At 38.0% G+C, this 144,179-nt stretch overlaps 3 protein-coding genes and 1 pseudogene across 6 annotated transcripts; 1 reads left to right on the forward strand and 3 right to left on the reverse strand.

Annotated features, from left to right (window-relative positions):
* Nucleotides 1-9,905: 9,905 nt before the first annotated feature.
* On the reverse strand, nt 9,906-23,130 carry LOC140854849 (polypyrimidine tract-binding protein homolog 3-like). Of its 4 annotated transcripts, none has more exons than XM_073250896.1 (15): nt 22,914-23,130; nt 22,560-22,632; nt 22,376-22,447; nt 22,210-22,286; nt 19,290-19,374; nt 16,557-16,689; nt 16,269-16,333; nt 16,126-16,175; nt 15,994-16,035; nt 12,447-12,498; nt 12,230-12,281; nt 12,108-12,121; nt 11,805-11,912; nt 11,568-11,711; nt 9,906-10,546 (listed from the first exon to the last, which is right to left on the reverse strand). In XM_073250896.1, exons 2-15 carry the CDS (start codon nt 22,614-22,616, stop codon nt 10,157-10,159), a joined length of 1,341 nt encoding a protein of 446 aa, XP_073106997.1. In that variant the 5' UTR covers nt 22,617-22,632; nt 22,914-23,130; the 3' UTR covers nt 9,906-10,156. The 4 variants fall into 4 exon arrangements, with proteins under 4 accessions (XP_073106997.1, XP_073106994.1, XP_073107001.1 ...); XM_073250893.1 differs by having other exon boundaries at nt 12,087-12,121; XM_073250900.1 differs by lacking the exon at nt 9,906-10,546 and having other exon boundaries at nt 11,569-11,711; nt 11,839-11,912.
* Nucleotides 23,131-58,059: 34,929 nt separating this feature from the next.
* LOC105038031 (uncharacterized) lies at nt 58,060-74,647 on the forward strand. The gene is made up of 9 exons (XM_010913710.4): nt 58,060-58,195; nt 58,357-58,480; nt 65,561-65,641; nt 65,780-65,868; nt 65,950-66,024; nt 69,593-69,654; nt 69,749-69,808; nt 70,634-70,858; nt 74,283-74,647. Exons 2-9 carry the CDS (start codon nt 58,358-58,360, stop codon nt 74,360-74,362), a joined length of 795 nt encoding a protein of 264 aa, XP_010912012.1. The 5' UTR covers nt 58,060-58,195; nt 58,357; the 3' UTR covers nt 74,363-74,647.
* A 5,670-nt stretch (nt 74,648-80,317) lies between these two features.
* LOC105038030 (large ribosomal subunit protein uL3) lies at nt 80,318-85,708 on the reverse strand. The gene is made up of 6 exons (XM_010913706.3): nt 85,586-85,708; nt 84,755-84,859; nt 84,002-84,112; nt 83,458-83,762; nt 80,934-81,343; nt 80,318-80,788 (listed from the first exon to the last, which is right to left on the reverse strand). Exons 2-6 carry the CDS (start codon nt 84,837-84,839, stop codon nt 80,530-80,532), a joined length of 1,170 nt encoding a protein of 389 aa, XP_010912008.1. The 5' UTR covers nt 84,840-84,859; nt 85,586-85,708; the 3' UTR covers nt 80,318-80,529.
* Nucleotides 85,709-122,904: 37,196 nt separating this feature from the next.
* The window catches only part of LOC140855720 (U3 small nucleolar RNA-associated protein 18 homolog), a 36,868-nt pseudogene continuing 15,593 nt past the window's right edge, over nt 122,905-144,179 (reverse strand).

The following is a 144,179-nucleotide window of genomic DNA, read 5'->3' on the forward strand; positions in this document are numbered from 1 at the left end:
TCTTTGTTAATTTTTAAGATAAATTATGGACACATGCTACATAATTGATAATAAAAATTATCTGATAAGTACAAAAATATATCCTAGAGAAAGGTATGCGTCAGTCAAGATTTGTTTCTAGGGCATACATCTAACAATTCAGAGATGGAAGCTCCCAAGTAATGAAAACCAAGCAAGTCATTATACAAGCAGAGGAGCCCTAGGTGTCCGAGTCCATCAAGGCCACAGGTGAAAGAGATGGGTGGGTGATTTTGATGGCTTGCCTCAAGATCTCCTCAGGATGAACCTCGTTGGCAGCCTTTTGGACTCAAAAATAATACTATTCATAGTCAGCCAAATATGATTGACAATATAAACAACTCTGATGCTAGACAATCTCAATACCTCAGTATCATCACTGCATCATAAGGCCTCAAGAAATGATTAGACCAATACTATTGATTGAGCAATCATTGAGAAGAAGCTAGTCAAACATTAAATCCCTACAGCTCTAAAGTATAAGAACAGGATGTGCTCTACAGTCTCATCCTCCAGGCTATAACATGAGCAAATAGATGAAAGGTCCATGCCTCTATCCCTCAATACTATCCTGATAGGAAGGCGCCCCAAGCAACTTTCTAGATAAATAAGCTAACTCTTAGATGACCCCATGTCATTAAATCCGCACACCCTCTAGCCACCTTATCAGTCCCTATGCAAGTCATAGAGGTCTCTAGTCGCTACCCTCCAAACTCTCACATCTTGACTACCATGAATCAGGATCGCTTGGGATAAAACCTCTCAACCAACTGATCATCAAATAACTAGTTACTAGTGGAGTGTTCCAAACCCTCCCCTCAGGATGTAACAAATGACAGATCCATAAAGACCTCCAACCTCCACATTAATAAATATCAGCCAACAACTTAATGGGAGGTCTGCTATCCAAAGGGCCATCGCCAATCAACCATCAAGTCAAAGCCATAACCTCTAAGTATGGGCACAAATCCCCCCAATATGATTGAGCTACACTGATCACCTGAATGTTATCACAGGATGCCTACGAACTCTACTTCATCCTCATCACTATACTCCAAATACTGTCAGGCTGAAGAAGGAATCGCTCATCAATAAGAATTAACTGCCAAAGCCACCATCGTTGGTCAGCTGATAGATTACATCTCAAGTCATAAGATGCATTCTGTCTCCTCCTGACTAAGAGCACTATAATAAACTTCTAAACAATTGCTTGAGCTTTAAGGTTGTGGTTTGCTGGGAGTGGTCCAGCCTTCATCTTTTTCGGGGATTTTTCTTTTGGCTTGTTTTGGAAAAATGCATGCACAAATAATATAACTTCCACTTTTAAAGCAAAAAGAATAAATAAAAAGAAGAATAAGGTATCTCCGACACACCATCTCCTAAACCATAGTCGCATTCCAACCATAAAAAAAGCTTCATCGCCGAGCTATGTAGGAAGAGGCTATCACTCAAGCTTTGGAGGGCAATATTTTTTCTTCTTTTTTTCTAAACTTTTCTTAGATTAGCTTTTTGTTAAAAAATTTTGATTTCTCGAGAATGTGGTAATTGATTCCAGGTGGAGGACTTCTTTCAAAGTATTTGATAGGAATCTTGGCATCATTATTGCAATGGTTTTCGGGTTTGTTTCTTTCTTCATATTTTTATTAAAATTACTTTTGAGTAGTTTTTACCATAAGCTCTGACATTTTTTTTGTAAACTTTATTTTTTTCAAGGAGATTCTCTGTATGGATGCCTCAATCATTTTCTTAACAACATTGTTTATAATAAGTTTTCTAATAGAAACAATACTTTTCTTTCTTTTTTTTTTTGGAAACTTCTGTTTTCTTTGTTAGAAATTGATATAAAATGATGATCAAAGCTTGAGGCATGTATATGTACTTTTCTTAAAGAGTTTATTGCCTGCACAAAGTAGGATTTGCAAACAATTCTCTTCCTAGGATACAACAAGCCTCTACAGAACAATCAATAATAACTATCTTTGGAAAGTCATGTTTTCATATATTTTATAGATAATGAATCGATATTCAGTTATGTCCGTTGGCAAAATAAAATAATTGAATTTTACAAAGACCTAATGCCCAAGCCCCAAGTCCAAGTCCAAGTCATTTAAATATATATATATATATATTAATATATATTTATTATATTATATAATACACAATTAAACCAATGGACAAAAGATAATTTTATAAAGTAAGGAGAGCCTCCTTATATAAATACTTAAAAGTTTTGTAAACTTTTCGATGTGGCATTATTCACCCACACGATATTACAAACTATCTAATAATCCCCCACTAATTTGTAATATTTACTCACGTAATATCATGCATACAAGAAAGTGTTCTAAAGGATTAAACTTTCAATTAGTATAAGTATTTTAAAATTTTGATGAAGTTATTGGTGTCCAAGGATTAAACCAGAACTTCTTGTATCGAAACCAAAAATATCACACACATGATATTTGCCAGTTATCGTGATGTTCATATATACTAGCTTTAGCACTTTAATAGCCATATGCTCTTCCTAGATTCATGAATATATATAAAGGCAATCTTGAACCTTTGCTAGAAGCGGCGCCACTTTTATATTCACATAGATGGAGTTACTAGTCTAAACTTTGACTTTATTAAGAGTAAACCCTTTCACTCATCCTTCAAACTCATTAATGTAGCACTGGCATTCTAGTGGAGTTTTGATAATTAATACAATTTCAGTGCTTCCTCAGGATACAATAGTAATTTGTTATTATCCATTAAACTTTGAGTGCAGATTTTGTCCAGTTAAAGTTGGGTTTCCATTACTGGTGTCTTATAATTAAAAGATTTCGGTTTCATTCCACTAGATGTTGATTTGATTGTATCTCTTGGCAGTCCCTTTGTGAGAAGATCAATTCTTGCAAGATTTTACAAACATAATAGTCATGGTACCATTTGAAATCAACTCTCTCACATATTCATGTCGTAGACTCATATGTCTAGATTTTTCATTATTAAACTTTATTATAAACTCTAGACATTATTATCTCATTATCATAATGTATTGGAATGGCTGACATTAGTTGTGACCACAACTCTATATCCAACAGTATATTTCTCAGCCATTCTACTTCCTTTCTAGCAGCTGCTAATATAATAAATTCGGATCCCATGGTTGAATGTATTATACAAGTCTGTCTTTTAGATATTCAACTAATAGTACCTCCTCCCAATATAAAATCCATCCAGAAGTGGATTTGTTACCATTAGTAGTGGTTATCCAACTTGTATTAGTATATCCTTCCAACACAGCAAAAAAACCACTGTAACAAAGTGCTAACACTTTAATTTTTTTAAGATATCCAAGTATTCTTTCTATTGCTCTCTAATGAACAATACTGGGATTACTTGAATATCTTAAAAATTTGCATACAGCAAATGTAATATCCGATCTAGTACAATGCATTGCATGCATCATGCTGTTTATTACACTTGCATATTCTAATTGAGCCACTACTTTTTCTGTATTTTCTATTAACTTCAAACTTGGATCATATGGAGTACTTGCTTCTTTTACTTCTAGATGCTTAAATTTTTATAGTATCTTTTCAATATAGTGAGACTGAGTTAACATAAATTCTTTATTGTCTCTTTTAATCTTAGTTTCCAAGATTGTACCCACTTCATTGAGATCTTTAATTTTAAATGCAGAAGTTAGATACTTCATGGTTTTCAAGACTCCAAGCATATTAGTACCAAAAATTAGCATGTCATCAATATAGAGATATATAATGATACCATAATCTTTGGTAAATTTGGAATAAATATACTTGTCTATACTATTGTGCACAAAATCATTCGACAATACTATACTATCAAATTTCTCATGCCATTATTTTGGAGCTTGTTTTAGTCCATAAAGGGACTTCACCAATTTACAAACTTTCTTCTCATTATCTAGAAGTACAATCCTTCTAGTTATTCCATATATACCTCTTCACTTAGATCTCTATTTAAAAAGGCTGTCTTGACATCTATTTGGTACACATACAATTTATAAATAGATGCTAAAGCAATCAGTATTCTTATAGATATTATTCTTGCTACTGATGCATAGGTATCAAAATAGTCTATTTCTTTTTTTTGAGAAAATCTTTTTGCTATTAATCTTGCCTTAAAGGTCTAAACAAAACTATCAGTATTATATTTCTTTCTAAATACCCATTTTTATCCAATTGGCTTTGATCTAGGAGGTAAATCTATGTATTATTGGATATAATTGAGTCCATTTCATTATTTACAGCTTCTCTCCAGAAGGCTGAATCTCTTGATGACATAGCCTCTTGAAATATTTTAGGATCATCCTCCATATTTAATAAAATGGATATTTTTCTAAATACTATGTTTCTATTTTCTTCTACAAGAAAAATGATTGATTGAAAAGAAATAAACCTAAAATCTAGGTATTTTTCTTTTCTGATTCTTTGACTCCTTCTAGGCTTGATTTGAGTATCAATAATTTTTTCTTTTTAATTGTCTCACTTGAACTTTTATCCACAAATGAATCAAATGTACCATCATTCTGATATCTTTTATATGAATTATGTAAAAAGTTATTTTCAAGAAACTCAACATGTCCAAATTCTACAATGATATTTGATTACAAATCTAAAATTCTATATACTTTTGAATGTTGTGCATAACCAACAAAAATACTCTTAATGCCTCTGGGATCTAATTTAGTTCTTTGTGGATCTGGTACTTTATAAAAGGCAAGACACCCCCACACTTTAAAATAGTTTAAATTAGGTTTTCTTTCATTCTAGATTTTATAGGGTGATTTTTGTAATTTTTTCAAAAGAATTCTATTATGTATATGATATGCTGTTAGTGAAGCTTCACCTCATAAATTATAAGATAATTTAGCATTCAAAAGTATCGCATTTGTCATATCAACTAAAGTTCTATTTTTCTTTCTGCCAAATCATTCTATTGTGATGTGTAAGTTACAGTTCTTTGGTGAATAATTCCATGTTCATCACAAAATTTGTTAAAGTCTTATGGAAAATACTCTCCACCTCTATCACTACAAAGAATTTTGATTTTCTTTCCTTTCTAATTTTCTATAATAGATTTATATTTTTTAAACTTCTAAAATGCTTCATTTTTAATTCTAATTAAGCACACATATGTGAATCTAGAACAGTCATCTATAAATATTATAAAGTATCTCTTGCCTTCTCTAGTTAATTATCCATTTAATTTATATATATTAGCATATACTAGTTCTAACAATTTTATTTTTCTTTCAGCCTTAAGAAAAGATTTCTTTGTTATTTCGGTTTGAATACAGATTTCACATTTATCTTTATGATAATGCTTGCACAAAATGTAACTATGCTTAGACAAAAAATTCATATACTAAAAATTTAAATATTCTAATCTAGCATGCCATAAAAAAAAAAAATCAGACTCAACAATATAAGCAAAAACCTTATTTATTACATTAACACTGAGTTTAAATATACCATCAGTAGTGTATCCTTTTCAAACAAACACACCATTCTTGAATACAATTACATAGTCAAATTCAATGACAATTTTAAATCCCTTCTTACTAAGCAAATTGGTAGAAATTAAATTCTTCCTAATTTTAAAAATATGAAACACATTCAATAAAGTTAATTTTTATCCGGATGTGAAGTTCGATTAAACTGTTCCTTTTCCTTGCATCTTGGCAGTAACATGATTTCCTATCTGAACTTTTTCTGATTCTTTAAGTTTCATATAAGATTTGAATTGTTGTCTATTATTGCAGACACGAATTATTACATCAAAATCAAGCCATCAGTCATGGCCTTTGATTACAGCAACTATGTTTAATTTAGTTACTATCTCAATATGCAGATCAGATATCATTGCAACAAGTTCAATCACTTTCTCTTCCACTAGATTTGCCTTATTTGTATTCTCAGAACCCTCCTTCCTTTCTTCAATTTTCTACATTCATGAATTAAATGTCCCCTTTTCCCACAATGAAAAGATTACAGATTCTTCCTTTTGTTAGTCTTCTTGAAACTATCGTTCTGGGCTTTCAAATAGTTTTGTAATTTTTTATAACCACTTGGTTTGTTCTGACTAATATAATTCAGTTTAGAACTAACATCAGTATAAAATTATACATCACATGCACGAGTTTCTGACTCAATTTGTAGAGAAGTCTGAAATTATTCTAAAGTGAGAGATTCTGTAAAATGCAGAATTTTCTTTCTATAATTATTTTATAAAGAAAAAAATTTAGAGAGAATTGCGTCTATTTGGAGTGCATTAGGGATTTTAACATCAGGATCAGTCAGTTTGGATATCAAAACTTACAGTTCATGGATTTGATCCATGATTGACATGTTATCAATGATTTTAAATTCGAAATACTGTAATAATTTATCAGTACCTCATTTTTTATTTTTATATTTAGTTTTTAGAGCAATCCAAATTTCTTTTAAAGAGTAGAGATCATACAGATGATCTGCCAGAGTGTTCAGAATGTGACCACGGCACATTAGTTCATCTTCTTCACGTTTCTTCTTTTATGCCTTAATCTGTTTTGAATCATCTGGCTTAGAGTCTGGCAGTGGAGGCAGATTTGGATCAAGAACATGTAGATCTTCAATGCTGTCAGTAAGAACACCATTTTGTCCATCCAGTGAGTGAAGTTTGTTCCATCAAAACGATCAAGTTTGATGAGATTTGCTTCATAATTTGAAAAACGGAACTTACCTTAGTAGCCATCACAATAAACTCTTTAAGATCGTTAGAAATCGATATAAAAGAATGATCAAAGCTTGAAACATGTATATACATTTTTCTTGAAGAGTTTATTGCCTGCTTAAAATAGGATTGGCAAACAATTCTCTTTCCAGGATACAATAAGCCTCTATAAAATAATCAAAGATAACTACCCCTGGTATATGGAAAGTCACGTTTTCATGTGTTCTATAGATAATTTTATAAAGTGAAGTGGGTCTCCTTATATAAACACTTAAAAGTTTTATAAATTTTTCAATGTGGGACTATTCACCTACACAATATTACAAACTATCCAACATTCCTACTGGTGGTTGGCTGGTAGCAAGTTGGATATGTGTCATAAAGAATTTGAGGTCGGAGAATTCAACAGAAGGTATTAGACTAGTTTGTGGCACTATTTTTTGCGAAGGTTTTTGACATTGATTTCTGTTGCGGTGTAGAAGGGAGGACATCAGTAGTCTTATATTGGTTATAAGTCAAGGAGAATTCTGATTTATATGGATGCAACCTTCTCTCCCTTCTAAGATATCTTTTGAAGAACAAAATAGTGAGGTCCTGTACCATAGCAACCAAAGGTGAAAGTGGATAAAATCTCATATATGCAGAAACAAAATCTGATCCATCGAGCAATGAGCCCTTGACGGCAACAATTTTTTTCTTCATTCTTTTTTCATTTATAGCAAATGGAAACCATGTATGCATGCTTAGATCATAGTGATAGGATTCTACATGCTGATTTTGCATGGTCTTTGCTTAGAAGCGGTTGTCAATCGCTTGGAAAGATCATTTCATGTGGCAATGTGTTTAATGTAGTGTGTTCGCTAAAATAAGTGCTATGCTAGAAAAAAGAGAGTTATTATTAGAGAACTAGAATTTACTCATTTATATCATAGGAGTGAAATAGCTAGTGTTTGATTTATTGTTGTCGATTTACAATGCACCAAATTGTAACCTCGATGAGATAAGTTTTCTTATCTGAAAAGGAAAGAAGATTAAGCGATGAACTTTTACAAGTTCTCGTCCATATAGCCTTCTATCATTTGTTGCAGTGTATGATATTTCTGCATTAAATATCTATTGATAATTAGAGGTTATTCTGATACTGAGATCGAGACACTACTTATCGTTGTTATTTTAATTAGAACAGAGAGATCTTGGATTTTCTTTTTCTAGTAGGGGGCACTAGCAACAATTTGTAGTGACATTACCATAGTGCTACACTGGGTGAATTCAATTTGGTTCTGAAGATCATTTACATCTTAGCTGCCAAAAGAAGTTATTCAAATGTTGTTTATATATATATATAACAAGTCTACAAAACGAAAATATTGGAGAAGGATTGTATGAGTAATAGGGCACGAGACAAAGTAAAAATAGCAGCGTAGCTGTGGTTAGGGTCATTTAGAGAAGAAGGGAGAGGTTTGAAGAGCTTGGATAATGGGGAGAGAGAGAGAGAATAAGAATTATCAAGAGGTTGAGCAATTTTTAAGATAGAGATAGTCATGGAGGGAGAATGTTGTTTAGATGTATGAGGATGAAAATAGATTAGTTAAATTACAAGATTTAAATTTAAATAAAAAGAAAATTTTCTCTTCCAACAATTAAAATACCATTTGCTTGGAGTATTTATGCATAGATGATATTACTTTTTTTTTTTTTTTTTTTGTAGCCCCAGATCTGAATAGGGCGTGGTGGGGCAGGGACAATTGGACAAGATTTAGGGATTCAATATTAGCGAAGGGCAAAATTATCCTCTAGGGAGTAGGAATTAAAATGGCCTTTCACTGTAGATCAGAAACTATAGAATTAGTTAACGGAGATTAAAAATTAAGATGCATGCCATAATTGTACCGTGCCCTAAAAACCCCTAAATTTTATATTAAGGTCAACCCCGTGGAAAAGCTCCTCAACGGTCTCTATGGCAAGGTGGCTTTGGTTTCATGATAATAAAATCTAATCATATTTGATTATTAAAAATATAATTTACTTAATTATGTACGTTGATAGTATCTCTAAAATCATGAAATTTGGTATGTTTTGATGATTGGCTCAAAATCTTATAAGATTCGTAGATTACTGGATCTATATTCATAAGTATCCAGAATATTTTTAGAGCGAAGCTGTCACAAATCCCGTAAAGAGAAGGCTTAACCTGGTCTCATTTTAGATTTCATAACATTCCTAAACCTCAAAAATGGTATACATACCCTCCATTTTGCTGTCTGCTTACGTGACAAATCCTCACATTTTTATATAGCCTAATGTACAAGACTAGATTGTGCAATAACCTTAACAAAACCCCTAATACATCGTGAAACTTTGCATTTAGGCCCAGTTATTCAAATTTATGCGTCCCTTCTTATTTAAAAAAATAATGACCTCCAGACATAACCTATAAAAATTGTATTCAGGCCCGCTCCTTGCCCTGCGGTTTATTCTATTCATGAAAAATAGAAAGCAATACTTGCGGCAAAAATAAACCAGAGCAGCAGAGCAACAACCCAGACATCAGGCTGAACAGCTTGAATTCTTTCTAAACTATTTTGCACTCTTCTACTTAGAATTATTATTAAAAATAAAAATAAAATTGAACACACACACCTGGCTTTTGCTAGCATTTTTAAGTCACTCATGCTGGTTTTATTTTCTATTAACAGTTTTATTTTCTATTAACGTTTTGAAATTTCTGTCCTCACATATTCCGAAAGTTGGAGTAACAATTTTGAATATCCACTATCCTGAATGATTGTAAAGACCAATAATTTTTTAAGTCACTCATCCCACAGCTTTCTGCCACCGATATACTAGAAACACCAACATCTAGGTGTTCATCAACGCTTAGACTTTACAAGTAGTTTTCAAGGTCACTTCACAAATGAGCTTTACAAAGAACCAAAAACAAAAATGGAGTTAAGAACTTGAAAAGTTGAGCCTTTGCTTGTGATTCTCCAAAGCAATCCCCGTAATCCACTTGGAAAATGGTAAGTTTTGAGGTAATAATCATGACATGCTTAGCCATCCAGCAAAAAAAAAAAGGGTGGACAAGCAAGCTATGATAAAAAGAACACTTGCCATTACTACATATGAAGCCCACTGCACCAAAATAACCATGAAAAAAAGAAGCCTCTTAATTAAGCAAAGTTGACACCACTCATACTGTCAAAGATGCCTAGGATCGAAGAAATACATACCAATAGAACACATGGTCATTCTGAATTGTCATAAAAACCTAACTTAAAATACAAATTCAAAAATGTGCCACAGCCATCTTCCGATGACAATCAATGTTTGCTAACACCAAGAACAAGAGAAAAAAAGTGCACACCCACCATTTTCTCCCATATATCTCCAAGGTTTAAATACTCTGGAGCTGGGAGAAGGAAATCCGAATGACTGACCGGTCAATGGTGCTTGCATGCTTACATACAAGAGCCTCGGTAGCCTGTTCCTCATTCTCAAACAGAACCAGGGCCTGCTTCTTCCCATTGACCTCAAAAATTTTGCTGTTCACAATTGTGCCATGCTCCTCCAGGTGAGTTACAATTTCATCCTCTGCGATGTCTTGAGGAAGAGCTGAAACATGGATCATTTTGGTTGGGGCACAACAATATCGGTAATTTTTAACTGCATTGTTGTTGAAGCGGTTAAGGCTGGACCCAGCATACTCATGGGTGTCGGGGGAAGGCGTGATGTTCGGATACTTAGAGAAATTCACCTCCATCCTCTTCCCAAACAAAATTGCACCCTGCCATAATGGGGGAAAAAATGAAATCAAACAGGATGATGCAAGGTACTTCTCATTCAAAATAATGCAGACCAGATCAAGCCAGAAACAAGCAGGTAAGCTATATGCATGTGTTAGACCAGCCACCCAACTTTCAAAATTATGATGAGAGAGAGGGAAAGGAATTTATTATATTCACAGTCACACACATTATGTGAACCAGTTGCACCAATGGGAGAAGCTCAGAATGCTTCAGGATGTCCGCAGGCACAAAGAAGCAAATGCGACAGCATTGGGTAGGAGCCAAAAGGTGTCAGATGATCATTTCTTTTACATCGCCAACATACGCACTCTTTCAGTGGCACGTGGCATGCACAAGGAAAAAAGTAATGTAGTGGCTTGCTTTGTCTATTTCAACAGGGACTGCAGGCATACAGTAGGGGATACAGATGAATACCGAAACAATGTTCAAGGTGCTGACAAAAAGAGACAGACTCCTGACAAGAATACTTTAATTGATAGTGCAAGTAGAAAAGTTGGAAAATTGATGAACAAAGGATATTCAGGCCACAGCAAAAAGAAGCATGACATCAGACAGTCACACCAGGAACTAAAAGGCCTTTGATTTTGTGGATAAATCAACAAGGTTTTTTAAAGTATGGTAAGATAGTAGGTAAATAAAAATCCAACTTGTTATGAAATATTAATACTAGGTTATTCAAGCCAGCAAGTTATAGGAAAAAAAAACTATTGCCGAGAATCTCACTTTCATCTGTCTATAGTTGCCCCCTGTCATTTTTTTCATTCTTAATTCCTTAAAAAGACTCATTTGCCATACAGGTTCACCAATCGTGTCAAAACATAATAGTTAGGAAACCAGCAAGTGTTTTCTGAGACCTAATGACTTTGTGAAATTCTACTGAACAAAAATTAACATTCTTGCGACTAATTTATTAACCAACATCATCCATATCTCAGAGATCAAATAGTGATTTGACAATTAATGCTAATAAAGTTAACGAAATGGCAAGAGCAACCAAACCTTCAAGAAATGTACAGCCAATTCAGCCTGAAATCCATCCCCCATTTGAACAAGTGCATGATCTGGTTTATTACGCAGTAGCTTGATTCTTATGATGTTGCCATATATTGAAAACAAATTAAAAAGCTTGTCCTCATCAATTTTCTGCAGTAAAAATACAAATTAAAGGATTAAGCAGCCTTCTGCGAGCTAGATAAACAAGGAGAAAATCCATAGAATGGGGAGGGCTGGGCTTACATCAGGATTCAAATTAGTGACTAAGATTGTGCACCTGTCATTAGTACCACTTATTCCAGGAGGCAAACCACCACCAAATGCAGCTGCAATTGCCGCAGCATTGCCCATCTAATAAAAACAATTATAGCAGTGCATGCAAATACGATTGTGATAAGTTTTTTTGGAGGTATCAGAAAAAATGTAAATGAAGACGCACATTACTCAAATTAACAATATGTGAAATTAAGAAAACAGCATCACAAAAAAAAAAAAAAAAAAAAAAAGAACATGTTAACAACTCACAGTTGGCTGAGAAATGCTCACCTGTGCAAATGCAACTGAAATTTAAAAAAAAAACAAAAAACAAAAAAAAAAAAAAAAGAGAACCTATAAGCAAATAGATGATGCATAAAAACTTCAGTGAGAGAGAAGTTTAGAAGAGGCACCTCTTGCCCCAGGTTGGAGTGCGTACAGACCCCCAGCATCACCATATCCAGACTGTCACAAAACAAAACAAAGAAATAAGACAATAAACAACACAAAGTATTAAGAGAAAAAAAAATAAGCTTCGGAAAAAGGTACATATCTGGCATTTGATAAGTAGAGCCGGATGCTTATGGTAGCTGAATAAGCATAAACAAAGACAATGAAATTGCAACTCACCTGTGATGATCTTCCTCTCTGTTCGGTAGGCAATGATGGATTTGTGAAATCTCTGAACAAAGACAATGGGCACATTCAGCAAAATAGCAAAAACTGAATTACGATAAACGAAAAGGATGTGGAATAAAAAGAGAAGCAGACAAATGAACAAAAAGAAAGACCCAGATACAATAATTTATTGTCCCTTATGTAATATAGTTATTAATCACACCAACACTAAAATTTGACAACCTCAAAAGAAACCCTGGCAATGGAGTTTCTCTGTAAAAAAGTTTACCAGAACAGAAAAGTCTCAGTTAGCTGCATTGAAAATTCACAGGAGGGTCAACTTCAATACCAACCCCTCAAACATGTAATGATGCCCTCTTGCTTTGAAAAAAACATTTAAAGAATGTCGCTCAATATAAATTCCCCCCCACTCTAATTTAAGTGGATGTTTGGTTTTTCACTGAATTTAGTCAGAGGTTTTCAAATGAAATTCAAATAGATGATCATGGGATCATTAGTCAATATCACACATTTAAGCCTCCAGCTTACACGAAGGCATAAGGGGAACAGTTGTAACTTGATTGAAGAAGTGGAAGTGTTAAATATGGCGAGGTGTAATAAGATCATTTGGTCAATTAAGGGCACTGCTACTTTCTTTCAACGACAATCACCAACTTGATTTTGTACAAGGGCACAGCAGGATGGCAGTTTCTTTTTTCCTTTTCTTGAAAAGGGGCAGCTCAGGAGTGCGAGGGCTACAAGAAATGGAAAAACAATGAGACCACATAATGATAACAATATTGCTATCGCTACATAATGGAAATGATCTAAAATCATTATAAACTGTCATAATTTCATGTGATGAATTATTATTAAAAAAATATTTTAGATTTAACAATAAATTTTTTAATATGTTTGTGACAATTTCGAGATGTAACAACAAAATAATGGTTTCTTGGAAAATTTACTTTCAAAATACAATTCATGTTCAAACCCTCGAATGCTTAAAACCCTATCGAATAATGGTAATCATCATGGAAATATAATAGCATTAGAGTGGTCATAATGCATATATAACAATTAAAATTTATAGATTTTTGTGTATTCTTAACATGATAAAAGTTTTCCAAAATTGTTGTAATGTCTAGTATTTGACCCATGCTAACTATGACATATTGATAATTAATAAAAATATTTCAAATGTATAATTTAATAAAAATATATCAAGCTCTTGATAATCCATTCAAGTCCCATAAACTTGTGGATGTAGCTACAATTTAAATCTTGACCACTTTATGCTCATTGTTCTGCAATAATGGTAAAATTAGATACGGATTGGTTATTCTTTACCATTATCATATCAAATATTGAAACACCTATTCTTGAAACAAAAAAGAATTTAATTATTCTGACAAAAAAAAGCATCCAACTAGTTATCCCGTAATGGATAAAGGAAAGGAAGAAAGAAGATGCAAAATATACTAACAATACAAAAGAAATATGAAATTTCAGAGATCTCATTGGATTTGGAGTACAGATCCTCTTTAATTCATATTTTCTTTAATATGACTATTTTAAGTTTTTATTTGATAAGAACTTTGAGTTTCATATTGATAAAGATTTAGATTGCATATCAAGTTTTGAAGCTTTCCTTTTTATCTGGAAAATTTCATGCCAACCCACCATTAATTTATTTGCCATAATGTAAGCAATGGCCTTTCCAAGAAACATTCTAATGCATTGTCCTTGAGCAGGGAAAAATTGCCCTACTCTAGGTCTCAAACTGGGCACTTTTTTCACAGCTCCATCCAAGACTGACTGCTAACTCTGCAGGATTCTTGCTCACACCCAGTCCAAATGGGATGGGTGTTAGCATTGGATGGAGCTGAATAACACAATGTTAGAGCTATCTTCTCAATTAGGAAAAAAATGGCTTGTCATTGTGGAATATAACAGACAAAATGAATGCAGAAGAATTTCGTATGCAGACATAGGTGGACAAAGAAATGAGCAAGATGGAAAAACCAGGTTATCTGATGGAAATGTAAGCATATGGCTAAGCCTAAGTAGTTTGAGGCATTGATGAACTTTAGTGTTTGAAAGGACAGCAAATTAGGTTTTATTTTGACCATAAGGAGTTGACTAGCCTAAGTTTTTAATGTTGCATTTGGATTATTAGGCATCAGTTAGTGATTATTGGTTTACTTCTGCAGCAGAGGTGGTGTATAGAACTTGTTAAAGAAACCCAACGAGATGAGAGGATTAAAGTCAATAGCATGTTTTCTACGATACCATAGATTATGTTAGCATGAAATGCTGAAGGATTATTTTCCATTCTTGCTTTCTAACTATTACTATCAAGGTAGGGTACTGAATGCAAGACCACCAAACTTTAGTTCGGATGGAATCTCCTTTTATCCTCCAAGCAAGAGGTCAAGGGTTCGATTGTGAGTGCCAACACCCCCATTTTAACTCCCAATTAGTAAATCCCCAGTTCCATGAGCAATGGCTTGGTGTGCAGGAGCCTAGGTTCTGCACCACGTGGGACAGGGTGGGTATAGGATAGTGGGTGGGGTTTAGCCCTTCTTGGTTCCAAAAAAAAGGTGCTTAATGCAATTGGTTGGAAATTCTCCTCAAATGCATTAAACTACATAACCTAGAACTCAGGTTTCCATCCACATAAGCCTTCTAGTTTCCAAACAGGGCCTAATCTCATACAAACATATGCCCAGGAAGAAGGCACTAATTCAGGTAGTTAACATAGGAAGCAGATTATAAAATGACATAAAAATATACAAATATAATACCTAATTCCTTCAAACTGACCCGTATCAAGTGAATAAGAGTATCGGTTGTTTCCAGAATCCAATGATCCCCACAAATTCAAGCCTTTAATGTAATACAATTACGTCAGAAAGAAACCTCACAATTACTATCATTGCAAAAAAACAAGTCAACATTAACATGAAAACATCGCTCTCTTTGTAGACGACAAGATTAGGGACCATCAAGTCGATTTAGTATAATATGCTCAAGTTCCTGTTCTCCTTGTTGGCAATAAGAAGTCTAACATCTAAGCCAATCCAACTAACATTGAATGTAAGAGCAGAACATAGAACGAGCATGCAAGCCTGAATATTAAATGCCATATAATTCAGAATATGAATAATGAATAGCAAATGTAATTTTGGCATTGTGTTTTGCGAAGCTTTCAATGACCTATAGGTTCTCAGGGGTGATAGGCAAGTGGACAATTTTTCACTAAAGTGTCCCTCTAATCCTATCCCCGACCCCAAAAAAAAAAAAATAAAACAAATTTTTGTTCCTTTTTACTCTTTGTCAAATATTTAAAAGGATTTGCTTGCATCTTCTCATACATTTTGATTTTTGTTTCTTGTCCACAAAAACAGAATTGGTCGGCTTTAATGTGATTATCATTAACAATAGACTTCTCCAATAATCAGTTTGCTTGAACTGGCCAATTGGAAATCAAATAGTAAAAATACAACATTTTTCTTAATATCAAATACATCAAATTGCATTTCAGTTATCAACATACCTAGACCGCTCGTTGTTGTAATTAACTTGCAACTCGTTGAGACTGGATTTGAACAGGAAAAGGAAACCAGTAAAATACCTATATCATGAGGAAAAATAAAAATAAAACACTGCCAATCTAACAGGAACTTACTTGGAAAACTGTATATCTAGCTGACAGCAACCATCATATATATTGCGCCCCTACAGACGTAATCATACCATCATTCATATCAGGTTCCTGGTCCAAAGGCCTCAGACGAAAACAGAAATTTAAACACAATAAAATTTTCATACTTGCAAAGCAGTTCTTGCTTGCAGAGCACTCTGTCGTGATTGATACTGGATAAGGGCTTGAAAACCTACACAATTAGGCAAAGGAACATTTTACATATATACTGAACAGTCTTCCTTACATGACAAAAGTAGGTATCCTGAACTCCAAATCAGTAATTACAGGGAGTAATCAAACTAAGAAAAATATTTTAAACAAATATACAACCACAAAACAGCACAAAATCCACCCAACCAGTCATTAAAAACCAATAACTTAAAACAGGAGTGAGAAAACTTGAAGAAACTGACCAGCTGACTTCTGAAATGTGACAATCTTCTCTACAAATCCATGAGGAGAAAACACTTGATGCAGAACTTCCACTGTTATAGGATAGAGCATGTGATGAATTGTAACTAAGAGGATTCGGTTGGGTTGTGAATCCTGAGTGACCATAGCAGAGCATCATAGAGACAGAGAGAAGAATAAATAGAGAAGAATGTATAGTTGAAACAAGAAGAAACCAGAGGGAGAGAGGGGGGAAAGAGAGAATAAATTGCTTAAAATTTTCAGCTATATACAAATTTGTATAGAGGTGAATGGATAGGTAAAGAAATAAGATAAATATAGAGCGACAGATAAATTGTTAAAAAGTCATCAAACAAAATTCCCTAAAATATATCTGCTCCCAGTTCATGCAACTAACCTTGTAACTAGATTAAATCATTATTATCGTTATTGACAAGTTTGGCAACAAATGAAATGCCCGCTCATGTCTCTCACAATTGGCCTAGAACAATATAAATAATGAAATATAAGAATGCAAGATATGCCTGAGAATTTACAAAGAACACACGCACATAAACACACATACAAACAAAGTGCACTATAAGCACTTTCCAAGTTAATAAGTATGCCGGATATGCTCCTCATAATACATTATAATTCAACCTTACACACATTATCTAGAGTTTGTTAACCCAGGTTTTCTGCTAGCTACAGGAATCACTGATGATCTTCCAGGATATGAATCCATAATATACAATTCTAAAATACATATGAACCATAGCAGGTCACTAAATAGCATCTGTATTAGCAGTTTTCTGAACCACAAAAAGTAATGTGCCATTATCAAAATGCTTAACAGAGCAACGAATACCAAAGATCCTACTAAGTTTCATGGCTATTTGTTGATTTAATAATAATACCTTCCAAAATAGCATTAATAATCAAATCCAAAATTACATAATTAAAACTACACACTTTCTCAACATTAAAAACCAAATAATCCTCTAAATGCCAAATATATCCAGCATGAATTGCTGATCACAAACACCAGCTCTATCCTTCCATAGGTAAAGGACTGCATAGGCCTGTTTGGAACATTTGACATGGAAGACATGTTTATGAAACGCAGTGTTCTTGAAGAAAGAGAACTGCCTATGCATATGTAATTACACTTTGAGGAAATAAAGCAATCTCCTTATAAGTTGGGTGGGAAGCACTAAGGTTACTTTCAGCAAAAAATGGTTTACAATTTAAAATTGAAATGTAATTTGTAGACATTACTACCTAGTCTACTGTTTACAATGTACTTTCAGTAACAAAAACTGGCCCAATGTATTCAAGAGTGGACTTTTTCTGTAGGAAGCGAGATAATCCGATTTTGTAAATTCATTACCATAGCCAAGAATTAAACAATTTTGCTGAAAAAGGATCAAATTTGCACTAAATTCAACTTGAAAGGAAGTGGGGAGAATAACTGCTGAGCAAGCATTTTTGTGCTCCATGAAAATCCTGAGTCTATATTTGCTAATTGATGTACAAACAATACCAAAATGGATAGGTTCTTAAATTCAATATAAGATATAACAAGAAAAGTGTAGGAGAGAGCACAATAATTCTCAGGCTGTACGCAATAAGGCCTCAAAAGCACTTTCCAATCCTTCAAAAGCACTTTTGGATGCATCATGGTATAGTGGCCTTTGGCTATTTTAGCTTTAATGAAATTTTCATAGTGACCAAAATGCCAACAAACAGATCTCATAATACATCATATCATATTATTATACTATGAGTATGATATAATATAATACATCATGTCATATTATTACACCATAAATATATTATGTTATATTATTGCATTATTATATTACATTATATTATTGTAATAATATAATAATACATTACTGCATTATATTATATGATATTATATTATTATTATATTATTAAAATATATCATAATAATATTACATTATATTACTATATTATATTACATTATATCATAATAATATTATACTATACCATATTACATTGTATTACATTATGATATTATATTATATTATACCATATCATATTACGTTATTATACTATGCAATATAATATTTCATGACATTATAATTATAATAACGTAATATTACATTACAGTATATTACAATATTATGCCACATAATGTTACATTATAATGATGTTACACTACATAATAATACATTACCATATTATATTATAGCATATTAGATCATATTGTGTTATATTATTATACTATAGTATACAATATTATGTTACATTACATTATAATAATATTACACTATATTACAATATCATATCATATTATATTATAATAATATTATACCATGCAATAATCTTTTAATATATAATATTACATTGTATTATACTCTATTGTACGATACTATGCAATGTTGTCTATTATCATTTTGTCATACCAAAAGCACTTGCTCAGCTTGCTTACCAAACACATGTTAAAGTTTCACAGGGCTTTATAAATGCGATTATAGCAAACAACTTTTTGTAGAAGCTTTACTTTCCAAAAGCTTCAAATTCCAAAAGCTCTACAACCAACAGTAATCCCAAAAAGGGCTTAAGGTTGCCCATTGCCTCAAATTAACTACCCAAACCGTCTCAAACAATCAATAAACATCAAGATAACAAGCAGGATGCCCTCTTTTGAAATTTAACCTTCTGGAATACGCAATCATAAAATCACACTTGTACAAATACAATATTTCACTACTTCCATTACAAACCTGATCACCCCTTCGTCCTTGAGAGTTCTGGTCTGCTGTAGTCAACTCCTGATGCGAAGAAAATTGGATGTAAACATTCCTTCCCCTTAAATTGCAAAATTGTAACCCATGTCAGAAAACTTTTTTTGATATTAAACCGAAGCCAGATACTTGTAAACTTTTCAAGAAGGAACTAAAAAAAATATATATATATATATAATAAAAACTAGTATTGAATCTAAGGCACAGTTTTTAGCATATGAGAGTTTAAGATACCACATTTAACCTAAAGCTCAGGCCTCTAATCGTCTGCAATCAAAGAGAACCAGACAAATAGTACCAGGTCATGCAAACACAAGCCATGGGATATTACAAACAAACATACATCACAAGCTATGCTATCGTCCTATAATATTTTATGTACATGATGGACATAATAATAGCTAGGGATGGAAAGCTAAAAAATTCCATTCGAAAAGAAATTTTAAGCATTGAAAATGAGGATAACAAGAACCCATAAGAGTTCTCCTTAGTTTATACAAATGACTGCCGAACCATGCCAAACAAGGCACTTTCGAGGGCACCGAATAGGACTGGCCGATAACTAGGATGAGAAATCCATCTCTCCCGATTCTTCTCTCTGTCTCTCTCTCCCCTGGCGATCTCTCCATAGATGTCGACACAGATGCCCCCTTCCTCAATCGACAGTTCAGATGGTCTCTCCCACAATCGATGTCAATGAACACCCTCTCCCATAATCCAGCATGGTTCTCAAGCCCTAAATCAATGCCAACACTGTCATCCTTGATCGACACCGATGCCTCTCCCTTAGTATGCCTCTCTCTCCCCCTCCCTCTCCCTCCCCCCCCCCTCCTCACTCATTCTCCCCTTGACCTTCTCTCTCCCCTAGTTCTCCTCCTTTTAGAATTAGGGTTAGGATTAATGTTTCTCCCTCTTCTCCCGATCTTTTGTCTCTGGTACACCTAAGCTCAATGTGGCACGTACGGATACCGAACCAAACCCATCATCAGCCATTACGACCCCTCATATCAGTTAGGCGAACCTTGGTTTATACAATGTGAGATTAGAGAAGTTTCCAAAGCTAATCATTGTGTCAGAGACAATTTTAAGGAATTCCCCTTTTAGGAAGAACAATGATGCATATTAAACAGAAAAATAAATATCAGGATTTTACCATCTAATAGGCAAATAGTAAGTACTCTAGGAGATATTGAATCATTTTGTCACATATAAATATATTTTCAAAACATGAACACAATTACATGTACTTCTACAAAGAGAGGTGGTCAACAAATTTCAATGGGTTATCGGGGGAAAAAGTCGCTTGCTTTAAAGAAATGGAAGAACCATGATTGCATACACCAAGAATCAAGCATTCCAATGGACCTATTTGAACTAGAACATGAAGGTAGCTAATAGAGGCTACCTTTTTGCTCAAACCATACTAAAATTGTCCCTCATATATACGCCACTTTTCAAGGATCATACAGCAAACTCTATTTCTATGATTGATAGTGTCCATTTTCTTTCCCAATATACTCTAGCAAAACCCACCAAACACTCACCTAGTCCCATGTAAGGGAATCATGCAAGGTCCAGTAGGCTTCAATCGTCACTGAAGCTCATATATCAACAGAACATGACATGTACTAACAATGTTCCCATGTCAAAGGCAATCCACTATCACCAATTCTTGGCACCATTGGTGCAGGAACCAATCATATCATTCCATTCATGTCAATATCTAGAATCCAACAAACAAATTTTCATCACAACTCAACAAGACCTAGTAATCTTTTCAAGGAATGATCAAATTTTAAAGAACTCAAAAATATCTAAACTTCAACTGGGCTCAAATTCAATTTCAAATTCTGTCAAGATTAAGTACCCCTTGCCAAATCTGCTAATAAGAGAGAATCTATAACAAGTTCACCAGCTCAGTTAATCAATGACAACCAGTTTTATAGATGCAACAATCATGACTGCCAGATTTGCCTCCACGAGTTAACCTAGATATCTTTGATACACTTTGGAAGTCCACACTTCATACCTCAAGAAAACAGAGGAATCCTAAAAGACCAACCGCAAAGTGTGGAATAGGGATCACCCACATGCTGCACCTATTTCAAATATTGCTAAAGTTTTTTATAAGTCAAAAACCTAATTGCTTTCACTACATTGTAGCATAAATTCCTAGGATATTTGGTTCATAATTGACTTGTTTGCAAAGTTACTAGCTTACAATGGAACACAACCTGTCTCCCACCAAAAGTTCTCAAGAAATCCAGTTGAGAGATGGACCTCACTCACTTTCCAGGAAACAAGACTATGGCATGAGATATCTGATCCAGACCAACATGGAAATATGGTTAAATTTTGATGAAACAACAAGAGAACCACTGATAAGTGATAACTGATGGAGCGGTTTCCTAGTGACTTCATCTATATTTCACATTTATTCTTATTGGTTTCCAAAGCCATTCCATATATCATCATTTTTTTAGAACCAATTTCTAATTCACTAGCCAGTTCCTGCAATTTAATTCTCAGAGTGTTATTATCGTAGAACTACTCCATCTTAATGCCCAAAAATGTACCTGTTAGGGTATTTTTGTACATGTTTCTCAAAATAATATAAATATAAAAATGTGCATTCTATGTCCTCTCAACAACTTTACTTCCAGACTAGATCATCTTAGACATGAATCCTCTTAGAAAAAATAGTCCATTGTACATTATGCTTCTCAAATGAACAGCGGCAGCACAAGCAGTCTTTGAACCATCATATGCATACTAGATTAGTCTTACAAGCTCATAAATAAAGGAAAAAAAAAAAAAAAAGGAGCCCACCATAATGTAACATCCCTTTAGGGCAATGTAAGCAAAAGAGACAAATGGAGGGAATTATACATAATAATACCTGACACTTGGTTGAACATTTGAGTAGTACTGCAGGACATTAACAGCAGAAGGCAAATCATGCATCTGGAGAAGAGCCTGAGATAATAGGAAGATACCAGAGCTAACCCATGAGTAATACGATCCATACAAATCATTACAAAAAGAAAAACAGTAAAGTGTAAAACCTGATTTTTAGCCCGTAACATCACAAGCTTATTGACAGGGCCAAATGGCTGCACTAACTGAAGAAGGTCGTTCTGTAAAAAATAGAACTAAATATGTCAAACTGACCGAAAACAGAAAAGCTTTCATGCTTTCGTTGAAACAATGCATTCCAAAAAAATAAAAAATAAAAAATAAAAAAAGCACCTCCGATATTTCATGCCCAACATTACGAATGTGAATGACTTTGGAGGGCTCCGTCATCCTCGCTCGATCTCTTCTGCAAACAAAAAAAGCAGCAAAAATGACAAATTTCTTCACTCCTTTTGTCAAAAGACCAACTATAAATAGTAAATTCAATTCCAAATGATCGAACAAGTAATAAAACGGCAAAAGAGAGCAAAAAATGGGAACCACCACAAACCCTAGAGGCCCATTACTGCACCAGACGCAAGCTACGGTCTTAAACCCGAATTAGAACACCGCACCGGAGCGAATCGAAGACAAAGACGGAGAAAACCAACGATGCTCTAATGAATGAAGGAAAGTGCGAGAGCTCACCTTGAGAGACGAAAGCTCCAAGGATCTGCGAGGGTTCCGAGGAGTTGGAAGCTGAGCTAGCTAAACAAAATCCAAAAGCATGAGGTTTGGCTGGGGTTTTTCTCCACCCCTCTCTCTCCCCCTCCGGCTCTCTTTCGAACCCTAGAAATGGCGGATCGGAAGACGAGATCGGGCTCCAAACGGCGCGACGGTGCGTCCCCTCCCCTTGCCCTAGCTCTGGATCTTTTATCCAGTTCGCGACCTCCGATTAGAAGTCTTACGGTGCTCCGAGGAACAACGAACGATTGACTCTTTCTCAATTTTTCCAAGATTTGATTCGTTGCTTGTGGCAGGAATCAGATAGGAAAATTGCGGCCGTTCGATGACATCGCCGTAGGTAAAATGGACGTCAGATATTTGAAGGAGCGCCGTGGTTGTGTGGATGTTATTTGGACCTGCGGCGTAAGTTATCTCTGTCGGACTGTAGTTCGGTACCCCTAGGGCCCTTTCGGTGCTGATTGACAAAAAAATCCTCTTCTGCCGTGCTTGGGCAGCGCTCATCTTGCGTCAGGACCCATGGCATGACTAAATGGTGCAGATTTTTTGAAATTACTTATCCTGAAATGGTGATTTTTGTTGAAGGAAGACATGGGATCAAATAGGTGAATGAGTTTCTCTTACAAAAAAAAAAAAAAAAAAAAAAAAAAAAATGATGAATGACTTTGTGGGCCAGATATTTGATTGAAGTAGAAATGGTTCATGTGGAAATTTTTCTGTTTAAGAGAAAAGGGCTCTCATTATTTTGCAACATAAACATGAAATCGCTTGCTTATACTAAATGGAGCCATGATAGGAAAATAAAAACATGTCATCTAAGTAATATTTTTGTTTTGTTTCATTACATTGTTGATCATATAATTTCATATGCAAATAAAATGAGTTAGTTGATATGGTGTTTTCCATGGTGTAATTATTTTAATAATGATCTTACGTAATCATGTAAACAGTGAGTGAGAATATTTTAATTGGAATGACATATAAAATATGTTTGTCGTATCCAATCATGCTTATGAAATTAGCAATGCCAATTTCATTATACTTGATCTCATATAAATTTTAGTGACAAGCACTAATCTTGGAAGTGAAACAATATGTGCACCAATACATTCTATCAAATTCAATGATGATACATGATTTTTTTATTGATCCTCCATAAATACCACCGAGGAGAAGCAGTATTGGAATTAAAAGTGCCATGATATAATTACTTTGAAAAAAAATTGTATGATGTTTGCATGTTGTACTCATGAAAAAACTATAAAAGATAAATGCCCGTTATCCAATCTTAAATAAAAAATTTCAAGTTTAGCAGTTTTAACATAAAAATCCACTTGATCAGCTTACATATTTTATCTTGTACGCATATTTTGCAAAATGTGAAGCCATGGCATCACCAAAATTGAGACCTTTTCCAAGCAAAATGGGATTAAAAATAGCTATCTCCTGAAATAGATAAGTCCAATGTCATACAAATATCTCAGCACTCTAAGAAGCTGCCGTGGGCTTAATAAAATTTCTCATTGCTTCACTCTTTCCTATGAAAGATACTTATTCAACCCTAATCGTAGAGTTAATTGAACTCAAAACTTATATATTGCTACCTTAGAGTATAAACAATCTTCTTGCCTATAAACTATAATTAAGAAAACGTTAGTCAAGCTCTACTCTTACCATATAAATAAGAGTTATACAATAAGAAAAGGTTTACTATTATAAACTGTTGTCCTTCATGCACTTCTTATAACAATTAATTGTCCAAATATAAAACCGCAATCGATCACCATATCAATAAAAAATAAAAAATTGAGGGACAAACTCACTGGTTACCACAAATAGCAGGAGCAGCACCACTTTGAATTTCAGTTCCAATGTTAAAAGGGATCAGTATTGAAGACCAACAACATCACTAACAAACATTGGACAATTACATCAATAATACAGAATGATAAAATTTAGAAATCTGACATAAAATTAATGGAAACAAATAGTTTATTTTCAATCAAACATCAAAGATACATTAATCAACACCCATTTTTACCAAATTAAAGCTAAGATTCAAAAGTATATTTTATAGTATAGTTGACAGCCAAGAATTCTTTTATTTCAAATAATAATAATGCTAATATCAAAATAAATGTAGGAATACTAATCTAACATAAATAATAAATAAAAAATTATTTATAAATGATTATATAATTTATGATTAACGGTTCGTCTGAAGATCAGCATCCATCAATAATTGATGAGATAATGTTGAAGCTTGCATTTAGTTAAAAAATATACTTGATGCACATATTGTAGATGATAGGTGGCAGTTATAAGTTTTCATAGTTGCATCCTCTCCAGATTTATTTTCAAATCCTTTGGATTTAGTAACATAATTGGCTTCGTTTATCAAAGAAGAATAAACTATATGAAATAACAAAGATTCATATATTACTAACGTTCACAATAATGTTATTGATAAATAATTTCATAAGAAAGTTTTTGTATTTACCATTTGGAATATCACTCAAAGGAGTCCTTGATCTATTCACTAATGTTAGAGTTTTGATTTTGTTGGGTATAAAATACCCCCAACCGAAGTCCTCAACAGAATCAACGACTCCGCCAACAAGGCCGACCTTAAAAAAAGACTCCGCCCGGACTCTTACGGGAGCCGGACTTCATCCTCGACTCCAACGGCTGCAGACAGACTGCGTCCGAACTCCTACGGGAGCCGGACTCCGCCGACGACTTCAACAGCAAGTAGACTCCACCCGGACTCCTACGGGAGCCAGACTTCATCGATAACTTCAACAGCAAGTAGACTCCGTCCGGACTCCTACGGGAGCCGGGCTCCATCCTCAACATCAACTGCTGGTAAGCCCTGTCCGGACTCCTATGGGAGCCGAACTTCGCCTCTGACTTTAATTGCAGGAAGACTCCGCCCGGACTCTTACGGGAGCCGGGCTTCATCCTCGACTCCAACGGCTGCAGACAGACTGCGCCCGGACTCCCACGGGAGCCGGACTCCGCCGATAACTTCAACAGCAAGTAGACTCCGCCCGGACTCCTACGGGAGCCGGGCTCCGTCCTCAACATCAACTGCTGGTAAGCCCTATCCGGACTCCTACGGGAGCCAAACTTCGCCTCTAACTTTAATTGCAGGAAGACTCCGCCCGGACTCTTACGGGAGCCGGGCTTCATCCTCGACTCCAACGGCTGCAGACAGACTACGCCCGGACTCCCACGGGAGCCGGACTCCGCCGATAACTTCAACAGCAAGTAGACTCCGCTCGGACTCCTACGGGAGTCGGGCTCCATCCTCAACGTCAACTGCTGGAGCCGGACTCCGCCGATAACTTCAACAGCAAGTAGACTCCGCCCGGACTCCTACGGGAGCCGGGCTCCATCCTCAACGTCAGCTGCCGGTAAGCCCTGTCCGGACTCCTACGGGAGTCGAACTTCGCCTCTGACTTTAATTGCAGGAAGACTCTGTCCGGACTCCTACGGGAGCCGAACTTCGCCTCTGACTTTAATTGCAGGAAGACTCTGTCCGGACTCCTACGGGAGCCAAACTTTGCCTCTGACTTTAATTGCAGGAAGACTCTGTCTGGACTCCTACGGGAGCCGAACTTCGCCTCTAACTTTAATTGCAGGAAGACTCCGTCCGGACTCCTACGAGAGCCGGACTTCGTCATCAGCTCCGACCGCTACCGAACTTCAGCCGACGGATCTGCACTCCCGAGCAGACCACGGTAATGGGCAACACTGCTCCACTCCCTGCGGCGGACCCTACGCGACCCCGTTACTCCCTGACAGGCTGTATTAACGGCTACGATTCTGCTCCACTCCCTGCGGCGGACCCTACGCGACCCCATTACCCCCTGACAGGCTGTATTAACGGCCACGATCCTGCTCCACTCCCTACGGCGGATCCTGTGCGATTCCACCACTCCCTGACAAGTCACGACAGCGGACGTCGCTCCACTTCCCGTAACTGATTCCACGTGGCGAGCCATGGCGATAGCCACGATCCCACTCCACTACCCTCCGCAATAAATTCTTCCTGACTCTGGGCGGCCCACTGCCAGACGGTTACGGATGTCGTTGTCAGGCTACAGCCCCCTCCGCCTATAAAAGGGACCCCAGATACGTTATTCTCTAAGCTCATTTTCTTATCTCAAAACTCTGCTAAATTCTCCGTTCGAGCGCTCCATTCTTGTTGAGGCAGAGAACTGACTTGAGCATCGGAGGATCTTGCCGGAGCAACCCCACCTCCGGTTTAGACTTCCCTTGCAGGTCCCGACGACGACCGTGACTTCCCCGACTCCAGCTTCTCTGGCGCAAGCCAATTTTTGCACCAACAGGATTGGCGCTAGAGGAAGGGGGGCGTCTTCGCAATACCCTTGTTCTTAAAGGAGTGCTCAACGGATCCACTCCCGGCCATCTTCTCCGGCACCCACTCCTCCTTCCTTCATCTGATGCCTTCTTGCGAGGCCTTTGCACAATTATCTCCGACTATGGTCGCTGATGAGGAGTGGCCGGATGACCGGCCTCTGCCGGATTCCGTCAATGCCAGCTCGGGGGAATCCCGACGGGGGACAACCAACATACCAGCTGCATCCCCCAAGCGGCAAAAAGTTGAAGAACCCATAACCTTTACCGAAGAAGACACCCAGGGAGTCCAATTCCCTCATGACGATGCGGTCGTAGTTTCCTTGAATATAGCAAACTACGACGTCCGTCGCATTCTCGTCGACAATAGAAGTTTGGCCGACATCTTGTTCTACGATACCTTTTCAAGAATGTCCACTCTTGACGGTCATCTGAGATCGATTTGCTCCCCTTGATAGGGTTTACCGGTGACGCCGTTCCGACGGAGGGAATGATAGCGTTGACTGTGACCGCGGGTCAGTATCCAAAGCAGTCCAGGGCTCTGGTGAATTTCTTGGTGATAAAGGCGCCATCCGCCTACAATGCAATCCTTGGCCGACCCGGCCTTAATGCTCTTCGAGCTGTCGTATCGACCTACCATTTGAAACTGAAGTTCCCCACCAGCCAGGGGATTGGAGAGGTCCGGGGAGACCAAGCCCTAGCTAGACACTGCTACAACATCGCCTTGCAAAGAAGCGATCAATCGGACCCCTGTCCTGTCGATGGATTGGATGCTCGTGATGACCTCACTGAAGAGAGGGGCGGCCCAATCGAAGATCTAGTACCAATCCCTTTGAATGATGGGAACGTGGATCATGTGGTGCTAATTGGTTCCAACCTGGGGGAGGAGGTGCGGACGCGTCTTATTGATTTTCTACGAAGAAATACGGACATTTTCGCTTGGGTTCCAGCTGACATGCCGGGGATTGACACGAAAGTCATGGAGCATCATCTGGCTGTCGACCCAAAGCATCGACCGACAAAAGAAAAAATCCAGAGTCATGCCCCGGAGAGGCAGAAGGCGATAGCCGAGGAAGTGGATAAGCTTCTCAAGGCCGGATTCATTAAGAAAGTCAATTATCCTGATTGGATTTTCAATGTTATTTTGGTGAAGAAAGCAAACGGCAAGTGGAGGATGTGTATAGACTTCAAAAAGCTGAATAAGGCTTGTCCAAAGGACAGCTACCCCCTTCCCAGAATCGACCAACTGGTGGACGCTACTTCAGGCCATGAGCTCCTCACTTTTATGGACGCGTTCTCCGACTATAATCAAATTAGAATGACATCGGAAGATGAAGAAAAGACAGTTTTCATCACTAATCGCGGCCTTTACTGCTACAGGGTCATGCCATTCGGCCTCAAGAATGCGGGCGCAACCTACCAACGACTGGTGAACAAAATCTTCAAAGAGCAGATCGGCCGAAACATGGAGGTCTACGTGGACGATATGCTTGTAAAAAGCAGGTCTTCCAGAAATCATGTCGCCGACCTCGAGGAAACCTTTGAAGCCCTTCGAAAGTATAGAATGAAGCTGAACCCAACTAAATGCGCTTTTGGGGTAACCTCAGGAAAGTTCCTGGGCTTCATGGTATCAGGGCATGGGATTGAGGCCAATCTAGAGAAAATTCACGCCATCCAAGAGATGACCGCCCCAAAGTCGATCAAGGAGGTTCAGTGCCTCACAGGGAGGATAGCGGCTCTTAATCGCTTTGTCGCGAGGTCGGTCGAACGATGCTTGCCCTTTTTTCAAACCCTCAAGCAGCCGAAAAACTTCTGTTGGACCTCTGAATGCCAACAGGCGTTTGAAGAATTAAAAAGCTACCTTAGCTCACCCCTGCTGCTGACGAAGCCTAAACCTGGGGAGGAACTATTTTTGTACCTGGCGGTCTCTCCCACGGCCCTCGCGGCCGTCCTTGTCAAAGAAGAAACGAAAGTCCAGCGACCAGTCTACTACATTAGTCGCGCATTGAGGGACGCCGAGACCAGGTACACCAAATTAGAAAAACTGACCTACGCCTTGTTGATTGCAGCTCGGAGGCTCCGACCCTACTTTCAAGGGCACACCGTGATGCTACTCACTGATCAACCAATCAAGACGGTTTTGCACCGGGCTGACACCTCCGGAAGAATGGCAAAATGGGCGATTGAGCTCACAGAATTCGACATCAACTACAGACCTAGACCAGCAATAAAGGCCCAAATATTGGCAGATTTTATAGTAGAGTGCACCATCTCAGAGGAGGCCGAGCCTGAGCAAGGCGAAGTTGACGACCTGAAGTCTCACCCGAACTCCCCCAACGAAGAGGCCAATCCCTCCGATTGCTTTTGGACCCTCTATGTGGACGGATCTTCCAACATGGCAGGCGCGGGTGCAGGCCTGATCTTGGTCAGCCCGGAGGGAGTCATCGCGGAGTACGCTCTGCATTTCGAGTTTCTCGCAATAAATAATGGAGCGGAATATGAAGCTCTGATCGCAGGATTAAGGATTGCCAAAGAGCTGGAAATAGGTCAACTTCGGGTACACAGCGACTCCCAACTAGTGGTGGGACAAGTCAGCGGGAGTTTCGAAGCGCGGGAGGACAGTATGACCAGATACCTTGAGAAGGTAAAGGAGCTCACCCCCGCCTTCGGCAACTTCAGCATTAAACAGATTCCAAGGCTGGAGAATACCAGAGCCGATCTTCTCTCCAAACTGGCGACATCAGCTCCGACCGAATTGCCCAAAGGCATCCTCTTTGAAGTTCTAAAACACCCGAGTACAGAAGAATCGCGGCCCGTAATGGAGATCGACCACGAGCCCGGCTGGGTCGACCCGCTGATAATCTATCTCAGAGATGGAGTCTTCCCCCAAGATGCGAAAGAAGCTCGAAAACTTCGAAATCAAGCCTCGAGATATCTCCTTTATGAGGATAAACTGTACAAGAGATCATACTCCTTGCCCCTCTTAAAATGCCTCCGGCCCTCGGAAGCTGACTACGCCTTATGGGAAGTACACGAGGGAGTTTGCAGAAACCATTTGGGAGCCAGGTCTTTATCCCACAAGCTACTCCGCCAAGGATACTACTGGCCAACGATGCATCATGATTCGATTGAATATGTCAAAAAGTGTGATCGATGCCAGAGATACGCCAACGTCCAGAGACAGCCCGCCATCGGGCTCACACCCTTGAGTGCCCCATGGCCTTTTGCACAATGGGGGATGGACATCCTTGGCCCCTTTCCCATGGCGTCCGGACAAAGGAAGTTTTTCCTTGTAGCGATCGACTACTTCACCAAATGGGTTGAAGCCGAACCACTAGCGAAAATCACAGAAGCGAAAGTGCAAGATTTCGTCTGGAAATCAATCGTTTGCAGGTTCGGTTTGCCTAGAACCCTAATCACTGACAATGGACGGCAATTCATGGGAGCCAGATTCACCGAATTCTGTGAAGATCTAAACATCTCTCACAACTTCACGTCAGTAGCCCATCCTCAGGCGAATGGCGAAGCTGAGGTAACTAACAGAACCCTTTTGCAGGGGATTAAGACAAGGCTTGAAAAAGCAAAAGAAACTTGGGCGGACGAGCTTTATCATGTACTATGGGCGTATCGAACTACCCAGAGGTTACCTACGGGGGAAACCCCCTTTGCTTTAGCCTTCGGAACGGAAGCCGTCATCCCGATCGAGCTTAAACTCCCGTCGGCACGAGTCGTGGCATTCGACGAACACCAAAATTCGCAAAGTCTTAGAGCCAACCTCGACCTGCTGGAAGAAAGACGGGAGATCGCTCAGGTTCGAATGGCAGCCTACAGACAGAAAGTTGCTCGATATTACAACGCCCGGGTCAAGAACAAAGCCTTTAAAGAAGGAGATCTAGTGCTTCGATGAGCTGCTGTCTCGCAACCTCAAGACCGGGGAAAACTCGCCCCAAATTGGGAGGGACCTTATGAAGTCAAAGAAGTAGTCCGGCTCAGAACTTATTATCTTAAGGAGCTCGGAGGAGCCGACCTCCCGCGGCCGTGGAGCTCAGAAAACTTACGGATGTACTACCAGTGACTTCGTTTTAATCGAAAATCGCATACCCACATGTCTTTGGACAATTCAAACAAACTGTATCAAAAACAAAATGGCAACCTCATAAAGTCGAAGGCCCGGTTCCATTTAGACCGGATGGGGGGAGAGGCCTTACAACGTCCATATGTGCCCCCACAGCCCTGTTAGGGATAGGAGGAGAACCTCGCCCTAACTTGAGCAAAGTCGAAGGCCCGGTTCCATTTAGACCGGATGGGGGGAGAGGCCTTACAACGCCCATATGTGCCCCCACAGCCCTGTTAGGGACAGGAGGAGAACCTCGCCCTAACTTGAGCAAAGTCGAAGGCCCGATTCCATTTAGACCGGATGGGGGGAGAGGCCTTACAACGCCCATATGTGCCCCCACAGCCCTGTTAGGGACAGGAGGAGAACCTCGCCCTAACTTGAGCAAAGTCGAAGGTCCGGTCCTTTTAGACCGGATGGGTGGAAGGCCCTGTAACGCCCATATGCGCCCCCCAAGAGGAAAATCTTGCCCTAACTTAAGCAACTTCGACCGATGGTAAGCCCAGCCCAGACTCCTACGGGAGCCGGGCTCCATCGCCGACATCAACTACAGGACAACCCCGCCCGGACTCCTACGGGAGCCGGGCTCCGCTGACAACAGCAACTACCGATAAGCCTTGTCCGAACTCCTACGGGAGCCGGACTTTGCCTATGACTTTGATTGCAGGAAGACGTCGCCCTGACTCCTACGGGAGCCGGGCTCTGTCCACGACGCCAAGGAAGGCTCCGCCCGGACTCCTACGAGAGCCGGGCTCCGCCCACAACTCCAACTTCAAGAGGGATTCTCCGTCCGGACTTCCACGGGAGCCGAACTTAGCCTCGACTTCAGCGGAGAAAAAACTCCAAGCAATAAAGGAAGGCAATGGATCGCAACAGTGATGATTGGAAAACAAACAGCGTCCGAGGGCAACGGAAGCTCGGATCCCTAAATTCAAGCCCTAGGAGGGACCCCGGGCCCGAATGGCCCCAAGCGAACCTGCAGCCATTGACGGAAAAATGACAATCGGGTATCTTCGAACGGCGTAAAAGTCGAAAAAGAGCTCGACAGATAACAACCCTACACGGATAAAAGAAGTCGTCGATGACCTTAGGACGACGTAAAAAAAAAAAAAAGAAAAGAAAAAAAAGAAAAAAGAGAAGAAAAGGAGGAAGAAAGAGGAAAGGAAAATGAAGAAGCTCGACAAACGACTATTCGATGCAAGATGCAGACAAGGTAGCAAAATCTCCTTTTCATTTAACAAGATATACGTTACAAGACCCGGTGGGTCAAGAAAAAAAAAAAAAAAGATATACATCATTGCAAGTCTCGTGAACACGGTTCGGAAAGGATATACCGGAGGCAGCTCCCAGCTACAAACTCCTCTCCCCGTCTCTGTCCTTCTCAGCCGCGTTCTCCAGTGCGTGTAACGGACCTATCGGCTCTCGCCTCACCTCGCTTCGCTCCATCTCCGAAGTCCCAACCCTAGGGGGAAAAGGGTGGGATAGATTCCCGGGGGCGGTAAGGGCAACGGCAGCAGTGACGAAGACCTGTTTCAAGAAGAGCCGGAGTCACCGTGGAGGCGGCGGTGACGCCAGGGATATGCTCCATCTCCGAATGCTCCACGACAGCCGCCACCCAAAATGCTCCGGCAAGGTCGGCATGCGCTACTTCCACCGTCCCCGCAACAGATTTTGCTGTCCCACCGTCGATGCCGACCGCTTCTGGTCCCTCGGCCCCGACGGCATCAAGGATCCCGCCACAGCTTGTGACGGCAGCTCTGCCCTCTTGACCGGTATCACCCTGCCTTGCTACTCCAAAATTCTCGGACAGAATAACTTTACCGGCGGCCCCCGTTATTAAACCCCTGTTGTTGAAGGAATTCTTCCTTGAGCCCCCTTTAAAACGACGGAGATGCTCACCGACCGCCGTTCTCCTCCTCGCCTTCCTCCAAGCCCTAGACATCCCTTCAAGAATGGCCTCCGGGGTAGAGGACATGGTGTGGGAACCCTCAGAGAAGAAGTGGGGGGGCTGAAGAAGGCAAAGACTGGTACGAGGGAAGTAGCTGAGTAGCTAGGCTCTCAGATGAAAGAAAGGTACCGTCCTATCGACAGGATGAAGCCACGAAGGGAGATTAGGGGGTTTAAATAGCCGACGGATCCTAGCGCAGTTATGGCGGCGGGTGTTCCTGGGCCAACTGGTGCGTGCCGACGCTTGGGATCGCATTCCGACGGGGGTTCCGAAAAGACTCTTCAGGTCACCTTCACCGAAAAACGGGCTCTGACGTGCACACATTAAAGGCCAAAATATCTGGGGCGGCAGTACGCAGGATTCGAAGGGACGGCTTCGGCTGTGCCCATCTCTCTGTACTTCCTTCGTTCGAAATTCAAACTCGGAAGTAGGGGGACTGGTGTTGGGTATAAAATACCCCCAGCCGAAGTCCTCAACAGAATCAATGATTCCGCCAACAAGGCCGACCTTAAAAGAAGACTCCGCCCGGACTCTTACGGGAGCCGGGCTTCATCCTCGACTCCAACGGCTACAGACAGACTGCGTCCGGACTCCTACGGGAGCCAGACTCCGCCGACGACTTCAACAGCAAGTAGACTCCGCCCGGACTCCTACGGGAGCCGGACTCCGCCGATAACTTCAACAGCAAGTAGACTCCGTCCGGACTCCTACGGGAGCCGGGCTCCGTCCTCAACATCAACTGCTGGTAAGCCCTGTCCGGACTCCTACGAGAGCCGAACTTCGCCTCTGACTTTAATTGCAGGAAGACTCCGCCCGGACTCTTACGGGAGCCAGGCTTCATCCTCGACTCCAACGGCTACAGACAGACTGCGCCCGGACTCCCACGGGAGCCAGACTCCACCGATAACTTCAACAGCAAGTAGACTCCGCCCGGACTCCTACGGGAGCCGGGCTCCGTCCTCAACATCAACTGCTGGTAAGCCCTATCCGGACTCCTACGGGAGCCAAACTTCGCCTCTAACTTTAATTACAGGAAGACTCCGTTCGGACTCTTACGGGAGCAGGGCTTCATCCTCGACTCCAACGGCTGCAGACAGACTGCGTCCGGACTCCCACGGGAGCCGGACTCTGCCGATAACTTCAACAGCAAGTAGACTCCGTCCGGACTCCTACGGGAGCCGGGCTCCGTCCTCAACGTCAACTGCTGGAGCCGGACTCCACCGATAACTTCAACAGCAAGTAGACTCCGCCCGGACTCCTACGGGAGCCGGGCTCCGTCCTCAACGTCAGCTGTCGGTAAGCCCTGTCCGGACTCCTACGGGAGTCGAACTTCGCCTCTGACTTTAATTGCAGGAAGACTCTGTCCGGACTCCTACGGGAGCCGAACTTCGCCTCTGACTTTAATTGCAGGAAGACTCTGTCCGAACTCCTACGGGAGCCGAACTTCGCCTCTGACTTTAATTGCAAGAAGACTCTGTCCGGACTCCTACGGGAGCCGAACTTCGCCTCTGACTTTAATTACAGGAAGACTTCGTCCGAACTCCTACGAGAGCCAGGCTTCGTCATCAGCCCCGACCGCTACCGAACTTCAGCCGACGGATCTGCACTCCCGAGCAGACCATGGTAACGGGCAACACTGCTCCACTCCCTGCGGCGGACCCTATGCGACCCCGTTACTCCCTGACAGGCTGTATTAACGGCTACGATTCTGCTCCACTCCCTGCGGCGGACCCTACGCGACCCCATTACCCCCTGACAGGCTGTATTAACGGCCACGATCCTGCTCCACTCCCTACGACGGATCCTGTGCGATTCCACCACTCCCTGACAAGTCACGACAGCGGACGTCGCTCCACTCCCCGTAACTGATTCCACGTGGCGAGCCATGGCGATAGCCACGATCCCACTCCACTACCCTCCGCAATAAATTCTTCCTGACTCTGGACGGCCCACTGCCAGACGGTTACGGATGTCGCTGTCAGGCTACAGCCCCCTCCACCTATAAAAGGGACCCCAGATACGTTATTCTCTAAGCTCATTTTCTTATCTCAAAACTCTGCTAAATTCTCCGTTCGAGCGCTCCATTCTTGTTGAGGCAGAGAACTGACTTGAGCGTCGGAGGGTCTTGCCGGAGCAACCCCACCTCCGGTTTAGACTTTCCTTGCAGGTCCCGGCGGCGACCGCAACTTCTCCGACTCCAGCTTCTCCGACGCAAGCGGATTTTTGTACCAACAGGTTTCATTGGATATAAATAAATTTTTTATTCCTTGAAATCCAAATGCTGTGCACATATATTTCTCACTCCTGATCATTGCCCTTCTCATCCTTGTTTTTTTTAGACTTGTGTGCTTTATTAATCAATTTTCTATTGAGAAGTTGTTGGACTCATTAGTTTTGAACTAAAACAATTTGATAATATGAAAGAGCTTCAACAGAAGGACTAGTTGTCTCTTGACAAAAAATTGTATACATGTACTATATTATAAGCATTTACAATAAAAATAGCACGTGACAAAAAATAAAAGAAGAAAAGATATAAAAAAATAAGTATGATATTTTACGTTAGACCAAACATATATAAAAAGAGATGAAGAGTCTTACATTAAATGGTTATGAATATGATAGTTGTTAGGCTATTAAAATAGAAGTTCACCTAAGCAGATATAGGTTAACATGTGAGTTTGCATCTATTTGATTGGAAAACTTAAAACCATGCATTTACCAATACAATATTTGGTGGTGGTGCATTAATATTAGCCAAAGACTTCGTAGTGGGATTACAACCTTCTTTGTTTATAATAACCATTGGGGAACTTAACCACTTATAATAAATTTAATTATTTTAATATAAGTTATTACTTAAAAATGAATAAGCAAGAACAACACAAATTTTTTTAATAAAATTATTAAGTAAAATTAACAAATGTAAGAGGTATAAATAGAGCTGTCACACCTCCGACCTGAGATTACGAGCCGAGGGTCATGGTAACCACTGCATACTTATGAAGAACTCTCTCCATAAGCATGCAAGGCATCTTATCATGATATCATAAAGCAACAGTGAAATAAAATTTAAATAATTAATATTTAATTTTAATTTAAATAATTAAATCAAATATTTTATAAATAATCCTGTATCAAATTTCAGTAAATCCTAATCTAAAATAAATATCAATGACTGCTCTATTTTGCTCTCCTATATCGAATCTTCGAGTCAAACTAATCCTCTAGATCTATAAAAATAGTAAATAAGAATAATGAGTTAGATAACCCGATAAGCAATATATACTTTAACTAGATAAATAAAATAATTATAATATACTAAAAATAAGTATGCAAGATACATCAATTCAAAACATACATCACTAATCAAATAAGATCCACATAAATTTATTTTTATTCATAAATCAATTTTTTTCAAAATATCATATTCATCTCAACAGTCATGAACTAAATCAAAATAACCAATACATAAACTCTCTCTGACAGGGTATCCGATTTTTAGCATTTAACCATCCTACTAGTAGGGTATCAAAGTATCAACGCACAATTTTCACTGACAGGATATCAAAGTACCAGTATTTAACCATCTTACTAGTAGGATATCAAAATAATTATCAGTATTTAACCATCCTACTGATAGGATATCAAAGTTATTATAGTGTTTAACCCCCACTGGTATGATTTGATATATAATCAGGCTGTGAATCAAAATCCATCTCAATTCAAAATATATTTTCATATTCTAATTCAAAAAGTTTATAAACAATGTAATAATGAAATCAATGAAATGATTCATATCAAATTTAATATATTTGATTATAAATCATTTAATATTTAAAAAAAGAGCATATTTGGCAATTCAAAATACCATGTATCAAATCCATAAATCATGTATATTTCAATATAAAAATTTATTTAATAATTTATCAATAACTCTAAAAAAATAAAGTATTACTTATCTTATATGCATTTCAATACATCCAAATAATTTCATAAATTTCTTCTCTTTATAATTCTTACAGCTTATATTGCAATATTCCACTATTAGACATCTTTTGATCGAGACAACTACGCCCATATACATAATAAGTCTAATAATCAAAAAAGATATGAATAATTATGGAAGACATGATGAACGGTAATCAAATTTTATGGATTGAGTCAGTCCAATTATATTAACTTTATTCAATAAAAATCAGACTAGAGTGTGATGGTTCAGAGGGTGATCAGATCCATAGTGTCTAATAACAGTCAAAGTGGAGGTTGGTATATCGATGGACAAAGTAGTTTGAAATCTTTCAATGAAATTGAATCAAATTTAAAGCAATAGATTGGATTCACTAATTTCATAAATCACAAAAAGAGAGAATATCAGAAGAGAAAAAAATTGATAAGATAAAATATGATTAATCAGATGATACTATCCAATAATTCAATTGGTCTAATCAAGATGATTTAATCAAATCATAGTTGACTTAATGTATAGATGGTTCAATAAAAATCATAGATAATAAAATCTAGAGGTGTCCAATTTAGTCAAAGTGGGTATCGATATGCTATCCAAAGATCGTAGATCAAGATTCTCTTTATTGAAATCAGATCAGAATCATTAAAAGAAATTTTTTCCCTAGCTAATCTTAGAGAGATGATTTTTAGAGAGAAATCCATCAAAAGAGATACACAATCAAAAAATAAAAAATTTTAGAAAGAGAAAGTAGAGAGAGGATCTAACATTTTAGAGAGAGAAAGTAGGGATTCAGACTGAAGGAAGAGAGAGAAGAGAAAGAAATCCAAAAGAAACCCTCTTTTTTTTTATTTTTATTTATTTTTTCTTATTTTTTCTTTTTATTTTATTTTAGTTTTTTTTCACAGAGGAGGGGACCTGTGTCCCTTTCTTCTTCTTTCTTCCACGAAATAAGAAAGCTTGTCTTCCCTTTATTCTTAAGCTAGGAGGGTTTTCTCCCCACTGGCGACACTCATAGCTGGAAGATCAAGCCACGCCGATGACTGATGAGCCCGATTCAGCTATCGATGGTGACAACAGGTAGCAAAAAAAAAAGAACAGAATGGAAAGAAATAGGGGATCCAAACCATATTTTCTAAGATTTTTTTGACAATAAATTCAGCAAAATCTAAGCTTAAATCCTATGGAGAATGAAGGAAAAATGATCTTAAAGATTTACTTGATATTTTGGATGGAATTTTGTTCTCATTCTTTGATAGAAATAATCCATTGAAAAATCAGAAAAAAAGAGAGAAAAAATAGAGGAATTAATCATCAAAAAAATTATGGATTATGGCCTTTAAATAGGCCTCTTAATAAGAAGGAATTAGAGTTTGATTGAAGCTCTAATTCTAAGTTTTTTTTGCTTTTTTTTTCCTTTTGAAGTTCAAATTGGAGAAGAACTCCTTTAAAAGTTCTTCCATGAATTCACCTGCACCCATTTCCATGCTAAGCCCAACACATTCTATGCACATGCTGGCCCAATTCTCCTTTTTTTTTTTTTGAATTTTAGGATATTATAAGAGGAATGACCGCTTATAAACTTGGGTTCATCTAATCTATTCGATTGACTTTTTTATTACATTCAAATACAGTACAAAGGATACAAATTAGTGGATTGAGTCGACAAGTTGGATAGCATGCAAATGTGATAATTAAGTAACTAATCAATGAGGCCGTAATATAATGATGGTTGGCATTCAAACTAATAGAAAAATTAATATATAGAGATGCATTTGACTCAAGAGATAATTTTGAAAAATGAATTTCTATTTATATGTTTAATGAATATCGTATTAAGTCTACACATTATTATAAAATATCTACAATCATTGTTTATCGATATATAAAATCTAAATTTAAGATAAAAAATATTTTAAGTAATTATTAAATATTTTCATATGATTTTAAAATGAATCTCTAAAATGTTAATATGATTAAAAAAATATCATGGATAAGACTTATTCACGCTCACACATCGTTGGCTATTATTGGGAACACTTTGATGGATTTAAGTTCTAGATAAAATTCATTTTTCTTTATTTGGCTTTTACAACAGACTTTATTTATTGATTCATGACAAACAAAATTTTGGCATGGGATCTAGTAATGGGATCTAGAATGCTTGCTCAAAAAAATAGTAAGTAATTGTAAAAGTATCAGCTATGATCCCAGTAATGGCATCAAAGTATTTTGGCAACTATTTATGACAAAACTATTCATCATGATTATTAAATTATAAGTAATAGTCTTATAAATAGACTTTTATCAAGTACCATGGCAGTCGCATAATGACGAATAATTTTATTTTATTTTGGCAAGTAGACTTTTATAGACCTATAAATACCATGGCAAATAGTTTCATAATCAATTTCTATAAAGTATATTATTTAAAAAAAATTTGACCACCTTTTGCAAGTAATTTTTTTTCTAACAAGTAGACTTTTTTTTTCTACTATATGGGATAGAAGAGTTTGATAGGGAATTAATATGGAAAAGAGTTAGAAATAGTTAGAATATTACTTGATAGGTTTATTACATTCAAAAAACTAAACATATTACATTCATGAAGTTTATAACACTTTCGTAGGTTTCAAATAGAAGAAGCAAAAGATAAAAATAACAAATACCCCAATCAAATTTTAAAACCAAATATCCCTTTACTAACTATATTTAGATCATCTCTTATTATGGGATATGAATTACAAGAATTATGGTTTCTGTATAAAAATCCCTTGGCATTCTTATTTGTACTGACTGGTGTAGGAGATTTCTCATTCCAGATGATTGGATCCTTTGTGTTGTATATTTTAGCCACAGTACCATTTAGCATCATTTCAAAAGCAAAAAGCTTATTATTCATTATATTTTTAGCTTCATTCTTTACAGACTCAATGATTTCGTCAATAATCTTTCTTTCGGTTAGACTCAATAACACTTGTTCTTCACAATCAATAGAGCAGTCAATGTATGCTCATATGACCTTACTCATATTTCATAATTTATTAAAAAAATATATTAAATAATAATAAAAAATATATATACTTAATATTCTTAAATAGATGTAAAATATTAAGAAACTTCAAATGTTCAAGATCATCAAAATATAGACACCTATAATAATCACATGTTTGATAACAAAGATTTACGAAAGAATATCATTTTCAAACTCAATCCTTCTCAATCTCGATTGTCCTTTTCATCTTATTGCTTGATAGTTGTGCATATGGATCTTCATCACCAATACTTTCATTTGCACGTTCAAATGGTATACACTTCATCGATCTTTTATTTGGAGAAGTAACTTCTGTGTTATCAGAAACTAATTCCTACAATGATTATATATAGGATTCACTTCATTCATCTAAGTAATATAGTATTAGATAATTTAATATAAAAAATAAATTCAATAAAGTATTATTTCAAGAAGAATAATACATGAAGTTAAGATTATCACCAATGTGCTAAAAAAAAACTACTTAGGTTTCAGTCATTTGATTATCATAATCCTATAATGTACATGCTAATTAGTGACATTTTATGGTATATTACAAATTAAAAGAACTATTTCATGTTGTGAAAAAAATACAAAACATGTTCAGGTAGTGAAGTTGCTATTAATATGTCAATTAACTCCAAATTATTTGTTATCTTTACAATTGGATAAATTTACCAACAGTCCTCCATCTCACCATTGGATTGATTGATCTGCATCCTGAATAATAATTTCTTTTCTAGCAAATTATTTTATTCTTCAGGATAGGTGTCATCAACTCCAACCTATGGAAAGTGTAATAAAGAAAATATAATTTGCAAATTTAAATCTACATCAAGTGATATTTTTTTAGATTTTGAGTTAAAAATGGTGGTAGGTTATAAAGTAGATATTGCCTCAACAGTTCTGTCTAATATTTCAACAATAGTTTTTTTCAAAAATTATACTATTTGACGGTCAAATATCAAAAATGAAGTGGCACCAATCTCATCACCCACTTTCACTTAAACCTTGAACCTACAATATAACATTATACATTAAACTATCATAAAACTTAGATATGAAAGAATACTTTATATATATAAATTTATAAATAACTTACTTTGCAATATCAGAGGAGTAAAACTTACTATACTATTCACAAAAAAAATCTTCCATTAGCTTGTTTCAATTTTTTTGAATATTTTCTATAGAAATTGTAATATAAGTCATATTTCGTACTTATTATCATTATCGTAGCCAAAGTGATACATGTGCAAGGCTAAACAAATAATAAATTATTAATGTATTAATACTAACACTAAAAAATAATTATTCTTAGAATTAATTATTATTGTAATATTTTTATTACATAATTACCTCAATAGACTCAAGTATTTCATCAATCATCTTTCTCTTAGTCAAACTTAAGAAATCATCAGAGATTAAATAAATTAATTGATTCGATATTTAGCTAATTCTTTGAGAGCAGGATTCTTCTCTATTATTGAAAAGCATGGAAAGAAAAATAGAGTGTAGAAAAATATATATCAGTAATGGCTGGATAAATAGTATGATAAATTATTTTAAATATATTTATTCATCCATCAATATAATGACTGAACAAATATCTTCAAAAGAAAAAGAGTTAAGAGGCATTAAGTATTTGTTTCTAAACTAAATAGCATCTGCAACATCTGGATTGATCAATAATTTCATCTCAAAGTAAGCATTTGATATCTTTACCTCTTCTAAAATTATAAAACCATACAAAAAAAAATATATTTTTATTCAATATATAGATATTCAATGTATATTGGTAAATAAAGATTTTACAACTATCAAATAAAAAAAAAAGTTTACCTTTAAATATCTTCATACGATATAATTATAGGATCACTATTATCGATCTTGCTATTTCATCTCCTAAATAAGGATATATTTTATTAGCAAACTCACCTCATAAAGTTCAGGATAATTTTTTCTTCCTGAAATAATGTTGATTTTAATATAATTTTTTATAATATTTGAGAGAGTTGATAAAAATTTTTAAGATCTAAATATTAAAATAAATCTAAATATCACAATATACTCTAGATCCTCAAGCACAATTTTCATTCTTCTGGTCATCTTTTCCTCGATTTTTCTCTCTATGTATTGTCTTTCCCAACAACTTCATGAATTATATCTGCAGTAGTAAAATATTATTTAAATTAATAATATCTTAAATATATATTATAAAAATTTAATCGTAAGAACTCACGAACTAAGTGGGTTTCATCTTTTGTTAAAATTATCTCATCAAAGAGGATAAACAAAAACACTTTTCTTAAAATATTAATATTACTATAAATAGTTACTGAGGTTTTTAGCATAAAGTTCAACATGTACTTGTGCTTAGTTATTCTATACTTGTCATTGTTATATCGAATAATAAAATTTGATATCACATTAGGCAACCTCCTTTTTTAGGATGGATCTAATTTTGCTCAACAGCTATCTCTTGATTGTGGCATATATCTTTTCTCCCTAATATGATGATGTATAACATCAAATAATATCACAACCCAGAGAAAAATAAAAAAAAAATAATGAAAGAAGTATTACTAAAGGCAATACCCACTCATCCATAATAATTATCTCTATTTTGTTGATTTTCTGAGGATTCACATATCCAGGCATTTTTCACATTCATATTATCGATTCACATATCCAGGTATTTTTCACATTCATATTATCTAAACTTTTAACGTCTAGTTTATTCTTTGATCAACATTGATTTGATCAATGAAATTAAATCTTGAAGTCATTATTATAGTTAACATAGCATCAGAATAAAACAAAGATGACAATCTGTATTTTTTTAATATAACTATAAGAGTTGCGATAGAAGGCAAGGCATAATAAAAATATATCATGGACCTAAGTGTTATTATTAATAACTGTAATAAAAATAAAAATTATATTTGAGCTAATGATCCATGATGCTGATGAACTTTCATATTACATCGAATCGTTACTATTAACCACTGCAACAAAATCAAAGAACACATTGGAGATGATAAAGATATTTGTCATTGTGAGGGTAAAGTTTATAACCAAGCTTGCTTGCAAAACTAATAAATCAGGATTCAATAATAATTATTATTTTTAATATTTAACACATGATATATCCAACTATTATTATATTTATCAGATAAAAGTCAAGCTCTCTATGTATTTTCTAGTATTTTACAATAGGGGTCAGTCTGATGAAGGCATGAAACATTCAGAGGTGATCTTTTGAAAAAAAAATTAATAAAAAAATATTATCAATTTATATATAAGATCGAAGGATTAAATAAAAAGAGCAGATATATTAGTCTCTTAATTACTTGAGAATGAATTATACAGAAAGAAGAAAGAAATGGAGGAAGAAGGATGGCCTAGAGGAAGGAAAATAACTTAGAGGCATTTAGTACATGCAAATAAAATTTTATACATATGAGGATACTTGAAGCATTCTTGGGTCTCTAGAGGAAATTTTGGAAATGGTATATGTTTGCCTCTATTAACGTATTTTTGTTAGAATTTTTTATGAGTTTGCAGCACAGCAAGTTTAGTCTTGAGAATAGGTTTATTGATATAGAGAATAGTGATCTACAACTATTAATTGTACTCATCAATCGATATGAGTTTGCAGTATTTGAGGTTTAGTCTTGATAATAAATTTATTGATATCGAGATATATGAATTTTATAGCTATTCACTTTACTCATCAATAAATGTGATTTACAATATTTTCGAAAAGATCAAATGTAAGTGAATCAAATATATCTTTTGAAAGAAAAAAAAGAAAATGAGAGAGTGACAAATGGCAGACATTGAGACCAGACTATTCTACTTTAGAGAAGTGTAATTTTTGGAGGAAAAAATCTGAAGTGACAAATGATAGCCTTTAGACCATACTTTATTACTTTATATGTATATAATTGATAATACCTATTCTATCAATTTGAACATGGAAAGTCCTCTCCTCTTTATCTTAGTTTAGAGGAGAACCTCCATCTGTCACCCCCTTCCCAATCCCCTCTCCTCTCCTCTCCTCTCTTTCTCTCCATTTAGAGGAGGACCCCCACCTATTACCCCCCATCCCCTCTCCTCTCTCTCTCTCCCCCCCTTTCTCCCCATTTAGGGTCGTCGGCCCTTCTCCTCTCCTCTCAAACCCCCCAATTCACTACTGGCCCTCTATTCTCATCCCCAACCCCATCTGTCAGCCTATGTTATTCTCTTTTCTCAAAATTTCACCATCATCAATTTTTCTTCTCCTCTTTTCCCCAACCCCATCCACCATCAATCCGAATGTGACACTTCAAAAGTTTCAAGGAAAGACATTAGTTTGATATGAGAGTACTACCTGAAGAACGAAAAAGAGTTATTTTCATCTGAATATATTCATCTCATTCATCCAAAGATTTTAATCATGATCAAGTTTTCCATCATTTTGCATTAGATGACTATGCCCCATTTGCTTACTTAAGTATGTCTCTGTGGGCTTCTTTTATTGCTCCACAGTTTGGTGTTTCATGAGATTGGTTGACTGTGCATGAATTTGTACGTACCAATTTTTTTGCGAATGTAAGCATACATGCATTCACGTACATAATCTAGTACGGTTTTAAATATTTTGATCTTGTAAAAGTGCATACATTGTATACGGACCAACAATTAGTATTTTACATTCTCATAATATTTTTAAGTATTATAGTATTTAGAACCCTTAAGCCAAAAATCTCTCTTTATGCATCTCAGTTATGCCTGTATAGAACAATATTAGTTATATTCTTCATTTTTTTCACTTTTGAATTTTTAATTATTTGATAAAATTTTTGAGTCGGTGAATCATTTTTTTGGGGGAGAGGGTATCTAGCATTCGCTCATTTCTGGTATTTCTTTAGAGTATGATCATCTTGACAATTTTGAAATAATATAGTATGAGCTTTAATTGATCAGAAGCTGCAGTTAATTCTTAATGAAATCTAAAAATATGTCAACTTTTAGGTCCATATCTGTGTTGTTTTTGACATGGATGTCTTTGATGGATTCATTGTTTGATCATTTATGAAATAACGTAAATATATGATTGATTTGTGAATACTTTTCTAGATTTCTGATTTTCAAAAATGACTCCATAATTTTTTTTCTAAAGTTTTCCTAAAAAGCTTGCGGTAATATGCCTTTAATTTTAAGAAGTATAACACATAGCAGATGATAAGAAGATGCTAGTTTGATGGCAATGCTTTAACAACATAAATTATTCATTTGTTGCCTATATATATAGAAATTTCTTGCCTACATGCATAGAAATTACTCCTCTAAAACTATACATACTACAATATAAATCTTATTTATCTTCTAAGAAATTATGAACATGCCCTAAAAGCTCTTTCCTATTGATCTTAATGCATCAAAATTAATTTTTTAGAAATAATTAATCAACAAGCACAAAAATCTCTTGTTCTTTATTGGCATTCAATAATATGCATATTTTTATATTGGTTATATAGAGAAGGAAAAGCTACGACGATCAATTTTTTTTTATCCAGCTAACTGGCTCTTTCATTGAAGCAATTTCTATTATTTCTTGTCGTTAACATTGATAATAATGGTAATGCTTTGTTTAAAGATTTTAAGATCCACATCTTCTTTCCTTTGCTATTTCTTCATATAATTTGATAAAATATATTGAATTTTATTTGTTTAGCATGCATCATGCTTGTGTGATCTAGTTTGACTAAAGATTTTCTATAATTATATAAACTGATAGTTCTTCTTCTTTTTCGATTCTTTATGAAAGAAAAGTATGATATGACTTAAATGGAGATCTAAATATCAAGAAAAAAAAGTAAGGAGATAGATAAATTGATAGGGGTGGTAACATATGATCCAACCTGCTAATCCGATCTGCAATTGATCCATTATAAATAGGTTTAGATTTGCATTACATAGGTTTGGATTATAAACAGATTGACTTATTTAATCTTTTTATTATTTGGATCAGATTTAGGTTTCAGGTATGTAATCAATTTAACTTGTTTAATCCATTTAATTTTTGGATCAGATTAAGAGTTAGATAACCTGTTGAACATGTATATGATTTCTATCTTTCTAGACAAATTAATCCAGGGCGGTCTATTTAAAATTCAAAATATCACCCTTATGATTTATAGCCATGGATCCGTCCGATCAGTCCTCTCCTTACGTGGCTTCACTTTACGAGTTATGGCCTTACTCCATCAGCCACTACGATTCATTCATGCCATGGTTGAATGGTTGATTTTATTGATTTTTTTCTCTAACCCTAAGTTCTTTTCTTTGATTCTCTTCCTCTTGCTCTTGGCCAACCAAATGATATCATATTTTCTTATTGATCAAGCGACAAGGCGGTAACCTCTTCCTCCTCTTTGGTGTCTCTAACTCTTTGACGATTTTTCTTCTCTTCATCCTCCATCCACTTTATCCTCATTCTCTTATGCTCACTCTCTTAGTCAAGAGCCACTATGTTCTCATACTATTGACAGAGAAGAATCTGAAGAGATATAGATTCATCTATTCTCGATTTATAAGATAATAAGATATCTTCTTGTTTTCCGTTCTATGTTATTTTTTAGATCTTTTTTATTTATTTTTTTTCATCTTAAATTATGAGTCTTAAATGATTTTACACCTACAATTTATTTGTAATTTTATTTTTGCAATAAAAAATCGATCATTTGGAGACTGAGGATTTAGATGTTTCTCTTATCTATCCTTCGATGCATGTTTCTCTGCTTTTGTACAAGCTAAGTGTCCCCAAAGTTGCAAAATATATAATTAGAATCTTATGGAGGATCACATTGATAGAAGATCTCTTTCAAAGAAAAATTTATGAATTTCTTTCTAACCAAATATGCCAACATAGTGCTATACTGAGTTGATCCTATGGTCTTCTTAATTCAGATTCTATCTTTCTATATTGCCAAGTTGCCTGAAGTTTTTGCAAATTTATCAGCAAATCTTTTATCTTTAGTTGCAATTTCAAAGAGAGCCAAATACTTCTACCAAAGTTCATACATATCATTAATATTTGTTTGTTATATTTAATATTCTGAATTCTAGACTTCTGATTATACTGAAATCTGAGTATTAGAATTCTGATTATTTGTTATATTTGATGTTTTTTTTGTTGAATCTGGGATGGCTCCATTGAAAGCAGGATTATTTATTATTATGTTAACTTATTACAGCTACTTATATTATGATTAGCTTTTGACCATAAATTAAATTATTTTAAGATTTATATGAAGAGGCTATGATGATTTTGGATTGAATTTTACTGATTTAGCTATTTTTAATAGCAATAATCTTGAATGATTTATTTTTGTAGGCAACAGATTGTAGCTATTTTAATTTAGTTGTAGATTAAATAATAAATCTAAGCCTCTTCTTCTTTTTTTCTTCTTTATTGTTCTAATTATTTAATAATTATGTATGTTGATTTCTTAAATATTTTTTTTAATTTCTTCAACATGATTAATTTTTTTTTATACATCTAATATTTTGTAATTCTAGTACAAGAGTAAATTATATTATTTTTTTTATGAAAGTCAATCATTTTCTTTCTAGATTGATATTCTAATATAATTAAATTACATGATATAAATGGATAAATAGTTTGTCGTGGATGTAGATTTAGGAAGTGCTGATGATACGATAAATAAATTAATGCCCATTGGATCTAATACAGTTATAAGAGGTGATTCCACAAGTGACAAACGTAAAAGAAGGTTAACTTCTCTAGTGTATCAAATTTTTTACATAAATAAAGCAATCCATAGATGCAAGTGCATAAAGTGTAATATGGAATATGTATTTGATAGTAAGGTTGAGATAAAAAATTTGAAATGATATGTACAGAGTTATAAAAAGAATCGTGATATATGACAGATAATCCTATCATAATCTTAAGAGTCTATATCTATGCATTCTAGTAAATTTGATCTTAAAAAATTTTATAAATTAATAACATATACAATTATTAAGCATGATTTACTATTTCAATTTGTTAAGTATAGAGATATAAGGTCATTATTTACTTACATTTGTAAGGATGTCAAGTTAGTATCAAAGAATATTATAAAGACAAATATGCTGAAGTTGTATAGAAAAGAGAAAGAAAATTACTATTTTCACTATACTCAATTCCTTGTAGAATAAATTTGGCTTCAGATTTATGGACATCTATTACTATTGATGGGTACTTGTATTTAACCACCCATTTTATTGATAAAAATCGGATATTACAAAAAAAGTTCTTAACTTTCACTTCATACCTCCTCTATATAATGGCATCTTTTTATATGAAACAATTTATGTTTTGTGATTGATTAAAGGATTGAAAAATATTTGTGTTACATACTTTGGACATTACATCCATAAATGATATTTTTGTTAACATGCTAAAGATTCAACTTAATTTGAAGAATGCACTTTATTTAAATAGCAAGTTCTTTCATGTCCAATGTTGTGCTCACATTTTTAACTTAATTGTATAAGAGAGATTAGAAGAGATAGATGAAGCTATCTTCAAGATTCATGAAAGTATTAAATATATTAGAGGTTCGCAAGTTCGAAAGCAGAAATTTTTAAAATGTGTTAAACAAGTATCTTTAGAAAGTAAAAAAGGTTTAAAGTAAGATATTTCTACAAGATGAAATTTGACTTTTTTGATGCTAGAGAGTGCACTTATTATGTTATATTTTTTTTTATTTAAAATTTAGTGACTCTAATTATAAATATTATTTATCTGAAGATGAGTAGGACAAAATTGAGAAAATCAGCAAGTTATTGAATGTGTTCTACGATGCTATTCTAATATTTTTTAGAGCTAAATATCTTATATCAAACTTATATTTTTCTCATACTTTCTTGATTGAGCTTACTTTAAGATAAGAGATGCGGCGTGTAGATACTTTTATGCAAAAAATGATATGATAGATGTATTAAAAATTTGAAAAATATTGATCAAATCATTGCTTAATTTTAGCTATGGTAGTTATTTTAGATCCTCAATATAAATTTTAGTTTGTAGAATATTATTATAAAAAATTAAATGAAATTAGTTATACTGAGGGCATGTACATTCATAATTATATATTTGCTCTCTTTAATCAATATATAATTTTTCTTCTAAAACTCCAGCAATTAGCATATCAAGTTATGGAGACATGAAGATTGATACTTCTTATGAGACTACTGATCTATATAAAAAAGTAGATTGTTTTAAAGTAACATAAATTTTTTTATCAAAATAAACTTATTATCTTTGTATATGGTATTATTTCGATACATAACTTATTTTATTTTTTCAATAGGATTTTGATAACTTTGAAAGCTTTGATTTTATGACTACTATATAAAAACAGCAATTGAAATTATATTTGGATAAGCCTAGAGTTGATAGAAAGTTTAATTTGGATATTCTTGATTTTTGAAAAGTTAATTAATTTTGATATTTTCAACTCTCTCTTATGGCACATGATATTTTAAGGAGTCTAATATTTACAGTTGTCTCTGAATTTGCTTTTAGTATTGGTGGACGAGTATTTGATAAGTTATGTAGTATACTTAAATCGAGTATTGTCGAAGTCTTGATTTGCACTCGAGATTAGGTGTTTGGAAGAAAAGGTATATATTTCATACTTTTATTAGTTACATTGTTATTATATTTTGAATGAATTTATTATTAACTATTATAATATTTTAATATAGATATTTTGGAATTCGAGTTAGATGTGATCGTAGAAGATATGATAAACTCGAGTTTCATCAATGAAGCACAATCCAACTCAATGCTCAGCCAGTATTAATGCCAACTCATAACTCATAATGAGATGAATGAATTATGGTCATGGATACCTTTTTATATTGTGATGCTAATATTTATTGGATATATTATCTCGTTGTATTATATTTTGTTTGAAATTTTTTTGCTTTTTATTGAATATGGATATTATCATAGTTTGGGACTCTTTTTTATTTGACTATGGATGCTATCAATTGATGTATGGAGTTATGAATTATGATGGTAGTTAACTTTATGGTAGTTGTAGTTTATATTCTTCTTTTATAATAGAATTAATTTTCAGGTATGTACTTTTATGGAATATAATTTTATTTTCAATAGTACTTTATTTTAGAATCAAGAAATACTTACAGGATTATGGCTTAGCTTCTCAAGTTTTGTATATTATCAGATACATTGGCATATCATTATGAAATTTATTATATTGTATGTTGTCACCTAGAAAAAATTATTATAAATTTTTCATATTTAGATTTTTTTTTAACTATTTAATGTATTAAATAGGTTGGATTAGGTTGGGCTAACAGATTTTGTTTTAAATAGGTTAAGCCGGATTAGATGAGGTTAGCTAATAAATTTTATTTTAAATAGGTTAAACAGGTTGGGTTAACAGGTTATCCATTTAGTAAATAAGTTAAACAGATCGGATCAGATTACCTGTTTATTAAACATGTTATATTTCGATTATAAATTTTGATCTATTTAATAAACAGATCATATTAGCTTTAGAATTTTCTAATCTGATCCACATCTGACACAACCTGTTTATGACCCATCCAATCCGATTGCTAACTCGATAAATTAGAGTTAGCTCTCATTTTAAGTTATTCAAGGATCGAAGAATCTTTTCTTCTTTCCTCATCTTTTTAAAATTTTAGAAATAAAAAAAAAAAATCATGCAGATTATGTGCTGCTACTATGTCATACTAGAATATTTTTCATCTGCATAGTCTTTTCCATTATAATACTAGAAATCGTATGAGTGAGAAATTATAAAGGCTTATTGAGGATCATAGTTTTAGATAACATATAATTACTCATTAATTATCAGAGGGGGTAACATATATCTTATTTGGATTAGCACCTTAATTTTTCACTCTTGTTGTGTCCCTCTTTATTATGTATTAGAAATAATAAATATTAGAGAGAGAGATAATGATACAGTTGAAATTAGAGAAGGTTCTAATGGAAATTGATGTTTGGATAATGTTGATGGGTCATGAAAAAGAAACCAAAGACTCTTGAAAATTGTAAGCGAAGATTTTAAATAGTTTCTATTTGATAGATTTATCTTGTGATAAGAGTGATAACAGATAGAAATATTGATGATTGTAACCTCAACATAGATCAAATAGGGACGTTAGGCTATTGCTATGGATATTGTGCAATACACATATATAAAAAGTATTGATGCTTAAGTTGCCTTGGTAGAATATATCACGTATAGTAGGTTGACAAAAGAAAGATTTACTTGAACTAAATGATCATGTCTTTTTATATATTTATATTTATAGTAACTATTGAGCATTAATGTGGATGTCCATACACATGCAAGTGCATTAGCATATGCACATATTGATTAATCTGTATATGTATATAGACTTAAATCCTATACTCATGCAAGTTTCTTTTAATTTATATTTTTAATTTCATAGTCATCCTTTTGCTGGCAGGCAGCCATACTTTTATTGAGATGAAAGATCATCATATATAAACCTATATGGATAGAATTGATGAGAACCCATATGAAAATGTTCAAAGTGGTTTACCATTTGCTAGTAAATCTAACTTAAACTGCTTGCATCCATGCCAAACTATACATTCATCAAAACTTTATAAAGCTTTCTATTTTATCTATTTGGTTGAAGCCGACTCTAGGTATTTAACGCCTCATTTGTTTTCAATCATAATATATATATATATATATATATATATATATATATATATATATATATATATATATGTATATATATATATATATATGTATATATATATGTATACATGGATGTATGTATGTAGTAATGATAGTATTATATTCAGACTTTGTATTATATGTAAATTTTAGTTAATAAGTCTACGTGAAAATGGAACACTGAGATCATATATTATTATTAAGACCTATAGCAAGTGCAAAGTGAAGTATCTTCTCTCTTGTAATAAGATGCTTAATTTATTAATTTATTAATTTATATTCTTTTATAGTAAGATATAGATAATTTATAACTAATCTCCATTGTTTCTTATAGATGGCTTGTGCGAAGTCCTCGAGAAGTCGGGAGAAGAGCTCTGGAGTCTCAAGAAAGCAAAAGAGAGCTTTATCTTGGTTGATTAATTATCGTTGCTATCTAAAGCAGTATATTGAGTTTGTTAAGAGCATCCAGGAGTGGCAGACAGATGCCCACAAGGTATTGATAAGACAAACTCTTTTCTATTATATTCTCGATATCCCAATGATCACATAAGAATGGATAGTCATAGACCAACTTCTTCATTGATGAGATGAGAGTAGGAGGGGTTTTCACGTGAGAGGACAGATACTAATCTTCCCTGCTAAGGGCATTGTCATTATTTTAGGGTTACTATTGAATGGGGTAGCCATTGATATGAAGAAGACTTCCTAAAGTATGGTTAGATTCATATATTTTTTAAAATTGATAGTTAAGAGGGATGCATTAGAAGATATAATCAAAATATTATTGTCTGATTCATCTTTCAAAGCAATTTGATTCATGGCGCAGTTGTTTATTGCATATCTTCTAGGTACAATCTTTCTTTTTTTATTGAATCTTAGCATTACACTGTATCTTCTCCTCCGTTGACCCCCTAGGGCAGATTGGTTGACGTGTATTGACCAAAGTAGTCCACTAGTATTTGATCCAAGTCATTTCGAAGGCTACTGAAAAGATAAAGAGAAAGGAGAGAGATACGAAGGAAAGCACCGATTACATTAATAGTTGCATTATAATTTTGATAGTAAGTGAGATATTAAGTTATTATTTATTTACTTATTTTATGATATTTATCATTTTGAATTTGTATAAGTAATTGTTGGTTATGTCGCTTAATAAATGATTATTTTTTTTCGGATTTGACTTTTTGAGAGAACGAGTATAGTCAAATGAAATACTTATAGTTGGCTTTCTAAAATCCTAAATTGGTGAAATCCCAGTTCAGGGAATGGGCTCACTATGGAGAGATTTTGAAGGGCATAAAAAAAGAAGATATATAACTACTTTTGATGTTTGGTATTTTTTATTTATTATGTAAGATTAGAGGACTAATAATTTTATTTTCATTTTTAGATTAGAGACCTACTACAAGCAACATAGGATAAGGTGTTGCTTCTCGAGATAAAATTTTCTAATCACCAGATGAAGAGGAATGAAGGTAGAATGAGCAAGACAGCTAGAAAGATAAGTAGATTTGATAATGTATCTAGCACTATCATGATATTGACCTATGCTTTGTTTATATTTTTTTAAAATTTATTCATAATTTTTTATTTATTATTTATTTATTCTTAATTGCAATTCCTGCATAAATATTAGTGTGCCTCTACAGAGGCTAAGATGAGAGCTCGAGAGGATGCCAAGAAGATGGATCTCCAAAGCATTGTCATCGAGCAGCAGAGATTGATTACCGAGCTATAGTCAGCATCTAAGAGCAAGGAGAGGGGAAGGATACAGAGAGGAGCATCCATGAGATAGATATAGATATGACACCTATTGAATTTAAGAGTGTCGATAGCCTAACAGTATCTCAGGAGCATGTGGATCACAGTCTACTGAGGAACAAGCTATATAGTAGATATTTAAGGACTCCCATATCTTATGTAGTCCTTTCATCTTACTATTTTTAAGTACTCCGGCTCCCACAAAAAAACTAGAAAGAAGCCAATCTACAGAAGGGACGATGTGGTGGTAAGTAAAATTATAATTTACTTGAATATTTATATTTTATTCATATCCAACATGCTTATGCAACATATATATAGTAATTTTTTTAAATTAGCATGACTTCTCCGGCTTGCAGCTTCTAGATGACGGGGAGCATAGCTATGTCCTAGATTTTCTAGGACAAAAAATGATTGGTATGTAGTCATTGGTTATGAAGTTTTAATTTATTTGAATATCTTTAAAACTGATTCTCTCTAATTTTGATACTAATTTCCTCATATAGATAATAGGTTTGGAGTTATGGCATTTGTGTCATCAACCAACTATAGGTTCATGACATTCTATCCTATAATTTAATAGATGACGATGTAAGATTATCTACTAATCAATCAAAAATAAAGATATATACAAATTAATTTTTACTTTTTGTAATATACTATGTAGGTTAGAAGTTTTTTAGTCTCTTCTACGGTAGCATGTATTGATCGATCCATCAATGTATTTGGACTTATACTTTATGTTGCAATCTTTCTTTATGGTCATTATTTTATATTTTCATTTAATGTCATACTTTGGTCTAGTTCTATGTCTTTTAACGTATGTTTCATTTTTTTCCTTTTATAGCATGTTGCTGGGCATGTGGAAAGTTTCTGATAAAACTGTGTGAGACTTCATGTCTCATTTATTAACTGAGTCAAACAGATGTTTGTGCCTACAAACTTATCAGTATAGTGGCACATGCTTATCACGGATTTACAGGGCAAATGTTTCAAATACTTTACATCCATAATTGATGCAAAGTACATAGGAGTCATCAGAAAATTTATGATAATGAACTATATTTATAGAATGTGGTGCATATTAATGCATTGCTAACAATCTTTGATTCACAACCTTATCTTTATAGATAACTTGGTTCAGATGGCACGAGATGTCTACTCTATTGATATAAATAGTTGGTCACTTTATTTTATTGACTACCTACATTTGGGTATTGGGTAAGTACTATAATTAAGTTTGCTAGCATCTTTACATGATACACATAAATGACATGATGCATGTAAATGACATATTTGTTTCTAAAATAACAAATATGACAACTAAGCTATTTTATGCCAAGTAATGTTTCGTGCAAAATAATTGTCTATACCAAATTATGGTCAATACCAAATAATGATCTATGCCAAATTATAGTCCGTATCGAATAATATCCATGCCAACTAATACACCATGCCAAGTAATGGTCTGTGCTAAATTTTTTTTTTCCAACTATTACATCTTGTCAAATAATGATCCGTACTAACTAATATACTATGCCCCATATATTATTAGAAAAATTATTGTTTAAATTTTCTGTCTCTTAAGTATGATACTTACTTTGCTTATAATATTGTCCTTCAATTTTTTATCAAGTGCCAAAAAATAGCCCATGCTAACTAATACACCATGATAGATAATGGTCCATGCCAAACTACACATTCATATCAACTAATGTACCATGCTATCTATTTATTTTGAAAACTATGAGCATGTGCTATTTTGTAGGCTTGGTGTTATCTGTGTTATTTACTTTATGGAGAGTATGGTGACGGGGTCATAGATCATAATTACAAATGTTAATGTGTCGGAGTTGTATGCCAAATATACTATACTAATGATTATGAAGGGTCGCGAAAGGACGTCATCATCCTAATTCACTCCATTATACTTTATACTCAGCTTTATGAGAAGATGTGTATTGACTTTACTTTTTATTTGTATACATTTATAAGATATTTGTATTCTATCACAATATTTAAATTGTATTATGAATAATCTTGTACGAATTTTTTTTACTGTAATGAAAATTTTATAAAGTTTATATAAAACTATTCACAAGATTATGCATTTTTTATAATATTTGCCACGAATAATTTATATGTATCATGTAAAAATACTAGTATATTTAATATAGTACTTATCCAGTATCTTATTATGGACAATCAACAAAATGGAGTGACCAACTATCCATATCAATATAGTTCTAATATATTTACTAAAATTATATATATGGAGAGTGGAAAATAGTTGAATTCAAGTTTTTAACAAATTTTTTTTCTGTATTCATTAGATTTAATATCACTTTTATTTTTGTGCATATATTACATTTGAGCCAATTTAGGCAACTTAGTATGCAGAAACTAATTCAAATCCATAGTTACTTATAATAAGGGATGACTATATAATACTTAAACATACTTAAAATTTATTTGCGATGGTGTAGATATTATTTTTTAATATAGTGATAGGATGTTAGATTCCGTAATCAGCCCAAAAATGCAGGATGGATTAATCTCAGTCGAACCCCAATAGTTTGAGCTGTTACATTTAAGCCTTGACTCCAGTAGAAACTAGTAACAATTGTCTTGCTTATAATCCCTTTAGGAAAAATAAAATTTAATTTATTCTTATAAATATTTAAAATTACATACATATCCTTATAGGTTATTATTTGTCTATATATTTCGTTAAATGATTTTTTGCACATTTATCATATAATTCTATGTTCAACAATGTAGAAAAATAAGTCATTTAAAAGTTATAATAGTTGAAATATCCTTAACTCAACAAGAATAGCTATGTAAAAAAATATAAATAATAAATTTATAAAAACACATATATATATATATATATTAAATATTTATAATGATATATGTATTTAAATTTTTTTTATTAGATGCTACTTAAAACTGGCATCATATAATGTAAGCAATAATTTATAAATATTATGCACATATAGGTATGCATGTAATTTCAAGATCTTCTTAAAAAAAAAAATTAACGCAACACCATCGCATATCTTTTGCAAATACCTATAAATTTAATCTATATCTTATACTGCACATAATCTAATATATATATTAGAAAGCAGAAAGTGAGAGAAGATTGATTTGCAGATGAAGCTGTCCATATAAGTAGATCATTTTTTTTCTATGCATGCTACGTGAATTCTTCTATCTCAAAGTATAAATATATATATTTTATTTTTAATGAATAAAATTAAAAATTACCTATATCTATTATCTGACGTTATTAAGATTCTCAGTTACGAACATCAAAGATGTGAATGGGCATGTTATTCATAAATTTTTTTATAAAAATATTAAAATTTATTTATATTTATTTATTGATATTATTAAAATTTTTATAAATATTAAAAATATAAATAGATATATTATTAAATTTTTTTTATAAATATAATTAATTATATAAATATAATTTATAAATTCATACGCGACGAACTTAAAAATTAGTATATTGCATGATCAGTTTTTCAACGAACCCAACCTAACGTCTGCCAAAAAAAAATCAACCAGGACGCCGCCGAATCTATGGGCTTGTGACCCTCTTTACGCCGGATTGCGTGAGGGGCAGCCGAAATGGAATAAAAAAAAAAACAAGTCAGGGAGTCACCCAAAGCACTCGGAACACGAAACAGCACCATCTAACCACAGAAAAACCAGCACCCACGTGGGGCCCACACCAAACCCACAGAAATTCTGTATTTCCTCGCCTGACAACTTCTTAAGACGCTGTCTCATGTTAAGGATGAACTGCCAATCCTTCACATAAAGACAGACGGCCCTTTGGTCATAAACCCGAGAACGGATCAAATAACGTGGCGACACGTTATTCCTGGTAGTTGTCTTGTTACGTCACCTCCGTAGCGGATCCCACCACGACCGGATATCTCCATGCTGCAGGGATCCTCTCCAGTTCCATCTCGATCAATTTCCACCGTCCCATATCAAAAAACGTTCCACTCGCTTTCACTTACCGCTTGATCAATGGGACTCAGCTGAGCGGACGGATGGTGATTTAACTGTAAGCATCGGACTGAAGTGCTTGTTGGAGCCGATCCAATCCCATTTGCCCTCTCACCCATCGGCCCATAAAATAAGGTCACGAGCACGAAAGTCCCTCTTGGCGCGGAACGCAGTGGATTTGGCCGGTCGCCACCATCTCGCCTTCCCCTCACCCCGAAGGAGCTCGTCGAGAGAAGGTTTGAAACCCTAACCCTAGATCTAATCCCAGCAAAATCTTCTCCAAGTTCTGGTAATATACGAGGATTTGGAGTTTTCCGAGCCTGTGGATGCTTGGAATTAGGGTTTGGAGTTCGATTTGATTCGAATCTGTTTATCGATTTTTCGACTCGTGTGCCAGGATGGATCGGTACCAGAGGGTGGAGAAGCCAAGGGCCGAGGAGCCGATCAACGAGAACGAGATTCGCATAACGGCTCAAGGGAGGATCAGGAACTACATTACATATGCTACGACCTTGCTTCAAGTGATTCCTTTCTCTCCAGCTTTAAATGATGGAATTTTGGTTTTGATTCGATTTCCAATTGGAAGGGCTGATGGTGCGAAGAGGCTGAATTTTTCTATCTTTTTGAAACTCTATCAGCTTCGGGTTTCTTCAAATCTTGGTGTATTTTCTTAACTTTCCACATCAAGCACTAACTGCAATCCAGCATTCCATGGTTCGATCTGGTTGCCGATGTTCTCCTGGAGGTGGGGTGCACAAGCAAACCTTCCAGTGTCCATGAGATAAATCACCCGTTAGCCCTTTCCCATGCTACGAACACTTATTAACAAGGAGGGAACTTGTCATCCACATCCCAACTTGACTTCTGGTGCTAGAAGTTTATTTTCTTGTTTCCAAAATTCTACGTTGGTTGAGGTTCAGTCTTATGAAGTCGTGACTTCTAGATTTTTTATTTTTTTAATCATCTTCTTGGTCAAATGCAACCTTAAAGTCCCAAAGAGGTTCCGCTACCTTGAGTTGAAAATAGTGGCACGGTGGAGGAGGAAAAAAATTCATAATTTTCTCAAAGTTCTTTTCCTTACCAACAAATTGACCATTAATTTTTTTAAAGAAGTTACTTTTGACTGCCATGGACAGTGTCTTGGCCAACATGGCAGAGAAGAGGGTCCCCATCATCGATGGTATTTTTTGTTTTTTAGAAAAGTTAGTGGAACTACCTGGTTCTGGCCGTTTTGTATTTTAGATATTTTGATTCTTTTAGACCTCTCTTCACCTTCATGTTGCAAAGGGGAGGATAAAACGTCAAAATAGTCAACAGTATCACTTTAGGCACTATGCAGGTGTTCACCTTGTATATGAATTATGCTGGCCTTTTTAAGTCCTTTGTACGCTTGAGGCAGGGTTGACTGAAGTTCTTCCATAAACTGCAGTGTTCATTATTAATGTATAATTAGCGAAGTTCTTAACCCTTGACTCCTTAATTTTGCTTCGGTTCTTTATTGTGAAAGGCATACCGTATATATAACTTTTTTTTTTGTTGACTTAATTATATAATTTAGTTACCATAAATAAATTATCTTTATATATAGTTCACACGAAAACTCTAAATCATGCTGGTCTTGTTTCACCTTCCTTTTGTATATGTGCATGCTAAGATTGTATCAGAGTTGAAATCATGTTTAATACTCAGTGTCCCTAATTTTAATAATCAGTCTCCATAATTTTAAAGAAGTAAGTCTTATCAAATAAGAAAGGTTATGACTTAAATATGGGACGGGATCACAGACAGCATTAAACAGTAATCATCAGATTTTTTTTGAAGATTTTCCAGGTGGAATTTTCCCAAAAATTTGGCATATAATTAACTATAACCATACTTGGGATTTTTCAAATGGCAAAGCTGGTTGATGCCTGCAATTTGTTTTCCATTATTCCTTATTTCAGACATCCTCCTTCATCGGTGAAGTTGCTCTAGTCCTCAAGTAAAAATGCTAATTATACTTTAAGTAGCAACAAGTTTTTTTTTTTTAACAGTTAGAAGTCCATGAAGAAAAGAAAGGCTCTAGCTTTACAGGGAAGAAGTGAATTTAAGGCTTGAAACCACCATTTAGTGCGCTGCCACTTCAACTTGCTGATGAGAATCTTTTTAATAATTATGCTGTTTGATATCTCTCCTTTGTAATTTACTTCTTTATATATTCACTTTGAGACTGCCATTTGTCATTACAACCAATAAAGTTGAATACATTAAACAGCATTTAGGCTCCATTTTCACTTTCTCATTAGTTTTTATATTCGCCTTTCTAGGAACAAGAGAAGCTTGAAGCAGTTTTAATCAAATTTAGCTTACATACAAATACCGAAAAATTATAGCCCCTAACCTTCCTTGCTTCTCAAAGCATGGCCTCATCCTGTCCAGAGACGAACACCATGCTGCAACTTGAAATGACATATATACTTTGATTGGATTAATTTAACATAGATGAGGATGTTGTAGAGTATATAAGCAAGTGTTTAGTTCGAAATATGTACGTAAAAGAGAGTTGGAATTACCACTAAATTAGTATACAATGTTGCGAACTGTTTGATATGGCTTGTCATGTGTAATGATCATCAAGTAGGATAGAACCAAAGCAAGTGGCATGGATACAGTTCAAATAAATGGAACAACAAGTGAACTAAGATTCACAAAGCTAGCTACTAGTGTTATTTATAATGAAGTATTTCTTGGGCCGTAGTCCATTAGTCAAACATTTGAATTGGCAAGTTGTACTGTGACATAAATATACCCTGACTTGGTTATTCTAGTCTGTAAATGAGAAGTAAAAAAAATATTTTCCATCCAATGTACTATTGGCCATTCTAAATACAAGTTATTCTTCATTTTATTTGCATGCTTTTGCCTATGTATTCGTGACATAATTAAGAGATTCAAATGCATATATAAACTTGAGCTATATGTGTCTGAAGGATATATACATACTCACATCTAGATTCTCTCTCTCATTTCTTTTTGTTGCTAGGGGGATGGGAGTGGGTTTGGGTTGGTGTGGGTTGTGTTGCTGTGACTTATAGTGTGCATTTGAAAGGGCTTCGAGAATAATAAGTACAAGTCTTTTGTTTCAATTTGGAACTTGGCATAAGACTTACTATTGATTCTATCTTCTTTGGTAGTTATTGTTTTATTCATTACAAGAAGTTATAGATGTTCTTGCTTCTGCTCTACTTAGCAACTAGGACATTCCGGGTTCAATTCTTGGATGGTGTGTTCCCAAAGATTTGGACTTGGGTAATTATAGTTTGGGAAACATGACGTTGATTGTTTGAGTATATCATGAGTGCGCAAGATGATATTATATTGAGCAATATAGACATGTTATTGGTAGACCTACACAAAGGTCGAGTTGGTCTAGGTTCAGGTTAGGCCAGGGTCAACTACCAAGGAAAGCTCCATAGGCTCTAGCATGACCTAGCTCGACTTTGGATTTGAGAGCTTGAGTTTGAGCCTAGCCAAACACAAATCTTAGAGGCCCAATGCAAATCTTTGAGGCCTGGGTCTGAACCGACTTGAGCTTGATATCAATTGAGAGAGAGAGAGAGAGAGAGAGAGAGAGAGAGGTTTTGTGTCTTCGTGGCCTTGGCTAGACCAAGGTCAGGGTGGGGGTAGTGGGGTGACTTTCACGATAGAGGAAGGGAGGGGTGGTAGTGCCATCGGCCAACCAAGGCGACGTTCATAGGAAGGAGGAGAGAGAGGGGGGGGAGGGGAGGGTGGTATTGCTATTGGCCGACCATCAAGCTTCGCTGACGGAGGGTCTCAGGGCCTTGATATAAGATTAGAACGAGAGAGAAAGAGATAGAATAGATGAAGAGGGGTGGCACCATGGCTGGCCAAACATTAGGCTTTGGTTAGCGACCAAGGGCAAGGGTGCATATTGGGCCATGCCAGCCCTTGGTCCACATGACCCAGCTCGCATTATAAGAAGGTTGGGCCAATATTTTTATGGGGTTCGCCAAGCTTGCGTAGCATACTTTTGGTCTGATATAGAATTGGGCAGAGCCTGGGCTGGTGATTTATGAGCTCGATAGCCTAACCCAATGCAGCCCAATTCTTATATAGCATGTATACCAAATATAATACAGATATAGTACTAAGTACTAACAATTATATACCATATAGGTAAATATGCTAGTCATTTAGGAAATCGTTCTTCTAGTTAAGGTTTTGCATATAAATTATTGATGCAGATTTGGTATTATAAACATGACTACAGAGGGAGAATGGTAGCAAGATTTTTTGAATTTTGATTTGTTACTAATTTGGGCTAGCTTGATTTTAGCCCAAGCTTATTTCTAACTTGTTGGGCACTTGGGCTGATCTTTGGCTAGGTGTTTAGTAACCTGGGCTTTGCTCGAGACCATATACGGCCTGACCCAAGGTGCCTGATGTCTGTCCCTAGCCGAGAGGTTTTGGGGCCTCGACCGAAGATTTGTGGGGGAGTGGGGGGAGGGAGGAGGAGGTGGGTTGGGGTGAAACCATGGAGGTTAGTGGTGTTTGCATGTAGAGAAGACAGAGAGAGAATCTGGGATTGGGTCTTCGAATTCTTCCCCTTTCCATTTTCATTTCAAATTTTAAATTTTAAAAAAAAATTACAATATGATTGGTATGTAATAATAAATTATATAAATATAACATATATTATTGGGTTGAGTCAAGTTAAGAAAAATGTGAAGCCCTAGCCTCAGCCCAAAATTAGTTGGGGCAGAAAATTGAGGCCTAGCTCAGGTTGACAAAAATCATGTTGGGTTGGGCCGGACCGAGGGGAGTAGGCCGATTTTGCTCAGGTCTTGTCATTATGTAGATTTTGTAATCGGTTTTGTGGTTTTCTTAGATTATTTTTTTTTCTTTTTTTTTTTTTTTACTTCTTGTATTAGTTTATTTGTATGACTCTCATTATTGAACTCGAGGTAAATATCGAAAACTTGATTGTTGTTTGGGTTAGAAGCCATCTCAGTCTAAGGACCTATCTGTAGTATAATTAATGCTGCATGTGCCCAATGAGTTGGTTGGCTTTAAATGCAGCACAGTATATGCATTGTTGTATGTTGGTCCTTAATATGTTAATCAATGTGTTGCTGAATCAACATTGAAAATTAGGTTATGTTTCTTACACTTCGTTGTGCCTTTGAATTTGTAAACTATATGGTTTTTTGATGATAGATTAATTTCAACAAAATATATCCTACTGGAAGTGGTGTCCAGCATACATATTCAATCTTTCTTTTTTGTTAAGCATGCTGGAGATGAGGAGGTTGCAATGAACTATATGTGTCAGGTCGTATCCGTAACGCACAAGTAATGTTCCATACTTTGGATGTATTTGCCTCATGAAACTGTTTACCTGTTTTTTTTTATAGCAGTTGCGGCCATGCTCATCACATAAAAGATCATTCTCTGCAAATCATCCCTTTGCTTAAATCTAAGTTTTGCTATAAGCACTTCAAGGAGTAGCATAATCCAGTGTATGTTATAAAAGATTGCCGCTATTAACAATTGACGAGCAGATGGAAATAGTAGTTTTCCAACCTTTAAATTTAAATATGGTTAATTCTGTTGACAGTTGACATGTAAATTGATAATAACTAAAAGCTGCATTAGCATTTCACACTATGCTGAACTTATAGCAGAAGGCAAAGGAAAGCCTCATGAAGGGAAAACAAAGATTGGTACTTGAAAAAAGAGTTGTGCCAAGAGAATGTATTGACTCTAGGTGCTCTAGATGGACTAAATAATTGAGACTGAACATGCACAAACAATAATTCATAGTCCACATTGAGAATGTCTAAAGAATCGAGAGCCATCTTTCCCTTCTCCGGCTCTACAACCTCTTGTCAGCTCCCTTTTCACTGAGAAAAAAAATACCAAGCAACCTAGGAAAAAACATTTGGAACCTTCACTCTTTTATATATATTTTTTAGTACGAGAGCCCTATGTACTATCTTCAGATGGATGCTATCTTCTTTTGCCCTTGATTACCAGATTGCTTTTAAATTTATTATGAACATTCTGGGGGAAAATTTCTTTTTCTGTTAGACAATACAGGCATTAAGAATATGCTTTGTTAATTATATGTTGTTGATGCACATACCTAGGGCTTGTTTGGACGGTTGGGCCCAAAATTCCAAAGGAATCATGGTTTTGGGCAATACCATCATCCAAATCAGGCTGGGCTGGTTTTTTATTTACCTAAACCCATAATACTTTTGGAGTGGGCCTATTTGTTTCTGAGGTCTTTCTTTTTCTCCTATGGGATTCGGGCCAGCCCACTCCATAAGTCTTTTGGGTTTGTGTAAATATAGCCTAGTCCAGTCTGATTTGGATGGTTGTATTGGTCCAAACCCACAATTCTTATGGGATTTTGGGCCCAACCATCCAAACAGGCCCTTACATCTTTTTTCTTCCCTGAAAAAGACAATATTAGATGTGGAATGCAAAAATTACACCATGAGAGAGAGGACAGCAGGTGGTGGCTGTGCTTTTGCAATTTAACATGTGGCAACATTCTGATGGATCTTATTTCACTCATCAGCTGGAAATGTTTTTGTCTAATCTGAAATTCCTTGATGAATTTCATAGACAATAAGTACTCAAAATTGATACAATGATCAGCTTTTGGTATGACTCAATACCATCGATATGTTGATTGACAGAAGCATGTGGATGGCTCATAAACTAATCGATTCATCACAAGAATTTGGCATGGGCAAATATTTTGATCTATTTTTAGGACAGCATGCTTAGTTCTCTAAATTACCTGGAAACTGTACATACTTGAACATCCACCACCAAGATCCGCAAAATTGATACTAAGATCTGTAATGGGACATCATGATATGCACCCCATATAGAGGTAGGCTCCCAAAATTTTTTCTCAGTCCCAGCTACAGGACCACCCAAAACCAGATGGTACAGGGCGGTTCCGGTTGGTTCGGACTGTTCAGATCATGTACTGAATTGAATGTTGGTACCATATTAATATCTTACTGGTTCAGTATGGTATGGCTGGTATGAGGTGATACAGGTCGGTATAATAGGCCCTGTGCACCACCTTATGGTCAGGCATATCACTTGATCACATGGTTGCAACTTGCAAATTTCTCTCTGCTTGTTGCATTCTGTTTTTCTTGTGTACATCATGATACTGATGCTATGAATATTGTGGATCATCTGTGGAAGTATTTCTGACAATATGGCACTTGCTTCTTATTTCCTTCACTGTCTTGTGATAATTATCAGTGCTATTGATTTTGTCCAAATTAGCTTAGTGGATAACCTTTAAGCTTTCAACGTTGTGGAAGTATCTTGTTGCACTATCAGCTTGATGTTGCATAATACGTAGTCACATTGAAGGATATTATTTGTCATCTGTGCTATCTAATCCCAACTTGTTCAATTGCTAACAAGGATTATCTTTGGCCATATGGATTTATTGCTCAAATACTGCTAAAGAAATAATGAATAATGATTGTGTTTTATTTAGTGTAATTGTGTGCTTCATCTTGTTGTGTGCTTCATCTTGTTATTTTTTACGTTCATCTTTGTAGGAAAAGGGGTCCGAGAAAATTGTTCTTAAAGCCATGGGAAGAGCAATCAACAAGACAGTGATGATTGCAGAGCTGATCAAGGTTATTATGCTCGCTATGTTTTAAATAAATGAGAGGCATTGACACTAAAGGCACACATTGACACATTTTCTGATTCGCTTAAATTGCATGTTTAATTGTAGTACATTTGCTTAATAAATCTATGACATCTTTTCCTAGAGAAGGATTGTTGGTCTCCATCAAAACACATCAATTGAGTCCACTGATATAACTGACACGTGGGAGCCATTGGAAGAAGGCCTTCTCCCGTATGGAGCATCACTTCCCCTCACCTTGTGCACTTTTTGCTTTGGAATATATATGTTGGCTAATACATGTTTCTATGACAGTCTAGAGACTACACGCCATGTGTCAACAATATCTATTACTTTGTCCAAGAAGGAGCTTGATACTTCATCCCCAGGGTAAATGAGAGCTCATCTCTCTAAACTATTTGTGAGAATTTTTATTAATTTGCAAGAATATTTGCCTATTGAAGATGCTTTACTTAGATAGGGCTTGCCTTCCCCGGCTTGCCATTATATTAATTAAAATGATATAGAGACAGTAGGGTTAAGTATGGTGGTGCTGTTAAGATGTTATGTCACAGGAGTATGCCTTTAAGTCTTTAGATGCATAAGTTGAAATGCTACTAATAAAGAGTGCTAACACACTCAACATGAGCATGAGGATGCTTTTGTTGATGTGTGTTATAGAAAAGGATAGGGTTAGTGGTCAATACGTTGGAGAGGAAGTGTGACAGCTTTACCAAGGAACCTACTAACATGGCATTGGCATTTGCACCGAAACCCTAAGCAATCTCTTGGTAAGTGCTTGGGCTTGGATTGTGTTAATGGGAGGTAAAAAGTTTGCAAGGATGGTACAAGTTGCTTCTAACTCGGGAGAAAAATAATAGAAAAAAGGAGAGGGAGGGTCCATTCAATCGGTCTCCTCACATTACTGTAATGATGGTGATTGAGCCTCACTAATAGTTTTATGAAAAATCAGCTCAGCTAAAAGTCATAGATGGTTTTTGTAAATTGGCAAATTCCAACACCTGTAATCACTTACCTTAAATCTCAAAGACAAGAAAGCTTCCTGACAAAAATTATTCATGCTTATATGTAGTCTATATATATATAATCACAGATACTAGGGCATGATGTGTCTGTGTGTTCCGGTCTTATACTTGATCCAAAAGAATTGCCTGTATACCGAAACTATTACAAGAATATGTTAAGGGAGGAGCTTGAAAGGTGTTGAGGTTGTGAAACCAAGTCTCAAGAGGAACAAGAATCATCACGCCACATTCACCTTGTTGAAGCTATCTGCAAGCTGATCATCCCTGTATTCCTGGAAAGTATATACAAAGAGGAGATGTGCAGCTAAGGAACAAACGACATGAAAGAGGAATCTAACATCTCTTGCAGAAGATGTTGCATCTTTAATTCTGATAGTATTGTATAGTGGAGGATGATATGTGGTCTGTACAGTGATCTTTGAATCAATTTAGGGTCCAGTGGGGTAACAATGCCAAGTGGAAGATACTCTAATTTTAATTGGATGGGTAACATTTCCTTTATCTATCATAGTATTGTTTGGCAAAAGGATACAAAGGCTCACTGTGGCTAATATAACTCCAATCATATGAGGTTTACATGGGATTGTGATTTTGGAGCATGGTGGGAAAGTGGTGTCTGGTCTCCCTGCGTCTTCGTATTGGATGGTGATATAGCCTTGTGGGCCAGCCTTTTTATGAAAAATCAGCATGAATTATAAGCCATGATTGGTTTTTATGAAGTTGGCCAAGTTTGGATGACTATTGAGTTTATGTTGTTCTAAAGGTCAAGAAATTCTCTTGACGGCAACTTATTTGTATTTCTGTACAAGTATAGATGAATGCTGAAGGATGTAAATCTGGATGAGTGTTGCATGGACATAGATATGAGAAATGAATTAGGACACATGTCCAGACTTGACAGGAGGAAACAAGGAGACATGGGGATAATATACAAAAAATAATTTTAGTTAAATTTTAGGATAAATTATAGAAAAACTTCCTTAGTTTTAGCCCAATTTCATTTACATCACCTCAATTTTAAAAAGTGCCAAACTAGTGCTTCAAATTTTCAGATATTCCACTATGGTTCTATCATTTATTTTAATGGAATGATATTACGTGACCATCACATGATATCATTATTTTATAAAATAACTAAACTATTCTTATCCCCTTCCCCTCCCTCCTCATTCCTCTCTGATTGCTCCCCTTCGTCTCTGGCACTGACGTCTCTTCTCCTTCCTTCTCCATTCTCTTCCTTCTCATCCTTTCTTCTTTTTATCATCTTCCTCCTTCAAGCCCGTCTATGAGCCTTCTTCCTCTACGACGACTCTTACCTTTGTCCATTCCTTGCTGGCGGCCCCTTATTCTCCCTCTTCTTTCTCCTCACTTCTCTTTCAAGCTCGTTTGTGAGCCCTTTTTCTCTATGGTGGCTCTATTCACCTTCATCCACCTCACCGACGACCTCTCTTTCCCTCTTATCCCCTTTCTCCTCTCCTATTTCTCCTCCTCCAAGCCCGCCCATGTCTCTTTCCACGGTGGCTCCCACCATCTTTGCCTTTTCCTCATCGGTGACCTCTCCTTCCCCTCCCTTTCCTTATCCATTTTTTCCCTCATCCTCCTCCAAGACAACCCCTCCTCCCCCTTCTCTTTCTCTTCACCCGCTTCTCCTCCTCTTCCTTCAAGCCCACCTATGACCCCTCCTCCGTGGTGGCGCTCTCCACCACCCTTCCTTGCCAGCATCCCTTCTTTCTCTTTTCTCTCCTTCCTTCTCACCCACTTCTCCTCCTCAAAGCCTATCCATGAGTGTTCTCTCTCCACCTTCGCTTCTTCCTCGTCAATGACCCCTCCTTCCCCCTTTCCTTCCTTCTAATCCCTTCTCCTCCTCTTCCTCCTCCAATCCCGTCTATGAGGCCTTTGACGCTGTCCTCCCCCTCCACGCCGACCTCTGCGATCCCGCCCTCTCCCTCCATGGCGACTTCCTCCACCTTTATCCCTTCCTTACCAATGATCTCTAATATGAGCAAAAGACATTTTCATTTATTAAAATAGAAAGCTAACATTGTTTGTTGGTAAGTGAATGGTAGGACCATGTTGGAATATTTTGAAAACTTGAAGGACTAGTTTGACACTTTTTAAAGTTGAGAGGATGTAAGTGAAATTAGATTAAGGTGGAGGGGTGTTTCTGTAATTTATCTTAAATTTTATATTTCTCAAGCATTGTATAAAATAAAAAATAGAAGATATTTTGTGTAGATATGTGAAATAAAAAATAGAAGACATTTTAAACAAGACCTGTAAAAGATTTCCTGACCAGATATGTGAAATAGGATTCTCAGACTCTAGTTTTGCTTAATACTCCTGAACTCACCTAAAAAATTACAATACCAAAGAATCTGATTAGTACATATAAAGAAATCCAAATGGAACTTAATTCCTGTTGTAAAGTTACTAGAAAAATAAAACACTTTTGTGGAAAAGGAATTTTCCTATGTGGCAAGGACTCATGGGCACGAACGTGGGTATGGATTTCTTATGCGATAAGAGTCTTCAAACTCTCCCAATATGATCCAACTGTCCATGCAATTTTTAATTGTCATCGGCAAAGATATCAAAGAATTTAAAGAATGTGATATTTAAAGGATTCCATGAATTCATTATTTTTTTTAGTCTGAAGTATTATTGCAAGAATGCAACTTGGCAAAGTCATGTCATCTTGATCAGTACATTTTGCTAGATGAAGTATAAATAGATAGAAATTAGTTCAGATCAAATTTATTTGGTTCGACTTCCACTGGAATATTTATTTTTGTGGTTGACTTTGCAATCTAGATCTGCTGTTTCAATTTGTCTTGTGAATCTCTTTGCTGGTTCTAACTGCTAATCTAAGTTCAGTTGAACAAGTTTTGAATTCGACATACTTTCTTGCACAGGTACCAATTCCCTATACCAGCTGACCAAGTAAAGCCTTGGACAGATATTGATCATGAAGAAGGTAAAAGCACGAATCTGCATTTTGGTTAGCTTTTCCTTTCTATACATGTATGTGATCTAGTTTGATACATTTTGTTTCAATCTCACGGAATTAGAGATCTCACCTGGTGTGCGTGGAAGAGGACGTGGTGGTCGTGGAAGGGGAAGGGGTAGAGGTACTATGCTCTGCTTTATAGAAGAAGGAACTATTTATTAGCCTTTCCTTACATGTAATTAATTGTGATCTTGTCATAGCCTTTCCTTATATGTAATCAATTGTAATCTTGTTACTTTACCTAGTTCGAAGAAAACCTATCACGATGCCAAACTTGAAACATGTAATGTCGACCTTTAAGGTTCATTAACATCAATGCTTTTGAACTAGTCCTGCTGCCTATTTCATATGTTTAGTTGTATTTTATGTATTCATCCACGTGTGCATGTTTTTATTCTTTGAAAGCCACTGTATTTTGTTGATGTTTTGTCTAAGGCTTGTCTCGGCTACTATCGAGATGTCCCATATTGGATAATTATATTTCTGTGAAATTCATTAAAGTCATGAATAGGTCATCTAGCTTTGTTAATGGGATGTGAACTATCTTGGCTCAGTAATCAGTAAGCTAGATGTTAATGCCCTAAACATGCAGACATAAAAAAAAATTGTTTGATGAGCCATCACAGTTCAGTAAAAAGAGCTAGGGTTGGCTCTCACTCTTCCACTATATGTGCATGGTTGCACATCAAGGTATACAAAATGTTTCTCGTTAAGGGACTGGAGCTGCAGTGAGCTTAGGGTTATATGTTGACATGGAAAGAATTGATCTGATTTTGCTATCCTTTCTTTCCTTTTGTTTTCTTTCTTTCTTTATTTTTTTTAAAAGCTCCACCTGCTACATGATAAAAAGCTGAAATGATGCTGCTAATCTTTCTATTTCTGCAGCATTTTGATATGCATGTTAATGCAATTCATCTATTATTTACCTAAAATTCTCTGGTTACAGGGTATGGCAATGGGGTGGTGGCAGATCATGGAACAGATGGTGGTGACTATGGTGGGCGTGGATATGCTGGTCGAGGGAGAGGTCGTGGACGAGGTCGTGGTTTCCGTGGTCGTGGAAGAGGCTATGGTGGTGGTTATGGCGGTGGTTATGATGGTGGAGACACGCATCAAGAATCGGATGGATACGAGTACAATGGACCTAGAGTACCTCTACGACAAGGGCGTGGTGAGCACATGAACACATTAGTTTTGTCTCTAACATGATGTGCAACCATTATATTAGTCTTTGGATCTTTTTTAGTCCATTGAATTCCCAAAATCGATATGGAGCAACCAAAAAGGTTTGAGACATCACACCATTTTAGCTAAATCATAATGAAAATAATATTCATGCTAGGGGTGTGCAAAATGCAGCCAAACCACAAATCCGATCTGAATTGGTCTTTTCAGTTTGGTTTATACCCTTTCTTTTTAAAAATCCGGTATAGCGATTTGAGAAAGGCTTGAATTGGAAAAATTCAGTTTAATTTTGGTTTGCATTATCGAAAAACCAATTCAAACTGATCGGCCTGACCCCATATATATATATATATATATTATTTTTTTATATTCAATTTTTTATTTTTTCTTTATATTATAAAATAGAATTTTTATGTTTAGACTTAATCCAGCCTATTTAGCCCAGCCCATTGAACAGCAACCTGATAAACCAAACTGAATTTCTCATGTTGGTTTCTAGGGATGAAAGTGGTATATGTAATATTTGTCTGGAATTGTTTTCATATCCGAATCAATCTAGGTATGACAGAATTGAGAATTTGACTAATATCTGTATCTTTATTTATATTCGTCAAAGAAAAATGGATATGTATATAAATAGATAACTGTCCGATCCGTATCCGAATATTTGTATCTATCTGTAACCCTATATAATTTTATATAGCACTTATTAATTTTTAAGGAAAATATACAACCATATAAACATGCTATTAACTTGATTTGTCATTTATTTAGTAATATCTTCGATTCTGTAGTTATAAAATTTAATTATCCAACTTATATCTATAATTATATCCATACTTTTGTATCGGAATTGTATCTGTATCCATTTAAAATAAATATGGATATGAATTTTTGCATCCGAATAATATTCGTATCCATATTTGACAAAACAAATATGGATATGGATATGTTGAAATCTGATCCGGTTTCAGCTCTATTGGTTTCAAACGGTCTTTGTAGATGATCGGTTTGGTTTCGTTTGCAGTGTTGGGAAACTGATTTAAAGGAGTTTGGTTTCAAGTATATCTCCAAACCAACCCAACTTGACCCATGCACACCCCCAAGTCATACCATCGTTATGGTAATTTTGTGAAAATCTACAAATGTGCCATGTTGATTTTTGATTTAATTAAAATTGAATTAATTTATCATAAAGTTTGTGCCATTTTTTATCAGTTAGCTGTTAGCAAATTCTACAGTTTCAGTATCATATCCTGAAATTTTTAATTAATTATTATTGTCCATTTATTATATCAATTTTTTATGCAAGAGTTTGAGAATAGATAAAATTCTTGTATATCTTTTGGGTAACTCCTGTCCTGAATCTTTCATGGTGTATGGTTTGGAACCCAGTTATGCTTACAGTTAGAAGTGAAGTACCTTTATCTATTCTTGTATATGTTTTGGGTAACTTCTGTCCTGAATCTTTCATGGTTTATGGTTTGGAACCCAGTTATGCTTACAATTAGAAGTCAGGTACAGAAATACTTCAGGTAGGGAAGTGATTAAAAATTATGTAGTAATTTGGAGAATTTGCCAGCAGTTTGGGAGATTTTCAGGGTATATACATAGTAGTGGATAAGGAAAAAGATTATCTGTAAGAGAGACAATAATGAACAATATTTTCAACAGAAAACAACATATTTAATTAAGCAATAATAATTCACAAGTTTTTCATGAATGAGTCATGGATGGTGTCTAGATCAGTTTGTTTTGTCAAGTATCAAATACAATGAGTGACCTTGTTGTTCAGGAATCATTTGACAAATCATCTAGCCTAAAGAAAATAGAGAATCTTGCGGTTTTGCATGTCTATCTTGTTGGCATCCATGTACACTTAAAATTTAAAGCATGATCTCTGGAGCTAGTGCAAATGGCTGTCTCCAATCTGCCATCATGTTGCCCCTGCAAAACTGGCCTGTCAGTGTGTATGTGGTTCCACACACCTTTATCATGGGAGGAATCAGATGGAGATGTGTTCTTATATTGGAGAGCTAGAGGCACATAGGACTGCATGTGGATTGCGAAGCACTTCACTTAAGATCAATGCTGTCATATGCCCTTCATTTATTTTAAGAATTACTTGTTGGGAGAAAAGTGGAATTTTTAATGGTTGATCTGGTTAACACTAAATATGGGACATTTAGAAGCATGAGGCTACGAATCCATCAGTCTGCCTGAATAAAAAGGATCATTACCTAGTTATGGTCCTGCCAACTGGGGCTATTGGAAGGGGCAGACTGACAGACCTAACCTTTTCGATCAGTCCATGTGCATTCATGTGTGCATAAATCACCCTTAGTCTCGTAAAATCAAGAAAGAATATTTAGTAGTAGGTCTTGCTTTGGGCTGTTAACCACTCTTATCTTTAAAAACTAACTAGAGGCAAGTTTGGGTTTTCCCAAATGAGGACAGTGAAACTGTAGTAAATGTCTTGGACCTTATGGTGTGATTATTGAACTCAACTTGATTTAACTGAAAAATAAAGCTTGAGCATTGTGACATATATAAACTACCATCAACATCAAAAGACTAGCTTATTAGTTGAATGTGATAAGGAAATGTGGTTGACTATGATGCACCTTTATGAAAATTCCAAGGTACAGAACATAGTTTCCATGCAGCTTTATATTTGCAGTTCCTGTGGAACATGGATGGCACGTGGGAGCAAATTTGTTTTGTCGATGAGTGTCACTTGGTCCTCTCTCTGACCCATCTTGCTGCTCCTACCTTCAGGAGCAGGTATCCTCTGCTTTGGTGGTGCACTTGCTACAAAATCTCCCTGAGAATTTGTTCCTGCATTCACTTCCTAAATAATTTCTTATTAAATTTATTTTGATAGATCTACTTCCCCAATATCTACGCTAGAATTTACTCATGCACCAGCATCTTCTTTTGGCAACCATGCACCCACCATAAGATTCCCCTTCATTTTGGTTGGAAGGTTTTCTTAGGAACGGAAGTAGAAGTAAAATGAATTTTTGATTGGGGAAAAAGATACATGATGCATGAGATGTAATCAAAGATTAACATTATTTGGTGTCAGCTTATTTCTACAGGATCTTCGAAGAGGTTACCTGGCAACTACGGTCTCATGCAGCAATTATCTTTAATTATGAAATGTCTGCTCATTCTTGAATCTCTCCGTTTCATCTTAAACTTCACCTAATTAGAAAAATAGTCTCTCCAACTATCAGACACACCATCCGAGCTCCAACCCGATGGAGGGTCTGAAATCCAGTAGGACCAATGTTGAATGACAAAATATACTTGTTTAGCTATTTAATTCTGTTCCTATAGCCATTATATTTTTATTTTTGCCTCTTTTTGTGTGAGTGTAACAGCATAATTATGACATGTTATTGCAGGACGTGGCGCTGGAATGGCCAGGGGACGTGGCCGAGGCCGGAATTACAGATCAGATGGACCAGTGCAGGCAAATGCTTGAGTGTTTTTTCCTGGCGCAAGCCAGGGATATTTATATGCCTGCTCTGCTTTGAGTGTTTTCAGGAAAAAAAAAAAAAAAATGAAGACTCATGATGATAGTTCTACGAAGCTGTAGAAATTATCGGCGACTTGCCCCGCAGTCGACTGTGGTGCTGGTGTGTTTTTGTAGGCAGGATTTTTCATTTGTTATTGCGTGAATATGATGGTGTTTAGAAACCAATATTTCTGTATAATCGCCATTGCCTTTGTAGGGACAATAAAGCAGTATATTCTTTTATTGTCAGAACTTGATGGGGAATTTATGACTGCATTAAGATATTAATTTTTCACATAATCACAACTGATTTTCTATCTGTAACTTTAGATTGCTGGATAAACTTCTGTTTCATCTACTGTTTTTGATTCAGTTGTAATACAGGTTGTAAACATTATTTTTTCTGCTGGTTGATCTGGAAAATAAAGTGGGGAATTAGCCCGCTCCTAAGTCCTAATATCTAAAGAAAATTGAAAAAAATTGAAAAGAAATGCTCAAAGGGCGGGTATTTTTATTATCTGTATACCACTTTCAAATCATCCATCGTTTCATAAAAATAGTGGTAAGTGATTCTACACACCCCACCCTCCAACCCGGCCCTTGTTTTAGCTTTTGTCTTGTATCGCATCTGGGAGGCGACTTCCGGGCTTTATGCTGCCTGCATCCTCTATAAATTCAAGAAAGTGTCTTGCAATGGAAATAGGATATCCCTTTGAGATTGGAACCTGTCTTTCGTGCAAACATTAGAGATACCGTCCCTTCTTATGACTTCTAACCTAATAAAGATATAAGATTCGATTTTGAAAATTAGAGCTTGGGTCTCAAAGATCCAGGGACTTTGGTCCATTTGGATAAAAGATAAACCATACCTGAAATCTGATTTGATTATATAATATATCTTCCTGTATAATGTCTTCAATTTCTCTCGTTTATTTCCAGCAGAAGAGAAGAATTCTTCTCTCGGAGAAAGTAGAAATTATTTAGTGAGCAAATGTATGATAAATGAGAAAATAACAAAATTATGGTGACACTTTTGTCCGTGCACGATCTACGTCACACATGTCGTATCTTCCTCAGTCTTATGATGGGTATTTAGATAGACAACCCCTAGACTTGACCGCTTATGTTAATTAAGATCAATTCTGAATTGGATCAATAAATAGTTGGCCACAACCCAAAACCGATGGTTGGCAACAACCATCGGGTGAAGTGTAGCGTATAAGTTGAGTTTAGGCTTGGGTTTGGATCTGGCATGTATAATCTGGATTTATATAAGAATATAGCCAAACTTGATTATTAACAGCCCTAATTCTAAATAGTTAGTAGGCACCTCCACTTTTTATTTTAATGCATCAAAGTGAGATAGTCAGGTCCAGAGACCAAACACTTTCAGACTCTAGCAGAAAAGAAGGGCCCCATAGCTTGTAATTTTTTTTTTTCTAAAATAATAGAAACATTCTTTTAATTTTAGCTCAATTTCACTTACACATCTATACTTTAAAAAAATGTCAAACTGATCTCTTTAGTTATCAATTTACTCCAATATGATCTGTTCATTTTAGTAATAAACATTGTTAGCTTTTCTTCCAATGGATGGAAATATTCCTCGCTCATGAGTGGACTTGGAGGAGGAAGAAGATGAAAAGAAAAAGAATGGATAAGGAGAAAGGAGGGGTGAATGGCGGTTGGTAAGGAATGGATTAGGGGAGGGTAAGGAGGAGAAGAGAATGAAGAGAAAAGAGAGGGGGAAGATGAGTTGCCGGCGAAAAGGGATGCACATGGAAGGGACTGTCAAGGAGGGATGAATTTATGGATAGCTTGTAGGAGGATGAGGAGAAAGGAAGGAGGTGGAGGAATGCATGGAGGTGGAGGATGCTGCAATGGAGAAAGAGAAATGTGTGAGAAAAAAGAGAGGGAGAATGATGGCTTATCAGTGAGAAGGGGTTGATGTAGAGAGAGCCATCATAGAAGGTATGACTCATAGGGGAGTTTAAAGAAGGAAAAGAATGAGGAGGAAGAGGATGAGGAGAAGTGGTGAGGAAAGAGAGGGGAGAGGGATCATCGGCAAGGAATGGGTTAGAGGAGAAGGACAAAAAGAAGAAGAGGATGGAGAGGACGAAGAGAGGGAAGGATTGTCGACAAAAAGTAGAGGGGCCACCATGGAGGGAGATGATTTATAGACGGTTTTGAGTAGTAGTGGATGAGGTGGAAGGAGAGGAGATGAAGGAATATGTGAAGGTGAGGGAAGCTGCCATGGAGGAAGAAAAATGGTTGAGGAGAATGGGGAGGAAGGATGATGTAGATGCCTTAGTGGGTAGATACCTTGATTTGATAAATTGGATCTAGAAGAGATAAAAAATCAAGCTGATTGTGCTTGTCTTGTCGGTTTTGATCTTGTTGCACTAAAATGGACAATTATCTCATTCGGAGTCAGAATCGCCTTAAGACCCTAATTCAGAAAGTTCTATCCGGGCCCCACATGTTAGACCCAGTTTGGGGCCAGATTCATTCATTTCACAAATCAACGAAAGCCCGAAAGATCTTAAATGAATTGGAAGTTTAATTTTTTACTATTTTATATTTGAAATAAATCTGAAATATTTTAGGTAGCTTAGACGTCCAGTTAGATTTTTTTTCTATAAATAAGGTCTTTGGCCAATATTGTAAATTAGTCTATTTTGATATTGAAATATGACTCTAGAAGAGTTTCTTCTTATTCGCTGTTTTCTTTGTTTCGTGCATCTTCTTCCTTTAATTCTATAAAAATATAGCTTTGGTTGCTTAGTTGGTATCAAGCCCAATCAATCCTTGAGCGGAATTCTTCTCTGCACTCGAGACTGCGTGTTGTGTTAGTGGCCGCAAGCAAAACCAAACTACAACCTAGGTGGTGGCGGTTGCTCTTGAAGAAATCACAACAAAAATGGGATCTGATGATAGAGTGAAAGATTTGAGAAGACAGATGACAGAACTGACTGCACATCTTACACAATTAGAAAATTGGGATACGAGATCCGAAATGGAACCAGAAGGCAGTAGATCTGATGGAGAAGTTTCAGATTTCGAGAACTCTTCCACAGAGGCATTTCCATCTGCCGACGTCAAGATCGAGGCAATTTATTCGAACGATCAACCTACTGGCATGACACCATAACGATAGATCTGCTCGAGTATTAAGATAGTCTATAATCGAAGGTGTTCATTGATTGGCCGGATCAGATCAAACACATCTTCGAGTATAAGGAGGTGATTGACGATAAGAAGGTAAAGCTTATCGCCTTGAAGTTGATGGGTCAAGCTTCTACATGGTGGTAATAGCTAAAGAAGACCAATAAACACAAAGGCAAGCCAAAAATTTAGGACTGAAAAAAGATGAAGTTGAAAAAGCAATTTTTGCTCTTCAACTATATACAGTCCCTGTATCGGCACTTGCAAAATCTCTGACAAGGCTAGATTCGTGGATGAATATATAGAAGAATTCTACCAACTGATCACTAGAAACGACCTGATGGAGAACGAAAATCAGATGGTGGCCAGATACCTTGATGGACTAAGACAGCAGATCCAAGATGCCTTGAGACTCCACTCCCTGTGGACAATCAAAGAGGCTTACCACTGTATCATAGTTGCTGAGGAGTAGTAGAGATGAAGATCTATGCTCAGATTTGATCCTCTCCTATGAAGCAACCAAGCGTCGGAGAATCAGCAGAACATGTAGGGCAACATAGTTTCTGCCCCTTCTTTCACGACACTATGGATTCGAAGCCTTCTAAATCAGCTCCGACTGGATCTTCTATTCTGCGGTACTATAACTGTAGCGAGATTAGACACACGTGGAGCGAGTGTAGGAAGCCTATTGATCGACCTGAGAAACAATTGCTGATCGAAGAAGACGAACTATCCAACAAGTATCAAGAGCCTACTTATGATGAAGGAATGAAGAGGATGATTCCTGATTGTTTGGAAATAGAGAAGCTTTAATTGTTCGAAAGAGTCTGCTTGCTTCTAAAAAGAAGGAAGAAGATTGAAGATAGAATAATATTTTCTATATCTGCTGCATTATTGAAAAAAATCTGTAAGATCATTATCGATGAAGGCAGCTGCAAGAGCATCATCTCCTATGAGGCCGTCATCAAGCGAAACCTGACCACTAAGAAGCATTTTCGGCCTTATAAGCTATCATGATTTTAGAAAGGAAGTGAGATGATTGTCAATAATCACTGTTTTGTTCATTCACTATCAGATAGAAATATTTTGATAAAATTTGATGTGACGTCGTTACCATAGATACTTGCCATATACTTTTGGGAGATTTTGGTAGTATGATCGCAGCATTACTTATGATAATTGCTAGAATACCGGCATCAATCTTCTGACGAAGCACTTGGTTCCCTACATGGGTGATTTGTTAGAGGAAGAGAGATTTCTAACTCGAGGATGAATTCTTTCTAATCTGGAGAGGATGGTGTCGATACTTAACGGGTAGATACCTTAATTTGATGGATTGGATCCAAAAGGGCAATAAATCAAACTGATTATGTCTAATCTGTCGGTATTGACTCTGTCGCACTAAAATGGACATAACTCTATCATCCAAAATTAAAATCACCCTATAAGACCCCAATTCGAAAAACTTACCTTACATGCTGACCTAGTTTTAAAATCAGAATCATTTGTTGACAGATCAACAAAACTCAAAAGATTCTAAACAGTTAAAAGTTTAATTTTTTACTTGTTTTGTATTCAAATAAATCTAAAATATTTCAGATAGTTTAGACGTTAAGTTAAAATTTTTTTTAATATAAATAAGGCCTCGACTAATATTATAAGTCAGCCTATTTTGATATTTAAAAATAACTCAGAAAAAAATTTCTTCTTATTCACTATTTTTTTAGTTTCATGCATCTTCTTTTTTTAACTTCATTAAATCGTAGCTTTCACTACATCAAAAAGAAAAGGAAGAGAGATACCGACGATGAAAGAGAGAATCAATCAAAAAAAAAAAAAAAATAAAATAAAAAATTAAAAAATATTTTTATAATTTTTTTTTTGAATAATGATGGATAAACAACTTCACCACAATAGACAAGCACCCATTAATGTCAGGACCATTAAAGAATACAGAATCTGTCGACCAAACTAGACTAAATAAAATCTATAAGACTAGGAGGACTCCGTGAACAAGATCTTCAACGTAGAATCCCATAACGCCGAGCATAATATTTCCAAAGAAATTAGTACAAAGCTAAACTAAAATCCAAGCAGAACCTGATGAATGAAATAATGAAATACGTACACTTTCTAGGGTCCCATCAAAGACTTGCACAAACCCAATTTAGGTCCGTTCTCAAAGCTTTAAAAGTTGACCTTCCATGACCACAAAAGAGTAAAACCCTTTGAAGAGTAATAATAACAAATTACCAAAAGCCTTGAAAACATAAAATTCAACCTCAAATTCACCAACAAAATAATGCTGTAAATCACAAAGAATCGTTTTGACAAAACAATGGAAGTGTCAAAACATCGCTGAACGAAGCAGCAAAAGAATGACACCTATGACATGATATAAACCATTAACTATGCATATCCGAACACTCGCAAGCAGAAACTATTTAGAACTAATCCTCATTGATCATCACCTGTAGAGCAGAACGCCCAATATAATCCATCAAAGAATGATGAAAGCCTTTCATCACAAAACTCAAGCTAAACCTTGTCAAATGATAATATCACAAACCATAAGATGATCGATATCAAAGAAAAAGGCAGATCGTAAACACACACACACACACACACACACACAAAAAAAAAAAGGAAGTCAATGATATGATAAGCTATTAAAATCTGACTTCCATTCATTTTTGTGAGAGGTCAACTTCAATTTATTGAAAGACAGTCAAGTAGAAAAAACTCATCCAAAGCCAATTATTGAAGTTCAAAATTTACTCAAATGAACTCTCAAGTCACATCATAAGCAGGAAAAAAGGTACGAATAGTAGCTTATCTCAGTACTAGTTCCAACTCACCTTTCTTTAAAATGTCAAAGCGAACATAAAACCCACGAAAACAAAGGACAGGTCCTCAATTAAGAGACTCATGAAATAAAATTAATCTACTGCGTTGGTGGCAGAGACAATTCAAGCCTTCAGCCTACCATAAAACTTCTGCTTCTCTTGAGTAGTCTGGAAGCGTCCATGCCCAAACTTAGATGAGGTATCGATGAACTTGAGCTTGATTTCCTCAAGAGCCACACGAGAAGTCTGCTTCAACAGGGACTGGCGAAGTGTAACAACTCTCTTCTTGGGGCCAACACAGCAGCCCTTGATCATAACATAGTCATCCTTCACTATACCATAGTGAGGGAAACCACCCATGGGGGTAATATCCTTCTCAGTCCTGTTTAAGCAAAAGATGTTAAAACCGTGTAGTCAGAGAGGTTGACAAAATTTCTTGCTAACATAGATCAGATACTGTGGCTTTGTTAAGAGATGACATTTAAGAGAACTAAAGCACCGTGCGAATCTAAAGACAAGGAAATGACCTGTCAAACTCAGTAATAGCAGCATGTGACTCATCTCCAGCTTTGCCGAGTTTGTAGATCTTCTTGTTCATTTCAGTGCGGTGGTGGTATCCATTCTGCCCAGCACGAGCAACAGTGTAGGACACTCTGGCAGGATGCCATGCACCAATACAAGCAACCTTGCGAAGGCCCCTGTGAGTTTTGCGTGGAAGACGGGTGACACCCCAACGAGTTACAACACCTTCATAGCCCTTACCTTTGGTTACACCAATGATGTCAATCATCTCATCTTTCTGGAACACGGCATCGATTGGGATTTGCTTTTCGAAAAAGCCACAAGCAAAGTCCACCTTCTGTGCTACCGTTCCCCCATTCACCTGGATCTCCATCAAGTGAGCCTTTTTCTGTTTCAGACCCTTCATCTTTCTTATCTGAAACATAGACAAACAGAAAACATCTTTGGTTAGAAAAATTGGCAGGGGAAGATTAAAATGCCGTAACAGAAAGATGCCCCTTAGAGCAACCGAATGACCAGAAAGTTGATCTCTCATCTTAAGTTTCCAAATAAAGGAAGAATAGATGAAACTTCTGTAGTCAATACACATGACCAGATATCAGTAATGATAAAATGCAAAATTTATTGCCTATCTGAAAAGGTAAACAATTAGGGCATGTTTTGATGCTCAAACACAATACTCAGGGTTATTTTGTGTACCAGAGGAGAGGTTAAAGTCAAGGATAAAGATGGAGAGAAGTGGGAGCAATTGGGGGAATGAACTGAACCACTGATCCCAGTTTTTAAGGATGGTCCGATAGTAATTTATCTTATTCCCAAAAAATCGGGAATAGTGGTTCAGAGGTCCCGCAACCACTCTTAACTTTCTTGCTTCTTTGCCACTTTTCAAACAAAAACTTCATTGGTAGAGGGCTAATCTGCAGATAATGAGCCCCAGCATCCAAACAGCCCGAGAAGAAACATGACTTGAATAACATGATTAGCTAGTGCAGCTATAGATATTTAATAAAGCTCAAATGCATCATTTAAATGGTTATAATGAGATGAGAAAAGTATCAAGACCCATATAGGATGGTGCTTGTCAACTATACCAACTACTGGAGAACCTTGTCAGCTAGAATATCCATCAGAAGAATGGAGGCACTTGCTTGTATGCACACAAAGATGATACACAAGCACAAACACAGTTTCATATGCTAAGCATTTTGATAAGTGCGCACACACACACACAGTATACACACTTATTAGTGTATATATGCTTATTAGTGTCTCAGATCACAATGTTCTGTTAATTTGAGCAACAAAATGGATAAAAAGAGTATAATTTTTATATGCTCCAATCTAGGTGGCCTTTCACACCCACATGCACGCACGCACGCACACACACCCCCGCACACGCACGCACACGCACACGTGCACACACGCACGCACTAGCGCACACGCACCGGCACACGCGCATGCGCAGCGCGTGCGGCACACGCATGCGCGCGCACACAGACACATATATATACACACACATATATATGTACATATATATGTACATATACACACACACACATATATATATATGTATATGTATGTATGTTCTAACGACCTACAGAATAGAAAAGTTCTACATGATATAAATTTAACTTATTTGTCAAAAATTTCTAAAATCAGGAAACCCTATCGAGGCTTAGATTTTGAGAAGTAGAACTCGAAGTTTGTGAACATGCTAAATTCTTTAGCTTTAAAAATCCACCTCTGGATCTAAAAATTTAGATGCAAACTGAACAAGGATTAAATGTACAAAATTCTAACTAAAAATGATTCAGATATTATGCCCTACCTCAAATTCATGAAGGGAAAGGACTGACATTAAAAAGAATTATATCACTTCCTATCCAAAAATTTGAAGATTAGTTAACATCTTCTATAACCAAGGTGCTCTCCAAATAACCCCTTAATCTAACCTGTCAGAATAATGTAATCTCGTCCAGTCAGCAGGCAGCACTCCCTACCTTTCCCAACACATGATCAACCATGACAACATCATACATAGGGGACTCCAAAAAGCAATGCAGAGTGGAACATAGCATACAATCCTTCATCCATCTATATACAATGGGCTTTATGGATTAACCGAGATGTACAAGATTTTGACTTTCCACATTGGTCCATTAACCTTATACCAACCCTGGCAAATTTCATGTCCAAGGAAATTTTAAGCAACCAATAAAAGAATTATAAGGCTCTGGATTTCGACATTGGCCCCTTAACCTTATATTGACCCTAGTGGATTTCTTGACTAAGAAAGAAATGAACCAGCCAAAAATACTTACAAGAACAGTTGAGGGATATATGACCTACTTCATTGATGACACAGTTTTATCTCATGCAACCAGAAGGCAGTGGCGTGTTATTACCACCGAACCTTTCTCCCAGTTATGACAGATCAAGGAAATATTAAAAGAACCAAGGAAACAGGGAGTTGGTGTAAGAAAAATAATTACCAATATGCATGAGTTAAAGCATGTCCTCAGATTTTACCTGAGTGTGAGCCAGTACACGAACAACAGATGCATATTTCTTCATCTTCTCCAGCTGTGTCTGAATCTCTTCCTTTCCCTCCTCAGATTCATATTTCTTGGAGTACTTTGTAAAGGCCTTCTTCTTGCTCTTGTACCAGTTCTTGTAGAATCTCCTCCTCACTTCCTCACTTAGATGTTGAGCCCACACTGTATTAAGAGAGCGGAGGCCACGTGGTGTCTTCACATAACCAACAACTCCAACAACAACCATCGGTGGAGTTTCTATGACGGTCACAGCTTCGCATGTCTCCTTCTTGTGGAGCTCTGCATGTCAGAAGAAATCATGGTATAGAAAACTCCGGAAAACTTTCATATAATGTTAACAAGCATCTATCAGAGGCACATATTTGACTTAACATTAAACAAATGTATCAACAATTTGTCTTAATCACTTGTAAAGGTACATTTGAAAATTATTAATCGGCAGGGCATCCACAAGCTCACAGATTAATGTCTGGAAGCATATAATATAACAGAAAAATCACTAAAAATTGAGTACATACTTGATCCTGGTTTGTCGACCTCTCGGACAATGTGAGTCATTCCAGCCTTGTAACCGAGGAAGGCTGTCAGCTTGCAAGGTTTTGTTGGGTCATCCTTTGGAAAGGACTTCACTGTATTAAGAAGTTACATATACTGATTATGTCAGTACATACGGTTATGAATGTAGTAGGCTACCATCTTTACTGAGATAGAGAAATGTTAGACAAAAAAGCAATTAACAAGGGATCATTTCATGGCTGTGCAAAGTACAGACCAATATAACACTATGTTAATGAGCAGAACTATTTTTTTAAAGAAAGAAGTATTGCAAATATAACAATATGAAATTGTTAAGAGTCCTTGTTAAGCCCAATAAGTATTTAAAAAACTGAGTCACATAAGCAGAAGATCAGCTTGCGGAGGAGAAACTAACAAACAAAAAAAATATAGTTGGAAATAACATGATTAGAATAATAAAGACATTTACAGATACACGAACAAAAAATTAATTTGTTGCCAGGAAATTAAGGATAGAAAAAGAATAATTATCAAATAAAACAAGAGGGAGAACTTATTAAAAGCATATCGAACAATATAGAAAAACTTATTATTGATTTTATGGAGAGGAAATAAAGAAGAGGAGAACTTATTAAAAGCATATCGAACAATATAGAAAAACTTATTATTGATTTTATGGAGAGGGAAAGGAATACCAATAGGTGGTCCAAAAAAAATACAAATGATTCTGTAAAATTGATGGTAATCAAGTTTACCTTTCCCGCGGTGGCGAGATGCTCGCTTCCTTGGAAGAAACCCAAGAGACCCATGCCTAGGGTGCTCAAACTTTCGGTGAGACATCTCACTTACCTCCTTTCACCCTGAAATACCCATAGCTACAGTCATATAAACAAAAACAGGGGATAATCACACAACAAAATCCAGGATTAGCTATCAGAGCTTCCAACTATTCTAGGAGACTTTCAATACCAATCAAAACGGAAAAACTGATTATTTGGCCCAAAGAAGTAAAACAAACAAATTAATTTATTTTCAGTACATCGCAAATTAGAAATAACTTCTTTCAGCGTTTGGATCGTCGTCATTCATACTGATAGAAGGAAGAACTCATCATAAACTACTTTCTATGTTACAAAAGTTGGAATTTCGTAAACAGAAATTATATCCTAAATCAAATATATAAACAGCTCACTGACAAATTCAAGGATGCGAATTTAACCCAAATAAAACTAAAATTGCAAAATAATCAAAGGAAAATCACGGATCCAAAGAAAGTAGGTACAACGATTTCTACCAAAATAATTACAGAAGAATAACTAATCTGATAAGAAATCAAACTCAGATCCGAGAGTTGACGACACGATAACATTGGCGTCTCTGTTATGGCTTGAATCGTTCACAAGAGGAGAATCAAAACCACATTTTGCGAACAAGCACTGAAATGTTCTCAGAAACGAGATAGCAATCCGACATGAAGTGGATCCAAATCCGTCAACTGAGATTTCGATCACGAATCACGAGGGAAAAACTGGAACTTACAAACCCGAAACCTGAAAGATAGAAAGGAAGGAAGATTGGATCATTACCCCTGGGTTGCAGCCACTCCCTCTCCGAGCGGCGATGGCTCCAGGCGGCTCCTCAAAACCCTAGCGATGGTTTATATACGCGACGACAAGAGAGCGCGGGCGCCTATACTGTTGAAAAGACTAAAAAGTCCTTACCCTTGGAGCTTATTTCCACACTTGTAATGGCATGGTTTAGCCATAGCCCAAATCCATACCAACTTTGGGGGTACGCAAGGCTTGCATGGTTTATTCAGAACCAGAGGAATGCAATGAGTAAAAATCAACAAGCTGAACCATTGAATTTTAGTTTGGATAATAACATCTCTTGCCAACAAAGAGAAAAAGGTTCAATTTGGATCAACTCTTCTTTTAGAACCCTTTCCCCATCTTTCAAATAAAAGGAAGAAGGAGCAAAGATTAGGCAAGTTGAACATGAGTTCAGTAAAAGTTGGACTGAAAATTTTGAACCCGGTATTTGAAATCAATTGGTTTTATTCAATTTGAACCCAAAGTATTGGCAAGCATAAGTAATCTTTGCTGCATATTTTGTTTATAAACAACATATGTGATTGTTCTAATTGGGCCTTCATTTATTTTTACATGAGATTTCCTCTTATTATTTTCATGGTAGAGGTTTCTATGACCATACTTCTTTTTTGTTATCGAAGAATTGACTGTAGTTGGAGTTTTCTAATTGAGATATTAATGGAAAAGTGGAACGCTTTAAGTCATTAGTCTACTTCCACCTTCCTCCAGTAATTAAATTGAATAGTTCTCCGATTAAAGGAAAACATAGCTCTTCATGTGTCCTACAGAATGATGAGGAAATTCTTATGAATTTTGATGTGAAAAGGGAGGCTTGAGAAAAATTTAAATAATTTTATACCACATAGACCACTTATCAATAAAATAACCAAATGAAAGATAAACTGAACTATTTATCTATCATGTCATGTATGTATCTCTTCACAAACATGCTAAACATAAAAATATGAATAAATTTCTCTTAAATAATAAACACAATCTTTAAATATATAATTGCTGAAATCTTATTACAAATAGCATCAAAATTTCAGAAAATTATATCATTTTGGAAGATATCAACTGAAGACCTTGAAAAGCTCTTTCCGATGACTTCATAAATATAGAAAACATAAGTTTTGTGGTTTTGAAAATATCAAATGTAAGAATTTCTTACTTACCTTTTTTTTTTTTAAAGATGACAAAAATTACTAATGAAGAATACAAAATGTAAATAATAGCACAAAATATTTTTTGTCTATATTTTTATAATTTTATTTTAAAAATAAATAATAAATAATAAGAGTGATGCCAAATAGGCCTTGACTAGTCAATTAAAAATATAACTCAATTCTTGAGGGAAAGACCTTTATTTCTTCAAATTAGTAGGTTAGATATCTTCATATGGAAGAATTGTTCAATACCAGAAGTCTAGTTACGAGGCTTGGAAATGTGCTGTGCCCCATCCCTATCTATGCTTGGCCCAAATTTCTTGTTGGCTATAGCCCAGACTTAGATCAAAAAATTTTTAGAAAAATTAAGCTTTGGCCTGACCTGGACCTTATTGAGCTAGCCCGAATAAAAGTGAACTGCATTTTATTAAATCACAAATGACTTTCTCATCGATAACTTCAAATTCTAATAATTTTAATATGTCTTAAGTCAAATCCAACTATTATGCCTTCACAAGATTCTATAGAAGCTTGGAATGCTAATATTCAATAGTTGCGAGCCCAAAAATTTAATAAAGGATAATAAATGGTTTGATACTTGTTTGGACCTCAATTCAAACTCTATTTCGGGCCTCATATTTTATCTATATTTCTATATCTTAAAAAAAGTATATGGTAAAAAAAAGAATGATGCCAAATAGGCCCTAATTATTCTGCTAAAGAATGCAAATCAATTCTGATTAAAAGATTTCTTGTTTAAAGTTAGTTGATTGACACCGGTATATGGAATGGTTGTTCCATCTTAAAAGTTTAGTTATACAAAGACATTCAAAAGTACTCAGTCATGAATGAAAAAAAAGGGTCCACTTAGATAAATTTCTTATCCTTTCTAATAAAAATAATAGAGATATGCTATGGAATGCATTCTATAACATTTTTATTCTCAAGCACTATAAAAGTTTTTTGTTCTTTCCCTTTTTATTTCTTTGGGTTTATGTTATCAAAATAATTCAAAGACCTAGTTTAGATTAGCATAAGCTATCTAGAGACAAGCAAGAATAATGCAAATATAACTGAAAGGTACTTGTAATTATTTGGACAAAACAAGTCCTTTTTTTGTGTTTTTCTAATGAAGACATACTCACTAATCAAGTGATAAAAAATTGTAAGGATAGACTAAATGAACCATTCATTCCCTAGTTATCCTCTAATTCAACCTTAAAATTTGAACCGTTCAATATTTATTGTCGTGAATAGTGATAAGGCAAGATATACACCTTATCCCATTTTGAAATCAGGCCAAAATCTAATATACAAATCCCAAAGCACTGCATCTCCCTACTATCCTATCTACACTATTTGTTCCATTTGGTGCATGGATCACGATGCTCCCTAACCGAGGCCCAAAGGCCCCAAACATCTATGGTAGCTCTTAAAACACCCAACTCCCGATCGTTTTTTAGCAGAAAGATGTAATAGTCTTTGAAAAACTCAAAAACATAGCACCCTCCAAAATCCTAACCCTAGTCCTTACCAAATGATACACCTTAGACTCCTCTCTCTCCACCGATCTCCTCCACTCTCCAATGACTTGATGGAGTGAGGGGAGGTGTGACCAAGTGAGCTCATCAAAATTCATTAAAGATCATAAATCAAAGAGGAGGGTTAGGCGATTAGCTCGAAAAGTACCAGCAGTTGGATACCGATCAGTATCTTCATTTATTGGACTGCCATTTAAAGTTTGTTATGTTATATTAGATGTCCCAATTTCTTTATTTTTTTTTCTTTTTGATTTTATGTTAATTTTCTTCTCATTCTTTATGAGTTGATTTCTGTTGGATTGTTCTTTCGTCTCTCCGCATCTTTTTGCGACCATATAAACCATCGGATCATTGGAATCAAAGTAGACGATGGAGATTAGAGATAAAATCTATGGTTTAGATTGTGAAGATTATAGCATATTAACCTCTTTGGATATAGCGAGTGAGTGAGGGGGAGTTCCCGCATTGGGTTTGTGAGAGCTAATGGAATCAATTTGATTCTTCTTCTCTTCTCAAATTGTAGCAATGTCGAGATTAGGATTATCACCACCTCTTTGTTTTGTCCCCTTTTTTTTTGAATTTGGTGATGAAATGCTTTTTATTGGTATTATTTTTATTTTGAGTAATTTGAATAGGTGATAAAGATCTTGTAGTTGTGGAGCATCTTAGGAGATGATGGATGATGGTTTCCACATGCGATTTCTAACATTTCTGTATATTTAATGATGCATTTTATTTTATTTTATATTTATTTATTTTTGTGAGGAATTTATAACTCTAATTTAATGTCACTATTGTTTGTGCGACTGTGTATGGGTTTGAAGCCAATGATTGACAGTTTATAGAGGGTTCTAGAAAGGAATCTTCTTTTTTTTGTTAATTTTTTTTTCTAACAAAAAAATAATATTTTTTTTCTAATTTATCAGATTTAACTAAATGCAGAAGAATGTATTTTGATCATTTTCTTAAAAAAAACCTAACTTCATTACTAAGATATGCATGAATAAACTAGTTTACATTTATGCTGTACTGGCAATAGTAAGGTTCTGCAGGTTAAATCCTTTTGGTTTTGACAAACACCTAAAACTTTGCCTTCTTGCTCATCTGTGGATATGTGCCATAATTTAGTGAAGGGATGTATGTGTTTTGAAGAGTGGCTTTCTACATAATTTTTTTCGTGGACCTATTTATTTATTGTAAGATTCTTTTTTCTAAAAAAATGATTTGAAGTGTAATAAATAAGATGTAAACTGGATATTTTGGCTTGCTACTCCAGTCCATCTAATTCAGTGTAAGACAAAACATATTTGCTAACCATTGACTCTTAAACATTTAATATTTTATTTCTATTTTCTTTAATTAACAATGAATTTCTAGATTCCAAGCTTGAATTTTTCAATTATTTAAGTCTTTAATCTAATCCAATCCCAATTCTCATAATTGAATGGTGCTTTTTTGAAAAATATTGGGTTGCATATTTATTTGCATGATGATGCTTCTATCAAAGTAGGATTTGCATGATAGCTTCTCTCATACAAGTAGTTTTGAGATCGAATTTGCACAAATGACCCCATGTCACCTATTGGACTATGAGAGACATCACTAAGGTTGCGTTTGATAGCTGACAATCTATCCAGATTACAGGCAATGTAAACCGGACCCATCAGATTACTGTATTTGATATGTCTTTTGGATGACAATCCAGATTACCTTAGCAATCCAGATTGTCTTTTATGAGACAATTGAGATTATCTTGGTGAGGGGTGGCTATCCTAATTAGCACATTTTTGATAATCTCGCAATAAAATTTTTGGATGAAATTATCCTAATAAAAAATCAAACAAAACCCTCTTTTTCTTCTCGTGAAGCTGCTCCTCGGCTCCCTCTCCGCCCAACCCTCCTTCCGCACTGCGCCGTCACCGACCTCCTCGCCACTGTGACCCACCTACTCCTCCTCCCGCCGTCCAGGCCCACTACATCGCCCACCTCCTCTAGCTCCAGCAATGCTAGCCCCTCACCCTTGTCCTTTAGTCTCGCATCGTGGACGTCTTTGCTATCGATATCCACCTCACTGCCCACCTTGGCCACGGCCTCCTCCTTGACCATGTCACCAATGTTTTCATTAATGAGACTATCATTATCGGCAACGTCTCCATCCTCCACATCACCGTGGAGAAGTCGCAGGCTATTGGGGGGAGGTGGGGAACCATGGGGAAGCCATAGGCTATTGAGGGTTCGGTGGGGGTGCAGAGGAGCTGTGGCGCTTGGGGGGGGGCGCACAAAGGAGTCGCAGTGCCTGAGGGGTGGTGCATAGAAGAGCTGTGGCACTCGAGAGGGGGCTAGCACGTAAAGGATGGGGCCGCACAGAGGAGCCACAGTGCCGTGGGGGGGGAGTGGGATCCATGGCGGCAGGGCTGGAAGACAGAGAGCGGAGGAGGTATAGGCCCTAGGGGGGAGCAAGAGCCATAGGTGGCGAGGGTTGGGGAGGTGGTGTGGAGGAGCCACGGGTGACTGGGAGAGGGGGTACAGAGGGAGATGGAGGAGGGGTTTGGGGGGCATGAAGGAGCCACAGATGGCACCGTCGGAGGGGGTGGTGGACATGGAGAAGCCACAGAAAGGGAGAGAGCAGAAAGAAAATAATATAATAATAAAATAATATTTTTAAAAATAATAAAATATATAAAAATAGTGGTGGGCTTGCGGTGGTGATGAAGAAGATGAGATAAAAGGTGTAGAGAGGTGCGGACGAGAAAAAAATTGAGGTGTTTTCATCCTTTCATCAAGAAGGGGAGAAACGATCAAATCGGGCGTCCTGTTGTTTTCTAAAAAAATATGTTTTATAATATATAAAATTTAATTGATATTTTTTGATAATATATTTTAAATAAAAAAGATAAAAAATTATGATCATGAACTGCGACGATGGCTAGGGGGTGGCAGTCTGCGGCGATGGCGGGGGCAGCGATAGGAGGTTGGTGGTTGTAGCAGGGGCGGCGGCTGGTGGCCAGGCACATTGCTATCTAGCAGCCACGATGCTAGAATAATATTGAGTGTAAGTCATAATTTATGAATTTTTAATAGATTTGACTTATGGATATTTTAAAATTTGATTTTATACTATTGATAATCTAATTGTCGTACCAAATATGCTAATCAAGATTCTCAATAATTTTACTACAATATTATTTGCATGTATCAAATACAGTAATCAATATTACTAGTAATTTAACAATATAATCTATCTTGAAGGCAATCCAGATTATCTTTCAAGATTGCCTGGTGATCCACCAAACGAAACTTAAAGAGTTTTCAAGGAGCTATATTTTAGATAAAACTAGTTAGTGGTAATGAAATATTTTTGGAGGTCATGATGTAATTACTTTAGATAATTTAAATTAATTTGCATAAATGAATCTAATTTTTTAAATTTTAAAATGAAAAATTTATATAATAGTTTTCATGTGGTTACTTTGCTTGTTTGTTTGTCGATGAACATTCTTCCTTGATATTGTTCTTTTAAACTATTGAATTAGTGGGTCTAGATAAAACTCATCAATATGATGCTTCGACTATTTTTATCTTTTTTCATGGAATCCTTTTGAGGTGCTAGCGAATCCCTATGAAGTAGGTTTGGAGGGTGAAGTTTATTAGGTACATAGATGATTATCATTTATTAGCACACATAAGCTAGCACTACTTTATAATATATAAGCTAGAATGATGAAGATCTTGTGCTAATACAATATTTTTTAACGCAATAAGCAGCACTCCACATGAGCTTTCTGATTAGTTAAGCTTAAACCACATTTCATCTGTTAATGTATGTAATGTAGCACTACTTTTTAAAATACAAACTAGAATGATGAGGATTTTATGCAAGCGCAGCATTTTTCAATGTAACGAGCAGCATTTTTTAACATATATTCTTGAAGACTGCAGGTGTTAAGGGGGTATTTGTATAAAGACATGCTAACAATTCCATGTTAAAATTCAATTTCTCTTAATGTGAATGTCATAATATTTTAGCCTCGGTAAGTTGTTTTTTTGATATTGCATGACCTTGTATAATTTGATGATATATCATAAATATAAGAAACAAAAAGGTCAAGGTTAACATCATTACATAGTTTCCTAGTTATTTGAGATATCAAAATGCAATTTGCAAATGAATATGAGGGCATAACATGCATGTCATAAAAATGACTTCTCCGACCACTTAAATAGGGAGAGGTTGGTCTGATTTTTGAACAGAATGGTTGAATGAAAATAGAATGGTCTTATGTCTAAGCTAGTTCAATCATTTGTTGAAGGGCTAAACAAGACTCAAGGCTAGGCATTGTTATGACATTATAACTATTATCTTTTAATATGTATTAACGTAGGGCTGGGCAATGTTGTGCCGTTGTAATTGTTGTCCTTAGATCTCTAATAACACTCATTATAAATTTCTATGCTGTAGGAAAGATGGCATATTTTAGACTTACATTTGTTGCATTTGTAATCAATGAGTACCATTTTGTTACAAATGGTACTACAAGTAGGATCAAAAATCTTCATGAGAATATACAAATTTTTGGCTCATCCTCCAACAATTAAAGCATCTACATGCTAGTTAGATCACTGGCATGTTGTTGAGATGGGTATTGTTTGGTTCAGTTGCCTCGCTGTGAGCTTCATTATTTTGATTGATTTGAGATGTTCTCTTCCTCATCGGTAGGCTCTTCATAATTTTGTCGAGTATTGCTATCTAAGGATGTTCATGGATGCTCGTGTTTATCTGCTTATTTCGAAAAACCTAATACAAATGTAAGCTTCATGAGTGTATGGGATCATCTTGGTCTTCTCCCTTCACTGTGGAAAGAGCTTACCACCTTGCATGAGTTGAATCGTGTCATATGTACAATGATTGCTCTTAATATCTATGGACAAAGTGCTCAGGTAGTATGGTTGCAATACTTGGGTGAGATAAAGGGGAGCAAAATGCTGCTGATTTTAATTTTATTCCACAAAACTACTTTTGATGGCTCAAACCTTGATCTGTGAGTTCTGGCTTGGGTTTTAGGATGTGGTTACTAGAAAAATTATAACTTTGGAGAAGGGTACAATCCCCTTAATCTTCATGGGGTATGCTTCTATAGGATGGAAAGAAGACCATAAGGTGGTCGTTGGAATTAGGATGGAGGACTTCTCCCATTGGCATGATGCCTTCGAAGGATAGATAAAAAGCTATAAGGTGGTGGCTTTAGCAGTGTTGTGAATGTACAAATTATGTACATTGGAAAAAAATTTGGTGTTTGGAGTTAGCTCACTAATGGACAAGAATTCAAAACCTAAAAAATGTTAAAAAGGGGGCAAAAGTTTGGAAAGAATTTAGATAACTAGATATTTAAAAAAGATATTTAGAACATAAAAAATAAAAATATATTGATATATTTATATACACATATTCATATAAAAACCAGAAGAGGAGAGACCATAACAAATAATATCAAAAGCTAACAAGGACAACAACAAATAGCACCATTGTTTGTAATTTGTAGTGTTCCTTAAATAGGTCATGAACACTTTGTGACTAGATCATCATGAAGTTTATGATTTATCAAATAATTCTTGATCAACTTGTTATATGAAATAATTTGGAGAGTAACTTGGGGAATCAAAATCAATGAATAATTTAGGAATTCTATTCATCATAGTTTGGAGAATATGTATTATTGATAAAACATCATGATCGAACTCTCAAGTCTGGTCTTGATGCCATATCTGGGATCATCCTTTTGCTTCAATATTTACTTCTTGCTAGCAGCGAATGGCTTTCTAATGAGAATTAAACACCTTTCACTATTGAGTAGGATGAGAGCAAATCACTATCCCATCAGAACTGTTTGAAAACAACATAATCATCAGCACTAGTTTTTATTTCTTGTTAGCTTTGATTCATGATATGTTCTTCTTAAGTCTATCAGTAACTTTCTGCCTTTCTTCTTCCATAATTTTTTCTTGGTGGGTTTTTGCCTCATGAGGCTTAAACATTCCCCGGAGATGAACACTGGTTGCATGTTGTTCTGACAATTGATTTTCTCGCTTCAACTCTATACTTATAGCCAACTTATTCTTCCTAAAATACAAGATTTAAACTTGCTGCCATTATGACGACTTGTTCTTCCTAAAGAACAAGATTTGAACTTGCTACCACCACGATGAAACAAGCTTTTAGCCTAATGACTTGTAACTCGCAATCAATGAGTGATCTCTAGCTATGCAGTCACCTAATCATTTGTGCATGGCTGATTTGATTTATTGACTAATATTTCATGTTGAACATCTTGGAGGATGGAGGATCAGCTCTGATCGTCCTTCGTGTGGAGCTTGCTCGGAGACTGTGTCTCCAGTGGTGGGGCCTAACATCAAATGTTGGAAGAGCAAAATATTAATTTATTAATAATTTTTAAATAAAATATTTTATAATAAATAATAAAATAAATAAATAATATAATATATATATATCTAAAAATATTATAAAAATATCAATAAATATTTAATTTTATGTATAATTAAAGATAAATAAAAAGATATTATCTTATACCATTTACAAAATGATTTTGATTGTATAAAAATCTCAATAATCTCTTCCATATTAAAGATTGAAGAATAAATAAAGAGTTTAAGAATAAATAAATAATTATTTTTTCTTAAAAAAATTATTATTTTTAATAAAAAATTAATATATAAATTAATTATATAATTTTTTTTTAAATTGATGGATTCATAATGTGTGTAAGATTAAAATATTGGAGAGACTATCGTATATATAAATATATATGTCCTTCTTACTATCTCCCACCTCTTTATTAGTGCCCTTTTGCCTGAATAGTGTAGGGCACATTGTATCATGCCTCAATGTTGGGGGAAATTATTAAGTGCTCCATGCATAGCCATGCTAGTGCATGCTATCAATCATCGAGATGTATTAGCATGGGTTCTGTGCTCATTTTAGTGATTGACCTACAACAATACACCTCAGCGGTTGGACTTCCTGAAGGTGTAGGAAATATTAGGGGCCTGCCTCATAACCTTCCAGGCTTTTGGACTTCCTGAAGGTGTAGGAAAGTGTAATCTACCTCAAGAAAAGGACAGGATCAGCAGTTCATGGCTCTTATGCAACACATTTGATACAAATGGAATGCCAGGATTTTCTTGAATAGGAAGACCCAGCTTCTTCTATTCTCTTTAAGGTTCTATGTGGGGAAACTTATGCTCTATTAAATCTTCTGACAACCTCCAGGCTGTCTCCAAGAGGTTGTCCTCCCCGTCCATGTATCGTATACCTTTTGTAACAATCTCTCTCCCCTAGCCTCTCCTCATTTGTAACAGATTCTTTGTATATTTCGTTCTTTAATAAATTAGGGGGGAATTTCATACGATATATTTCTTCAAAAAAAAAAAGGTTTCATATTGAACTCTCCCTCTCTCTCTCTCTCTCTCTCATGTGCGCTTTTTTCTATCTATCTATCTATCCATCTATGTTTGTATCTATCTATTCACTAGTCATCAAGATTCAAGAGTCATAATAATAATTTTACCAACAAAGAGTTTGCATAATAATGTGATCCACTTAAATCCAATTTTTATTTGGTTACAAAATATTCTGAATATATGCACCACCAATGAAATGTGACCTCCATGGATTAGTGATTGGTCTTAGTTTTTCTCCATATCGAAGCATCACCTATTGAAGTTCTGACGGAATGAAATTTAAAAAATTTCTTGAATCTCTACTTTTGTTCAGGCAGTCTTGCTTTTTTTGGCTTTAAAATTCATACCATCAATCATCACCTTTGAACTTGCCAAAGAAAATTAATTAATGGGTGCCATATATACTAGTTGATGCTTCCTCGGATATGTTGAGATGCAAAAGATCAGCCAAGTAGAAGAACCCTTCCTATAAGGAAATTAAACTGAAGACTCTTGTTGGGTATAAAATATCCCCCCAGCCGAAGTTCGTGTCAGGAGTGACCCTCCAGGGATTCTACCGACATCCGATCTTCGGCGACATCTTTTCAAACCTCTCCGACGGCTGAGCCTCCGCAACGTTCCCGATTTCTGCCGACGGATAAACCCCCACCAGTGTCGACCGGATTCTCCACGACGGGCGGACTCCATCCAGGTGTCTACGGTGGTCGACCACCTTCTAGACTCCGTCCGGGCTCCTACGGGAGTCGGACTTCTCCCCCGAACTTCAACTGCAGGTAACCTCCGTCCGGGCTCCTACGGGAGCCGACTTCTTTCCCAAACGCCAACTGCAGGTAGCCTCCGTCCGGGCTCCTACGGGAGCTGGACTTCTTCCCCGAATGCCAACTGCAGGTAGACTCCGTCCGGGCTCCTACGGGAGCCGGACTTGTTCCCCGAACGCCAACTGTAGGTAGACTCCATCTGGCTACTACGGGAGCCGGACTTCTTCCCCGAACTCCAACTACAGGTAGACTTCGTCCGAGCTCCTACGGGAGTCGGACTTCCGCCCTGAACTCCTGTTGTAGGTAGACTTCATTCGAACTCCTACAAGGCCGGACTCCGAGTTTCTACTGCAAGCGATTCACTCCGAGCTTCTGCTACAGACGATCTACTTTAAATTTTTACTACGAGCGGTCCGCGTCGGATTCCCACTATAAGCCTTCACCTAAGCTTCCATTGTGGACGATTTCCTTCCAGATTTCTATTGCAGGTAGGCTTCAGCTGAGATTCCTCAACAAACGATCCCCCATCCGAGCTTCTACGGAGATCGGACTCCGACCGAACTTCGGTAGTGGATAGATTCCGGACGAACTCCTACGGCACACGGAATCCAACAGCTGGACCCTTCCAGCGGATGAACCTCTCCACGCGGCTTCTCCACTCTCTGGCAAGTCGCGACAACGGACGCTGCTCCACTCCCCGCAACGGGCTCCACGTGGCAGGCCACGATGATGGCACGATTTCACTCCACTACTCTTCATAATAAACTTCTCCTGGCCCCGAATGGCCCACTGCCAGACGGTTACAAACGTCACTATCAGTCTGTTGCACCCTCCGCCTATAAAAAGGGGGGACCCCAGATACGTTATTCTCTAAGCTCTAATTTCTATCTCAAAATTCTGCTAAAATTTTCGTTCGAGCACTCCATTCTTGTTAAGGCAGAGAATGACTTGAGCATCGGAGGGTCTTGTCGGAGCACCCTCAACTCCGATTTAGACTTCCTTTGCAGGTCCCGACGGTGACCGCGGCTCCCTCGACTCCAGCTTCTCCGATGCCGGTGGATTTTTGCATCAACAGGATTAGCGCTAGAGGAAGGGTGGCGTGTCTTCGCAGCACCCTTGTTCTTGAAGGAGCGCTCAACGGGACCGCCTCCGATCATCTTCTCCTGCACCCTCTCCTCCGGTTCCCTGCCTGATCTCCACCTGATGCCTCCCCGAAGGGCATCCTCCAGGCGATCGACGGCCTCCACGGCCAGATCTCAGCGGGCTCCGCAAGCTCCAGCCCCGTCCCTGGTTTCTCAAGTTCCTCTTCCTCCGGCGACAGCAATCGGCATGGAGCAGTCCGATGATCGGCCTCCGATCGATTTCACCAACACCATCTCGGGAGAATCCCGGCAGGGAACAACCGATGTACTGGCCAGACCCCCCAAGCAGCAAAGGATTGAGGAATCCATAACCTTTACTGAGGAAGATGCTCGGGAGTTCAATTTCTCATAACGATGCGGTTGTAGTTTCTTTAAATATAGCTAATTACGATGTGCGCCGCATTCTTGTCGATAATAGAAGTTCGACCGACATTCTGTTCTACGATGCCTTCTCAAAAATGTCCATCCTTGACGGTCGTTTGGGGCCGATTAGCTCTCCTCTGGTAGGGTTTACCGATGATGCTATCCCGGTGGAGGGGGTAATAACTTTGACTGTAGCTGCGGGTTGATATCCAAGACAGTCTAGGGCTTTGGTGGATTTTCTGGTGGTGAAGGGCCGTCAGCCTACAACGCAATCCTCGGCCGACCTGGCCTCAATGCCCTCCGGGCCGTGGTGTCGACCTACCATCTGAAATTAAAATTTCCTACTAGCCAGGGGGTCGGAGAAGTCAAGGGAGACCAAGCCCTGGTCAGACACTGCTACAGCATAGCCTCGCAAAGGAGTGACCAATCTGACCTTCGTCCGATTGATGGATTAGATGCCTGTGACGATCTCGCTGAGGAAAGGGGCGGGCCAATCGAAGATCTGGTTTCGATCCCTTTGAACGATGAGAATTCAGAGCATATGGTGAAGATCGGCTCCAACCCGGGGGAAGAGGTGCGGACGCAGCTCATTGATTTCTACGAAAGAATGTGATGTTTTCGCTTGGGTTCCAGCGGATATGTCGGAGATTGACGCAGAGGTCATGGAACATCATCTGGCCGTTGATCCAAAGCATCGACGATGAAAGAAAAAATTCGAGGTCATGCACCGAAAAGCAAAAACGATAGCCGAGGAAGTGGATAAACTCCTGAAAGCTGGATTCATTAGAGAGGTCAACTATTCTGACTGGATCTCCAACGTTGTCCTAGTCAAAAAGGCAAACGACAAGTGGAGGATGTGTATAGACTTCAAAAAGCTGAATAAAACCTGCCCAAAAGATAGCTACCCTCTGCCCAGGATTGATCAACTGGTGGATGCAACCTCGGGCCATGAGCTTCTCACCTTTATGGATGCATTCTCCGGCTATAATCAAATCAGAATGGCACCAGAAGATGAAGAAAAGACTGCTTTCATTACTAACCGTGGTCTTTACTGTTACAGGGTCATGCCCTTCGGCCTCAAAAATGCAGGTGCAACCTATCAGCGGCTGGTGAACAAAATCTTCAAGGAGCAGATCGGCCGTAATATTGAGGTTTACGTGGACGACATGCTTGTGAAAAGCAAATCTTCAACGAACCACGTCGTCGATCTCGAAGAGACCTTCGGCACCCTCCGAAAATATAAGATAAAGCTGAACCCGACTAAGTGTGCTTTCGGAGTGACCTCGGGAAAGTTTCTGGGCTTCATGGTATCGGGGCGCGGGATTGAAGCCAATCTGGAGAAAATTCGCGCCATCCAGGAGATGGCCACCCCGAAGTCGATAAAAGAGATTCAGCGCCTTACAGGAAGGGTGGCAGCCCTGAATCGCATCATTGCAAGGTCGGCCGAATGGTGCTTACCCTTTTTCCAAATCCTCAAGCGGCCGAAGAACTTCTGTTGGACCACTGAGTGTCAACAGGCGTTCGAAGAACAAAGGAGCTACCTCGGCTCGCCTCCGCTATTGGCGAAGCCCGAGCTCGGGGAGGAGTTGTTCTTGTACCTGACGGTCTCCTCTATGGCCCTCGCAGCAGTTCTTGTCAAGGAAGAAGCAAAAATTCAACGATCGATCTACTACATCAGTCGCACGTTGAGAGACGCCGAAACCAGGTATACCAAATTAGAGAAACTAACTTACGCCCTGTTGATTGCAGCCCGGAGGCTCCGATCTTACTTTCAAGGGCACACCATAACGTTGCTCACCGACCAGCCGATTAAGGCGATTCTGCACTGGGCGGATGCTTCCGGAAGGATAGCGAAATGGGCGATCGAGCTCACAGAGTTCGACATCAACTATCAACCTAGGTCGACAGTAAAAGCCCAGATATTGGCAGATTTTATAGTAGAATGCACAATCTCGGAGGAGGCCGGGCCTGAACAAGGTGAAGTTGATGGCCTGAAGTCCCGACCGAACCCCTCTGAAGAAGAAACAGACCCCCTTGATTGCTTTTGGACCCTCTATGTGGACGGATCCTCCAACATGTCGGGCACAGGCGCGGCCTGATTTTGATCAATCCGGAGGGGATCGTCGTGGAGTACGTGCTGCGCTTCGAATTCCCTGCAACAAACAACGGAGCAGAATAGAAGCTCTAGTCGGGGATTGAGGATCGCCAAAGAATTAGGAATAGATCGGCTCCAAGTTTACAGCGACTTCCAATTGGTGGTGGGACAAGTCAGCAAAAACTATGAAGCACGAGAGGACAGCATGGCTAAATATCTTGAAAAGGTAAAGGAGCTCGTCCCCGCCTTTAGTAGCTTTAACATCAAGCAGATTCCAAGAACAGAAAATACCAGGGCCGATCTTCTCTCCAAGTTGGCTACGCTGGCTCCGGCTGAATTGCCCAAGGGTGTTCTCTTTGAAGTTTTGAAGTGCCTGAGTACGGAAGAATCGTGGCCCGTGATGGAAATCGGCCATGAACCCAGTTGGATCGATCCACTGGTGGCATATCTCAGAGACGGGATTCTCCCTCATGATGCAAAAGAGGCTCGGAAGCTCAGAAATCAAGCCTCCCGATACATTCTTTATGAAGACAAGTTGTACAAGAGATCATACTCTTTGCCCCTTCTAAAATATCTCCGGCCTTCGGAAGCTGACTACGCCTTATGAGAGGTGCACGAAGGAATCTGCGGAAGCTATCTGGGGGCTAGATCCTTATTCCACAAGTTGCTCCGCCAAAGGTATTACTGGCCGACAATGTATCGTGACTCCATTGAATACGTCAGAAAGTGTGACCGATGTCAGAGATATACCAACATCCAGAGACAGCCCGCCTCCGACTTACACCCTTGAGCGCCCCATGGCCGTTTGCGCAATGGAAAATGGATATCCTTGGACCCTTTCCCGTGGCATCAGGGCAGAGGAAGTTCCTCCTGGTAGCAATTGACTATTTCACCAAGTGGTTGAAGCCGAACCACTGGCAAAAATCACAGAAGCTAAAGTGCAAGACTTCGTCTGGAAGTCAATCGTTTGCAGGTTTGGCCTGCCGAGGACCCTAATTACTGATAATGGACGGCAATTTACGGGTGCGAGATTCGTCGAGTTTTGTGAAGACCTAAACATCTCCCACAACTTCACATCGGTAGCCCATCCTCAGGCTAACGGCGAAGCCGAAGTGACCAACAGAACTCTGCTGCAAGGAATCAAAACAAGGCTCGAAAAAGTGAAGGAAACTTGGGCTGACGAACTTTATCATGTGTTGTGGGCATACCGAACTACCCAAAGGTTGTCCATGGGGGAGACCCCCTTCGCCCTAGCCTTCAGAATGGAGGCTGTTATCCCAATTGAGCTCAAACTCCCGTCGGCATGAGTCGTGGCATTCGACGAACATCACAATTCGCAAGGTCTTAAAGCCAACCTCGACTTGTTAGAAGAAAAGCGGGAGGTAGCTCAAGTTCGGATGGCAGTCTACAGACAGAAAGTCGCCCGCTATTACAACTCCCGGGTCAAAAATAAAGTCTTTAGAGCAGGAGACCTAGTGCTTCGATGAGCCGCTGTCTCGCAACCTCAGGATAGAGGAAAGCTTGCCCCAAATTGGAAAGGCCCGTACGAAGTCAAGGAGGTAGTCCGGCCCGAAACTTACTACCTCAAGGAGCTCGGAGGAGCAGACCTCCCACGACCATGGAGCTCGAAAAATTTATGAATGTATTACCGATAACTTTACTTTAAATAAAAGTTTTATATCCATTGTCTTCTCTCTTGGCATGAGCCTATATCGACAGGACAATCGAAACAAACCGTGTCGGGAGCAGGAGGAGAACCTCGTCTCGACGTGATCGAAGGCTCGATTACACTTAGATCGGATGGGGGGAGAGGCCCTGCAACGCCCGTATGTGCCCCCACGGCCCCGTTAGGGACAGGAGGAGAACCTCGCCCTAACGAGAGAAAAGTCGAAGGCTCGGTTACACTTAGATCGGATGGGGGGAGAGGTCCTGCAACGCCCATATGTGCCCCCACAGCCCTGTTAGGGATAGGAGGAGAACCTCGTCATAACGGGAGCAAAGTCGAAGGCCCGGTTACACCTAGACTGGATGGGGGGAGAGGCCCTGCAATGCCCATATGTGCCCCCACAGTCCTGTTAGGGACAGGAGAGAACCTCGCCCTATCATGAGCAAAGGCGAAGACCCGGTTACCCTTAGACCGGATGGGAGGAGAGGCCCTACAACGTCCTTATGTGCCCCCACAGCCCTGTTAGGGATAGGAGGAGAACCTCGCCCTAACCTGAGCAAAGTCGAAGGCCCAGTTACTCTTAAATAGGATGGGGGGAGAGGCCCTGCGACGCCCATGTGTGCCCCCACAGCTCTATTAGGAACAGAAGGAGAACCTCATCCTAACCTGAGCTGAAACCAATTACATCGATAATAGGGGAAGAACCTCATCCCGACACCAACTAAGGTCCGGTCATTCAAGACCAGATAGGAAAAATGGAACTTTCTCAGCGGCCCCTCCGTGCTCCCGTGACCCCACCAAGAGCAGAGGAAAAACCCTCACTCGAGAAAAGAAAAGAAAAAGGGGAGGGGGGTTAAAAAAGAAAGCGACGAACTGCATCGACGATAAATGGAAAATAAACTACATCAAAGATACAGGGAACCTCATCTCAGCAGAGATTGGGGTTCTTATCAAAATCTCCGATCTCCAAGAGAGCTCTTAACACAGGCCGAGGATAAGACGGCTTCCTCGGGGAGACGAGAAGCTCAGACCTCCGAGCTCGAACTCTGAAAGGAGGCGTCAAACTCGAGTGGCCCCGGACAAATTTGCGGCCATAAATAAAAGGACGGGTCAATGCGACGGTGATCGGGTACCTCCGAATGGCATCGATATCAAGCAAGGCGAAAGCCGAAAGAAGCTCGGCAAACGACAATTCAACACGTGAGTAAAAGAGGTAACGAAAAATTTCCTTCTCATGTCGTTAAGTAAGTATGCGTTACAGAGCCCTTGAGGCTGAAGAAGAAAGATGACAAGAAAAATAAGCCGACGTGGCGACGACCAGGAACCTCCAGGCAACATCGGCATCGAACAAAAAAAAAGAGGAAAAAGGGGGGGGGATACAACAATAACAATAGTGAATGAAAGAAGTTCAGCAGGCGATAATTTGACGCAAAGTGCGAACAAGGTAACAAAAATTTTCTTTTCATTCTCGATTAACAAGGTGTACGTTACAAAGCCTTGAGGGCCAAGAAAAAAAGAACATTGCTATAAGACTTGAAAAGAATACATTAGAGACCGCTTCAAGCTTTGACTTCTCCTTCTGGTTCCATCCTTATCAGCAGTATTTTTCAGTGCATGTGATAAACCCATCGGCTCTCGCCCCCTGCCTCATTCCGCTCCATTGTCGAAACCCCAACCCTAGGGGGAAAAGGGGGGATAGAATTCAAGGGGCGGCGACAGCGACGACAGCGGCAACAACGACCTGTATCGGGAAGAACCGGAAGTACCTAGAGGCCGCGATAACATCGGAGGCATGCACCACTACCGTGTGCTCCCCGACAATCGCCATCCTAGGTACTTCGGCAAGGTCGGCATGCGCTTCTTCTACCGCCCCCGCAACAAGTTCTACTGTCCTGCGTCAGCGCCGACCACCTCTGGTCCCTCGACCCCGACGACGTCAGGAAACCCGCCACAGCTTATGACGGCAACTCTACCCCCTTGACCGGTGTCATCCCGTTCAACTACCTCGAAATTCTCGAGCAGGATGCGCTCACCGGCTGGTTCCGTTATTAAATCCCTGTTGTTGAAGGAATTCTCCTCGAGCCCCCTTCAAAGCTGTGGGAACCCTCAGTGGCAGTTCGGCAGCCGCTGAACTTGCAGGCCACTGTTTCCCCCCTCCTACTCCTCTCGATCCATGACATCCTCTCGAGATTGACCTCCGGGGCAGAAGCCCCAGTGGGAGAACTCCTCGAAAGGGCTTGGAAGACTGAAGACGGCGGGGGGCCGGCGGAGATGGCGAAGATTGGCACGAAGAATGCCTGGGGTCGAAAAGGACGTCGATGGGTGGCTAAATTCTCAGACAGAAGAAAGACGTCGTCTGGACTCTCAGGCGAAATGAAGTCCCTGGAGGGAAGGAGGGGATTTAAATAAGCAATGGGGCCTGGCGCAGTTATGGTGGTGGATATCCCTAGGTCAACCAATGCCCGCCACGTGTCCCACTCACCGTGGCGCAGGGCTGATTGCTGGCGGGACCATTATGGCATGGCGCTTGGGATTACGCTCCGGTGAGAATTCTGAAAGGTCTCTTCAGATCACCCCGATTTGAAAAGACTCCAGCACACACGCATTAAATGCCAGGATTTTCGAGGGCGGTCGTGCGCGGGCTTCAAGGGAGCAACTTCGGCTGTGAAAATTTTTCTGTACTTCCTTCATTTGAAACTCGAACTCGAAAGTAGGAGGACTGGTGTTGGGTATAAAATACCCCTCCAGCCGAAGTTTGTGTCAGGAGTGACCCTCCAGGGATTCTACCGATGTCCGACCTTCGGCGACATCTTTCCGAACCCCTCCGGCGGCCGAGCCTCTGCAACGTTTCCGAGTTCTGCCGACGGATAAACTCCCACCAGTGTCGACCGGATTCTCCACGATGAACGAACTCCATCCAGGTGTCTACGGTGGTTGACCACCTTCTAGACTCCGTCCGAGCTCCTACGGGAGCTGGACTTCTCCCTCGAACTTCAATTGCAGGTAGCCTCTGTCCGGGCTCCTACGGGAGCCGGACTTCTTCCCCGAACGCCAACTGCAAGTAGCCTCCGTCCGGGCTCCTACGGGAGCCGGACTTCTTCCCCGAACGCCAACTGCAGGTAGACTCCGTCCAGGCTCCTACGGGAGCTGGACTTCTTCCCCGAACGCCAACTGCAGGTAGACTCCGTCCGGGCTACTACGGGAGCCGAACTTCTTCCCTGAACTCCAACTGCAGGTAGATTTCGTCCGAGCTCCTACGGGAGTCGGACTTCCATCCTGAACTCCTGTTGCAGGTAGACTTCATCCGAACTCCTACAAGGGCCGGACTCCGAGTTTCTACTGCAAGTGATTCACTCCGAGCTTCTGCTACAGATGATCTATTTTAAATTTCTACTACAAGCGGTCCGCACCAGATTTCCACTGTAAGCCTTCACCCAGCTTCCATTGTGGACGATTTCCTTCCGAATTTCTATTGCAGGCAGGCTTCAGCCGAGATTCCTCAACAAACGATCCCCCATCCGGGCTTCTACGAAGATCAGACTCCGACCGAACTTCGGTAGCGGACAGATTTCGGGCGAACTCCTACGGCACACGGAATCCAGCAGCTGGACCCTTCTAGCAGATGAACCTCTCCAGCGCCATTCGACATCCACTGCCGGTCGACCCTCTGCCGAATTCTGCACGAAACCGAACTTCGTCTATGGAAAGCCTCTGACCGAGCTCCTACGGTAAGTGGCCCTCGCCTGCAGTATTAACGCCCAAGGCACCCAACGGTAGAAGGTTCGCCAGCAACATCCGAGCTCCTCTCAGATGGATAGCTACTCTCTCCGCCAGGCACCTTAATCGAGCTTCGGCCACAGGCCTGGACTCCCTGGTAGGCCACAGTAATGGCCACGACTCTGCCCCATTTCCTGCGACGGATACCACGCGGTTCCACCACTCCCTAGCAGGCCACAGTAATGGCCACGACTCTGCTCCACTTCCTGTGACAGATACCGCGCGGCTCCTCTACTCTCTGGCAAGTCGCGACAACGGACGCTGCTCCACTCCCCGCAACGGGCTCCACGTGGCAGGCCACGATGATGGCCACGATTCCACTCCACTACTCTTCATAATAAACTAATCCTGGCCCTAAATGGCCCACTACCAGGCGGTTACAAACGTCGCTATCAGTCTGTTGCACCCTCCGCCTATAAAAAGGGGGGATCCCAGATACGTTATTCTCTAAGCTCTAATTTCTATCTCAAAATTCTGTTAAAATTTTTGTTCGAGCACTCCATTCTTGTTGAGGCAGAGAACTGACTTGAGCGTCGGAGGGTCTTGTCGGAGCACCTCCAACTCCGGTTTAGACTTTCTTTGCAGGTCCCGGCGGTGACCGCGGCTCCCTTGACTCCAGGTTCTCCGACGCCGGTGGATTTTTGCATCAACAACTCTTATCAAAACATTAGGAGAATCTCCTGTAACTGAACCTGAGAGTCTGGCATTCTTTAACATTTAGCTTCCAAGTGTAAATGCAACAGAAGCTGGACCCAAATAGTTGGAACAAGGCTGGATGGTCATTGTCTAATAAAATGCTATAGAATTTGTATGATATTGATGTCTCTTTTACCACATAGAATTATAGAGGGTTCATTCATTTTCTCAATACTAAAATGTTAATGGAGGGAAGGGACATATGAATGGGCTCATTTAGATAAATAAGAAAAGTTGAGTAGAATCTTGGCTGTGAATTAGTGAAGGGAAGAACAAGTATAAAGATAGAGAAAACATGAACAGAAGACATGGGCAACACACGAATCAAAGTAGTGCACAAAATTTTGGATGTGTCATTCTTGTTATAATCGTCATCCTTATTTTACTATATTCAGAGACAAAAGGAAGAATGACATGAGTAGAAACACTGTCCAACAAGAAGCAAATTTGTAAGAACTGGTCTCTTTGAACCGGGTTTAATTTGAAGTCGGCAATCCTTGCCACCTTCATCAGAACTGAAAAGAAACAAGAGAGAAGAAGACGCAGGGGAAGGGAAGAATCTAAGTCCGAGTAAAACAAGGAAACCATTTCCCCAGTTAATCCTTGATCGTGAGGGAGGGGATAAGGACCAAGGGCGATCCAATAGGGTCATGCACTGGTAGGGAGGAGTTTGAGTTGATCACGTCGGCAAGATCTGGTTTTTTCCAAGAAAAATCAAATCTATTCCTTCCCATCCCTTTTCTATTTAAACTCACCACCTTTTGATCAAACCCTTATAGAATCCTCCATCGCCTCCTCCTCCTTCTTCCTCATCTCTGGTAGCCACCATGCTGCCTTGCCGAGCACCATCATTTTCCTAAAGAACCTGATCCTTCCATCTTAAATCCATCTTGTTCTATTTCAGGGAGACTTCGGGTGTGAGATCCATCAAAATCCATCCTACCGGTTGTTGTCATCGTTGCTGCCAGCATCTTCGATAAGCCTCCCATCCTCTCCTTTTTTTTCAATCCTAGGTATCGCTGCCATGTCTCGAGGGACAATGCTCTTTTTTTTTTCTTTTGAATCCCCAGTCATCGTCAGTCGAACCATCACCCTGGACGTCATCATGTCATCATCATCGGCCGCTTTGGCTACATCACAGCCGACGCCCCACCCTTCTGTCATCCCTCATGAAATTTCAAGAGATCTTGGGTTCGATCAAACAAAAGAAAGAAACAGGGAGAGAAAAAAATATCCGTTGGAATAGTGATACCATGTCAAATTTATAACAAACCAATAATAGTCTTTATATTTCATCGATTGTTATGTAGTTCATCAATTTTTATGAATTATACCCCATGCTATTCGATGTATTTTACTCATTCCCAACTAATGATTGATTTGTTATAATGGTGACGTGTATCACTGTTGCAGCGAATATTTTCTCGAGAGAGAGAGGGAGAAAGAGAGAGAAAGAAAGTGAGAGAGAGGGATCCAATCTTTTTGGTGAACCTAAGTTATTGATTGGACTCAATTGATTGAGTTTGGATCAATTCGAATCGTATAGATCTGACTCAGAAATTGATCCAAATCTTGACCTAAACTTAGACCAAACTAAGAGTCTCTTTCTATTTATATAATTTTTTTTCTCCAATTAAGAGCTAATTAAACTTGCAATCTGTTTGTACTAGAGCTTTCTTCACCAGAAGAACATCAGATTTAGAGATCGGGCTAAGAAGATTATAGAATTTTGGATCTGATCAATTGTAAGTTTTCTTTTATCTCTGAATTTATTTGTGCATATTCATATATTTAAAATTAAATTTTATAAATAAAAATTATTTAAATATTTAAAAATTATAAAATTTTGAAAGTATATATTCATGCATGAAAAGTGATTCAAAATATTGGATCAAGTATGGTGTCACCTCAGCATGATTATAGATTTGAAATGAGATAATTTTTTATTCTAATATTGCATGATTTCTAGAAACAAAATTATTCATGTTTACCTTGGCACGAATGTTGAATAAAAATTATTCTCATATTTCTGAAAATGAGATATGAAATACTTGATTTGATATTATTATGAAAAAAGTATGATTATTTGGTTATGGTAAAATCATAAGAAATTTTTTTAGTTAGACTATGATTCGGATCTAGCTAATGAGACTAATCATTGACCACATATCATAAATATATTTTTTTCTGACCTAGTCAGTCAAGGCTGATCGCTCACAGAGCTAGTTTTTTTGGATCTAGTCGTCGGGACTGATCACTGGTACATGCTGATACATCATATTTTTATATTCAAAACTAGTCTCTTTCTTTGTCACAGGGCTAATCGTGATCGTGTGAATCAAAGCTAATATCTTTCGGACCTAGCCAGTCGAAGTTGATCGATAGCACACGATGATGCATCATGTATGTGTTATTCAGGGAGTAGTCTCTTTCAGATCTTGTCACAGGGCTAATCGTGAATGTAGTCACTAAAGACTGAGAGAGAATTTTTGAATCTTACTAACATACATGTCATGTTTGAAAAAAAAAATTATGTTGTTACTTATTGTTGTTAAATATTATATTTTATAATTAATTGTATTTGATCCCTCAAAGATATTGGTAACTTACTAAATCCATAAAGCTTACCATCTCTTTTCTATTTTTTCAAATCCAGAAGATCCAATGAGGTTTGGGACAGATTAGTGAGAAGCATAGGAATTAGGAGTTATTTGCTTAATAACCTTTGAATAAAAATTTGTTTTGGACCCTTGGTTGAACCTTCATTTTAATTCTTATTAGCTTTTGAGAATTTATCTTTTCATTGAATAGAAAGATTAGTGAAATTACTTTTACCATTGCCTGAGTTGAATTGATTTGATTTTGTATTATTAAAAAGATAGGCTTAGCATATTCTTTAGCGCCTTGTCCTAAGGAGCGTGCAACCGTCATATATCCGATCTGGATTCTGGATTTGAGGCATGTTAAAGTGGTATCAGAGCTAGGTTAAAAGATACTATAATACAAATTAGTTAGTGAGAGTGGGGTAGACTTTAGGATGTGATTGGATGACGTTAATCATTGATAATCAATAATTATATTAAAATTAATTCCTCTCTTTTGAATAGGTTGTGATGGCTCAAAATCAATCCAGAAGGCTCTCTGATGCTATGGAGGGCTCTCATACGGCAAGTACATGCCATACCTATCAAAACGGGGATCCTCCTGAACCTCTAGTGCCTTCCACACTCATGGTGTCTCTTAAACAGCTGGTGCTTCTCAAACTGATGGCACCTCTAGAGCAGCCAATGCATCTAGATCAGCTTGCAATCCGTCATCAGAACAGGGCAGAGCCAAACAAATAATCCTCTCCATCAGTAGGATGATGTCCAAAACAACAATCAAGGGACAACTAACTTTGATGGTCCAATGAAAAACCTCATACAAGCCTTGGTCAGACTGGTGCAGCAAATGAAACGGCAAGGAAATAGACATGGCCAATCATCAAGATCGAAATAAGGAATAGAAGAATTTAAGAGACAAGCATCATCTATTTTTGAAGGCTCTATTGATCCTACTGAGTCGTTAAAGCGGCTCAAAAGATGGAGAAGGCATTTGCTAGCATGGAGTGTGCTGATCAGAGAAGGTTGAGTTTGCTGCTTATCAGTTACAGGGTGAAGCACTTGAATGGTGGGAACCCATTAGGGGATAGTGGGGATTGATGGATTAATCACTTGAGACATCTTGTGCCAGAAATTTATGGACATGTATTTTTCAGAGAGCCTTAGATTTGAAAAGAAAAGTGAGTTTATAGAACTAATCCAAGGATAGTAGCCCAATATGAGTCCAAATTTATCGAGTTTTCCTGCTTCACTCCAGATCTTGTGGTAATTGATAGTGTCAAAGTCCGAAGATTTGGAAAAAAATTAAAAGTTCAGGATTCGTGTTGGAGTGAGACCGATGTAGTTGGTCTCTTATCAGAAGGTTGTCAACTTAACCAAAATAGTAGAGCAGGAGCTTAATAATTTATAACATGAGAGGGAATGGCAATAGAAGAAGAGGTTCAAATCTGATGCTTATTCTGACAAACAATCAAAGTGCTAAGAAATACAACAAAAGGGTAACAAGGACCAATCAAAGAAAGAAACCCCCTGATGTGGCAGACGCAGAGGATTCCACCTGGGGTAGGATTGTCGCTAGTTTTCTAAAGCTTATTTTGAATGTGGTCAGCAGGGCTACAAAGCTGTAGATTGCCCCCATTATCCGAAATCCAAATATCAGCAGCCCTCCCAGAATGCACCCAGATTATCTACTTCAAGAGCACCGACATCTTATCCTAGTCAACCCTCAGGACAAGGGCAAGGAGGACCACCAAAATAGAAGACCCAGGCTCATGTTTTTGATATGACTTAGCTGAATGTAGAAGCATCAAATGTCGTAGTGGCAGGTATTCCAAGACTCCTTTAGACTTAATTTAAAATCTATAGATTACACAATCTTATGTGATGAAAATTATGCTTGGTAGTAATAGTAGAACTTGAATTCATGATAAGTATTATCAAAGTTGCATCCACACATGCTTGCATCCTATTTGATCCTGGGGCTACCCATTCTTTTATTTCATTTGGATTTGTTAGAAAGACTGGCCTTATACCTATGCTCTTGGAAGATGAGTTGTATATCTCTATTTCGAATGAGAGTACTATTGTGGTTGACATGGTTTGCATATCTTGTACCTTGAGTATTGGAGATTATGATCTTGTATCTGATTTGATGATTCTGAAGATAAAAAATTTTGATGTCATCCTGGGGATGGACTGGCTTGCTTCATACCATACCATGGTGGACTACTTCAAGAAGAGAGTGACCATTTAGATTTCAAGACAAACACCATTTAGCTTCTCTGGCAAAGGAATGAATATCCCTATTAGAGTTATATCATCCATGCAAGCTTATAGAATGTTAAGGAAGGGTGTGTAGGATACTTGGCCAATATTGTAGATATACAGTAGGAGGAGATAAAGATAGAAAGTATTCCAATAGTAAGAAAATTTGCTGATATTTTTTTAGATGATCTATCAAGACTACCTTCTGATAGAGAGATAAAATTCTCAATTGATCTGGTACTAGATATCGAACCTGTATCTAAAGCTCCCTATGGAATGGCCCCAGCTGAATTAAAAGAGCTTAAGGAGCAGCTTCGAGAACTCCTTAATAAGGGCTTCATTATGCCCCGTGTCTCTCCATAGGGTGCTTCAATACTTTTTGTTAAGAAGGATAGAAGTATGAGGTTGTGCATTGACTATAGGGAATTGAATAAGTTAATAATTTAGAATAAATATCCTCTATCCAAGATAGATGATCTTGTTGATCAGCTATAGGGTCTCCAAATATTTTCTAAAATTGATCTTCAGTCCGGATATCATCAATTGAAAATCAAGACTGATGACATATCCAAAACAGTCTTCCAGATCAGATATGGACACTATGAATTTTTGGTTATATCTTTTGGATTAACAAATGCTCCCATAGTCTTTATGGATATGATGAACAGAGTATTCAAATTTTATTTGGATCAGTGTGTGGTAGTGTTTACAGATGATATTTTGGTGTATTCCAAAAGTTAAGAGGATCATGAAAGGTATTTAAGGATGGTGTTACAAACATTAAGAGAGTAAAAATTATATGCGTAGTTGAAAAAGTGTCAATTTTGGCTTGAGAGTATCTCCTTCTTCGAGCATATAATCTCTAAAAATGGCATATCTATAGACCTGATGAAGATAAAAGAAATTATAGATTGGAACTGACCTACCATCATGATGAAGGTTCGTAGCTTTCTTGGATTAGTTGGATATTACAGAAGATTTATGGAGGGATTCTCTCGCATAGTAGTATCTTTGATCCAATTGGCTCATAAAGGAACTAAATTTGATTGGACAGAGAAATAGAAGAAGAGCTTCCAAGAACTGAAGAAGTGTTTGGTATCAACTCCCATCCTTACCCTATTGTCCCAAAGTGAAGGCTTTATCATCTGTAGTGGTGCCTCCAAACAAAGATTAGTATGTGTTCTTATGTAGAATGAGAAGGTAGTAGCACATGCTTCCGAACAACTTAAGCCATATGAGTAGAACTATCCTACCTATGATTTGGAGTTGGCTGCAGTGGTTTTTGCCCTAAATATTTGGAGACACTATATGGAATATCTTGTAAAATTTTTACTGATCATAAGAGCCTCAAGTATTTACTTACACAAAAAGAGCTGAATTTGAGGTAGAGAAGGTGGTTAGAGCTGATCAAGGATCATGATTTAACCATTAATTATAATTCAAAAAAAATAAATGTAGTGATAGATGCTTTAAATAGGAAGTCTGTAGGTAGTATAGCAGCCTTAATTACTTCACAGATGGAGATTCTTTAGGATCTAAAAAGATTAGATATTAAGGTACGACTGTACGATTCTGAAGCTCTACTCACAGCTCTTAGTATACAACCTACCTTAATTAATAGAATCAAAGCATCCTAAGCAAATGATCTAGAATTATAAAAGATTAGAGAGAAAGTACAATCTACTATGACATCTGAGTTTAGAATTCATAAAGATTGATCGTTGAGATTTGGCGACAAATTATGTGTTCCTAATGACGTATAGTTAAACAAAGAAATCATGATGGAAGCCCACAACTCCACCTACATAGTATACCGTGGGAGTACAAAAATATATGGAGATCTCAGAGAAAATTTTTAGTGGAGTGGTATGAAGTGGGAAATAGCTCATTATGTAGCTCAATATTTGACTTGTCAGCAGGTGAAAGTCGAGCATCAGAGGCCTGCAGGACCACTACAATCCCTTGCAATTCCAGTTTGGAAGTAGGAGCACATAACAATAGATTTTGTTACACGACTACCAAGGACTCTTAGAGGATATGATGCAATCTGAATAATTATGGACTGATTGACCAAGTCAGTACATTTCTTGCCTATCAAAGTTAGATTTTCTTTAAAAAAGCTAGCCAAGTTGTACATAGATGAAATTATAAGACTTCATAGTACTCTAGTTTCTATAATATCTGATAGAGACACGAGATTTATTCTCAATTTTGAAAAAAATTACATCAAGCTATGAAGACTAAATTGGAGTTTAGTACAGCTTTTTATCCTTAGATAGATGATCAATCTGAGAGAATAATCCAAACCTTAGAAGATATATTGAGGGCATGAGTAATATACTTAAAAGGATATTGGAATGAACATTTAACATTTGTGGAGTTCACATGTAATAACAACTATCAAGCTAGCAACTAGATGGCTCTTTTAAAGCTTTACTAGCAATTAACCCGCACTATGCAGCGAGCTCTACTTAAATGATGATAAAAATAAAATAAAATAATAATAAATAAATAAATATTTTTTAAAATATATATTTTTTCCAAAAAATTATCTTAATCTTATTTCTTTTCTATCAGTGAGCTCTACTTAAATGATGATAAAAAATAAAATAATAATAATAATAAATAAATAAATAAATATTTTTAAAATATATATTTTTCAAAAAATTATCTTAATCCTATTTTTTTCTATTAGAAACATATAATCATTCAATACAAAGTAATTGGTGCTTAATAGTGGCACAACAAATGGCTATATATATACATATATATATATCATGTATAAGATGATAAATATCATCCCTATCTATAACTTCATCTTTGATTTTAAAATTTTATTTTAAACTAACATCAAGACAATAATAAATTTTTAAACTATCAAATAACAGTAAAAAATAATCTATAAAATAATATATTTTAATAAATTTTATGGAGAGAGGGAGAGAGAATTATCTTGACCACTCCAAACCTTTCACTCGATTGAGATGGATCTAAACTTTTCTATTTGACTGTTCTGAGCCTCTTACTATGAACAGAAAAAGTAAAAAAAATCAAAAAAAATATTAAAAAAATATAAAAAAAATCAACAAAACAAAGAAAAGATGAAAAAATTAAAAGACAAGACCTTTTCCTGTATAGATTCTAAAAATTATAAAATCAATAATATATTTTTGAAATATAATAAAAATTAATAATGAGATTCATAGTCTTATCTACTGAGTACAGTCGATAACTTCGTTATGTTATATTGAACTTCAAATTCATATATTGATTTAAGCAATCATATCTCGATAATTTCTTTCAATTTTTTTTCTTGATGAAATTTCAATAATTTCATTTATGCAATTATAATTAAAAAATCAAATAATTAAAAAAATAAATAAATAATTAAAATAAATTCTAAATATATTTTAAAATATTTATAGGATGGATGTTCACAATTAGGGCTATGAAGCTAAAATTATTAAAAATATCTTATCAAAAATTCTAAAATTTGATATATGTGTGTGTGTGTATATATATATATATATATATATTTTTTTTTTTTAAAACCTATCAAAACATCATATACATTATGTCTCTTTAGAATAATATTTTTATCTTAGCCTAAAAAATTGTTTAAATTGACTTAGAAAGCTAAATATAATAAAAAAAGAAGCAACTAAATGACCAAATACTATACAATTAAGTAATATGAGCAAACATAACTAAATGAATAAAATCATATAAAAATATGAAGAAAAGAATTACTCGATTAACTCACTCTAATAATAAATAATATAATATAATATAATAATTTTTAATAAAATAAAAGTTAAAAATTTTATTATTTTTTAATCAATAAACTAGTATGAAGCAAAATATAGTGAATATTTTATTAAAGATATCCAGTCAGTAGATGGATCTAAAACTATAAAATTATTTATAAAAAATAGACAGCTATAACTCATTTCTTTATATATATATATATATCATAAATTCATATTGAAAAATCCATTGAGATAGTAAGAAAACCTATAATTTTTAAATTAAATTTATAGTAATAAATTTTTTGTATCATCATTTAATTACCTTCAAGCTATCCATTCTTGAAATCAAATTAACATCAAGGCAATAATTATCATTTAATTACCTTCAGATTGTTCAATCTTGAAATCAAATTAACATCAGGATAGTAATAGATTTTTTAAACCATCAAATAATAAAAAAAAATAATCTATGAAAAGTAATAGATTTTAATAAATTTTATTGAGAGGAGAAGAGAAAATTACCTCATCCACTTCAAGCCTTCCACCTGATAGATTTATGTAGCACAAAATATTTGATGAAGATTATTTCTTACATGGGTTTATCAGGGGTTGATTCAATTTTTAAGTTGTTGATTAATTCTGAGATCTCATTTTGTATTATGCAACTATTCTATTTCAAAAACTTAAATTTTCAATTTAGTTTTGTTATTGCATGTTTTTTACTAGATAGTAAACTTATTGATTTTGCTATTCCTTCTTAGAGACTGCATGTTGTTTCAGAATTTCAATTTAAAGTTGTGATTTATATTATGTGTTGCTGATTGTTTGCTAAAAATGTCTCCCCCCCCATTTCTAACACCTTATGAAACAAAAGTTGGCATTTCTTTATTTCTTCATCTTAGTTGTTCTCAAAATTGAAATTTTTGTATGTTTTAGACAGTCTTATAAAATTCTATTCAAAGCATATAACTAAAATTTTCTATGCTAAATTCATTAAAATCCAAACAACTAACAACTTCTTAATTTTAATCCTTGTTTATAGAGAATTTGTGGTATAGAGACCAAACTAAATGGCTGTCCTAATCCCTAGTGCTCGCCTCAAGCTCCTTCAGCATATGAACATAGATGTCAAAGTTGCTGGTGAGCATCGTTCGGTACTCCTACAAGTTGTCAGCATTGCTCCTACTCTTACAAGTGGTGAGCTCTACCCCAATCAAGGCTTCTACCTGAAGGTCTCGATTCATCCCATACAACCTATGTTTTCTTACCTGATGAGCAAGATGACCTCATCTTGAGTGATAAGATCCAATTGGGCCAATTCATCCATGTTGAATGCCTTTAGATAGCTTCCCCTGTACCAAGCATGTATATACAACAAAGAAAGATCCCTCACAAAGGACGAAGCAAGAGAAAGAAAAGAAAGTGAGATACTTTTTTGGAGATCGATCGAAAGGAGAGCATCTGAGGAAGACCAGAGGGGTTTCTCTAGTTTCGGATGGGGTTCATTCCCATTCGGGAGCTCCAAGCCTCCCATCCGACTGAGACACCTAAGAACGAAAAAAAAAAGAAGAAGTAAGAGGAGAAACATAATAAAATCAGCAAAAATAAAGGAAAGGCAAAAAATAATAATAAACAGAGGGTTTGGGAAGGAGATTAAGCAAAAAAAAAAGAAAAAAGGGAGATATGTAGGAAGGAAAGCACCTGAGCAAGATTGGAGGGGGAAGCCTGATGTCAGTGAGGATCGGGAGGAAGGTGATGGCAGAGATCGGCGAGAGGTGGCAATGAGCAGAACAGGAAGAGGTCGGCATCATGAGGGAGATTGGAGAGGGAAGGTCAATGTCGGTGATGATGGAGTGGAAGATGATGATGGAGACCAGAGGGAGGTGGCAGCGAGGAGAGTAGAGAGGAGGTTGGCATCCGTCAGGGTTTGAGAGATCTCGAGAGGGTTCTAGAGGGCTTGGGATGGAATTGAAGGGAAAAAAACCAGCATGGAGCTGGAAGAGCTCTGGAGGGCTTGGGAAGGTTCAAAGAAGGAAAAAAAGTAACTTGTGACAAAAAAAAATCCTCCATGGAGAGTCCAGAGCTTGACACTTGTCGAGTGGAGAAGTCCTTGGTCTCAACTTTAATGTATTGTATAGATATGAAAAAAGTATAGGATCCCTGTATGTTGGGAAGATGTCAGCGAGAGAAGATAATTGGAACCACATATTGTTCAACAAATGGTGGATGAGACCCAGATTATCAGGAAACAACTTCATTTGGCTTAGAGTTGACAAAAGAGCTATACAGATAATAAAAGAAGAGAACTAGAATTTTAAGTAGGAGATCACATGTTCTTCAAGGTGTCTCCCATTGAGGGCATAATGAGATTTGGAGTTCGCAGTAAGCTAAGCACTAAATATATGGGTCTCTTTAAAATCTTAAAAAAGATTGGAATGGTAGCTTATCGTCTTGCTTTACCATCCTCTCTTGTCGGAGTACATAATATCTTTCATATCTCTATGTTGAGAAAAATATATACCTGATCCTAACCATGTGATGGAGTTTGGACCACTTCAGCTTTGAGAAGATTTATCTTATGAGGAGTGGCCAGTATGAATTGTCAATAGAAAGGATCAAGTGTTGAGGCAATGCATCATTCTTTATGTCAAAGTCTAATGGAGCAACCATACAGAATGAGAAGCAACTTGAGAGCATGAGAAAGAGATGCGATCAAAGTACCTCCAATTGTTTCTTGACTTAGGTATGTAAATTCAAGGACAATCTTTTTTTTTTTAATGGGGGAGAATGTGAGAATTGGTCTCTTTGAACTAGGTTTAATTCGAAGTCGGCAACTCTTGCCGATTTCGTCGGAATTGAAAGAAAAAAAGAGAGAAGCTGAGTTCGAGTGAAATAGGGAAATCATGTCCCCTGTTAATCCATGACCATGTGGGAGGGGATAAGGATGAAGGGCAATCTGATAGGGTCGTTCGCCAATAGGGAGGAGTTTGAGTTGATCACATCGGCAAGATCTAGCTTTATCCAAGAAAAATCAAATCTATTCCTTCCCATCCCTTTTCTATTTAGACTCACCACCTCTTGATCGAACCCTCACCAAACCCTCCATCACCTCCTCCTCCTTCTTCCTCATCTCCAACAGCCACCATGTTGCCTTGCTGAGTGCCGCCACCTTACTAAAAGTCTGATCCTTCTTAAACCCATCTTGTTCTATTTCAGGAAGACTTCGAGTATGAGATCCATCGAAATCCACCCCATCGGCTACTGTCATCACCGTCGCTAACATCTCCGATGAGCCTCCCTTCCTCTTTTTTCTTTCTGACCCTAAGTATCGTTGCCATGGCTCGAGGGACAGTGCCCTTTTTTTTCTTTTGAATCCTTTGTCGCCGTCGGCCGGATCGTTGCCTTGGATGTTGCCGTGCCATCGTCACTGGTGACTCTAGCCACATCACATCTGTCGCCCCACCCTTCTGTCATCCCTCATGAAATTCAAAGAGACCTAGGATTCAATCAACAAAAGAAAGAGAGAGAGAGAGAGAGGGGAGAAAGATTGAGAAAGGAAGTAAGAGAGAGACCTAATCTTTTTGGTGAACCTAATCTATTGATTGGACTCAATTTGATTGAGTATAGGTCAATCCGAATCATATGGATCTGACTCAGAAATTGACCCAAACCTTGACCTAAACTCGGATCAGACTGAGAGTCTCTTTCTATTCATGTAACTTTTTCTCCAAATTAAGAGCTAATTAAACTTGCAATCTCTTTGTACTAGAGCTTTCTTCACTGAAAGAATATTGGATCTAGAGATCAGATTAAGAAGATCACAGAATTTTGGATCTGATCAACTATAAATTTTCTTTTATCTCTGAGCTTTTTTTGTGCATATTCATATATTTAAAATTAAATTTTATAAATAAAAATTATTTAAATGTTTATAAATTATAGAGGTTTGAAAGTATGTATTTATATATAAAAAGTGATTCAAAATATTGGATCAAGCATGGTGTCACCTCAGCATGATTATAGATTTGAAATGAGATGATTTCTTGTTCTAATGTTGCATGATTTCTAGAAACAAAATTATTCATATTTATCTTTGCATGAATTTTGAATAAAATTATTCTCATATTTCTAAAAATAAGATATGAAATACTTGATTTGATATTGTTGTGAAAAAAGTGTGATTATTTGATTATGGTGAAATAATATAAAAAATTCTCTAGTTAGACTATGATTCGGATCTAGCTAATAGGATTGATTATTGGCCACATGTTAGAAACATATTTCTTTCTGACCTAGTCAGTCGAAGCTAATTGTTAGCACATATCGATGCATCACATCTTTGTATTCAGAACTAGTCTCTTTGTTTTGTCACAAAGCTAATCGTGGCCGTATGAATCAAAGTTAGTTTCTTTCAGGCCTAGTTAGTTGGGACTGATCACTGGCATATGGTGATGCATTACGTATTTATTATTCAGAGACTACTCTCTTTCAGACCTTGTCATGGGACTGATCGTGGCCTTAGTCATCAAAGATTGAGAGAGGATTTTTGGATCTTACTGACATGCATGACATGCTTGAAAAGAAAATTATATTGTTACTTATTATTGTTAAATTATCAGGGTTTTGTAACCACTTAATAGTGACTTCTAGGAGGAGACTAACAAAGTACATAAATTACCTGATGACACATGATGTATGTTGAAAGAAGTGAAAACCTATGTTATTGGAAATCTCCTCCCTCCCTCTTGCATCCCTCTCAACCCAAAATAAAGAACAAGTGAGCTCCATCAAAGATAACGATGAGTGCCATAAAGCTATGTCAAGGCTGATTCTTAGGCAATAAATCAAGTTTCAAGCCGGAGAAAGGGCATATGAACAACATAATATGATTGCAGGGAAATAATAAGTCCTAAAAAAGATAAGACTATAAAAAAAGATAAATAAGAAACCAACACCAAAAATTCACTACAATTTTTTTTTGAGGAAAATGGAGGAAGTAAGATACTTCCACTAGTGAGAAATATATTTATAATGTTATAATAGGGTATTATAGGGGTATTCATATTACTTTGGCACGGACACCTCAGTTCATGAGAGAATAGTGAGTCCAGAACTAGAGCAACACAATTACCAAAAATCCGAAGGCCGATATAGATATAGTCTTTCATAGAAAGTTTGTAGAATAGGGCATTGCCAACAAGGATTTTTATAGATCTTTTACAGAGCTTGTTAATTTCCTATACACAATCACCCACTATTTATCCATTCACATTAATTCACCGCTTGAGCGAGCCCTGGTAAGCTGAGAGGCCAATAATTTTCTAGCTGAGGCACGCTTTAAAGCATGGCCTGGGAGAGCTAAGAGAGCAAAAGTATGACGTTTGGGTGAGGAACAACCGATAGCCAATCTATATAAGTAGTGATTGCTTTCTTAGTCATTGCAGGGGCATGGAAGCATGAAAACAAAAGACTAGAGTTTTATTCTTTCTAGAGGCACGATGCCAAGGTTATGAATAAGCATTCTAGAGCAGGGAATCATGGTTTGACTCAGGGAGAATGCCTCCATGAATCCAGATATCTGAAAAGGATAATGGCAGGTCAGAAGTGTTAAGCGATGAAAAGACGGTTTGCCAGTATGTTCTCGAGAATGAACACTGCATCATAATATGATTTAGGGATTCACCATATTCGTCACATAGAGGGTAGTTCCCTATATTGTTAACTCCTCTTTTAGTCATGTTCTCCCTAGTCAAGATTTTGTCATGATAACTAAGTCAAAAGAATAGTTTTACCTTCTTTGAAATTAGGAGACTCCAGAAGTGTTTCCCTAGGCTTGAGATCACACCGCCATGCATGAGAAAATTATAGCAGGAATGAACTCTATAGATACCATTGGAACTCTACTTCCAATGCTAGGTGTCTGGTTCTGAGGTAAGGGATATATTCTGCAGAAGGGTCGAGAGGCGTTTAAGCTCTCTAGAAGCACCAAAGCTCATTAGGTGTCTGAATGAAGCTTGGAGATTTGGTTGCTATATGAATTCATAAACAGAACAATTTTGCTTCCTGACGAAGAAGAAAAGGTTGGGAAGTAAAATACTTAGATCATAGTCGCCGATCTAGTGGTCACACCAGAAGAGAATAGCAAGGCCGTTACCCACTGACGGAATGAATCATTATTTGTATATGGCCAACAGCTTAGGCACATTTCTCCAGAAGGGAGATGCAAGATTTAGCAGACGACGAGATGATCGTAGGAAGGGTCTTCTATGGTAGTAAGCTTGTTTAATTAGCAGGCACCAAAGTTTTTGAGGGTATCTAGTAAATCTCCACCACCATTTCAAGAGGAGAGCCTGATTAAGAGTGATGAGATTCTCAACATCTAGACCACCATACCGACTTGGTCGACAGACTTGTTTCTAGTTAAGTAAATGCTTAATACTGCTATTTGAATGCTGGCTGTCCCATATAAATTTCCTACATATCTAATTGATTTTTTAGATAACCACTGCGAAAAGTTTCATCACCGATATCCAGAATACTGGGATTGCATTTAGAATAGAATTAACCAATGCAATATGGCCCGCCGGTGATAGAGTTTTTGTTTCCACCCACTCAACTTCTTTGAGATTTTTTTAGTGAGGAAAGACCAGTCGCCTTTGTTAAGCTTTGAGTGATGCAAAGGAATGCCCAGATAATGAGAGGGGAGAGAGGCAACCTTGCAGCCAAGCATGGAGGCCAGAACACTGGTAGATTCATCACCGATATTAATGCCAATAAACTGGGTTTTATGGAAATTGATGTTTAAACCTGAGATCATTTTAAAACTGTATAGGATCAGCTTGAGACAGTTAATGTCAGATTTGTCCGCACTAGAGAAGATCAAGATGTCATCAGCAAACTGAAGGCATTAAGAGTATCCCTCCGAGCCACTTGGGCCAAAATTATTAAACAGTTTTTCTATTTTAGCAGCCTTGAAAATATTTGCAAGGACATCCATGATCAGAATGAAGAGCATGGGAGAGAGGGGGTTTCCTTGTTTGAGTCCTCTTCGATTTTGGAACCATTTGCCTACTGAGTGATTGATAACCAAGGTTGAATTGAAAGTTGTGAGAAAAGTTTTCATCCAACCTATCCACCTGATATCGAAGCCCCAGTGTAGAAGGAGATCAAACAAGAAATCCCATGATACACTGTCGAATGCTTTCTCAAAGTGAATTTTGTAAAGGATTGCTGAAAGTTTGGAGTGTTTGATAGATGAGATCTATTCAACCACTGAGATATAACTCTCAAAGATTAAGTGCCCTTTAATGAATGCAGATGAGCAGTCAGACACCAATTATTCTGGAGTCTTTTCGACAATAATTTGGAAATGATCTTGATCATCCCATTTTCAATATTTATCTGCCTATAGTCTCTCACCGATGAATATTCAAACTTCTTGGGGATCAGGGAGATGTATGTACAATTAAGCCTGGAGAGATCACACTCCCCACTGTAAAATGCTGAGATTAGCTTGCAAATATCTTTACTAATACAGTCCCAGTATTTCTGGTAAAAGGAGATCTGAAATCCATCTGGATCGGGTGATTTATTTTTTGCTACTCTAAACATTGCTGACTTAATCTCTTCAGCGAAGAAAGGAATGACTAAAGATATCAAATCTGGGGCATGAGCTATAATTTACTACAATTTAACTGAATTAAATAATAGGGGCATGAGCTGTAAGAATTTGAAGCATCAATATCTTAGATAAATGCTCATAACTGATTGAAAACACTTGGCATGATCAGAACCTTGAAAAACACAGCATTGCACCTCCATATAACGATTTCAAATCTGTCTATCAAAAGATTTCAAATCATCTATCAAATAAGAAACTCAACAAGCCGCCGCCTTTGAAGTAGCGGATCTGAGTCAATACCCATGAACGGCACTCTTACCCGAAGGGTATTAAAAATTAACGGTCCATTAGGTTAAAGAGAGGTATGATACCACAAGCCAGAGTCGCTGCAGACTGCAGCGATGGTTTATGCATTTTGATAATGATGCAATTTACACAACAGAACCTTTCCACCAGCATTTCCCATGGCCATGAAACCTCCATGAGGACTGAAATCCAAAGCATGTCGATAATGCAAACTAAATCTGGGAGGGGGGCAGTTCAAGAAGGCAGTAAAATATGGAACATGTATCAATTTTAGACCATTCTTCATCATTCTTGAGATAATAGCCAATATCTGTGCATCAAGATTAAACTTCATGAAATCAACTATTATGGTTAGATTTTCCATGGACTTCAATGGCTTCCTCTTTCCCCCAAGAAACTCTTCGCTTTTGTAGACATTCACAATTCCACTGCTTGAACCTGCTGCAAACAAAGAGCTGTCTGGTGAAACACAATGTCGAACCCATTTTACTCCCTTCATCACCACCGCTGCTCAATAGCTGCTGCCCACCATCAGCAAAAGCCAAAGAATGAGTGCTTCCATTCATCTTGACGGTTCCAATCAGTTCCTCTGTTCGTGATGACATCAAGAGAATATAACCTTCATTACCAATGAATACGATGGTGCTCAAATCAGGGGAAACCTCAAAAACTTCCAGACTTTTCTCCTCCCTCCCCGTCAATGAACCCATGCATCTTATTAACCACCGTGTTGCGGCCAATCCCTCGTCGCCTGATCGCCGAAAACGAGCGCCGGCAAAAGAAAGTCCGCACTGACCGGAGGCGGCTCCGGCGGAGACCCTCCGACGGTCAAGTCAGAGAGGAGACTAGGCAACAGTGAGAAGAAAGCAAAGAACTCAACGAGAGAGTGGGAGAGCAAGCCTGTGTGTTTCCAAGGGCCTCTAGCACTGTAGCCTTCCCCGATATATATAGTGGAGCGTAGTATGGCGCCGTCATTAATGGCGCAGACAATTGAAGAATTGTCAACTCACTATAGACTGTCAGAGTCGCCGTGAAAGTGTCACATCGCCGTGGGGCTGTCAAATCACTAGGGTTGACAATGCCCTAGGCGGGATAATGCCCTTAGGCGGCAATGCCGCATGCTGCTGTCAGGACTGACAGTCTCTGGCAGAAGTACGGCGATCGGAGGAGTCGACCGACCTTAGGTCGGTGGCCAGCTGAGTGGCATCGGGTGGAGATTCGGACCCCTCCGACGGTCGGTTGGGCACGTCGCGGGAGTCGGCCATCGGACCCCCTGGTGCAGTCGATCGGGAGGGCGGGAAAGGTCTGCCCGGCCGACATATCCTCGTTCGGTAGAGAGCCGTCGATCTGTTGGTCACGGTACCCGACGATCGGTCAGTCGGTCAGTCGGGTATGCCTGATTATAAGTCGGCATGAGCGGGGTCGGTCGGTATTCCCCAACAGTTGCCCCCTCCACTCCTGAGTCGGACGGCACGCTGGCCAATGTCTTCGTTTGGACAGTAACGCCGGGCAAAAAGGAGTGGATTCACTGTGTGTCAAGTTCCGACCGTACCGCGGGTCGATATGATGTCAGGCGTCTCATGAATGTCGAGCGATTCGCTGGCGTCAGATGTCCAGTCGGTGTCAGATGTCCCGTCCCGTCGGCGTCAGACGTCCTACAGGTGTCGGACGTCCCGCCAGTGTCAGACGTTCTGTCGGTGTCAGACGTCTCGTCCCATCAGGAAGGAAAACCGTCGTTCCCGCCGTCCCTTCGGGGATACGAAACGTCGTGGCCTTTACGCCATGTGGCGTGCGGCCATTGGGACGGGTTCGTTGGAGTGGATGGAGGTGACGTGGCTCAATCTGAAGATAGGTGTGTCGAACGGTCGGGCCGACGGACGGCCCGGATGATGCCACGTGGCAAGATCTGGGGACTCCTCGTTGGTCGCACCTTCATCTCGACCGTCGGGGGGTACTATATATACAGGGTCGCCCCTATTCAGTTTTTACCCCCCCCATTTCGCTGTCGAGACTCTGCCCGTGTAATTTCAGGTACTCCATTTTTCTTCCTTTCAGATTTTCTTCTAAGGGCCTTCCCCATCTTCTCCGCCTTCTCGCGATCCACTTCTTCTTCTTGTTTTGTTTTAATCCATGGCCAGAACATCCCCACGAGGTGGTCGGTCGGGAGAGCCGACTGACGACACTCGATCGACCCCGGAGGTGGAGGTCTCTTCACTTTCGGAGCCGAACATCGACCGGCTCCGGGAGCAATACCGCATCCCGGGGCAGTTTCGACTGTTCGCCCCTGGTGCCGACGGTCGGGTTAACAGCCCGCCTGAGGGCCAAGTGGCCTTCTACTTGGAGGACCTCCAGGCCGGCCTTCATTTTTCGGTCTCGAAGTTTGTCCGAAACATTCTAGACTATTACGGACTGTGCCTCGCACAACTCGCGCCGAACTCAGTTCGGCTAATAGTCAGCTTTGCGCTTCTGTGTCGGCTTTTGCCGACCGATCCTTGGATCTCCCTCTTCCGAGCTTTTTTCGTCCTCCGACCCCACCCTAAGGCCCGAGGGTGGTGGTACTTCAATCCTCGGAAGGGGTTTTCCTTCATCACTGGTCTTCCGTCGTCCATTCACGGATGGAAGAATCAGTTCTTCTTTGCGTCGTCTTCCACTCCTTGGGGGTTCTCTGTCCGTTGGGGGAATCTCCAAACCGAATCGAATGAGAACAGTCGAGTGGAAGCCGAAGATCAGGAAGACTTCCACTGGCTAAAAGATATCTCGATGCTGAAGCAGAGGGAGCTCATTACCAAGCAAGCCCTGTACGACGCCAGTCTCAGCCCGGTCCCTCGCTTAGGTCAGTTTTTCATTTTTCTTCCTCTTTTTCTTCTTTTTGTTTCTTCCTTATGGTACTGACCGTCCGTCGTTGTTTGCAGATATGCCGTCGAGATCACGATTGACGGCAGCCGACGTACGTCAGTACGCCGTCCGAAAGAGGCCGGCGCAAGGGGCCGGACCGTCGCGGCCTCCCAAGAGGCCCCACGTAGCTCCGCCGAGCGAACCGACTGGGTCGGGGGAGGAGCCCGTCATCGCACTGTCGGCGCCGACAGTGCTTGTCGAAGTCCCGTCCGAGGGACCGTCGGGCGAGGGTGCCGCTTCGCCCGAAAGAAGGGTGGCTGAGTCGGTAGATGGCGCGTCGGCCGCCCAGCAGGCAGAGGAGGATCGGGAGGAGGCTCACGAACCCGAGCGACCAGCGCCCGCTGCTGCCGCACCGTCTGTCGAGACTCGGTCGGGCTCAAGCCTGCCGTCGATCTCCGACGTCAGGGCCTGGGCGTCCGACCGAGGGAAGGCCCCCATGGCGTCGGGCTACGAAGGACGGTCGGCCGACGGAGGATCGACCGACTTTCCACTCTTCGAAGGTGCGTCGGGCCTGGCCAACCACGACTTGGCCAGGAGACTATGCCAGGCGCTCCTTCTTCCTGCCAACATCGAGGCGATGAAGAACCAGCGTGTCTCCGACATGCTGTCTTCATTCTATCCGATGATGATCCCGTAAGTTTGGTCCCTTAACGGTTGGTTCTGTTTTGTGCAGCTGGTCTTCAATATATCCGAGCTAGAGGCCGGATACCGAAAGTTCGGTGACATGCGCGCGGCTTGGAGAGACAAGATCACGGCCCTTGAAGCCGACAAGGGCATCCTGGTCGACCAGCTGCAACAGTCGGTCGAACGGGAGGGCCGACTTGAGGGGGAGGTCTCCCGACTTACGGAGGAGGTCTCCCGACTCAAGGGAGCCTTGGCGACGTCGGAGTCGGAGCTGCAGTCGGCCAGGGACGACGCGAAGAAGAAGTCCCGAACCATTCGTCGGCTTCGGCACGAGCGAGACAGCTTCGCCAAGGAGATGGAGGCCGACCGCGAGCAGCTCCGAGTAAGCCTCAGAAATTTTGCCAAGGCCGAAGAAGGTTTGTCCATCGCCCAGGCCGACGCAGACATCGCGAAGGCCGAAGCAGAGTCGGCGAAGGAGGCCTTGGGTCGGGCCGTCGAAGACTTCCGTGACTCGGAAGAGTACCGAGAAGAGCTTCTGGAGAGCGGCTTCCTTTCGTACCGGATCGGGTACGAGGATGCTCGGGAAGCCATTCGAAGCCTGTACCCGGAGCTTGATCTCAGCAGCATAGTTCTGCCAGAGTCGGAGGCCCCAACTGCGGAGGAGACGGCCGAACCAGTATCGGAAGGCCTTTCCACCAGGGCGGAAGCCGAAGAAGACGCAGAGCAGGCTACCGAAGATCATGCGGCCCCGACTGCCGAAGCCAGAGCGAGTTCGCCGACCGTCCCCCGTCGTTATCCAGTGGAGGAGGCTGACTCTGATGATTAGTCAGTTTTTTGTTTTTCTTTTTTGCTTTCGCTCCGGCTTGTATTCGGGCTTCGGCCCAACTTTGTAAAGCCTATTTTGATCTTCAATGAAATCAAAGTCTTAGACTTAAACTTTTTTCCTCCGCTTGTCTTTCTCTTTTCATGTGTTGTGGAATGCATTCGAACACGTAAGTCGCTAACCCATATAGATCAGTTAGGACGTTCGGCGATTCGTGCCGCTACGAAGGTAGAACAAGTCCCGACTTTGGATCGGCCTTTTGATGGTCGAGGGCCTAAGTCGGGCATCCTTTGCCCGGCTGTGAGTCGAAAGCCGACCGACTGCCGGATAAGACTTGGCAGTCGGGTCTCTTTCAACGCATTCAGTCAAATGTCGTCCGACGTGTTTAGTCGGGGAAACGATGATAAGTCGGATCCCGATACCCTTGTATTGGGTACTGCGCCGTGTGATATACGGTGGTAAGCCGAATATCCCCCGACCGGCCGTGGCTCGGTCGGTGAGTCATGAATGCGACTGTGGTCGCATCGTGTGATAGACGATGGTAAGCCGAATATCCTTCGACCGGCCGCAGCTCGATCGGTAAGTCACGACGGCGGTCATGTAGGCATTTTGGTCGGGGCTCGATCGATAAGTTAGCCAATCGTTTGGCCCGAAACTCTAATCGTAGAAGGAGTGTCAACTCCTGTTGTTGTGGACAGTCCGACCCTTGTGAGCGTCCGACGCATCGTCGGCGATCGGGCCGTCGGTTCCATGTGGTCATTAAGTCCGAGTCGGGACGTCGGGACTCGGCCTTTCTGGCGAGCGCCGATCGTCAGTCGAAGAGTGAAAACTCCGAAACTTGGAACTGGATTTGCATTCCAAATGAATAGGTACAAAGTTCATGGGTGATACAACTTCAGGTTGTCGGCATTCCAGGTCCGAGGAATCGATTTTCCTTCCAGAGTTTTCAGTCGGTAAGCCCTTGGCCCATAGGTGTCCACCACCGCGTAGGGCCCTTCCCAATTCAGAGCCAGCTTCCCTTGGTCCAGGGGCTTCGAGACTTCTGCCTTTCTCAGGACTAAGTCCCCTGGCCTGAAAAGCTTTGGTCTGACCTTGGCGTTGTAATATCGGGCTACCTTCTGTCGGTATAAAGCCATGCGAAGTTGAGCCTCATTCCGTAGTTTGGGGAGGAGGTCTAGGTCGGCTCTCCGGCAATCAGAGTTGTCCGGCTCTTGATACCGCTCGGCCCTGGTAGATTGCAGCCCAATCTCAAGTGGTATCATCGCCTCCGTCCTATAGGCCAAACTGAAAGGCGACTCCCCGGTCGGAATGCGGGGGGTCGTTCGGTAAGCCCACAGAACGGAGCCCAGCTCGTCGACCCAGAGGCCTTTGGCTTCATTTAGTCGGGTTTTGAGCCCGTGTAGTATGATCCGGTTGGTCACCTCGACTTCGCCATTGGACTGTGGGTGCCCAACTGAAGTCAGTCGGTGCGTGATGTGAAACCTCGCGCAGAAGTCTCTGAAGTCTTGGTTGTCGAATTGTCGTCCATTGTCGGTGATAATGGTATGCGGCAATCCAAACCTGAAGATGATGAATTTTTGGATGAAGTCCTCCATCTTCCGTTCGGTAATCTGCGCCAGGGGCTCGGCCTCCACCCACTTGGTGAAGTAGTCGACGGCGATGACTATGAACTTTCTTTGGCCCGATGCTGGAGGGAAAGGATCAAGAATGTCGACCCCCCACTGAGCGAAGGGCATGGAGCGACAATAGGAGTGATTTGGCTGGATGATCAGTGTTGTACATTGGCATACTTCTGGCATGATTCGCACTTCCGAACCAACTCAGCCGCGTCCTTCCTCATGGTGGGCCAGTAGTAACCCTGTCGCAGGACTTTGTAGGCTAGGGATTTGCCCTCCAAGTGACTCCCGCAGATTTCTTCGTGCACTTCTCGGAGAGCATAATCTGCGTCGGTCGGTTGATAGTCGCATCCGGGAGAAGGTCGAGTAAAACAAAATATTCGTCGAACTTCCATTATCTACAAAAAAAAATTTTACATCGTAGTTCGCTATCGTTGTCGAGACAACAACAGCGTCGTCGTGGGGAGTTTGGATGCCCCGAACGTCTTCTTCCGTAAAAGTAATCACGTCGTCCGGGCGCAGCTTCTTCGTGGGCTCTCCTCCAGCAGACGTCCCCGGGCCGAGTCGTTTGGAAATCATATTGATGACCCCGACCGTCGGCTGATTAGTGGTCGCTTCCTCAGTCGGTTGGGGTCGTCGGTCGGCCACTGGTCGAGTCGGTGGATTTCTTCAGAATTTATCGAGATACCCTCGGCAGATGAGAGCTTCGATCTCATCCTTAAGCTGGATGCATTGCTCGGTATTGTGGCCGTGGCCCCGATGGAATCGACAGTACTTCCGTCGGTCGAGGCCTTTTGCCTTCAGAGGCGGAGGCCGTCGCAGGTATTCTTCCCCCTCAATCTCCATCAAAATCTGTGTACGGAGAGCAGAGAGAGGAGTGTATGAGTCATACCTGGGGCGTGTCGGCCTTGGAGTCTGCCGTCGGGGCGACTTCTGATTTCGTCGCGAAGGCGAGACCCGACCATCGGTCGGGGGCCTGCTAGGTCCGGCAGGGTCCCGACCCTTCCTTCGCTTCTCCTTTGGGCCCTTGAATTCGATCAAGCGCCGGTCGGAGGCTCCTTCATCCACGCGCATGTACTTGTACGCGTGCTCCAATAATTTGGCATACGTCCGGAGGAGGGTCTTGTCCAGGGAGTAAGTGAACCAGGACGCCCTCAGCCCCCGTTTCATGGCCGAGATGGCCATGTCTTCGTTGAGGTCCTGGACCTCAAGCGTGGCCATATTAAATCGCACCACGAAGTGTCGGAGTATCTCATTTTCTCTCTGTTTGAGGGAGAAAAGGCTGTTCGATGTTCGCGGCGGCTTCTGGCTGGTGCTGAAGTGAGCCATGAAAGAGTGCTCGAGCTGCCCGAAAGAGTGGATACTTCTCGATCGAAGACTGAAGTACCAGGCCCTGACAGCTTTGCGGAGCGTGGCGGAGAAGCTGATGCAAAAGAGAGCGTCGGTTGCCCCCTGAATCGTCATGAGAGCTTTGTAGCTCTCCAGGTGGTCGATTGGGTCGGTGGAGCCGTCGTAGGGCACCACGTCCGGCATCTTGAACCAATTGGGGATCGGTTCATCGAGGATGAGTTGGGAGAGAGGTTGGGCGGTCTGAAAGTCAACGTCATTTGAGGACTTCTGTCCATCCACCTGCAGCTGGGCAAGCCGACGGTCGATTTCTTCGAACTTACATTCGTAGTCGTCGATTTGTCGGTGCTGAGAGATCTCGGGAGTGGAGTCTCCGAAAGATTCTGAGAGGGAGGCAGACGGCGTTCGCGGTCGCTTCTCCTTCCTCGCTCGTTCCAGCTGGGAGGGAGAAAGCTATTGGGACCGATGGGCATCGCTCCGCGACCGCCCCTCCTCCTCTCTGCGGGAGCGCTGTGGCAGGCGCTCTCGCGGATACGACGGAGATCGACGCGGGCATCAGCGGCTGCTCCTGGAGGGCATCAGACGTGCCGCCGGTTGCCCGACCGATGATGGCGGCAGCCGTACCGGCTGTTGCTGGAGGCTTTTGACTGCATCCGTCAGCACGGTCATCTGCCGTACGATCGCCGTGACCTGCACCTCCGTGGTCATCGCGGGGTGCGGAGAGCTGGATTTCGCCGTGGAGGGTGGAGGAGAGGCCTCTTCCCGGCGGGAAGAGCGCCTCACCGATCCAGTGACTCTCGATTGTTGAGCTCTTATCTTTGTCATTAGTGTCTACCCCCCTACCTGACGCACCAATCTGTTGCGGCCAATCCCTCGTCACCTGATCGTCGAGAACGAACGCCTGCAAAAGAAAGTTCGCACTGACCGGAGGCGGCTCCGACGGAGACCCTCCGACGGTCAAGTCAGAGAGGAGACTAGGCAACAGTGAGAAGAAAGCAAAGAACTCAACGAGAGAGTGGGAGAGCAAGCCTGTGTGTTTCCAAGGGCCTCTAGCATTGTAGCCTTCCCCAATATATATAGTGGAGCGTAGTATGGCACCGTCATTAATGGCGCAGACAATTGAAGAATTGTCAACTCACTGTAGACTGTCAGAGTTGCCGTGAAAGTGTCACATCGTCGTGGGACTGTCAAATCACTAGGGTTGACAATGCCTTAGACGGGATAATGCCCTTAGGCGGCAGTGCCGCATGCTGCTGTCAGGACTGACAGTCTCTGACAAAAGTATGCGATCGGAGGAGTCGACCGACCTTAGGTTGGTGGCCAACTGAGTGGCATCGGGTGGAGATTCGGACCCCTCCGACGGTCGGTCGGGCACGTCGCGGGAGTCGGCCATCGGACCCCCTGGTGCAGTCGATCGAGAGGGTGGGAAAGGTCTGCCCGGCCGACATATCCTCGGTCAATAGAGAGCCGTCGATCGGTTGGTCACGGCACCCGATGATCGGTCAGTCGGTCGGTCGGTCGGGTATGCCCGATTATAAGTCGGCATGAGCGGGGTCGGTCGGTATTCCCCAACACACCGCTTTCACCAAATCAAAGCCGTAAAAGAACTTTCTTCTGCTCGAAATTATGACCTCAGACCCATCAGGCAAAAATGAAGCCTTATATATCCGGCAGTCCTCAATGAACATGCTCCGTATTTTGGTGTGGTGTTTTCCATCAACCTAGAAAAACCTCAACCTTCTGTCCGGTCCAGCAGTCAGCAGCAGTTGGCCATTCCTATGAAACTGAATTGAATTGATAGGACCTGAAGAGGTTACGTGCCAAAAGCGACGGACGTTTCTCCCTCCGTCGCATGTGAGATATTATCCGCTCTGAAACGGCATGTGCCCGCTATAGGAAACCACAATCGCCGCCCCTCACGATTTTGCCCCACAAAAGGCACCTAACGTGGGTAAAGGGGAGTCCGCACTTTTAAGCAGTAGTCACTTTTGACTGTAACCGGTATAGAACTTTCAAGGGCTCAGCCTCTCGATGTCCGACCCACAACACAGCCCCCCAGTCAAAAGGGACTGCCACAGACGGCGCCAATGAAGAGGTTACGTGCCAAGAGCGACGGATTTTCTCCCTCCACCGCACGTGAGGTATTGTCCGCTTTGAGACGGCGTGTGCTCGCTACAGAGAACCACAATCGTCGTCCCTCACGGTTTTATCCCACAAAAGGCACCTCATGTAGGTAAGGGGGAGTCTGTACTTTTAAGCAGTAGTCACTCTTGACTATAACCGGTATGAGACTTTCGAGGGCTCAGCCTCCCGATGTCCGATCCACAACATGATCATTGGAAGGCTCCTCTGAATTGGCATTCATTAGCCTCGAATACTCCAATAATCCTGGTAATAGCTTATCTCTACCTTCAATAGCAAGCTCATTATTGCTCCGGAGAATATCATCACCTTCCATATCCTCATATCCATGGGCAACAGTGACACCATCAGATTCATCATCGGAAGCACCAACATGGGTAGTTTTCCTATCAATCCGTGCCCATTCCGTTCCAAGATTTAACTTAGCATGCCGGGCACGTAATCATGCTACATAATCCAAGTTCTTTTCCTAAGTAATCCAAAAAAAATTAATTATATAAATAATTTAAATTTTAATTTATTTATCAGTTTGATGCAAAAATAATAAAACGTCATTTTGAATGGCGTTTCACCATGACTACGTCACCCCCCATTTTTCACGTAGACGTCGTCCAAAAAAAAAGAAAATAAAAAATACCATTTTGAACGGCATTTTTAAAAGTACCATTTAAAATGATATTTTTAAAAGTGCCATTCAAAATGATATTTTCTATTTTTTTCTCAAAAAAATAAAAAAAATAAAATTTATAATTTTAAATTTATAAATAAAAATTTATAAATAAATAAAATTTTTAATTTTGAATGAATTTTAAAATATAAAAATTTAAATTTTTAATTCACATTAAAAAGATAATTTTAAATTAATTTCTTCTTTTCAAATTATTTTTTTTAAAATATCTAAACAAAAATCTTAAAAATTTAAAAAATTAAAAATATCATAGAAAAAAAAGAGAAAAAAATATGAAAAAAATAAAAATTATAATTTTAAATTTAAAAAAAATTAAAATTTTTATAAAAATAGAAAAAAAATTATAATTATAATTTTAAATTAAAAAAATTAAAATTTTAATTTGAATTCATTTTTGATAAAAGAAAAAAAATGCCATAAAAAAGTAAAAAAAAGAGGAAAAATGTGAAAAAAATTAAAAATTAAAAATTTAAAGAAAATAAGAAATTTAAATTTAATTCAAATAAAAAATATCATTTCAAATTACTTTCTCTATTTCAAATTATTTTTTAAAAAAAAATCTGAAGAAAAGAAAAAAATTGGTGTAAAAAAATAAAAAATACCATAAAAAAGGGAAAAAAATAGAATTAAAAAAATAAGAATTGTAATTCTAATTCAAAAACAAAATTTATAATTTTGAATTTTAAGAAATAAAAATTATAATTATAATTCAAATAAAAAATATCATTTCAAATAATTAAATTAATTTAAATTTATTTTTTTAAAAAATATTCTAAATAAAGGAAAAAATATCTAGAAAAATACCAAAAAGATAAAAATGGGAGAAAATTAAAATTATAATTTAAAATTATAAAAATTTTAATTTGAATTCTAAAAAAATGCCATAAAAGAAGTGAATAAAAGGAAAAAAATTGTAAAAAAATAAAAATTACAAATATAAATTAAAAAAAAAATTGACTTTAATTCAAATAAAAAATTATCATTCAAATTACTATCCACATTTTTAATTAATTTTATTTATTAAAAAATCACATAAAAATAACTAAAAAAATTAAAAAACTATTAAAAAAACTATTAAAAAAAAGAAAAGAGAAAAAAAAAGGAGAAAATGCCAAAGGGAATGGCATTTTCTCCCTCTTCTTCTCCCTCTTCTCCCTCTTTTTCCTTCTCCCTCTTCTCCGACAATCTCCGATGTTTTCTTCTCTCCGACGGCACGGTGGCGAGCTCCCGACGGTGGTGAGTTGCCTCCTCTCTCTTTCCTCTTCTTCTCTCTCTCCCTCTTTTTCTCTCTCTCTCTCCCTCTTTTTTGTTGGCCGCCGGCGTCAGAGGGCCGACGGCAGGCCCCAGCCCTTCCCTTCCCTTGGCCAGCCCCCTCCTCTCCCTCTTCCTCTCTCTCTCCCTATTTTTCCTTGGCCACCGGCGACAGACGGCCGACGGCGACCGACGTGCCCCGACAGCGGCCCCCCACGGTGGACCCCTTCCCTTGGCCGGCCTTTCCTCTCCCTCTTCCTCTCTCTCTCTTCCTCTCTCTCTCTCCCTCTTTTTCGTTGGCCGCCGGCGTCAGAGGACCAGCGGCGGGCCGCGCACCCGACGGTGGGCCGCGCGCCCCGACCGCGGGCCCCAGCCCTCCGCTTCCCTTGGCCGGCCCCTTCCTCTCCCTCTTCCTCTCTCTCTCTCTCTTCCTCTCTCTCCCTCTTTTTCCTTGGCCGCTGGCGATAGACGGCCGGCTGCGGCAGACGCACCCTGGCGGCGGGCCCCGACGGTCCCCTTCCCTTGGCCGGCCCCTCCTCTCCCTTTTCCTCTCTCTCTCCCTCTTTTTCCTTGGCCGCCGGCGTCAGAGGGCCGACGGCGGGCCGTGCGCCCTCGCGGCCGGCCGCATGCCCCGGCCCTCCCCTTCCCTTGGCCGGCCCCCTCCTCTCCCTCTTCCTCTCTCTCTCTTCCTCTCTCTCTCCCTCTTTTTCCTTAGCCGCCGGTGACAGATGGCCGGCGGCGGCACCCCGGTGGTGGGCCCCGACGGTCCCCTTCCCTTGGCCGGCCCCTCTCCATTTTTCTCTCTCACTCTCTTTCTCTTCCTCTCTCTCTCTTTCTCTTCCTCTCTCTTTGTCCCTCTTTTTCCTTGGCCGCCGGCGGTGGCCCCCCGTGACGGGCCCTGGCGGTCCCCTTCCCTTGGCCGGCCCCTCCTCTCCCTCTTCCTCTCTCTCTCTCTCCCTCTTTTTTCTTGGCCGCCGGCGACAGACGGTCGGCAGCGGCCCGACCGGGGCCCGACAGCGGTGGGCCCGACGGCCCTCCGATGGTTGGCCCGTGCGGCCCTACGGCGCCCTTCTCTTTCGATCCGTGATGGTAGGCCCCGGGGGCGGGCCCTGACGGCTCTCCGACGGTGGGTCCGTGTGGTCCTGCGGCACCCTTCTCTTTCGATCCGCTGTGGCGGGCTCCGGTGGCGGGCCCCGACAGCCCTCCGACGGTGGGTCCGTGCGGCTCTGCGGTATCCTTCTATTTCAGTCTTTTTAATTTTTATTTTTATCTCATTATTTTTATTTTTTATTTTTATCTCATTAGATTAAGATTTATTTTAAAATTCGATTCGATCATAATTTAAAAATTTTAAGCATTTCATGAAAATGTAGACCTGTCAGTTGAGCAATGTAGGATATTCTATGATATCCGTATAAAATATATATTTGATTATATATTTTTATATGGATATCATAAAATATATACATTGATCAATTGATTGTCTAGTTTGGACAGTTTGAGAATTGTATTTAATTCTATAGGTAATTACATTATTCAAATGATATACAGAGGGTTCGAGAGAAATTTCGGACAGTATTTTTCTTTAGTTCTCCTCACATATTTTCAGTCGTGTGGAGAGAACTAAGAGAAAATACTGCCAAAATTTTTTCGGTCCCTTTTGCGTATTATTTGATTAATGTAGTTAATTTATAGAATTAATATAATTTTTGAATGGAATAGAATCTATCTGTACCTATTTGTTGATGATATGATGCATTTATCATGTAAATCTTTTGAAACGATAAAATAATTAGTAATACTAAATATTTTGATTTTGATTTTGTCATAGGTTTCTCCGAAAAAATGGCCAGTACTCGAGTTCGTGTACTATTGTATTATGATGGCATGATACAAAATGATGAAACTGGTGTGCAGCACAGTCACCCTGCAAATCGGATGATTAGAGTATTGTCATCATTATCACATCAAGAATTATTGGACCATTTATACAGCAGTATTCCTGTAGACAAAGAAAAATATGAAATAAAATTGAAATTGAAATCTCCTAATCTGTCGGGACAGTTAATACAAAGCAATTATATCTTAATTCTAATTGATGACGATGAAGATGTCGAAGAAATGCAGATCTTTTTTTTGAAATATGCAGAATATAATTTTTAGAATTATATATTGAAAAGGAAGATGTACCGAGCTTTGGATACTATAGTCGGCTTTTAACTCAAGCGGACAATAATGTTGGGCCTTCCTCACCTTTCGTAACTCCTATGGTGCAAACCGATAGTGTTGAAGTCGTATTTGCAGAATAATATTCCACTACTGTCGGTCTTAGTTGTCCAATTATTCAGAGTCCTATGGTGACTTCTCCTGTATCTTCTACTATGGTGACTTCTCCTTTGCTAGAAGTAGTGGTAAGTGCAGGAGACGACACTCATATAGGGAACGATGACTGGGTAGTCGGTGGAATAAATTCTGATAATCTAGGCTTTGAGTCAGATGAAAGCAGAGTTGATGACTATTGGACAGATGAGGACAGTAGCAGTAATGATAATGATGGTGAAGATGAGAATGATGATAAAGATGTTTAGGCTAATATTAATGTGGGAGAACTTCAATCTTGTTTGCATGAACCCCATAATTTTTTAACGATATAAATTTAGATGATGGTGGTTGTGTTAGTGCTGGTCGAAGATTGAACTCTGACTATCAGTTTTGGGACTCCTCGATGACTAAATTTTCTAAAGGTTTAATGTTTGAGAGCAATGATTATGTAAAGAGAGCTGTTGATCTTTATCACATTATGAAGCATCGGACATACAATATAGTTCAGTCGCATTCGAAATTATGGTCCGTACGATGCGTATCATCAGATAATGCTCAAAATTGTAAATGGAAGCTTCATGCTGCATTGTTGAAAAAATATGGATATTTTCAAATCACAAAATATGAGGGTCCTCATACTTGTTTGTTTACGGGGTTGAGTTGAGATCACAAATATGTCAATGAAAGGATGATTGACACACTAGTCCGACATATTGTTGAGAAAGATCCGGTGTCAAAGTTGAAGCTATTGTGCCAGCCGTTAATGATCAATTTCAATATATAGTGTCATACAGAAAAGCATGGTGTGGAAAGCAGAAGGCATTGGTTGATATTTATGGAGAATGGGAGCCGTCTTATGCTAAATAACCCTATTATATGGCTGCACTTCAACATGTAAATCTCGGTACAGTTATTTCATGAAATTTTTTTCAAACTGTGAATTCCAATGTCCGAGTTTTAAATTATATTTTCTGAGCTTTCAAACTATCTATCCAGGGTTTTATGCACTACCGTCCTGTAATCAGCATTGATGGCACACACTTGTATGGAAAGTTTAAAGGTAAGATGTTAATTGCCACAGGAATTGATGCAGAGAATGGGATATTTTCATTAGCATATGCAATTATGGATGAGGAGACGACTGCAAGTTGGAGTTAGTTTCTTTTCCAGCTTAGAACACATATCGTCAAAGATAGAAATAGAATATACTTAATTTCTGACAGGCATCCAGGTATATTAAATGCCATCATAGATGAGTCTATTGGATGGAGTCCATCACGTGTCTATCACCGATACTGCTTAAGACATATCTGCAGTAATTTCAACACTCATTTTAAAAATATGCATATGAAAAGAGCAGTATGGCAAGCAGGAAGCGCTCATCAAGTTCGCAAGTTCAACTTTATCATGGGTAGGATCAGAACAGTGAATGAAGAGGCTTGGAGCTGGTTGTCCGAGATAGAAAAGGAGAAGTGGACGTTGGCACATGATGATGGCCTGCGCTATGGTGTCTTAACTACAAATTTGTCGGAGGTTTTTAACAGTATTTTATGAGGAGCTAGAAATATACCAATTACAGTTTGTGTGCAAATGACATTTTATCGTCTTATAAAATACTTCAATACGAGGTATGCCCAAGCTTTGAGATTTGTAGAGGAGAATCCAAATAATCTTTTTACTCCTCATGTTGCAATTAAGATTGCTGAAGATCAAGTTAAAGCTAACCAGCATAGAATAACAGCATTCAACCTTCAAAGAGGTATATATGAAGTGCTTACGAGGAGAGCAAGCGCAGGGTTACGAGGTGGAGGAAATTTTCATACTGTTACTTTAGCTGAAAAAAAATATTCTTGTGAAAAGTGGAACATGTACAAATATCTATGTTCACACGTTTTAGCTGTGTGTCAAGAAATTGCTGTACATTTTAGTGATTTTGTGGATGATGCATATACAATTACAGCATATATGAATACTTGGAGCGGTGACTTTAATCCATTACCATATGAAGATTATTGGATGCATACACGTATGTTCAAATATATTCCTGATCATCATCGTTTGAGATCCAAGCAGAAAGGTAGACCAAAGTCAACAAGACTATGAAATGAGATGGATGATAGGCAAATAAGAAGTAAGAATCACTGACATTTGTAAGGAACAGGATCATGACCGCCGCCGCTGTCCTAGGATACTTCAACACACTTCAACTTCAAGCAGTGGAAGAAATTAAAGGCTCCGAAGATGTATTTTCGTCATTGTTTTATGTATTTCTGTGAGATGAACTGAATTTTGTGTTTAAGTTGTATTGTGTGACAATATTGTGTTTAAAATATATTTCTCATAAAATGAATGGCTATCATATCATATTTCTTATTTTTTAATACACTTGTGATAATATCATTATTTTAAATTTATTAGCGTATTATGGCTTACGATCTACAGTATCCCGATCCTCGAAACAGCAGTATTCTTACATTGCAGGAGCACCATCAATCACAGACTATTTGAGATGGCGGCGTAAGCATTCAAATCTTATTTACTATTTAATTTTTTTTAAAAAGTCATATACATTATCTAATTATTATATTTTATTGCAGAAGTCCAGACACCTTCGTCTACGATGATCTGATGCTGACTTTTGGAGGACAGAGGACATCCCACATAGAGTGCTGGATTATTTACGATGGACGTTGGTCTTATTACTACTTTGCTTGAGAGATGGCATCCAGAGACACACACATTTCATCTTTCATTTGGTGAGGCGACCATCACTTTAGAGGATGTCAGTATCCTTACTGAACTACCAGTTGATGGCGATCCAGTTACCGGAGTTGATCCCACGCTTACCATTCTGGAGTGGCAGGCTTTGTGCTTGCGATTGCTAGGGTTTGAGCCCGACGCACATTTTTTCAATCATTCATGACTCAGGATTGAGTGTTTGGATGATCGTTATCGACATTTTCATATTGCGGATGATGCACCAGAGGATCAGATGCAGCAGTATGTTAAGGGTCAGGTGCTGCGGTTGTTAGGTGGTGTCCTGTTACCCGATACTTCATCGAATAAGATGAAGTTGATGTTTTTGCCATTATTAGAGGATTTAGACTTCGCTCGTAGACTCAGTTGGGGTAGTGCAGTACTAGCTTGCCTATACAGAGCTATGTATCGAGGTTCTTATGCTGATCAAAGCGAGATTGGTGGTTATCTTGTATTATTACAGGTATGTGAATTATAAATTTTTATTTTTAATATTCATATTTCACATTGGGTATATCGTGTATGATTTTTTTGAAATTTACAGATTTGGGTATGGGAGCGTATGCCGACTATCAGTCCATTACGACGTCAGTTGCTCGAGATGCCATCAGAGCAGTATGATCCTGATGTTCCATTCAGACTAGACGGACCATTGGGATATAGTATAAAAATATTATTTTTATTATTTAAAATTATTATTTTAAATTTGATAAAATTTATTTAACATGAGTAGATTGTAAATAGATGGAACGTTGCATTCAATGTTCATCACGTATCGACGAGAGGCACGGGTTTATAGATGCCAGTTGGATATATTAGTTGATACATATAGACGGATAAATTTTAAATTTTTTATAAATATCATTTTACAATTATCATAATCTATTAAAATTTTAGCTTACTAATTTTTTTTATTTTAACTTTATCAGTTTTTGTGGGAGCCATATACAGATGAGATATTGGCTATATTGTCGCAGATGTGTACAGTTGGACATGACATATGGACTGTTAGGGTGCCACTTATTTATTTTGATATGGTAGAGTGGATTTTTCGATCGTGTCCTGTGACAGTTTGGTCAGATTCAGGGTATCCCAGAGCAGTTTGATACCAGTCAGGAACTTTATCGTATTGATTGATGAGGAGAGCTCGTATTGACTGGCGTATCAGACATGCAGCATATATTGATATTTGGGATGCACGTCGAGATCACATTGTTCATGGTGATCCCATTTTGAGAGGCCGTTCATATACCGATGACTACATGGCTTGATTTTTTAGTATTACAGTGCGAGTCATTGGACAGTCTCGGTATGCAGTTTCGAATACGAGGGCGAGAGTTCTGCTGTGCGTCTTTTGGTAAGACTAAAAAATTAGTTTATGTTGTTTGTGTTATATTTTTATTTTATATTTTATAGTATATTGACTGTTTTATTTTTATTTTGTAGATTGATTCTATGTCGGATCTTGTGTTGGATGCTCGTCGTGCTTTATCTACGATGATGAGGACGAACGGATTCGAATACTGCATGAGATAGAGAGAACAAGTTTGGAACATTGGTGGCGATTGGTGTTGATCCATATAGCTGTGCACCTTGGTATGGAGTAGCCATCGCCAGATATGAGATATACGCGTTACCATATGTCCCACATATGTCATCACCACATATTTTGCAGATGTCATCACTAGATGCTGCACAGATGCCATCGTCCTTTGATCCACAGATGGCAGCACCTTTTTCTTCCTACATCCCCCAGATGATATCATCGGATACCAGTTGGCCACATGAGTATGATACTTTCTTTTCAGGCCCATTCGTGTATCCAGATAAGAGGGTTGAGTGGGTCGCTCAGTCCGTAGATGATCCGACAGCATCCGTTATTCCTGAGCAATATGACCAGCAGACCTCCTCCACTGATATAGGGGAGGAGCCATCACAGCAGGAGCAACCGTTGAGGTCCATGGGCACCACAACGTCCTTGTGGGACTTAGTCTTTTTTAGATTTATACTTAGTATTTTTGAAATTTTTATTGTACTATTTTTTGTACGCTTGACATTTTTATTCTATTTAATATTATTAATTATTAATTTTATTTTATATTATTTAATTTCAAGTGATCGGATATTATGCTTTGTGGATATGGTTACACATGCTCTAATATGTCTCAAAACATTAGGAGAGAAAAAGTTATGCTAAAAACACTATAAAAATTATAATGTAAATAATAATAGTATATCAGATAATTTAATTATGAGATGAATCAGACCGCACTGGTACATCTTGATCTGGTATAGACACAAACAGCTACGTATGGTGCGGTATTGAAAAAAATTTTGAATTAAAATTTTTATTTTTTTAAATTCAAAATTATAATTTTTATTTTTTTCTTATTTTTTTAATATTTTTCTTTTTTATGATATTTTTTATTTTTTTAACCCCCATAAATTTTTTTGGGATATTGTTTAAAAAAATTAATTTTAAATGAAAAAAATAATTTGAATTTATGTTTTTTATTTGAGTTAACATTTGAATTTTTATTTTTTTCTCATTTTTTTCTCATTTTTTACTTCTTTGTTTGGAATATTAAAAAAAAATAATTTGAAATGAGAAAAATAATTTGAAATGATATTTTTTATTTTAATTAAAATTAAAAATTTTATTTTTTTAAATTAAAAATTATAATTTTTATTTTTTCTCAATTTTTAAATATTTTGCTCTTTTATGGTATTTTTTTATTTTTTATTTTTTTGACATATTTTTTTAAAAAAAATTAATTTGAAATGGGGAAAGTAATTTGAAATGATGGTTTTTATTAAAATTAAAATTAAAATTTTTATTTTTTTAAATTCAAAATTATAATTTTTATTTGGCTCTCATTTTTTTCTCATTTTTCTTTTTTTATGGTATTTTTTATTTTTTTAATTTTTTAAGATTTTTTTGAGATATTTTTTTAAAAAAATAAATTTTAAATGAACAAAATAATTTAAAATTATCTTTTTTATTTGAATTAAAATTAAAATTTTTATTCTTTAAAATTCATTCAAAATTATAATTTTTATTTTTTCTATTTTTTTCTTCTTTTATGATTTTTTTTAAAAAAAATAATTTGAAAAGGAGATTGTAATTTGAAATAATGATTTTTATTTGAATTAAAATTAAAATTTTTATTTTCTTAAATTTTAGAATTATAATTTTTATTTCTTGAAATTTTTAATGGTATTTTTAATTTTTTTTTACACCAATTTTTTTCAGATATTTTTTTAAAAAGATAATATGAAATAGAGATACTAATTTTAAATGATAATTTTTATTTTTATCTAAATCAAAATTTTTTATTTTTTTATAAATTTAGTTTTTTTATTTTTTTATTTTTTTATTTTTTTTTGTGTTGAAAAAAATAAAAAAAATGTCAAAAAATATGGTATTTTTTTTATTTTTTTTTTACATGGTCTATGTGGAAAATAGAAGGTGACGTGGTAATGATGAAATACCATTCAAAATGGCGTTTTATCGATTTTATATTATTTTAATAAATAAGTTAAAAATCAGATTATTTAAATAAATAATTTTTTTTAATATTAATTAGGAAAAAAACTCAGATTATCCGTTTGTTGGTTACCGGTGAAGCCTTGGCAGCTTTTAATATTAAATTAAATCCGAGGACACAACGCTCAAGAAACATGAACATTGGAAGCGTCAGATCTGCTCCTCTTCCCTCCATCTTTTAAGAAACCCATAGTGCGAGAGAAGCGTTGCTCGGTGTTGCTTGTTTACGTTCTTGCTTTCTCCGGAGAAGGATAACTTCAAAGTTGCCGGATTTTTTTATTTTTTATTTTTTAGAAAAAACGTTCACAAAAATCTTCTGATTAAGTCAAGATTAATTGTTTAGGCTGTTGCTCTCATTTAACCCTCTCATGATTTTTTGTTGATTGTTCTAAGTACATATCCAGCTTGTGACTTTTGCGACGTCAACTATGGATGGTTGATCTTTTTTTCATGACGTCAATTATAAATGATCAATGTTCTTTCGTAATATCAATTATTGGATTGCATTCTGTATGGATTTTCAAGCATTTCGAACATTTTTACTCGTCCATCTGTATAGGTCTCAAAGCAGCCATTGCATGATCCAAATGATTCACAGGAGAAAAAAAAATTATTCATGGAGTTTGTCTACCATACACGCATATGGTGCCTAAAATGTGAACAGGGGAAGAGCAGAACCAAGTGGAATTGTTCATTTTGGATGCCCTGTTCAAAAAGAAGATACTCTGAATTATATCAATCAATGCTATGGGATGAAAGATGACAATGAGATTGTCCAAATGATCAAATTACATAAAATTTATAACTTAGCAAAAGAATCATACTTTTTTTTTATGAAAAATCTTATAGTTTATCCATCTTACATGAATCTGACGATTGACTGAGCCATGCAGAGTCCAACAAATATCCAAGTATCATATTTGTGACTACCTACTAACATTAAGCATCAAGTCCATGGAATCTTTGCATAGTGTCAATCAGCCAGGGTCCTCTCATTAGCGAACTTGAGAGATAGGTAGAGGATGCTGCAGTCTGTTGCAGGAGTCTTGTTGCATTGAGATCATTGTGCAAAATTTAGCCTAATGTTACATGAATTTGAGAGTATCAAAACTTGGTTTAAGTGCTCCTTGTGATTAAAGCAGTTTAGTTCATGTATGATTCCTTGCAGTGTGCTGATAATTACTTGATAGAACGTTGGACTGGTGAACTTAATGGCGATCATAAAAATAACAATCATTTATAAGATACGAACAAGAATCAGAAAGATTATAGCGGACGCCACTGGAGAATTTGTCAGACAGGTGGCGCCTTGGAAAAGAAAGATCTTTTGACACAGGATGCAAGAAAGTAATCTT

This window comes from Elaeis guineensis, chromosome 1, assembly GCF_000442705.2.
Source record: "Elaeis guineensis isolate ETL-2024a chromosome 1, EG11, whole genome shotgun sequence".
Lineage (NCBI taxonomy): Eukaryota > Viridiplantae > Streptophyta > Magnoliopsida > Arecales > Arecaceae > Elaeis > Elaeis guineensis.

What these genes read in the sequence shown, in the direction of transcription:
- LOC140854849 (XM_073250893.1), bottom strand. Translation starts at nt 22,616, where the DNA reads ATGACGGAGCCCTCCAAAGTCATTCACATTCGTAATGTTGGGCATGAA. An exon ending in CTAGATATACAGTTTTCCAA is followed by an intron (nt 16,036 to 16,125) that starts GTAAGTTCCTGT and finishes GTTCAAATCCAG; the next exon opens with TCTCAACGAGTTGCAAGTTA. An exon ending in TGAGCATTTCTCAGCCAACT is followed by an intron (nt 11,913 to 12,086) that starts GTGAGTTGTTAA and finishes TGTTTTTATTAG; the next exon opens with ATGGGCAATGCTGCGGCAAT.
- LOC105038030 (XM_010913706.3), bottom strand. Translation starts at nt 84,839, where the DNA reads ATGTCTCACCGAAAGTTTGAGCACCCTAGGCATGGGTCTCTTGGGTTT. An exon ending in ATCTCGCCACCGCGGGAAAG is followed by an intron (nt 84,113 to 84,754) that starts GTAAACTTGATT and finishes TTCTTAATACAG; the next exon opens with TGAAGTCCTTTCCAAAGGAT. An exon ending in GTGTACTGGCTCACACTCAG is followed by an intron (nt 81,344 to 83,457) that starts GTAAAATCTGAG and finishes TCTATGTTTCAG; the next exon opens with ATAAGAAAGATGAAGGGTCT.
- LOC105038031 (XM_010913710.4), top strand. Translation starts at nt 58,358, where the DNA reads ATGGATCGGTACCAGAGGGTGGAGAAGCCAAGGGCCGAGGAGCCGATC. An exon ending in AGATATTGATCATGAAGAAG is followed by an intron (nt 69,655 to 69,748) that starts GTAAAAGCACGA and finishes TCACGGAATTAG; the next exon opens with AGATCTCACCTGGTGTGCGT. An exon ending in TGGAAGGGGAAGGGGTAGAG is followed by an intron (nt 69,809 to 70,633) that starts GTACTATGCTCT and finishes CTCTGGTTACAG; the next exon opens with GGTATGGCAATGGGGTGGTG.